This window comes from Lichenostomus cassidix, chromosome 5 (genome assembly GCF_008360975.1).
Source record: "Lichenostomus cassidix isolate B80296 chromosome 5, HeHo_3.0, whole genome shotgun sequence".
Taxonomy (NCBI): domain Eukaryota; kingdom Metazoa; phylum Chordata; class Aves; order Passeriformes; family Meliphagidae; genus Lichenostomus; species Lichenostomus cassidix.
In genome coordinates this window covers 16,500,391-16,610,289 of record NC_139486.1, presented here as the reverse complement: position 1 = coordinate 16,610,289, position 109,899 = coordinate 16,500,391, and the positions used below count along the sequence as shown (strand labels likewise).

General features: G+C 40.1%; 3 protein-coding genes and 4 long non-coding RNA genes across 10 annotated transcripts; 2 read left to right on the top strand and 5 right to left on the bottom strand.

Moving 5' to 3' along the window:
- Positions 1-14,547: 14,547 nt before the first annotated feature.
- On the bottom strand, positions 14,548-16,080 carry LOC146436057 (uncharacterized). Its single transcript, XR_014852876.1, has 3 exons — positions 15,290-16,080; positions 15,068-15,189; positions 14,548-14,990 (listed from the first exon to the last, which is right to left on the bottom strand). It is a non-coding gene; the product is annotated as an uncharacterized LOC146436057 (long non-coding RNA).
- Positions 16,081-27,308: 11,228 nt separating this feature from the next.
- Positions 27,309-28,913, bottom strand: LOC146436056 (uncharacterized). Its single transcript, XR_014852499.1, has 2 exons — positions 28,748-28,913; positions 27,309-28,194 (listed from the first exon to the last, which is right to left on the bottom strand). It is a non-coding gene; the product is annotated as an uncharacterized LOC146436056 (long non-coding RNA).
- On the top strand, positions 28,741-37,386 carry PSMC1 (proteasome 26S subunit, ATPase 1). Its single transcript, XM_085061570.1, has 11 exons — positions 28,741-28,927; positions 29,354-29,407; positions 30,152-30,248; positions 30,644-30,768; positions 31,247-31,432; positions 31,627-31,755; positions 32,454-32,550; positions 32,745-32,934; positions 33,966-34,117; positions 36,165-36,319; positions 37,090-37,386. The coding sequence occupies exons 1-11, from the start codon at positions 28,757-28,759 to the stop codon at positions 37,222-37,224; spliced, it is 1,491 nt and encodes a 496-aa protein (XP_084917696.1). The 5' UTR covers positions 28,741-28,756; the 3' UTR covers positions 37,225-37,386.
- Positions 37,387-39,424: 2,038 nt separating this feature from the next.
- On the bottom strand, positions 39,425-67,104 carry NRDE2 (NRDE-2, necessary for RNA interference, domain containing). 2 transcript variants are annotated; one of them, XM_085061568.1, is made up of 14 exons: positions 66,931-67,103; positions 63,008-63,116; positions 62,150-62,368; positions 59,962-60,111; positions 58,496-58,958; positions 57,894-58,296; positions 54,180-54,313; positions 52,073-52,193; positions 49,828-50,003; positions 48,750-49,136; positions 46,703-47,631; positions 44,368-44,506; positions 40,877-40,948; positions 39,425-40,223 (listed from the first exon to the last, which is right to left on the bottom strand). In XM_085061568.1, the coding sequence occupies exons 1-14, from the start codon at positions 67,007-67,009 to the stop codon at positions 40,098-40,100; spliced, it is 3,507 nt and encodes a 1,168-aa protein (XP_084917694.1). In that variant the 5' UTR covers positions 67,010-67,103; the 3' UTR covers positions 39,425-40,097. The 2 variants fall into 2 exon arrangements, with proteins under 2 accessions (XP_084917694.1, XP_084917695.1); XM_085061569.1 differs by lacking the exons at positions 52,073-52,193; positions 54,180-54,313 and having other exon boundaries at positions 66,931-67,104.
- A 5,649-nt stretch (positions 67,105-72,753) lies between these two features.
- On the bottom strand, positions 72,754-87,852 carry LOC146436053 (uncharacterized). Of its 3 annotated transcripts, none has more exons than XR_014852498.1 (4): positions 87,354-87,852; positions 86,207-86,276; positions 85,407-85,459; positions 72,754-73,600 (listed from the first exon to the last, which is right to left on the bottom strand). It is a non-coding gene; the product is annotated as an uncharacterized LOC146436053 (long non-coding RNA). The 3 variants fall into 3 exon arrangements; XR_014852497.1 differs by lacking the exon at positions 72,754-73,600 and adding an exon at positions 74,217-77,465; XR_014852496.1 differs by lacking the exon at positions 72,754-73,600 and adding an exon at positions 84,330-85,144.
- Positions 87,853-96,373: 8,521 nt separating this feature from the next.
- On the bottom strand, positions 96,374-97,015 carry LOC146436052 (uncharacterized). The gene is made up of 2 exons (XR_014852495.1): positions 96,822-97,015; positions 96,374-96,607 (listed from the first exon to the last, which is right to left on the bottom strand). It is a non-coding gene; the product is annotated as an uncharacterized LOC146436052 (long non-coding RNA).
- A 95-nt stretch (positions 97,016-97,110) lies between these two features.
- On the top strand, positions 97,111-108,249 carry CALM1 (calmodulin 1). Its single transcript, XM_085061566.1, has 6 exons — positions 97,111-97,254; positions 100,262-100,292; positions 101,234-101,377; positions 103,438-103,544; positions 105,005-105,140; positions 105,371-108,249. The coding sequence occupies exons 1-6, from the start codon at positions 97,252-97,254 to the stop codon at positions 105,397-105,399; spliced, it is 450 nt and encodes a 149-aa protein (XP_084917692.1). The 5' UTR covers positions 97,111-97,251; the 3' UTR covers positions 105,400-108,249.
- The last annotated feature ends 1,650 nt before the right edge of the window (positions 108,250-109,899 follow it).

Sequence of the window (109,899 nt, the reverse complement as noted above, 5' to 3'; positions counted from 1 at the left end):
AAAGGAGAAGCCTTTTAACAAATCCATGTCCACTGAGCATCTTGTGATCATCACCAGGCATGTCACAGTCATCTGACACTCACCTTTTCCTCAAGCAATAGGATTTTGCTCCAGCTCTAGCAATACAGCACCAAGTTGAGCGATTCCACTAGCACCAAAAATATAAGAGCAAGTTCAAATACAGTTTCCAATATTAAAAAATATTAAAAGAGCAGCATCTGGCCATAAAGTGTACAACCAGACACTTTTTGTACACAATTATCCCTAATGCAGTGATGGTGGACTCATGACTGACACCCACCACAACAGCAGGCATCAGCTCCTTCCATTTCCTGGTACATCTTTTTATATCCTTTCTTCACATGCATATCAGGTGTTTCTTATTATATTACAGTTAGGGCACAAAGTATCCACAGGTGTCTTTTTTAATCAGCTGTGCCTCGTTTAGGGGCACAGCTGTAGCTTGTTAAGGTCTTGGTTGCCTGCAGCCTTTTCCTCTCTTACCACAATGCAGCACTACTTTAACTATACATTTTTAAAAATAGCCTTGATCTATAATAATTTTAGTATTCTGAGAATATGTCACAAATCTACAAGGTTATTTGTAGATATTCTGCTTCTTGCAAGTGTTTAGGTGAGCAAGTGCTTTAAAAAGTACGACAGTGCAGGTGGTTCCCTGGTGTTTTTTAGTAATTTCTCTTTTCTTGCCAGTAGGTATTATCTTGATGAATGAATCTCATAATTCTGAGAATACTGGCTCTTTTTCACTTTACTTCACTCTTCTCAGGGAGTGAGGAATGGAATTTAACCATGGGCAGCAATGAGTTACATCCCCATTTGGATAATGTGTATTAAGTGTTTTGCATTTGCATCATACTGGTGTTTCTCTGGAGTGCCCTTTGCTCCTATTTGGTTGGGAATCATTCAAGCCAACAAACTGATCCATCTGAGGGAAATGAAATCAAACTCCACTTCTAGCAGACACACTGAATATGGGCTGTGGGTAGGAATGCTAGACAAGGTTGTGGGTGTAGGGTTGTGGAGAGAGAAGAGGAAAATCCTTCTAAGACATTAAAATTAAAGGTCATGTCTGCAACGATCAGGACTTGAAATAGTCAAGTAGCTCTGTGCTAATCATTGTGCTAGTGCAAATGTTGTGGCAAAGACAGGGACTGATAAAACATCCCTAGGCCTTGTCAGGCCACCTCTTCTGAATGTGAAACAAGGAAAATTCAAAGCTGTATTGAAGCCAATGAGCTATGGAAATTATTTTCTCCCCAGCAGCCTGGGCTGTCTTTGCTTATCAAAGTAAGACCCTGCAATTTCTGTTCACCAATTATAGCAGCTATATCTCTTCCTGACAAGACTCAGAAATCTCATCCATCTCAAGTGGTTCAACTGAATATTTTAATGGGGAAAATTATCAGAGTCTAGAGAAAAAGACACAAGAATACTTTCAGCCTTCAGAGAACAGCTTGGCTCTGATAAACACAAAATGAAACCCGTAAGGGAAGGGTGGGAATTTAATCTCTTAGTAAATCACTCATTTGTGTTCTCTGCTCCTCAGATAAACACTTCAGAAGGGAACAGTTGCTTCTCTCTTCCTTACAGCTGTTCCATTCAGCAACTGCATCTTCAAATATGGGTTCATCTTCAAATATAGAGGCAGCTGAGCTATGGTGGAGAGTGCTAGACTGTCTATGGCTAACCCAGGCAGCTTGGAACTACAAGTTTAAAGATCTCATTTACTGTTCAATAATATTTCTTCCATGATCTTAGCTGGAGACACTTTGCTAACTGTGGTGAAACAGCAGCAGCTGACTGCTTCAATTCCATTTTGTTCCAATCAATAGGTGTGCCATCTCCTCTCTTTCTACTGTTCCACACTTGTGCCAACATTTCAGACCTTCCTTGGCTTTGCCAACTACAGATCATATCTGCAGCAGCCCTCCAGTCCAGCTCTTTTCTCAACATGTTCCCAACCCTTTCAATCATATCCCTCCCTGCATGAACTGGGAGGTTGCTATGCCAGAATTAAATGTTGTGTTCTTCCCTCTAATTTGTTGTGCTGCCCACATTTGTCATTCATAGCCTTCAGCCTCTCCAGGTTCATTGCCCACTGGGACACTTCTGCTGTGTCTGTGCTCTGCCCACACACCTCCTTCTGGGTGGGAATGCTCTTCCCAATCCCACCTCTACTCAGAGCCAGCTGCTGGTGTCACGGTGATCTAGGGCTTGGTACTTACTTTTTCCCCTAATTATCTTCTCAGATAATGCAGGTTTAACAGAACAGCACATTGACAAGCAAAATTTAAAAATACCGTTTTAATTGTCTTATTTACAAAAGTCAGATGTTGGCCAAATGGTCACAAGTAAGCAATGAAAACCCCCATATTTCTTACTGCTAGCCTTGACAGTGGTTTATAGTTCCAACAGTTGTAATACATGTTTCTTGAAAGAAACCTAACTTCACTTTGTACCCAAGTGTTCAAACTGATTTCTTCCTTCTCCCAAGGAGTATATTGCTGATGACCCATTTTTCATATACAGACACTTACTTTCCCGTGAATGGGGAATGAAAACTTGGTATTTCACCTGCTAGGTTGCTTAAGAGGCCAAGCTATTGCATTGTGACTGTTCAAATATTCTATACAAATGTTAAGATTTAATACAGCTGCAATAAAAGAAAGGGAAAAAATGCTAACCCTGGAGTAGCCTGCCTTCTGGAAGTTAGGTGATGCTCAACAGATGAGATATCTCAGGCCTCTGATCTTCTAGAACCACCACTTTGTGCATTGTTCCTTAGCTAGTTATTGAAAGGGGGAAAAGGCTGATGAACATTTTGTCTGTGCTTTGTCTTTTCTTTCATTCACTGCTGGACAGGGTGGAATCCTGCTTAAAGGGCTACAGTTCACTGATTCTGAGGTCTGCTATCAGTTCTGTGATTATGGTCACTGCAGCAACCCCCTTTCCACTCAGCCATAAAGGAGACTGAATGACAATTTCAGTGTAAGCATTGTGGCATGTCCTATGCAAGAGTTAATGTCAAAGTTTTCTGGCAGGCTTGTGCTGTTAGTGCTGGTGCCTGTCATAGCTTTGCTTCTGTTGTTACTCAATTAAGCTGTACAAAGACATCCTGGGCATGATGAGCCCCTCCAACTCCAACAGATGCATGTCTAGCTTCAAAATCTGTTGTCATGTCAGTCTCTCACTTAAAATAATGCCTTTCCATACTTTAAAGAATGTCAAGACTTGCATAGGAAAATGTTATCACAATTTTTTTCTGCTCTACTTAAAATCCAGTTTCCAATGCCTTTAAGTGGTGGAAATTCTTTGGATGTGGCGATACTTAATTTTTTAAAATTCCCTGTAGTGTAGTTAACTATTTCTATTATAACTGTAATGCATTTGAAGTTAAGAGGTGGTAGGGAGCATCTGGAAACCAAAAACTTCAAAACAATAAATTCTCCAACTCCTTGTCTCATTTCATATGCTCACCCCCCCCAATAAAATTCCAGAATAAACAAGTAAAATTTTAATTTATCTTTGTGGGGAGAGAAGAATACAATACTGGAATACAGATAAATGGTGTACTCAGATCTGTGTCTGGCAGTAGCCAGTACAAGGTGCCTTAGAGAAGAGTGACTGAATTCTATTAATCCATAATTAGGAAATAATTTGCTTATTTGGGAGCCATCTCTTCAATGTCTTTTATTTAGAATGTAGCTTATGTCCAGGAACAGTACAGTGTATATTGCTTAGAATATTGTCCCATCTAATATCTAATTGTCATGTTCGGATGGATGTTACTGTCTTACTTTGTTCTGTGTAAACCTTGTGTCGGAGTTTCACAGGTTGAGTGGAACATTTTAAACAGCTACATAAAGTTCACAGGACAGAAGCAGTGCAAAATAAAGCCTGTGCTCCTAAAACTGGGATATTTTTGTGAAAAAGGTTCCTGATCAAAGCTTTGAATTGGCTTCACCCATCTTCACTCTCATCAAATTATGTTCTTGCTGAGGCAGGAAAGCCTTGCTGATTTCCCTATGTATTCATTCTTCCAATTTTACAGGGAAAACATATTTTTCATTTCTAATAAATGGCTTTCTATTACACCTATGTGAATACCTGTATGCCTTTCAGCTAAACACTTTGCCAAATTGTTAACAAAGTAAAGCAAGATGACATGTGGATACTACTTAATAATTGATAGCAGCAGCCGTAAAAAGAAAAAAGATATTTTATTGTCTTCTTCTAAGGCATCCTTCTTATAAACAAACTACTTAAGTTTTATGAACTCTGACTAAGTTATTAATAATTTCATTTTAAGGTGTCTGACGGGACTGTGTATTTCAGTTATTGCTTTCTGATTTCTCATAATATAGTAGATGCACACCCTTCATCCAAAGGACAGGTTTATTGTTTTGAAACAATCTTTTCTGCATGTTCCTATTCTGTCCCAGCTTAGGCCTAAAATTAATAGCATGGTGGGCATGAAACCATTAGATTCATGTGTAAGGGGAACCAGCAATATACTGATTGATGTAACCTTGCAAGTAGCTAAGGAAAGCTGGAACTGGATTTTGATGTTTATACACTTCCCCTGGTCTGGTTCCCTGATGACAAATGCCATCACAGTATTTGAGAAGGGAAAGAAGGATCCTCCTCTGTGGCTGGGAACAGTGCCTACAGTGCACTGATGAGCAGCCCAGGGGTCACACACAGTCTGAGGATAATGGCACTTGAACCTGAAAATGTTCAGCTGTAAAGTTTTAAAAAAAATTTTCATTACAAAGCTGTATGGAACAGCCATACATTGAGTAACAGTAGGACATGGTTCCATATACAGACAAAGGGTGCAGATGACCCATTTAGAGGGATGTGAAGGTGTTTATTATTCCTGGAACAACCTGGATGTAACCTGCTACAGAGCAAGACCTAAGGTAATTTTGTCCTCTTTGGTGTTACCCTGGCGTAATAAAAAACCAAAACAGGTAGCTTTTGAGAACTTTCAAGAAGTACAGAAATGTGTCCACACATACACACTGTATGGATAATTCAGGGGCTGAAATGTTGACACTGTAGTGTGAGATACTCCAAGGTATCACAGCTTTGGAAATTGTGTCAGGCACAGGCATTTGCAACATTGGTGTGCTGGGTCAGTCTGCCATCAGTAATGGTTTCAAGCAAGTCTTCTCAGCTTTGGCTCTTGGTTTAAAAAGTTCTTCATAAAAATATTTGCAGTTCAGCATTATTTGTCCTATGCTATAAAGTCTCCTTATATTACTACTCCAACAAGACACACAGTTCCAGGTTTTGTTCCTGGGTAATGAAATTGGCAGATGACTAATGTTAAGTCGAATGAGAAGAATTTGAGTTCCTGTGACAGTCCTTGGGAAAGACATCCAGTCCAGTGATATGTTTCCCCTGAGCCCAAGCAACAGTACAGTCTTTGCTTATTGCTTCAGCTTTCCAGTTTTAACATGCAGGAAGGGGGAGGTTTTGGCACTTGTTCATTAAAGCTTGGTCCCATGTTTGCAGTGTGTCATAGTTTACTGTAGGCAAAATCATAAGTGAGAAGTGTTAATGAGTATTGTCAGTGTCAGAGGCTGTTACTCTGGGCTTCTACTCCTTAATTTTACACCAGGGGTTCCCAAACCATCTTTGCTGTGTGGCAGTCACAATCAGGAGCTCTGCAGTGTAGACTAAGCTCTGGGATGAGGGCTGCAGATGTCACAGGATATTTCTGAGGAGTGCAGGGCAGAAACAGCCACGATCTGAGGGCAGAAGCATTGAGAGAAATCAGGCTGTGGCTACCTCACCCCAAGTTGTCTGGAAACAGCATCATGAGGTTTTCTGCCTTGCTGAGAGTAAAGGTAGCAGTTGCTCAAACAGGACAGACCTGCATTTCTGAAATAATTCTAAGACCATTATTTTATACTTTTCTTTCAGTACTAGAAGAAGTGTGCATCAGATGTCAGGAGTGATTACAGTAATTAGATGAATGATTAGGTCAAGTCAATGATTGCAAAGCCTCACAGTAGCTTACTGATAAAATGGAAAAAGATTTCAACCTAACTTTTCTCCCTGTGGCTTCAAAAACATAGCTAATATTTTATGTAACTGGATTCCCTAAGCTTAGGGGTTTGGAACCTACCCAAATATCTTTAAATTACAGGAGATTATGTAACAGCATCCTAGTACAGTTTTGGATTGCCAAGTTTATACTGCACAAGAGCTGAGCATGTAACACTAATAGTGTTCAGAGCACTTCACAGTGTATTAACTCTGATCTCTTCACTGGTGAAAATGTGGAATCATGCTGAGTGCCTTTCCCTGCCTTTTGATGGTGAGCCACATCTCTAAGAGTTTTCAGTCACTTCTGGTTCACCCTCAAGCAGTCTAATTTGGACCACATTTCCTTAGATTGCTGGTGAAGGTATTGTGGAAAGATGGCATCAGAGCTTTGCAAAGATGTATGGTTTCTATCTCTTCTCCCTTAGCTAGAAAGGCTCCTCTTGAAGAAAGGAATTACATTACTTTGTAATGTACACAATTTGTGGCTGGCATACCCATGTAGCTATGCTTCATCTGCTTGGACCTGAGAAGTGGGCCTGTTCTTTGCTTGTTTTTATAAAAATTTTCAGTAAATACTTTTTGGGAAGTTTGGATTTTTATTTTTAAAGAAAGAACTCTGGTCAAGGGTATTGAACTCTCACAATATTAATATAAAATAAAAAATTTTAGCCTAATGCACCTGATTAAGGAGACAAAAATCATGACCAGACAGCCTAGAATTTCTAACAGTTTTATGCTTGGCTTAGCAGCTCCAGTAGGTATTCAATTATGTATTTTTAAATGAAACTTGAATTAGATATTCCCCTTTAAAAGATACTCCAAAGAGCAAAAAAGTGGGAATTTACAATGTAATGCTCCTTCTGTGATTTTTTTTGTTATTTGTCTCAAGAAAATTAGAGGACTATTAGGACAAAGATACATTCTCTTGTCCAAGTTCCTCACAGGTTGCCTAATGAAAGTAATTGCAGGTTACATTAAGGACAGGTGTTATTTTCTCTGAATAGAGTATTATCCCAGACTTTCCTACTTATATGTAAACAGGACAGCCTAGATGAGATGCAGTTACATTAGTAAAAGAATTAACAAATACAGCCAAAATGGAACTGACTGCTTGTGCATATCAAAATTATCATCTCATATTTTATCAACTGAGCTTACATTGAGGAACATGAAAGTTGAATCTTCTGTTGACATTCATATCCAGACCTTCACTGTAAGGTAGCTTAGTACTGAGCTTAGAAAGACTGCCTTAAAGTGAGTAAAGGTTTCTGTAAAAGGATTAGTTAGTTGTCTGTTTTCTGTGCAGTTATGAGAAACTATCTGGATTTTTTTAAATTCAATTTTAGGGCCAATGTTCTTTAATGACTAGAGCACATTGAAAGCTCTCCCCAGCCTCACTTCATGAACCAGTGTTTGGTTAGTGAACACCTCCAAGATGTGGAGAGGCCTCATCCAGCTCTGACAGGTAAGGCAGACCTGTTCCTCTGCTCCATGGTTTCAGGAAGCATCCTTGTTCATTGTTCTACACCCAGGCTCTGCTCACAAGCACTCTGTGCCACCAGCAGACAACCCATGGAGGAGGTAGGGAAGAGGTATTTTGAGCAGGGCCAGCCCACAAGTGAATTGCAGCCTGACTCTCCTGGCTCAGGAATGCTGTTCTGTCTGCTCTGCCACTGCCAGACACCTCCCAGCTGCCTCGGGCACTTTGTGTGACTCAGAAGGACAGAGACAGGAAAGGCTTTCAGAGAGCCCTGGGGCAACCTTTCTCCAGCTGCAGATGATGCTTACAATGATTTTCTTTTGCACCTATGAAAAGTGAACTATTCACCCTGCTAGATGCAAATAAATGGGAAGGATGGTTTTTACACTAGGAAGTATTGGATTTCAGTTGAGAAGCTGTTACTTTAAGAAAGGCAAGTAGGAAGGTCTGGAGGCAGAAAATCACTTTAGTTGTTTGCTGTTTATCCAGTAAAATTATTTTCCCCTGTGGTAACTTTAATATCTTTCAGCTCAGACATAGGGGAAAAAATTATACAGCTACCCTTGGGATTACTGGTGAAAAAAACAAATATAAGAAAGAGCATGCCCTTCCCCTGCAGCCCAATTATACCAGTCCTTCCTGGGAGAAGGCCAGAAACTGCATGCCTGGATGTAACTGTGATTGAATTGGATTTTGAATAAAATACTATCAAAAGCTGTAGAACAGAAAGAATTGTTTCTTCCCTCCATAGCTGAAGGTGTTAAGAAATTAGTTTATCCAAAATCAGGGTTAGTTTCTGCTCTACTTCATTGTTCTACACAAATTTAATATTAACGGTGCTTCAATTAGTAATGTAAACAGTTTTAAAGCGTCTTCTTCCTACGTATTTTAAATACAATTACGAAAAAAAAATGTGCAAGAAAGAAGCCGGAGGTTGTGACAAACAAGTGCTTTGGCACTAGGCAGGCAATTGAAGGCCAAATAATGTAAAACATTGATGCAGGTATTTATACAGTTCAGCAGATTTGGGTTAAGTACAGTCTCACTGGATGTAGAAAAACTTCATGGTGACTGCTGTAAGTATTGCCAGAAAGGATGGCACTACCTTTTCCCAGATTTTTGGAGGCAGGACACTGTATTGCTCTTAGCTTGTTGGGTGAAGGCTCTGCAAGCAGTGTGGGTCTGACGGTATTGAAGACACTGCATGCCAGCAGCCCTTGGTTGTTGTCCACATGCCCTATATAGTTGTCTAAAACTAACATTAATTGTGCTTTGTGAAGCTTCTCTGAAGTCCCTAATATGGTTTTGCAGCTCTTTTTAATGGTTCTGAGGCTCTCTAAGGACAACTTTAAAAAATACCCTAATTTTGGAACATCTCAGCTATTCATTGTATCTGACAATATTTGCAACTAGTAAAACAACTTCATTGCTCACACATAATGTGTCATAAATGTTGTCTGCTGTTCACACAGCCTAGTGAAATGGTTCTGCCTCTCAACAGGGCTGTTTAGAGAGACTGCCAGCAGGATGATTAGGAAACAGCCCCAGGATTTCCCACAAGCTACTTGCTAACTTAGGACCTCTGAGACTGCAAGGAGTGCACCATGCATGCTGCTCTGGGCAGCTCCCAGACATACTGCTTTGCCACAAGACCCCTCACACTTAGTCTTAATACCACGGATGAAGAAAATGACACACAGCCTCTTCTCCATTCTCATGGATGTCAAGGGCTATCAGTGGCACTAGAGAGTAAACAGCCTTCTTGACATTACCAATAAACAGGGTCAGGGCCTTTCACATCAGGGATCAGCTAGTTAAATATTATCTCTTTGTATCACCTAATATGACTGAGACTGGCTGAGACAACTGTGCTGTCAATGCAGAAGACTAAACCTCCCAGTATCAGCAGCTGGAAGTTATCAACTGAAAGATGAACCATCCCCCGTAAAATCTGGCCCAGTCTCTCAGGATTTGGGGCTTGCCAGTCTGCTGATTTTTAAACTGGTGATGAGGTACTCAGATGCCTTGGCAATGGGCAACCTGCCATACAAGCAACCGAAGCAGCTAAATAAATGGTGACTCAAAGGTTCTCAATAAAAATGAAACATAATGGCTTAAAATCAAATCTAACATCCAAATACTTCCTGCAAACTGGTGCAATTGAAGCATGACAGAGAAACAGGAATGACTTTGTCGGATATGGGATATATCAGGTTCTGAAGCAATGCAGACTGGATTGCCAGAAGCTAATTAGGTGATGCAGGTAAAAGCCATGTGTGCTTGGCAAGAAGCAAGTCTTCCCCTTCTGAGGGAAGCCTCCATGATACCTTTTTTAGTAAAGGAGATTTATTCTATGGCAATTTGACAAAGGGGAAGTCTTGTCCTCAGCAAATACACCAAAATGCCTTACACTGCTCACAGCTTCCTCCGTGGGGCACAGCAAAAGCTGTATTTGCCAGGGCTGCACCATCCAACCCATGCAACCTGGGTTCCTCCAGAGGCCACAGTGCAGCAGCTGTGTCCTGTTACTTGATGCATAGAGAGACAGGTGTACTTGGGCTTGTGAGAAATGGGAAAAGAAGGCTTGCTGGCAGCACCTATGGTGGGGGAAGGGAGACTTTGAGAGACCTTATTATATGCAGGTAGCTTTGATCATCACGTTGGGGTTGAGACTCCACCCATTGTTTAAATGTAGAATAATTACAGCGTGTCCCCAGGGATATAATGGCTGTTGCATTGATCCAAACCAGTGGGCCTGTCTGGGCAATTACCTCCTGCAATACCAATAATAGTGGATGTTCTTTAAGCAGAAATGTTAATTTTTTTTTTTAATCATTACACAATCATTACACAACCAGGTCTCATTTTATAAACCTTAGAATCCTTTTCTTAGGGTCTTTATTTTGGGATGTTTGTGACTGAGTACAGATTTTATTGTGACTGAGAGTTAATCTTCTATGTAAAAATAAGTGTTGCCCAGCAAGATGTCTCTTGGAATTGACATCTTACTTGTGTAGCCAAGGCATCTTTATCCCATTAACTCTCTTTGTATCCCCATCTTCCACGTGTTCCAAAGGGGGAAGCAGAGAGGTGCCAGGAGGGGCTGTCTGGCCCCAGGCCTACACTGCAGCTCCTGCAGAGAGTGACTGGTGGTTGGTTACCTGTGCAGGAGAGGAAAACAACTGCATTCACTTTCCAGTTGCTGTTGCTTTTTGCAGTGGTTTCCTATAACTATGGGATTCTTGACCCTCCAGCATCAGAGAAACATTCAGAGGCAAAAATTCCAGCCATCTCTGCAAGACTGAGCCGTGTGCAGTAAACTAATTCAAACAAACACAGAAATGATAACACCAAATGCCCAAACATATTACAGCATTTCAGTATCTTTAGATCACAGCTAATCTTTCCCTTCAGCAATTTAAAGCTGCCATGGTTTGTTTGAAAAAGAAGAATAATATCATCATTCAACTACCAATAAATCACCAGACAATATAATCATAATTAATTATAGCTTTGCTGACTGACAGTGGCCTTTATATCTCCCTTGAAGTACACTGATTGTTTTTAAAGAACCTACAGCTTGCTATGAGGTGTGAATAGACTTCCACTGAAGCTTGTGGTGATATAGGTATAAATGCAGATGAGTGTTTATCTTACCTGTACAATGAATAAATCAGTGTATGTGTTTTGGTTATGTGGCTTTTTCATGTTTCTCTTTTGCCTGTTGAGTTCTGTGTTCAGGGTTCAACAGAATCTATTCACTGAGAGCAGCAGGAACCTCAGCAGGACCTCACCAGAAGACCCCGTGGGAGCCAGAGCCATGGTGGAGGAGGGAGCAGTGGGAAGGTGTAAACCCACACCTTCCAGCACACCTGCCCACACAATCACAATGCACCTGAGGCTTGGGAAACTGGGGGAGTGGGCTCCAAACTGGGCTGGGAAATCTGTGGCTTGGAGCACAACTTCACTGCTTTTCTATGTGAGATTAGCCCTTTATGCATTATGGATATGGATTTATGGAGCCTGGACTTTGCGTGGATAATGCTGGCTCTGAGCAGGGATTTGGAAAGGTAACTTAAATTCTCTGTAACTCACTTTCCCCACCTCTAGAAGAGTTTGCAGTAGCTCACTTTTGTAGAATGCATTGAGATGTACAAAAGGAAAGCACCAGTGCTAAACAGCATTTATAAACTGCAGCTGTGCAGGAAGGGCTTTTGATCTATCTTTATGTACCTGAAAGCAATTACAAATTGTCTTCCCAAATTAGTTTAATTGTTGAGAGAGTATATTTACTTATACTCCATTCCAGTGTGTTCTTGTGCTTCTGCCTGACAATTTGAAGACTTTGAGACTCTTAAGACTAATAAATAAAGAGCTGCAGAGAGTAGGAAATGCAGCCTGTTCTGGAAGAAGCCCTGTAATAGAGACTGCGTGACTCAACAGCAGAGTCCATCTCACTCAGGAATCAATGTGTTGGTTGTTGAAGCACAGGAGGCATAAACTCTTCTCATAGCAGCTGTTACTTCAATGTTGTCTGTTTGGGAAGTCCCAGGACAAAACCAAAAGCCCTCCAGAAGGGGCTGTTTTGATCTGCAGGACCTCCACCTCACCGACCTGCTGACTGTAACCAAACAGAAGTCAGAGCACTTTGCTCCTGAGCAGTTAATCTCAAATACATCTGACTGCATTGGCAGTGTCACTGTGCCAGGGCTTGTCTCTTTATGATGTGGATGCTTTGATTCATCCAGCCAGGGGAGTTAAGTCAGAGCAATGAAGTCAAGACCTGCAAAAATCTCACAGTGGAGCCCAAATGAAAAGACTTTTTTTTTCCCTAAATTTGCAGCTGTTATATGATTTTGTTGAAAGTTTTAGAAAATTAGAATCTCAGCAAGCTGTGGGAGCATATGGTGTCCTTGCAGGATCTGGCTCAGGATACAGCATGTTAATTGTGTATTTTCTGCATTTTACTGTGATCTTTAAGGCACAAGTGCACCCTGTGGGAGCAACAAGCTCCCAGACAAAGCACACTGTGATCCTTGGTGGTGACAGAATTTCACAAGAAAGGTTAAGTTGAGATCCTAAGGGATGAAATCACTGACTGACCTAGGTCTTTCTACAGATTAAATGTTTAAAAAGGTCTTCACGCTAGTTAGTGTTCTGCTTTTATACCCATGATGAATCATACCATTAATAAGTAAGCAAAGGGAAAAAAGTACTGTTTCCTTTCTTGATAGAATATTTACCCATGATCTGAAGAACTGGAGTAATCAAATACAAGTTGATCAGTATAATGCTATACTGATACAGCATCTCCTGTCAAGGTTGTGTGAGGGTTTCCCCAGGGAAGAAAAGATAGAACTTTTTATTAATAACAGAAAAAAAAACCCAAACCCACAGACAAATTTAAATTTGCTCATTTAAATTCAAAATTCTTCATTTTCCTGTTGGTTATTTAAACAATTGAGCCTCAAGTGATAGACCAACATAGTGATGACATCCTGATCTATAATCAGACTTTCAGAGAATTCTCTACTGCGAAACTAATTGAGTAGTTTCCTACCCTGCAAAGAAATGGAGAAATTGAAGACGTGGTTTTTAATTCAGAAAGTCCTTGGATTGATTTAATAGTCATGTAAAACCAAAGATTCCTTAAGTAATAAGGAACTGAACAGAGATTTAGAACTATAGCAAAAGAGAGGGAAAAAAACTTACTAGCAGTTACTGTGTCATCTATTGTTCCAAAATTTGCATGAATGGTACAATGAAAACCTGCACTGAGGAAGGAGTGAATGCAGTGGACCATGATACAAAGCCACATGGCAGATATATTATTTCCTCCAAAAATTGTCCAATAGTGGTTTTATCCCAGACATCCAACTCTGGAAGGTGACTGGGAGTTAATATTTATTTCACATTTAGTTTGGGATGTTTCCTGCCCTGTACCAACATCACTACTGATCTGCCCAGGTACATGGTTCTAAAACAAGGCCACAGTTTTTAATTGGGGTATGAATGAAATCTTGATCTAGGGAGGTAGCAGCATATCCATAATCTGCACACCATAAACACTAGAATTTTGTGTAACTTCTATTAGAGAGGCTGTTCTTACAATCTCTTCCAGGAGTACAGATTTTTTTAAGCTTTTGGGGGCAGGCAGAAAAAGAGGTGTCTGGCATCCAAGGCAAACCAGTGTTAATAGCTTGCATTTGAAGTGCTAAGATACTGCCACATTCAGAGGAAGGGTGAAGAGGTTGGAAGAGGTCCCACTCTTCCCAGGCCCAGTCTATCCCCAGCCCAATCAGGTATGCTCCAGGAACACCTGCAGGCAAAACACGGAGCAGCAGCAGAATGCCCTACAGTGTAAGGCAGCTGCTCAGCCAACATGCAGCTCCTTGCACAGACCCTCTCTGAGGACATAATGATGAAACATCCTTCAGGCACCTCCAGGACTGGGAAGCAACTGTGTTTAGCATCTCAGACTTTCTGCTGTGGTCTTTTGGTAACTTGGGCACATGAATCCTTTGTGGACCTAACATTTACTCATGCTAGCAAGTCTGGCCCCATTGGGGGCCAGAAGAAAGCTGAGAGACAAACTGGGACTAGAGAGTCAGTGTTGGCTAGACACCCTTTAGTGGGTTAATCTTTACCCCACTGTGAGATGCTGTGTGGCCAGAGAGTACAAGCAACAATTTATTACCTGATCCATTTAAAAAATTCTGAAATTTTAGGACGGAAGCTGGTTCTTCTGCTAAGGGTAATTTTACCAAGCCTTGGTCATGATGATAAAAGTTCTGTTGTGGCATGAGATTGGATGCAAAGAGAAATCCCAAAACAGAGAGCAGGGAGCCAGAGACACATGCACCTGCTAGGCCATGCTAGCCAGGAAGGCAGTCACTCTGCCTTTACACAGCTCTCCCAAGGAATTTATGTAAATATCAATCCCATGTTTTGCAATGCACAAAATAACCACAGCTGTGTGATTAGGCTCACAGCATGTATAGTCTTTATTCTCTTTCCCATGGGGCTGCTGCAATGTCAAATGTATGTCTCACTCTCCTCGTTCTGCTGTAAGACTATTTTATTTCTGCAGAAGTCACACATTTATCTCCATTAAACATAATGGCATTAGACTGACATGAATGCTCTTTTTAGTTATTTATGTGAGTGCTTTTGCCTGAGAGCACTGAAATCCTCTCTCCAAAAGCCTCCATTCTCCACACTGTGCCAGTGGATGGCACCATTAGGTACCAATGGCAATGTTGCTGCACTCTGGGGGAGTGTTTGTGTCCTGCTGATATCAGTTTTGGTGTTGTCCACACCTCACAGCTCTGCACCAGTATGTAGAGATTCCTTCAGTGTTTAAGAAGGTAAAATTGTACACATCAGAACTGTCTTTCTAGGATCAGTCACCTATTCTTCAAGCTGTTTTTTCCTATAAAAACAAAACTATAAAAATCAACGCCATGGCATGCTGTGAGAATTAACAGATGTTGCAGAGCAGCTGGGGACCTGGGCTGCAGGATGGTCACAGCATGACTGTCACAGTTTGTGAGGCAGTTCACTCCTTGCTAGATGTTTCAAATCCCAGTGCTTTCCCCAGCTGGTATCCTGAGCATTGGTGGCACATAAACCTGCAAGGATATTTACTTGTGCTAACTTCTCAGAGTGATTTCTAGAGGTATGAAAGAGATGTAAGGTTGTTCACTGCACTTAACACTTAACCACTCACACCTCCTATGGACAGGCAGATGCACTGACATCTCATACTTCAAAATCCTGGGAGCTGCTCTCCTGTGGAATGCTCCTTCCTTCATGCCTCACTCCACACTGAAGGCTTGGAGGTTGCTGCTGTGGGAATGAGTTATTCCTTCTGCTTGCATCTCTAGCTTCAAGTACCTCAAGTACAAGTAGCAGCAGCTGCTGCAAATTTAGGGGTCAACAAAACATGAAAGCCCTTGTATTACCACAGTTGTTCTTTCCGTCCTAACGAGAAGAAGACAACCAGCTGCTGCAGGGAGATCAGTGACTGCCCTGACCCCAGTGATAGGAAAAAGTGTATTCCTTGGGCACAAAGATGGCAGCACAGTAACAAAACCATCCAATCTACAGCCAGAAAAAACTCATTGAAATTCCCTGTCCCAAGTGACAAAAGGAAGAATCTGTAGAGGAAAACCCAAACTGAAGGGGACATGAGCTGCCACCAGTTTCTAGAGCAGATTGGCATGTTCCCCCATTAAAGACCCACTGCTGCAGGGACTGTGGTGACTCTCTCCATATCTCTCCTGTGCCTTTTTGCTGTGGCATGTTACAGTCTTGTGGACTTCTGGTAGTGGGTACAGAAGAGGATATATTTATCATGGGAAATGGGGGAATATTTCCAGGCTAGAGATACAGCAGAGAGGGGAGGCTTTGGAGAATTCTATTGTGTGGCTGCATGGGATCACAGGGACAGAGTTTCATGACCCAAACAGCTCCTTCCAGCTTTTTGAATTTGTTAGAATATGCTATGTGCTTGTTAGTTCTTCCATTCTGATGCACAAGGTAAAGTTTTGCTTGACTCCAGAACTAAAAATCTTAGGGACAGAGGCAGTTGAGCCCTGGCCATTCCTGACTCAGGACAGATGGATGCTGTAGCTGCCAGCCCAGGTGACAGCTGCTCTGAGCAGACTCTGCCAAGTTAAGGGAGTGCATATTCCATTCACCAGTGCCAGCAAGGGAAGGGATTAGGTTGTAAAGGGGGGTCACCACTGTCTGTGTGTACCTACACTCCTAACTGCAGAGAAGTGTGTAGGCAATCCAGGCAAGTAAATTATGAGCTTTGCTTAACAAACTGCCCCAAGAGAATTCCTGAAGCAATTTACTCGTTAGATATACAGCAGTAAACATGTGAAAATTTAGACTAGCTCTTTCTAACCCATAAAATAGCAAGGGATTTGTAGCAAAGAGGAAATATGACTTAGTAATTAGATAGGAAATGAATAACTGAGCTAAAGGCAGAGTTCAGACAATGAGCTGAAATTTTCTTTCAGTAGGATTTTTCTGTTAAGGCTAATTGTAGCAATTGCTGTTCAATGACATAATCCTCAAGCAGCATGAAATGCTTCTGGTCCAATGCACTTAAGCTTGACTGAAAGAATTAACAGTCCTCTAATAGAGCTCCAATTTTTAGTGAGAAAACTTCCGGTATTTGTATTATTGCTGCTTCTGGATTTTCAGCAGAGCTCTTAGCTCTGGCCACTGCCTATACTGCAGACAGACTCTTACAGCCAGTCCTGATGCAAACTTACTTTCACAGGGTTGAATTAGCCTGGTTCTGGTCCTGAATGTTGCATTCATGCTTGGAGAGTGGTGATTAATTTTCAATTAACTGTGTAGACAAAGGACTGGGAATTTCTCTGCTACACCAGAGATAACATGGAGATGGCCAAAAAGGCAGCAAACAGTTCACATATTTCCAACAGGTATTGTGCTTTCCATATTCTCACAGGGAGTTGGTACAATAATCAGTTGCTACAACCCACATGAGAGGAAATTCTTCTCTCTTCTTTTTCTCAGCAGTGCACCCATTCAAAATTACATCAGTGTGTCAATGGCCCAACTGTATGTATGTCTATCATTGAACAGCATGTGCAGGGAGCTTCCTGACACACTGTAGGTACTACTGTGTATGTTTCCATTCCTCCTTATTACTTATCTGTTCTGGAGAGCTGGGAGCACAAGGGAGACAGTCTGTGATTTTCCCTCTGGGCTAATCACTACAAGTTTCCTGGTGGCTGCTGAGCCTGGGTGCTTTCAGCACCTGGTTGCTCCTCTGCAGCTATTTTGGGAAGTGGATATCTGTCCCCAGTTCATCTGGGGCTGATGCTTCTAGCTCATGATATTTTGCAGCTGGGAAGCCTGGCCACCACCTGAGCTGAGGGGAAAGGATTAAGAGAGACAGGGTCATAAAAACTGAACTTCTGCCTGTTTGGAATTATATCCTCAGCTCACACAATTAGGGATGAAATCCAGGCTGTCTTTGCATGTATAGAAATCTTCAGTCACAGGGTTGTCAGTGAGTATATTGAACCATAATTCATGAAGAATGGAAAGAAGAAGGGAAAAAGAAGGCCTCCTGGTACTTTCAGTGTGACGCTGTCTTTCAGCTGCCAGCAGTGAATAAAGGAACTCTCCAGTAGCCCTGAATCCCTGGGAAGCCTGGCTAGGCTGGCTCTACAGGACATGAAGCATTGCCAGGATATCTCACCCCAGAACCAAAACTGCATTTCTTTTACCATGGTAGGAATTGAATTGTTTATAAACTCAGAACATTAAAGCAAGTAAATGGTTAAGGGTTTCTGCAGCAATGTTTGCCTCCTCAAGGAGTTTGAGCACACAGAGACATCACATTCCTGCTGGTTTTGTGTTAACTGGATACATGTCAGACCTCTGCCTGCCTAACACTCCTTTTTACTTGGGGTGCATGTAAACAGTGACTTTCCAGTGCTCCCACCACAAGCTAGTGATGAAAATTAAATGATGTTCCCTTTTTTTTCTGTTGACTGTTACACATTTCCTCCGGATTCTTACTTTCCTCTTACAGAAGTACCTTCTCTGGCTAGAGGTGACAGGAATCAGCTGAAATCCCTTTGTACTTCAGCCAGCAGCCAGGCAGCACAGCCCTATAAAGCTCTGCTCCCCTGCCTCTCCTTTCATTGCTTCACCTGTTGTTGCCCTTTATCTAATCAACAAATTCTTACTGTTTCATCACTGCCTTTCAAGGTCTGTGCTCCTGGAGTGATCATAAATAATCATGGGATTTGTCAGCACCATGCTTTTGTTGGTGTATTGAGCATATTGAACACTTTCCTTGGAACTCCCAGCCCCTGTGTCACTGTCATCCAGGATGAATCTCAGCTTTCTTTTATAAAAGAAAGTATTCTGTCATGGTTATAAAGTAAAGCTGGAACACAAAGTCCTGGTGCACTTTGTAAGGTCATAAAACTCTGGGTAGAGGAACCATTACAATGTGTTTCCAAAAATCACGGAAAAGATTGCAATTCTCATTTCAGTGTTTCCAGCATGGCTTTGGGATTTGGGGTTGGAAGTGCAGTGGATGTTATAGACAAGCCCTACAGTGAGCTGTTGTTAGCATGGGGTTGGATTGTCTGCAGCTCCCACAGAAAAATTACCAGGAGGAGGCAGCAGAAAAGTCTGACAAAAGCCTCTCACAATGGATTAAAGCTCCTTGAGGGGTAGAGAGGACTCTGCAAAGTGGCAGGGACAGAAGGTACCCAGTGCTGTGAACATGCAGACTCAAGTGAATGGTGCTGGCTGCCTCCCTTGGGGCTGTACTGCCTTCAGCCAAAACCTTTGTCTGTTTGGTGTGGAAAGTGGTGACTTCTGACACTGCAATTCAAACCTGGCTGCTGCCCTGAACAGCCCATGAACAGCCCATCCAGCAGCCTCCCAGTGCTTGTCCAGAACCCACACTGCTTCAGATTCAGATGAGACACCTCACCTAGCAGTGACCCAGCTCTGCTGCCTTCCCTGCCATGTTTGGGTTGCTCATCAAACCAGCCATCCATTCCACACACAGTCAGTGGCCTAGAGAACAGACTGATGGAAACATCAGACATTGACCCGTTCAGAGGAAGACAAATGAAACAAACTGCTATTTCAGGATGTCTTGTGGCCTTTGCATTGGACAACCTTAATGAAGAATGCTTATGTTGCACAGGAAATCTGGTTAGTCTCCATGAAAGAACCTCTCAATTGTTAATCTCATTTCTGCCAGAGACTAAAATTTGGCTGCCATGATTATTGTCAGCCTGTTGATCTAATATTCGTAATCATATCCGTAATTACACAGCCAATCACTTTTTAACGGGCAGTAAGACCTCTGAAAAATGCATTTGTTGGGCTAGTAAATCCAGCTGCTCTAGAGATTCCTGCTTCTGGTTTGTCTTGCTTATGATATTGAACAATTTGAAATCTTTCACATGGCTTGTGAAGTCCACACAAATCATGATTGACATTGTTCCCCTTCACTGTACAAATGCATCATTTGTGTACCATTTATTTTTACTACATTTATCCTGTTGGAATATAGCCAATAACCCAGTCATGAGGTGAAAGACAGATCAGCTGCTCCAAATATCTTGGGGAGACACAGACTGAAGTTGGCTAATAAGAGAGACAGTCTTCTTACAAGGCAATTGGCCAGATTCTTTTTTAATTTCCTTTTATCTTATAGACAGCATTTTAATTTCCTTATATCTTAAAGACAGCATATTCATAGCTTGGAATCTAGCATATGTGAAAATACCATGACTATACATGCTACAGATTTTTCTGGCTGAAGAACAGATAGTTAATGTTAAGACTTTTACCTAAATATCATAATTACTTACAGTACCATGCCTGCTTCTCATCTGCCTAGATGTGGTTCATACCACTACAGGGCAGTTTGTAGTTACTATAAAGGCCATAAATCTAGATTCTCAAATGTCAAGTTGGGCAACAGAAATCCAACAAAATCCTCCGGAATCACATGATTGTGAATTTTTCTTGTCATCTCTTGGAAATCATGACCTTAACTTGGCTGTGGGAAATGCCTACAAAAAGTCAGAACCTTCAAAGCTAGATTCACAGTGTTGGGCTGTGTTTAAGACATGCTATGTACTATCTTCAATAGAAGTGTGCCATCTTTAAAGAATAAACCAAGAACAAAAAAAAAATTGGAATTTTCACTCTCACTGATCACAGCTGATTCCTGAGACTTCTCAGCTTTGTGGGAACACACCATTGTTGTCTAGGTTGCAGAGGAATACCCTACTTTTCTTGCAAAATCACTTTGTAGATAATATGGATTGCATTTGCCCAAGGCCTGGTGTGGGGATTTCACCTTTGTCAATATACTCAGTTTCAAAGCCTTGGTAGTTTCCCCAGAGAAATAGTGATTATGTTAAGCAATAAAAGGCAAAGAGTGTCTCATTGTCAAGGAGATGTAAAAAGTGAAAAAGTGAATGTCATTTGTTACTCATATTGTAGAGAAGGAAACTATTTCATAACTTTACAAACTCCCACAGACAGAGCAGAGGGGAGGTGGACTGACAGTGGAAGTCAAAATAATGGGAGAGGACCCTTGGCTACCTTCCAGGGGAGAGTTCCCATTGAATTGAAACAACCCTAACTTGGAAGTGCTTCCAATTTACCAAACAGTCACTATGCTCCAGTCTGAACAGCCAAAAACCTGGATTGATTAGGAAAATACCCTGAAGTCCTTTCAAATCCTCTGAAACTTCAAAGCTTAAGCAGAAGACAGATGAATGATGTAGAAAAAGGTTCACAGTGGTGCTGAGGAACCAATAGCAAATCTGGTAGGTTCCCCATGACTGGTTTCTGTAACCTTTTCTGTAACCCTGCCCCACAGCTGCCATCAAGACTCTTCCCTCTGCAGAGCTGCTGCATGGCCAGGGCCAACTCCACCCAGCTGGCCAAGTGGTGAGACAGGAGGATGGAGGGGGAGTGCCTTGAGGGTACTTAGGAGATTTGTGTAAACAAAATAACACTACTTCTTGAATGCTCCACCTTTGACCGTCTTCCTTGGTGCACTTTTGGCATCACATAAGAACCTAAAGTGATACTTGGAGTCAGTCAGAGCTGAGGGACCACACAAGCCAGCAACTCGAGGAGAGTTTTGCATGTTCAGAGGGCACTTCCTAAGAAAAGCTCCACAGTCGTTATGTAAAGAGCTGAACTCAGAGCTGCTGTTTTCAGGGAGTTTACAGAGCCCCAGGCAATACAGTTGCCCAGAATAACAATGCAGGACCAACAAATGGTTTCCAACAGCCACCTAAATGCAGCAAAGGGGGAGAACTCTGTGACTGTATAATGTAAAATGCAGTGTTCCCTGTTGTTGGAGGCAGAACTGAATTTATTTTATTGCAACAGTGCTATATTCAGTCTCAATTAAATGTGCTCGAGAGACCCATTTTTAAGTGTTATTCATACTGTATCACAAATTCTTCTTTTACAAAAGGAGCATCCTGAGACAAAAAGACCACAAAATTAATAATTACTTTTAACAAAAAATTCCCAAGAAAGAAGGTTTCAGCAGAAGGAAATTATGTGTCACATAATACTAGGAAGCAGACAGTCTAAACACTTTACACTATAATCATTGAATCATAGAATATTTTGGGTTAGAAGTGATCTTAAAGATCATCTAGTTCCAACACCCCCGCTGTGGGCAGGGATGCCGTTCACTAGATCAGGTTGCTCAGGGTCTCATCCAACCTGGCCTTGAACAGAATATTAGGTATATTATCCTGATAGATGTAACATTTGAGTAATAGGAAGGAAACTGATATAGAGAGCTGTATTTACAGCAGGGAATATGGATAATTTCATCAACTATAAACCTATCTCTGAAAACCTTTGCCAAGGCTGACTTTATGTGAGACTGGGGGTGGGGGGGAAGAAATCTGTATCAAGGAGGGACAAAGTTTTTTAACAGATGTGTTTGTGGAAGATAAAATACAGCACCTGCACAGTTCCTATGCTTCTCCAGACAAGGCTGGCATCTCCAAGTACTCCTGAATTCATCACCCTGCCAGTTATTAGAAAAGCCCATATGAAGCAATAGCCAAAGCAAACAGGGGTTCATGCATTTCTCATTTGTCACTCCACATGCCAGTACCACACTCACTGGACTGAACTCAGGGCCCTCTCCAGATGTTTTGGATAGACAAGATTTCTGCACAGCCTCTACATTGCTGACACTTCCACAATGAGGCTTTAGTTCTTATTTTCAAAGTTATCTTTCAATAAGAGTATATTTTCTGTGAATGAGCAAAGGAGAACTAAAAAAACTAGTCCTCAGCAGCTACAGAAATCACCTGTAGAAACTGCTTGTTGAGGATGACTGACTTGACTAACTCAACAGATTCAATTTGCATTATTAACAATAAATATAATTACATAGATATATCAAACATACCTCCAGATAGTGCTGCAATTACAGACTGATTGAACAGACTACGCACCATGAAACCAAAGCCACAATTACTCGAGAGAATGTGAACATGGTGAGACACTTGTGCAGTATTAGATTACAGAGCTGCAGGAAATGACAGAGGAGCCATTACATTATAGCCAACAGATTAATGCAGAACCTTTACTTCAGGGAGGAGCTATTAAAGCCAACATATCTTCCATTCCAGTGGCAAGGCAGTGAAGCTAGTGACTCCTAGGTTACCAGGGACCTTGTTTTTCTGATGTCGCAGACAATTACTTCCCAGTCTGCTACACTGGTGATAGCTCTCTCCCTTCTTCCCAATTTCTGCTCCCTTTAATACTCAAGTACATTCAGTCCACTTATGCTCTTCATCATTAGATTCAGCCTTTCTTTCCAACCACTTCAGTGGGCTTTAAGACTGTCCCTAAATGCTTTCTGACTTCAAGAGTCTCCTCCAAACTCCTGCATTTAATGAAGGCTTTTCTGGTGTATTTGTGCTGATGTGCTTTGCCCTCTGCCCTCCCTCTGCACTGCACTGTGAGGAGAGGACTGGGAGCAGGCATAATGACTTTCCTGGGTTTTGCAAAGCAGGAGCACTCACAGCATTAGATGAGTAATTATAACAACTCTGCCCTTTCATGATGGAAAACATTCAAATCATTAGCAGTAAATAAAACAATGGAGCACACGGATTTGGCAAACATTTTTTACTGTCTAAGAATTTCAGACTCATGGCCTGAGTAGTAGACAGCATAATACTTATTAGGAAATGTTTGTGTCTTTAGAAATACTGCTTTCTCTGAAATGAACAAGAAAGCCTATTTCATGTTTTCCTCTTTCCATAAAAGTTATTTCAGTATTTCTTCATCATTTGATTGAGCCCTGCAAAATGAACCCAACTAATTTATGTGAATGCTGATGTAATTAATGATGAATATTGAGTTTGTTAAAACCACCCTCAGCTGCTAGTATATCAGTGGGTTGACTCTAAGGAGCACTGGGTGATGGCATCTTTTCAACATCAGCAGCCATTAATTAGCCAGGTGAAGAACTCTGTATTCCTTTTAGATGGTAACTCCATATTTGATCACTTACCTATTTCTCTTTGCCCCAAATGTTGTAAGTTTCTCATCCCACAGTCTTTTGTTTCAGCTTTTGTAATGTACCAAAAACTCTAAGTAATTTGGTCCAGCTAATATATTAGACTTTACGAAAAAATCAATTTCTTATTACATTTTCCTGCCACGCAACAAGTCACCATAGCAACATCATTCTGTGCTCACTGCTGAAGTTCCACAGGATCTTCTCTTACCAAAATATGAGAACTAATAAGTCACACTACCTGGTATTTTGCTAACCTCTACACAGGGAGGAGGGTATTTTCTTTTTACACTCACTTTCCATTGGGTTTAGGATTCCACTTTGCTCTTGTTCTGCTCTCACTCCTTGGAATCCTTTGGGCCAAACTTTGCCATCACTTATGGGAATGTATTTGTCACCAGGTGAATGAGGTGTCTCTGATACTTCTCACAGTAAGAGAGAAGTAGTTTCACTTCAGCTGTTGGATGTAAGATTGAGACAGTCTCCTTCAGCAACCAGGCTGCCTGCAAGACTATGAGACCTTACTTAGGGGAATTGTGCATTACTCTGAGACATCCAAATGAGATCATATAAAGACATAGGATATTATAAACATAATTTTAAATAAAATTACTTGTTCTGCAGTATTCTGAAAACATGTATGAAACAATCTTCGAGGTATCAGACTTTGCTACAGCATGGAAAGCTTCCCAAGAATTTTATTACCAAAATTTTTGGAAGCATCCATGCACTTTGGATGTTTTGAATTCTGCTTGTCTAGTTCCAAATAATTCCTGCTCCAAGAAGTCTTCTTTTCAGTGGTACTTGGACTACAACACCAACACATGTCAGTGGGAGTTAACATGGAGCTGTAGCAGTAGTCGGAAACTCAGGTGAGCTATCCAAATGAATAGATACTGCAGAAAAAAGATAGGTTTAAACGTATCAGTTGTGGCACTAATCAACACCTACCATGGCCAGCAGGTAAACAGGATGGCACAGATCAGCCCCTAGAACAGAAAGGTGAAGTAAAAATTATGCCACCCTGTTTACACTGTAGTTGAGCACAGTGGGATTAAGACAACTCTGAAAGTGAACATTTGCTGTACTGCTCAGCTGTCTCCTTAATAATTATTAAGCTAACAAAGAAACATATATTTCTATTTCCTTATGATTCTTGCTATTCAGCAGTTGATAATTTCTCCTTATTTCTTGATCTCCCTCCCTCAAATACACACATTTTAGTGCAATATTTACCTTCAACTGTAACAATATGTCAGAATGAACTGTGCCCTCTGCAGATAGAAATTTTTTCTTCTACTCCATCCAACCTGGCATAATTTGCCCTTCCAATAAATCTCTGATGTATTTAATTTTGTCATTTTGGCTACAGAACCAAAACCAGATTTGTTCAACTTTACTTGAAGTAGTTGTAAATCTGGAAAATGGGGAAATATGTCACTTCCTCATATAGCTAATTAGGGATATCTGGTTGGACATTTTGATATTTTTCTTTGCAAACTGTTTGGGAGTTGGGTTCTTTCCCGAAAGTGAGACTATGGCAATGGTTAGTTACAATTAATTTCTTTATTCAAAGAAAGCTTGAGGAAAAAATTCAACATTCAACAATAAACTGTAGGTTTATTTCATTTTATGCAAACATAAAAAGCTCTAGGCAGCTAGACGTATAATAAGAAAGACAAATTAACATCAACAACATAAGCAATCCTAGTAATTTCCTGTATGTGCAAAGGGAAAATAAACCTCTTTGATATGTACTAATCCCAAACCCAATATCCCCCCAGCCCTCAGCTGCCCTCTTTCTTCCTCAAAGGCCTGGGAACAGAGCTAGGGGTTTTATGATACGACTAGAAGATCAGCAGTAAGCTTACTGCAGAATAATGAAGAGGGGTAGAAAACACTAATAAAAAACAAAGCACAACCACCCCCCTCCCCCCCGAATAACTCTTGGTGTTTTTTGATATGAAGAGAAGCTTTTTGATGCCCTGAGGCTATGTTCATCTTTAACAAACAAGGACTGTGTGTTCCTTCCTGTTACCCCTGCTTGCTCTTTTGGGTTTTTTTTTCTGGTAAGCATAACCCTAGAAATCAGATGCACTTGGATCATTACACATATTTATTGTTTAAAGTTCCTAATCTGACATTAACTGTACTCTGCAACCAAACCAAAATTCTGGATGTGCAGAGTTAAGGCAAGCAGCCAGGTTACAGAACCACATTTCTATTTCACTTCCAGTTTGCCAGCACTATTCAACCCAGGAACTGAAAGCCACTAACCAGATCACCCCAAACACAGCATTTCCCTTCTGTGGTTCATATTTTCTGTCACAGCTGTTCCATAGTACGTCTTTAAGTGAATGAGCTGGGAGACAATCTTGACAACATCCTTTGACTATTGCTCCCATATAGAATTTCCTAATATTTATAAAGAATACAAAACCAGATATGCTGTCACAGATTGGTCTTGTCAGCTCATAAATGTGAAGTTCAACTTTTGCATTCATCCTACACCCCTGCCATTTCAGTCAGTTTATGCCATAATCCTTACAGTTAGAATGACTGCAAAGTTACACACCACTAAAATCAGGCTTTCTTAAGAAGAAAGTGACAAGAATTCTCAATCATAACCAGAACTATCAATTACAGGTATAATTTGAAATAAATATGGGCATGCCTGAATCTAAAGGGAGGTTAAAGGGAGGAAAAATTGTATGAGGGAAAGAATGTTCTAGAGTCTATACACTGTAAAGTTAAAAGAAATACAGATTCAATCCTGTAAGACAGTAAACTCCAAAAAGTGAATGTTATTAAAGCAAAGAACATCTGTTATATTTAATTTTATTTCAATGTCCTTAAAAGTTACAGAACAGCTGATACTGTAACAAAAAGGCAGCTAATTCATAAAAGAATAAAAACAATAGAAAAGTTGCATTAAATCCACAGTGCACAACAGTAACCCTTGTGAACAAATGGAACCAAACCAAAGCAAATTATCAAAACCTCACACCTTTCTACACAGCTCAGCCAGTTACATTAATAATTAATACATAAAGTTCCATCTTCAGACAGGAATTCTAGAGAAAGTGTAAAAGAAAGGAAACAACATCAAAGCAAAGCAGAACAATCCCACATCCTACCTACTGCTGTAAGCTGAAGCCTCTTTTCACAAATGCTCTGATCTTTACACTGAAAACAGCAATGAATGCAAATATAATCTATATGCTGGTTAACTGGGTGAAAACAGGCTGTAACTAGTTTTAGACTATAGTCTTATCTTGACTGTAACCTTTCTGCTGAGAGCGATACTCTTTCAGCCCAAAGCAGAGGAAGTATCAGAAGACCCTGCAGGAGGAAGCAGAAGCTTTGGTTTTGTTGGGCAGCCACAGAGCAGCTGCTGTGGCCCTGAACAACGACATGCAAGGAAATGGTGCAAAACAGGCTTGAACCAAAACTGGCTTTGGTTCAGGATTGGGCATGTGCTCGAGTTCAGCCTGAGCTTTACCTTTGGGAACGTCAAAATCAGACACAAATTTCTACTGCATTTCCCCAAGAATACCACAGACTGGTAGAACACATTGTAGGTATAAAAGTTGTGTGTTTCTGGACGGATTACCCGTGTTCTTAAAGTGATGCCCATAAGAAAAACAATTCTTACAGCACACACAAATATGTTTTTATATTGACTAACTGATGCAAGAGATGGAAAGAAGCATCAGCTATAGGGAAAAAAACCCTCTAACTTTAAATATAAGGCATGAAGATTTGACCCTTTTTTTTCTCTGCTTCAGTTCCGTGAACTCTGTAGACAGGTCAGCTGACAGCCAGAAGTCTTAACAGAAAGGTCTCAGTGTCTCTTCTTTCTTCGCAATTAAAACTCACGAAGCTTAGATTTCACTCCTAGACATACACACACACCTTTGCCCTCTTTCTTTGATTTGTTTTTCCATTCTTTAATTACAGAGAAGCTTTTACAGTTACTCCCTCTGCAAATAACGTTAAAACAGGACTGGATGCTTTAATTTATTTTTTAAAACTCAGATTAAAAAATGCCACAGGAAAATGAACTTTTGAAAGAAGTACTACTAATATTTTATACCCCGAATGAAGGCCTGTTGATGGAACTGTCAAAACACATGGCAGCTCAGCTAAAGGTGGAGAACCACCAGCACCAGTAGCACTCTGAAATCGTGTGCTGTCAGCAATACTCAGTGCACTAATTCAGATATGGTCTCAGTAAAGATCTTCCGTGGATGTTGGAAAGCATGAACTCTAGTTTTGCTCCTTCCCATGCTTCAGACGAGTGGCCACTCACCTTGCTTCCACAGCACCAGGCCACACATTAAAAGCAGAGTTTGCAGCATGGGCAAGGCGAAATTGTGACTGATTAATTCTTCATGACAGCGTATTTTAAAGAACCTCCCAAGACACCTGGTAGGGGCAGAACTGCTCCCTGGGAAGGCACACAAAGCAGGTAAAAGCTGCTCTTGCCGACTGTTTAAAGTCTTCTCCACTTGGCCATGACAACGTGCTTCTTCTTTTAAGAAATGTGAAAAGTTAATTAATCTGATATTGTATTCAAAAGCTGGAGCAAAGTGAGCAGCAGCTGAAATGTGACGGCAGCGTGTCTGCCTGAGGGACAGAACCCGCTCTGCTCTCCAGCGAGCTCGGGGGAGGAGTCCTTGGGACGCTGTTTGAGCAGCCTGCGGGCAGCAGCGCCGGTGTGTCACCTGCGGGGTCACCGGGACACAGCGGCTGCGGGCGGCCCTCACACCCCGCGGGGACACCGCGTACCTAACACACACACCGCGGGGACACCGCGCTCCTCACACACACATTGCGGGGACACCGCGTACCTAACACACACCCCGCGGGGACACCGCGTACTAACACGGGCACACCGCGGGGACACCGCGCTCCTCACACACACCCGGCGGGGACACCGCGTACTAACACACATACCGCGGGGACACCGCGCCCCTCACACACACATTGCGGGGACACCGCGTACCTAACACGGGCACACGACGCCCCTCGCACACACCCCCATGCCCCTCACACACACCCCCCCTCACGCCCCTCACACACACCGCGGGCACATGGCGCCATCTGCCGGCCACTGCTGGCGCGACACCCGAGCTGCTGCTGCAGCCCCGCGCTCGGCCCGCCAGCTGGATTGTCCCTCGCCGCCGTCCGTAGTGACGCGCTCGCTGCCGTCGCGTCCCGTGTGGAGCCGTGCGGAGCGGTTCCGGGGCGGCAGCGGCGCGATGGTGAGAGCGGCCCCGGCACCCCCGGCACCCCCGGCACCCGCGGCACCCCCGGCACCCCCGGCACCCCCGGCCCGGCCCGGGACGGCACCGAGCGCGGCCTGGGGAGGGTGGTGCACAGGCTCTGCCGGCGGCCCCGAACGGGGGTTGCGCCCCCTCAGCCTCCGCCGCCAGCGCCCGGCGTTTTGCGGAGTCACCGCGGCGCTCCAGGCCGCGGCCGGGCGGGGGTAGCGCGGGCGGTGGGGCCGGGCCTGGCGGGACACTTGTTTTTATTTTTGGGAATACGTTGTAGTATGTTAGCGCTTTGTTTAGACGGGAGAAATCAAATTGTGGGATTTCTGTACGTGGAGCTGCCCTTAGGCTTCTCAATTCACAGAACTGTGCATAGATGTGGGGTGTTTTGTTTTGTTTTCTTTCCCTTTTGGCTAGGGTCAAAGTCAGAGTGGCGGACACGGTCCTGGCGGGAGCAAGAAGGATGACAAGGTAACTGAATCCCAAACAAATGCTTACAGAATGAACTACTGCTAATAGGTGTGCTTCTACAGAGCCCGGCTGCAATAGGCTTTTTTATTTACTTTCTAAAATTCTTGTATTTGGAACTGCATAAAAATATGCTCTTGCTGGCTCTGGTGAATGTCTTTTCTGGGTGCACATTGGAGAAAACAGGTGCTGTTCATAAATAGAAAAGGGAGGTTTAATAAAAACTGGAATTTCTGAGCAGTGGCTTGTTTTTTAAAAAATAAAACTAAAATGTGACGGGGTTGGGAAAGACTAGTTGCTTTCAAACTGTCACTTAAGGAATTGTTGTTGGCTTGAAAGTGACATCACACAGTGATCTGCAGCAGGTCTGTACTTCACACTGTGGGACATCAGAGGCCTTTCTGGTCTCCACTGCAGCTGGCAGTACAATGTGCATGGCAAGCAGTGTCTGGGCTGGGAAACTGAATGTGTGTTACTTGTTGATTGAAGTGCAGGAGAAAGGTGGAGATTCAATAGTTTTCTCATTGTCTCATCTATTAGTTTTGTTTGTGATTTCCTTTGAATTTTCTTAAAAAACAAGAGTCATAATTCTTTTGGGCTTCTCACTGCAGGTCATAAGGAGAGAGTTCTGCTATGAAGTCCTTCACTTTGAGTTCTTTTTCAGTCTCTGCACTTGACACCTGTGTGTATTGTTTCATTGTTATTATCCTGATTTCTTTCTCTTACGGAATTCTTTTTATGAATAAGGATAAGAAGAAAAAATACGAACCTCCAGTTCCAACCAGAGTGGGGAAAAAGAAGAAGAAGACCAAGGGACCAGATGCTGCCAGCAAACTCCCCCTGGGTAAGAATTCTGCCTTCGCAGCAGTGCTGCAAACTGTGTGCTCTTTGGGAAGTACAGAGCTCTTCTCTCCTCAAGATCTGGCTCTACTAAGGTTGCTAACACAAAGCTAAATGTAATTTTATTTCTAACTGATATAAAAAAAAGCCCCACAGAATGAGATTATTGTTTTGCAAGATGCAGCACATGAATTCCCAAGTAAGATAGAAATTGAAGTGAGGAAAAATGCAGGGGAAATGTTATCTTTAAATTTGATTTTTCAGCTGGAATTACAGTGGGACAAGTAAGGTAGAAGTTACTGTCAGGAAAAAAGAACAGGGTTTCTAGTAATGAATTAGTGAAGAGTTGGTACCATGTCAAACTTGCTCTAAAATATTGTGATTCTGCTTTGGTTACAGTGACTCCTCACACACAGTGCAGACTCAAGTTGTTGAAATTGGAGAGAATTAAAGATTACCTCTTAATGGAGGAAGAATTTATCAGAAATCAAGAACAGATGAAACCTTTGGAAGAAAAGCAAGAGGTGAGATTTGAGTGAATTGTTAGTTTTAATGTTACAGTAAGTGCTGTTAATTAATGTGAACTATTTCATACCAAAGCAATGGAAATAGAGTGCCACCAGTGTGCAAATTGATACAAACGTATCAGGTTTATCACAATTTCTCATTAGTTGGCTAAATTGTTTTAGGCCAAGTATGGATGACTACAGATGAAGCCACAGGAGTTTTTGCTTCTTAGTGCTCTGTCAAAATGCAGCTTCTAGATATCCATAAACAGAGAATATTGTAGTTATTCATATCCATTTAATAGTGTTTATAGGATAGGATTAAAATAATAGTGGATTTTGTTACTGATCTCTGCTTCTATGTGTTTTGAGGCAGTGAGACAACAATAGAAAAGACTGTTTCTGCTATGTTCTATCCAAGTTGTTGAGCCAGTATTGTACAAGAATGTTTTTGCCTGTGTTGTTCAGTTGTTTCTTGTATTCTTCTTGACAACAGGAGGAAAGATCCAAGGTGGATGATCTGAGAGGAACTCCAATGTCTGTGGGTACCTTGGAGGAGATCATTGATGACAACCACGCCATCGTGTCCACATCAGTGGGATCAGAACACTATGTCAGTATTCTGTCTTTTGTGGACAAGGACCTGCTAGAGCCAGGCTGCTCTGTTTTGCTGAATCATAAGGTGAGATGTGTTTATAAAAGGAGGTTTTCTACAAGTTTTTGTAGTGTTTTTAACTGGCTTTTTTGTTCTGAAGATCACAGGAGAGAGAATGCTGATTATTTCACACACCTAAATAGGTGGGCATTGGGATTAGACTTGAACTTGTATTAGTAATGCTGCTTGCCTGCTTTAACAACTCTTAATTCTTGAATTAGGTTCATGCTGTGATAGGAGTCCTGATGGATGACACAGACCCTTTAGTGACTGTGATGAAAGTAGAGAAAGCTCCTCAAGAAACGTATGCTGACATTGGTGGCCTTGACAACCAGATTCAGGAAATCAAGGTATTCAGTGTTATTAATTTACAGAATTAAGCTAGCAATGTAGCTGTTGTGCTAGGAGTTCAAAAGGGAAACAGCAGGACCAGCTGCAGTTGCTGTAGTTGTGTTCTGTATCTCCATAACTGCATTTCTTCATTAGAGTGTCTGATGCCCTGCAATCTAAGGATTTAGTCTGTCAGGGGCATTGGCTTGTTTTGGTTTTGCATTTGTTTATTGTTTGGTTGGGGTGGGTTGGATTGGTTTGGTTGGTTTTTACCCTACCAGCAGAACGCTACCTGAAGCTTGCTAAAACTCAGCCCTTTTGTTCTGGGTAGGTGTCTAAAACCACAGACGCTCTATCTCTACTATGTGGTAACTCTTTATAGAAGACATCTTTTCATAAAGGGTTCCCCAGTCCCAAGTCATGCCATGAGTGTTTGGGGTTCAGGAACTTCTGGGTTCTAAATCTGGGATGATGCCTTGAGGATGGAGAAGGGGGAACATTGACTGCTGCTCATGTCAAGTGGAAACAATAGGAAGACCTGTGCAGATAGAGTGTCTGCCTTAGAATTGGAGGCAGCAGAGAGCCCTGCTGTTCAAGGTCTGTCTTGAAATCAGTTAAATTCTTTTTGCCTTCACTGCTTTCATTATTGCTGTTTTGAAGATTCCCACAGATCTTTGTTGGAGACCACTCCTAAAAACACGTTTTTCTTGTGCTGCAGGAGTCTGTGGAGCTTCCTCTCACCCACCCTGAATACTATGAAGAGATGGGTATAAAGCCACCCAAAGGAGTCATTCTGTATGGCCCCCCTGGCACAGGTATTTTACAGTTCAGTAACACCCCTGCTGACATAACACAAGTAAAATAAATTACACTTGGTTAATGTTTAAAGCATTGCCAAGCCTGTTTCAAATTTCATACAACTGTTTTGTTGAGGCACCTTTTTTTTCTTTCTCTCTTTCTTTGCCTTCTCTGCAAACTAATTACAATATTTCTTTCCAACTAAAACCAGGCAAAACTTTACTTGCCAAAGCAGTGGCAAACCAAACATCAGCAACCTTCCTGCGAGTGGTTGGCTCAGAGCTCATCCAGAAGTACCTGGGTGACGGCCCAAAGCTCGTGCGCGAGCTGTTCCGCGTGGCTGAGGAGCACGCCCCGTCCATCGTCTTCATTGACGAAATTGATGCCATTGGCACAAAGAGGTACAGTGCCTGAGCTCCACTTCACACACAGGGAGTGCCAGGGACAAGGAAGGCTTTACTAGAAACACTTCTTTTGCAGCTATGCTGAGACTCAATTTCTTAGCTCTGCTACCATTTACATACACTGTTTTGATGTAAGCATTTGTAACAAGTAATGGGTCAAATAACTTCTGTGGGAACACAGTGTATCACAGCTTTTTCATACTAAATAGACATGACCAGAGACAACCTCTGTTCTCTTGCTACCTGGCAGTGTCTCTAGGACAGAGTGTCAAAACCAGAAAGAGACTCTGTGTATATGGGATCCTCTAGCTACAAATCCAGCAATAAAGCAAAATTTATTTGTGGTCCAACAGTAAAGCACAATATTTATTATAGAATTATATCCATTTGTTTGCCTCTCAAGTAGGTGACTAAAAACTTCTGCTCATAGAGTATTTTACAGGAAGTTACACAGTGTATGTCACGGAAAGCCTTGTTTGTGCTACACTAAACTGTTGTTGAGCCCATATCCAAACTGTATTACTTTGAAAATTCTGTAGGTTTGTTGGAATGTTCCAATGTAAATAGTCTTTAAAGTAGTCAGTGTTTTTTAAATCAATAAAAAGATGCTCATACACGTTTACTACGTGGCCACTAGCCTGAAGTGCCAGTATAGGCAGCTGCTGCCTTATGTATGGATGTATGTGCTTTCAAGAATTACTTTTTTTCCTTTTTTATGTTAATTTTGTTAGGTGGAGAAAAGATATTTCCAAATACACAACAAACATGGAAAAAGAACAGATTTCCTTCACATGATGGCTGTTACATTCCCCAGTTACAAGAATAGTTCAGTGTCCCTTTACTTACCTAGATGTCACAACATGATTCTGAAAATCTGCGTTTTGTTTATGTGGATAAACATTAAATGTTTTTAAAAAATCTGTTCTGGATGTTTACAAACAAAATACCCCTCTCTGTCTCCCCCTTTTGTTTATACCTTTGTGGCAGTTACATAGTGCTGCTTCTGACTGTGCTTTTCTTTCTTTAAGGTATGACTCAAATTCAGGGGGTGAGAGAGAGATCCAGCGCACAATGTTGGAGCTGCTGAACCAGCTCGATGGCTTTGACTCCCGGGGGGATGTTAAAGTTATCATGGCTACAAACAGAATAGAAACACTGGACCCAGCTTTAATTAGGCCAGGTAAGGGATTTCCCTGCTGTGTATGATTAAGCCACTTGTGAAAGGACTTGTCGTAACTCGACAACCACAGGCTGGTAAAAAGGCTGCAAGTTACTGGTTTGTAACCATCTCATTCACCATCTCATCTGTGCTAGTGCATCTGTTAAAATCAGAACCCATTCAAAACCTTCTGAATAGGAGACAAATCTTTGGAAGAAGTGTGTTAATTCCTTTACATATACATAAACAATTTGAATATTCCCTTCTATTAAGGTGGCACAGCCATTTTAAGTAATTGTTAGGGCAAGCTGTGTGCAGCAGCAGCACACCTGCAGCAGCTGGGGATGGTGGGGCAGCACTACCCATGTTTTGGGGGTGTGAAAGCCTAAGCCTTACCAGAGACAGCCTGGATTCTGGTGCAAGGAAACCAGGCTGCTCCTTACTGACCTGGCACACTCCTGCTACTTGGAGGATGAGTGAGGGAGATGTGTGTGTTACATGTTGAGCTTGAGCAGGCACAGATAGTATTTTGAAATGGCCACCAAAAATGTACCAAAGCATAATAATGTCTGGTGGCTGTTAAATTGGAAGGTAGAAAGCAACACAGATCAAAGGAATAAGCTGAAATATCTCTACAGTGTGAAGTTGCTGAGATATGTGTTTGGTCTGGTTTTATCATCATTTAGCTTTGGACACTTCATCTCAAACCCAGTGCTGTTAGAGTACAGGGGAGATGATACTATATCAGTATTGAAAGAGAGCTAAGGCAATCTGGAAGTTGTTGGAAGGAAACTTCCTACACTGGTGTATGAGGTATTTAAATTACAATTACTCTGTAGGCAACCAGGGCACTTAAAGCAGTTCAGTGGACTGATTTACCATTGTCTGGATTTATGATTATCTCGATTGTCTTATGTGGTGCCATCACCCTCTTTAAAAAAAGTACTGTAAAGAAAAACAGGAGGGATCTGGAGATGGAAAACTCCTTTAAAGATTGCTCAATTGAAACAATGGGTACCAGAACATCTGAAGTCCCTGCTGACGTAGAGAAAACAGTGGGTAGGGTCTTCCAGCAGAATTATTTTTGCAAAATCTTTCTTCTTCAGTTAGGGGTATTTAGTTTTGGTTTTGTTTCTCTATTTTTTTTTAGCTTTTTTTTTATAGGTTGGAAGAATTATTCAAGTTGTCACAGTGATTTATCTTCTCTGTGTGTGTGTGTGTGTGTGTGTGTGTGTGCAGCAGAAAATTAAAGTTAGGAGGTAAATGTAATCTAAGTGTAGAATAAAATATGTTACAAGAACATAAGTATTTCATTAACACTTTTCCTGTGCTGTAAGACAGTGGGATTTTTTTATATTTATATGGGACTCAAGGAAGGTTTCTCATGCTTCCCAGGTGAGGAGTCTCTTGCCTGCAATGACACTGTTTCAGCCAGCATGGTAACTTTTCAGCTCCAGTAGCTTCCTGTTCACTGCAAATAGTCAGACCTCGATTTTTACTCCAAGACATGATTCATTGTGGCAGGAAGAATTATAGAACTGTTTAGGTTTAAAAGAACCTTTCAGATCATTGAGTCCAACCATTAAGCTAACATGGCCAAGTCCACCACTAAGCCATGTCCCCAAGTGCCACTTCTACACCTCTTTTGAGCACTTCCAGGGATGGTGACTTCACCACTTTGCTGTGCAGCCTGTTCCAATACTTGACAACCCTTTCCATGAAGTTGTTTATCCAGTCTAAACTTCCCAATGTGAACTTTACGCCATTTTCTTGACCCATTACCTGGGTGAAGAGATCAACCCCCACCTGGCTATAACCTTCTTTCAGGTAGTTGTAGAGAGTGATAAAGTCATCCCTGAGCCTCCTTTTCTCTGGACTAAACATCCCCAGATGTTCCTTCAGATGTTCCTCATATGACTTGTGCTGCAGACCCTTCACCAGCTCCACTGCCCTTCTCTGGACGTGCTCCATCTTAACAGTTACTGTCAGTCAATCCTTCAGGTGTTTTTCCTGCTGTTTCCAACAGCTGCATGCAAAAAACCTAAGACTGAATTTTTCTTTTGCACAGGACGTATTGATAGGAAAATAGAGTTCCCTCTACCTGATGAAAAGACGAAGAAACGAATCTTTCAGATTCACACAAGTAGGATGACATTGGCAGATGATGTGACTTTGGATGAGCTGATTATGGCAAAAGATGATCTTAGTGGTGCAGATATAAAGGTCAGTGCACATCACCATTGTTTATACTTCAAAGCAAAAATCAGATCTCATTTTTGCTGCATCCAGAACTGTTGTCTGTTGAACTGTCCTCCAATTTTCTGTGCTTACATCACCAAGGAACAGTGGGATGGCATTCAAATACCTTTTATGAGTGTCAGGTACTCTGCTTTACAAATGGGAAATTACCAAAATCATGGTTATGAGGTAGCTTGTGTTGGTATGAGTATGTTACCTGTGTTATCTGAATATGAATTTTTAAATTAGCAAAGAGAAACTATAAGGAGAATGTGGAATCTTGTGCAATCTTAACATTATTTAAGAAAGTAGCATTTTTAGGGACTAAAAATGCAACTGTATATTAGGAAGCTTCAACCATACCTAGACTGCTTTTTTAAAGCAGATAGAGCCCTTGCTACAGTTACCACACTCATGAACTTCAACCAACATGGCATGACTGTCACCTCCCTGCAGAAGGATCACACAGCTGGGTGTGTCTGTCCTTGCAGTAGGAAGATTACTGTTGTTACAAAGCTGCCTTTCTGTCAGGCAAGTGTTACTCTGACTACTTGTGTCCTTTTGGACACACTCATCTGGCTTTATCGAGCCTGCTTCGGTGCTACTCAATAGTACCAAACTTAAGAATGTAGATTTTGTTAACACTTCTCACTTCTAACAACTACTGGAGCAGTAGGAAGATGCAGCAGCCTTTGAAGGTGTGGCTTGAAGGGGTTGCACAGAAACTGTAACTATTCTTGCTTTTTGTGTTGCAGGCAATTTGTACAGAAGCTGGATTGATGGCTTTGAGGGAACGGAGAATGAAAGTAACAAATGAAGATTTCAAAAAGTCTAAAGAGAATGTTCTCTATAAAAAGCAGGAGGGAACCCCTGAGGGATTATATCTTTAAGACATCTGTCTCTTTGGGAACTATACAGAACTCTCTGTGTTGGTAAGAGTCTTGAGTAAAACCACACAGTGAATTTGCATTCATGAACAGGTTAAAAGCTGGTGGGTTGTGGCTTTTCAGTGTAACTCTTCACTTCCCAATAAAACTTTTATTTGAATTGAACCATTTTGGTGGCAAAGCCTTGCTGTTTACATGGAACTGTCTGTTGCACTTACTTTCAAGAAAAAGTGCTGGTGACCCAAGAGTGCTTGTCTCAGTGACCCTCACTACGTGGGGCAGGGAGCAATGCAGGTGCCATAGCTCTTAGTCCCCCTTAGGCATGGCAGTCTCTTACAACTACTCCAGCATTGCTGCTGTTCTTGATTACCTTCTTAGGCCTTTTTTTAGGAGCTAACTAGGACAAGTGTCACTTTTGAGTAAAGTCAAGTGTCATCAGTCATTTATACATCAAAATCAATGACAAGTATGCAACCCTGAGTAGCAATGAGATACACTTTAAAGATAGCCATCTCTGGCGCTTGTAGGTTGTAAGAGAGCAAAATGGATGCTTATTAGTCATCATACCTTAAATATCAAAACATGTTTGAAGAGGGTACTTGTAAGATTAGACTTTATAGATTTGTTTTTTCCAAAAATGTTACAGTTCATTATATCAACATCCATCCCTCCTGCCTCTGAAAGGAACCAACACAGTAGGAATTGGTTTGAGGGCCCTGTGCTGCCCAAGGCAGGACGTGTGTGCTCATAAGGCACCAGCCCCAGTGCTGGAGGTGCAGGCTCTGTCATGCAGCAGATGTGCACAGAGAAATTCAGACTGCACGTCCCTTGCTTGGAGTTCTACAACATAACCTTGAATTCCTCCCCTCTACACAAATCTGTTGCCTGCAGCTCCATTCCCAGGGGGGCTAGATGTCTATTGGCTCAGTTGTAGCCATATATATACTACTTATGAAGTACCCTGTGTAGTATACTTCTGTGAAGAGTTTGTAAAGTTCTAAGTAATTAATTTCCAAGTGTTGTGCATACGATCTTTAAGGTTTATATAAAAGTTCCACAAGCAAACCAGTTATGCAACGTGCAGTCTTTTGTTCTGGGAACTTTCTGTGGGAGCAAATGCAGGCCAGTAACAGATGGTGGAGAGAGTTACACCCAGAGCAATGCCTTTGCTAACTGCACGAACAACAATGGTAGCAGCAGGGCCAAGAGATTTTATTTTTCTGTGTAAAAATTATGTGGCTCATTGTTAAAACCAAACCCTACATCTGAATGGAGTCCTTTATTTAATCTGGATGACAGAAACCCTGAAATAGAATTGGTTTTCATCTGGAGCTAGAAAAACAAGTTTTATTACCCATTCTTATAAATGTCAGGAGATCTGTCTCCTTGGAAAGGTCACAAAAAGCTAGGGTTTTTTTAGCACTTTCTAATCATGGCAGTTATCTCTTTGTTGCTTGAGGGGCTGAAGAGCTTTCTGACGTGTGGCAAGGCACTTTTTATTTGGGACATGGTTGTTAACGCTGGCTTGAAGCAACAGCCACAAAGAGGTGGGTTCAGCTCTGTGAAGGACAACTGGATTGCATTAAATGAACCCAAGGACTCTGTTCTAGTACCCTGCCTGCCACCACAGGAACTGAAAAACATATGTATTTGAAAATTCAGTTCTTAGCTTTTGCAGCAGAATTTAACTTCTGCAACTTCTGCCAACATTTCTGAACTTGAGTCACAAAGATCAAGACAAAAGTAATAAAGATCAGGAGAAAGTGCACAGCAAGGAGATTCCCCACAAGGACAGAAAAAGCTACTGGGGTCAGAATTAAAAGGCAGGACTTACTCCAGGGAGCTCCAGGAAGCCTCTGACCATCAAAATGAAGAAAGTAGCCCAAGTGCTGCATTGGGAGAAACTGCAAAGGAAAGGACTCAGGGGACAGGATGCATGGAAGAATAGAAAAGTGACACATACAGAAGTCATTGCTGCCATCACTAGAAGTTTTCAAATGTCTTCTCTAGGAGCTTGCCTGAAGTCTTTTGGAATAAAAACTGCTTTTTAAACAATCATAGAAGACTATGCCTTCATGAGAATCAAATGCAGATTAAACCTCTGCTTTTCTTATGACAATTGCCTGGATTTGGGTCAAAGGCAAGTAATCCATTACAAAAACTTGTTTGAAAGTGAGCTGCTTAGAGATGCATTATGGACACATTTTCATTTTCAAAGCACTAGAGTTTTATTAATAAATAAAAAACAAGTTACTTTTGAATTTTCAAATATTCAAGTATATTTTTCATAAATATTTGTATTAAAATGGTCATCTGTCAAAGCATACCAAAATAGGTGCCTGCTCAAACCAAGATTTTACTCACAGTGTATGTACAGATGTAATGGCTGTTTGACTTGGTAGTTATATATACACATGCATACCAAACTGAAGGAAATTACTGAAGTCTGCCAACTGGAGGATAGTAGAGCATCCATTTGGCAGATGTTTATTTCCTGTGCTGCTCACCAAGCCATAGTTGGCATGTACTGAACCTCTGCTGAACCCTAGGGAATGTAATTTCAAACAATAGAATAAGAAATGCGGGCAACATTCAACAGGAGGCTATTTAAAGAGGATATTCTTCTGTGGAAGCCAGCAATACTTTAGGGAAATGGATCTATTTTTGTGGGCAAAATTCAGTCCTTGATTGTAGAATACTTGCAGGTACTAGAACTCCATTTTGATAGCAATTTATATAAAAGATTTAACAACAACAAAAAAAATCAAGTACATAGTACCCAAATCCCAACAGAGTTCCTGTATGAAAAGAGATGGATCTAATTGTTAGCTTTGGAAGTAGCTTCTGTACTTTCTCCACTCTGCTACAGTGTTCTTTTATATCTCTATTAGTAGATCCAGCTCTTCCATAGGTACCCGCACTCTCAATTCCTTTTCAGTCATTAGATCAAGAGTCTCTTGCAGATCATCAGGGAAATACTCCACTGCATCCATATAGAGTACCTGGAAAGACAACAAGAACGGTTTCTGTGCTACCTTTCTATCAATGCAAGAAACATAGTATAAAGAAGTAGGTAGATAACGACAACTCTGCAGCAAGAACATAGGAAATATTACATACTCTTTAAAGTAATAGGAACAGAATTAGTATTTCTACAGTGACAGCCATGTAGATATTTAATCAAATCCTCTTCAACTCTTACTAAAAAACTTTATTCAAAAAGATAAAATGGACATCAAGAGGCACTGGAGCATTTGCAGCATATACAGAAGTTACCTGAGGAGCTGCAGGTTCTCCTCCGTAATTTTATGCATTATTACATAAATGCATTTTTATTTGGCTGTGTATTTCTGATACAGCCTTGTTCATGACAAAACAGTCTGAAAGACTCAATCATTTTTAGATCACACAGGATTTATTACTGCTGTGCCTCAATGCAACATCTTTCTGTCCTGAAACATAAACAGCACTTAATGCCCATGTTTCCATTTAAGATGCATTTATTTGCAGAAAATCCTAACATTACTCCCTCAGAAACCTCTCCTTTCAGTTGCATATATTTTCTTACAACTACTAAAGTCTAACTTCTATTTCTCAAATACAGAAACTGAAAAATTAAAGTACAATGACAAGTTTACCTGTTTCCTGTGCTTACCTTTGCCCAAGGACAGTTTTGAAGTGCTTTATAAAACAATCCTTTACTTTTTTCTTTTTTTCCTAGTGAAGCCTGTGTGATAAAAAAAGTTCATACTTCAGTACAGTGATAGCCAAAATACTGGAACAATTACTTCTGAGACCAAGAAATGGTTGCTGAAAAGCTCAATGTTCTGCTGAGAAATCCTTTTTACTATATATTGTGGTAGCTATGCAATTTGTGAGGTTACACTGGTGACACTCTTCAGATACCTTAAAGGAGTTTCATGGCTTTACTTGTAACACAAGGAAGAGAAAAAGTTAAAGTCAGTGTCTTTGCCTAGATTTGACAATAATACTCAGCAGTGCAAATCATTAACCAAAGCTTCACCTGATATGCTACACACTTACTGCAAAGAGCATCTTTTGTACAGTGGAGGTGCACTGAACAGATCATGTCCATACATGTTCTTATTCAGCAGAAGTTTGGTAAAGCTGAACCTCCTTCCATACAAAAATGGATATGAAAAATTAGCAACTGTCTGGAAGGAGTTAAAACTTCTCAAAGCACCCTTTTAACTATGTGATACAAGTACAGAGCACACAGCTAGGATGAAGTTTAGAAACAGAAAGGCAGCAGAGGTGAGAGTACTGAACAGTCTCCTTAGCTTTAGTCATCCCAGTTACAGGTAGAAATAATTACAATCTCCTGTGAAAAAATATTTTGAATTGAGATACTTTAAAAAACACTTAACAAATGGGATTTAAAAGCAAATTTTTAAAAAAGTACTAATTTCAAAATACTGAAATATACTAAATATTTTGTGATCTTTGGAGAAGAAATCTTTGATCCTGAGTTTATGTTTTCTTTTATTCTGACTACATCAGTACTGCTGCTACAAAAAATCAGAAAGTTCCCTTGTCAATTCTTAAAATTCAGAAATTCTTTTGCAGCTCTGCAAAAAGCTTTCAGTAGTGCCCTGCCTTTGTGTTTTTCACAGAATTGCAGGCATTGGAAAGGAGCTCTGGGGACCATCTGCTCCACACCCTCTGATCAAAGCAGGGTCAGCAAAAGCAGGCTGCTCAGAACCACACCCAGTTGGGTTTTCAGTATCTCCACGGTTGGAGACTATGTAACTTCTGGACAATCGATTCCAGTGTTTCACCACCCTTACAGTAAAAAAGCTTTTTATCACATTTAAATGGAATTTTATATATTTCAACTTGTGGCTATTGCCTCTTGTCCTGTCACTAGGCAGCACTGAGAAGATTCTGGTGTCTTCCCACCCTCTCATGAGATATTTCTATCATTATCTTCCAGGAGCCTTCACTTCTACAATATGAATGAGCACAAGCCTCTCCCTGTACAACTCATGCTCCCTTACTCGTTTTCATGGCTCTCAGCTGTTCAAAAGGAACCTGGACTGGCCAAGAACTTTGGTGCTTTTGATTTTGTATCAGCTGCAAGCTTGCAGATGGTACAGACTCTCACCATCCAGATGTTGAAGGCACTGGTCCCAGTATCAATCCCTGGTACAGCACCAGTGGCTGGCCTGCAGCAGGAGTTCACACTGCTGAATACAAGCCTTTGAGCCAGGCAGTTCAGACATATTCCAGCCCACATCACTGTCCACTTCCCTGATCCATGTTTCATCAGCAGAGAGAAAACAGAGATCTACAGAACTTAGGGTAATACTGAACAATCTCAACTTTTCTATGACTATATCTGAAAATTTTAATGTTTCTAATTGATTTTGCTTCTCTAAACAATGTTATTTCAAGCTATTACTGCAATAGTATTTTCCTCCATCTTACTAGCATCCAGTAAATACTCCTCATTCTTGTGAAAAAGGTATCTTTGTGAGTGATCATTAGTCATAAAATACATAATGGGTGATCTTTAGCATTTGTGCATACTGGGGTGTCATTATTAGTTTGTAAAGACTAACAGTAATTCAGTTGTACATTCCTACATGCAAAGTTGTATAAAATATTTACAACCACATGTTTGTGTAGAAATGGTCACAGTTAACAGTCCCACACAAGAGACAAAACAAGATCTCTCCTTCCCCTGCCTCTGTATTTCACAGCCTTCTGACTGCTGATCCCCCTCTGACAACTTATTACCCCAGGGGACATGAACAGAGGAGTAACACTGGGGAATGAAAGTCATTACTTTTGTGTTTTCATCTTCCATATTGTACTTTGGAGAAGCATGAAAACTAAGATGGCAAAGCTGACTATATGAAGTTGATTTTATTTATGTACTTTCATGGGGAACTATGGAAGAAACAAACATTATTGCTTTTCAGCATTAAACTGCAATGCCAGTTAACCTAACTTTTATATGCAGCTTTTAAGATTCAAAAGACTGTCAAAACTGAAGACAAGTTATAGAAACTATAGCTATATTTTGCCTATCATGCATTTATTTTGCATGTGGATTGCACCTCAAGTGTTGAGGGAGCTGGCAGATGTCACTGAGAGGTCACTCTTGACAATCTTTGACTGATCACAGCCAACTGGGAGAAGCATCCAAAGACTGCAGAAAGTAAAACATCACTCCTACTTTCAAGAAGGGGAGAAAGGAACACCTGGAGAACTACAGGCTGGTCAGCCTCACCTTACACCCCGGGAGGCTGATGGAGCAGCTAAACCTGGAAACCATTTCCAGGCACTTAAATGAAAAGAAAATCAGCAGCAGTGTGAATTCACTAAAAGTCACGACTGACCAACTCAGTAACCTGCCATGATGAAATGGCCTGGTGGCTGAGGGGACAGCAGTGGACATTGTCTATATGGACTTCATTAAGGCCTCTGATACTGTTTCCTATCAGAGCCTACTAAATAAGCAGCTGACAAAAGAACTGAATGCACAGACAGTAAGACGTATTGAAAACTGTGTCAAAGTCTGGGCCCAGGGGGTGGTGATCCATGAAACATGCCTAGCTGCAGGTCAGTGACTAGCAGTACCCCTGGGGACACTATTGGGGGATCAATCTCATTGAACATCTTTGTTAATGGTGCACAGTACACCCTCAGCAAGCCTGCAGATAACACAAAACTGAGACGAGTGGCTGATACACCCGAGGGTTATGTTGCCATCCAGAGATGGCAATGGGATGAAGAAATCAGCTGACAGGAACCTCAAAGTTCAACAGGAAGTGCAAGTTCCTGCACTAATATATGCTGGGATCTACTCAGCTGGAAGGCAGCTTTGCATCTATTGATATCTTATGACATACTTTTTATCTATGTAAGATGACAAACACAATGACTTGTCTGCATCTACATTAAGACTACACTGTCAGAAGCTATTATTCCTAATCCATGTGCATTACCTTTTCCTTAATGTTCCCAGCAATAAGGAGCAGTGCAATCTAAATATATAACTTTGCAAATCACAGAGGCATGGCAGCATTTAGTACTCATTTTCCTAAGCAGTATTCCAGCTGCGTTTGTGAGAATTCCAAATCTGGTAAAACAAAATAAAACTGATACTCTTCTTCATACCATAAAGTTCAAATACATTCTCCATAGCAGTGGACAGTGGGTGCCATTTTCACTCTGAACTGCATGTTCAAATAGAGCTATAATCCGATTTGTTAATCCAGTTTCAGGAATAGTACAATGTATTTCACCAACATCTGCCCTGAAACACAGAGAAGAGAAGAAATAAGTCTTTTAGACCCAAGCCAAGGGACCATATCTGGGTAAGAAAGGGTAAAAAATGATGTACTGTCTCTGTTCACAGCACAGTATATAGCCAGGTTTTTGTAATTCTTGCTACAAACTTAATGTTATAAACCAGATTTTTAGCACTTACTAATGTAATCAACACATTTCTAAATAGGAAAATTAGTAAAAAAAATTAAGTATTTTTGTGAAAATTCATCTAGCATGTTCAAAAATAATTTCTCTTTGAATATAATCCACTATCATATGAGCTTAAAACATCTTAGTTTACACTCAAGATTATTTATGATTCTAAGCTTGGCATAGCAGCTCAAAAGAAATTCAAGTCTGGATCAGCATATTTTCTGGTGCCCAGGCAAGTTTGTTCAAATTTACCCCTCACTTTTGTAAGGTCATACACTTGCTCTTGATCAAGGTCAAAATTACAACTCTGGATCTCAACCACTATTGCAATACTGATTTTCACCCAGAGATTCAAATCCCCTAAGTTCCAGGCAGAATACAAAAGCAGGTATGTATTTTTCACCAAAGCACTGATTTCCTTCTACAGCTGAAAAAGACTGGCCTATGTTTGCTTGAGCTTGAAGAAACAGACAAGCACTCATGGAAACATCATTTGTCTGTGAATGCTCTCTTAGCCTGCCCCACTTACAAGTGAGCTTGTCCCACTCACTATTAACACTTGGCTCCTAACTTGTCCCCTTTTTTCAGGTGTCTTCAAAGTAATTTTTCCTTTCATCTTAACCTTAGCCACAAAGGAAAATTATGTAACCTACTCTACATGGAGTCAGACATTTGAAGCCTTGTACCTAACACTGACTTACACATGTTCCTGTTTTACCCTTCTTTTTTCATCTGAATTCCATGCACTTCAGCAGAAATACAAACCAGAATATGAAATAGTCAGATATAGCACAGACATTTTGTCACAACATCACAAAACATTAGTTTCATGCATCACTTGCAGGCCACTTATCTCCCTGTTGCAGCAGTTCAGCTCTGCTCTTGCAACATGCAACTCATCCCTTATAAATATAATCTGTAGGAAAGGCTATGCTAGCAGTGAACAATCTGGAAAGGAACTCAATATCACAGAGAAAGTCATCATTACACAATTTTCAGTTCCCAGTAACAATCATGAAAACCTATCATCATGTCATAATGTTAATCTGTAATTAACAGTACATCAAATTACAATCCTCCACATTTGGTAGCTGTAGAATTCTTATTACAATTTAGGATGACATAGACTGATGGCTCAGGAATGTTACTATCATATCTGAATGCCTGTTGCCATACTGCAGCAATCAAAGCAGTGGGTGCACTGTCATTTCAAAAGAATACTGAAAATTACGCAATTTCACCAAGTGTGAATATTGTGAGCTTACAGCTATGTAAAACCTCCAGGTAACTCTTTCCTAGAAATCTGTTGCTATGTGCAGACACAAACAACCAAGCTGTCGATGTCATTGGAGATATGTAGGTAGCAGTGGACAGGTAGCTTCACACAATGACAGGACAACAATTAAGTGACTAAGCTCTAAGAATGAACACATACTTTGTTCCCCATATCTCCTACCCTTTTCTCCTTTCTCAGAAGCAAAAAATCTGAGCCCAGACCACTGTGAATTTATGGAATTTCCAGCCTCTTCTACCTAGCAACAGCCCCACATGAAAACTAAACTCTCAAGGACTCACTATGGAAACAGATCTGCCACAACTGTATTCTGTGATTCAGGAGTAAAGTAGGGCAGCCAGCTCAGACAGAAACTGCAGCATAGCTCTGTATTATGCTCATTATTGCTGTAGTACTAAAATGCAGCAGTTTCTAAGCCCACAGTGTCTTTCTGGCCATCTAAGCAGACTTAGTTATTTAAAAATTCCTTAAAGAAATGCGTATTATCCTGATGCCAGTAGCAAGTAATCAAAGCAACATATAATCTGGCTCAGTAGAAAGGACATAAGGGTATCACCTAGGGCTTCAATTCTATTCAAGACTCTGCCACTGACTCCCTGTTCAGCCTTGAACAAAAAACCTCTAGCTACAGCTTCTTCATTTGCAAAATGAGAACTGTGATAGCATTTTCTCTCCTCTGTTAAGTGATTAGACAGATTCAAAAAAGCGTAATTGTAAGGAGCTGCAATGTATTACCTCTGGACTTTCTCTGTGAGTTTTTTTCTCATCTGCTCTGCTTGGATTGCAAACAGCCATGGCTCTAAAGAGTTAGTAGACCTTGTGACACTATCAAAAAATCTTCGTGCTTTGCTAGCACTGTGAGACTTCCTTTGGATGTGGATGTATGACCTCCAAAGAGCTTGGTTGCTAGGATACCGTTTCAGAGCCTCTGTTAGTGCCTCTCGCAGAGGATTCAAAGGATAAACACTGATTTTCATGTGGAATCTCAGTAAATTTGTATGCAGCAGTGTGACAGCTTCAAGAGCAGTGGGAAATTTTAGAATACCAAAATCCTCTCCAGTATTTTCACATTTCTGTGAACCAGAAGCTTCAAGTTTTTCTGAAGCCTGTGTATATATTAATACTGCAGCATCAATCCCAACAGTCAAATACTGGAACAATGCATAACAACCAACCAGGTTAACCAGCTGATCAGTATCATTGACCTGATTTTGATCAAAAACTGGTGTTTTACTTAAATAATCTTGCAGTGCATGTTCATATGTTTTACGAGCTTTCAAGACATTCACAGGTAATACTTGTCCACTATAGGGCACATATGGACCATTTTCAGTCAATTTGGTCAATATATGAACAGCACGTGACATAACAGCTCCTTCTATACTTTCTAGCAGTTCCACTTCCAGCTGAGCATAAAGCAGGCTGAGGCTGCAGAGCTGGGCACTCTTCAATCCTCCTGTCCCTGCAGTGCAAAGTGCCGTGTCAAACACCTTCCTGGCATCATCTGTGTTACCAAGCAGCCATTCTAGGTAGGCATACAGTTTCCAGAGACAAAGGTTGTTTCGGTTGTCAGGTGCTTTAAGGAAATTCTTGGCCAGCTTTTTACTCCTCCTCCCTTGTGCTTTTAGCTTCTTTTTCTTTTTTGCTTGGAGACACTGAACTACCTGCACGGGAAAATAAACACAGCATATTTTGGGAGGGGTTGAAGAAGAAAGGAGAAAAAAAAACCTCACAGCAATTTTTTCTTTCATTACTGTGTTTTGTTTGCATATTGTTCCATATTTCACCACCAGCCAGATCTGTTGCTACAGAGTAGTATTGTCACAACTGCCTGTTGTTAGCTCCTTCCAACATAGTCAAATTAAAATGGCTTATCATTCTCACTCCTGTTGCTGACATTAAGTAATAATATCAAACTTCACTCTTTTAAAAGGCCAACTGCTCAAACACACAGCTGCTAACCTGTAATGGCTGAGAAAATGAAAATAAATGATGTAGGTTATGACAATATGCAGGCAACATGCTGACAAAAGTGGATATTGGATGGGAAGGTCATGAGATCTTCTGGTCAGGTGGTGTTGAGGTAAGAGACAGTAAGCTTACCCATAAGGAAACATAATATCAAACTTTCTTAAGAATTAGGAAGACAACCTGGAACCTCTGCCCTTCTGTGGGCATTTATTAGAGCAGTTTTACTTCAATAAATCCATATGCAGAGAATCACAGAATATTAAGGGTTGGAAGGCACCCCAAAGATCATCTAAAACCCCTCCTGCTGTGGGCAGGGACATGTCCCACTAGCCAAGGCAGTTCAAGGCCTTATCTAAACCTGGCCTTGAACACTGCCAGGGTTGGGGCAAGTGATACAATGTTATATCCTTCAAGAACACAAATGTAACTTGAATGGGAAGCAGAAAGTTTCTTGATTAGGTGCCTCTTACAGTATCAGGGATTATCCACTTAGGAGTACTTGACTCATTTGTGCTGCAAAAAAATCCCTTGTAGCCATTCCTGTCCAGCATACAATGTATCATACAATAATATTTATCCAAAACTTCAAAGAATAGCTTGCTACATGTATACCACTATGTAACAGGTACTAAAAAGAGGGGGTTTTGTTTGCTTTTTTCTACCCTCTGTGCCATCTTAAGTGGCATTTCCTGATTTGAATACTTAGTCCTTCAAGACAACTTTCATCAATATTTATTTTAATTCAATATAAACATTAATATAAAAGAAAGCAACACATCACAGAAGTGATTATATGCAGACTCCTCATTACCTTATATATTTCATACTGTAGCCAACAAACAGCCAGGTTAGATTTTTCCTTTCCTGTAAATAACTGGAACAGAACATGGATCACATTCTGTATGAACTCCTCTCCTTCTTTACAGTGGCCTATCTGGTGTCTCCCTCGTGACATCGAATCCATATGACCAATACTGTTGAATCCAGAAAGTGGAAAATCAACAGAAGTCAGCGGTTTATCATCATAAAGCACACTGTCAAAGATGTTATTTTCATCCATGGCAATATAGAGACCAGGAGGAAAGAGTCTACTTGTACATGGAACTCCCAGGAATTGCAAAAAAGAGTACAATAGCTGATGCTGAAGCTTTGGATTAGAAAGACGAATTAAAGATGGTCCAAGATCATCAAATAACACCTAAAAAAAATCCAAATTAAAACAAACTCCATTAATTTATGTAATCAAATAAAAGCAGCAAATCTGTAATTTATGTAATTAAAGAACCTTTTCAGATCAATAGGATTTTAGAAATATAAAATTTCTATCAGAGTATCAGAGTGTTGTTCAAATTAAAAACAGGCAAGTTCAAAAAGCAATCTTTTTCCAGTCAGACTGTGAATTTGCCATCAAGAGATTTCACTGCCTGTGAGCAACAAAGATTTCCACAGAAAACTTACACAATGAAGCTCTGGAAGACTTTATTGCATAGGCCATTTAACACATTCTTATTTGAAAATCAATGTCTAACTTGACCTATTTCCCAAGGAATGAAAAATATCCAACTATCTGACTTGAAGGCAATGGAACCTTTGTTTATTTTATGCACATATCTTAAGCACATATTTTTGTGAGATTTCTCCCAACAGACGACAGGCATCACTGAACAACAAAGACAGGCTATTCGCCTGCAGACTTTCCAAAGTTTACCATAAGCTTTGCATGGATTTCAGAAGTCTCAGCATAAAACCTGAGGCAAATTTTGAGGTTCAAACAAAGAAAATACCTTTTCTCAAAAAAAAGTATTACTCTTCTAAAATATCCACTGGCAATGAATTCAAATTAAAGGATAATCTTATCATCTCCCCTTGTTCTATTATATCACACTGACCTGTCTTTCTGGATCTTCACAATCTTCTTCAGTTTCCTTTTTGGTTTTGTCTGGCCTCCAAGGCAACCAATGCCTTGCTTCACGGGAATATTCAATATCCAACCAAATATGCCACTTGGGGAGAGTTTTATCTTTTATTTCTTCATCCTCATCTATCTCTTCATCATCATCATCATCTGAAATCAAATCAAAATACACATACAAAATTATTAAAGAAAAATTAACCCACTGAATCCAAAGGCCAGACATGACATACAATTTAACTACTTTAACAATGGAAATAAGAACAGTGTTAATAAAACTAGACACAAGACAAAGCTGAGAATTTCCACATCACAGTTCTGTGTTCTGACACCAGCTCTGCAAGAATAGGAAGGTAGGTAGCTTCCAAACTTTTAGAAGCTGTGAATCAGTGTCATCCCTTAAACTTTTTCACAAAGGAGAAAAGAAAGCACTGACAGGCTACGGACCACTTTTATCAACAGCAATTTGCAAGCAACAGCCAAGAGTCAGTCATCTTTTTGTGCAATTTAGATTCTTCACTTCATACCTGGGCATAAAAGTATGCTCTATGAATATTCGTATGCATAAAACATTTTGAGAAAACCACTGTACGTAAAAACTGGTACTTTAATATTAAACATTGCAAAACAAGCTTGACCATGTTGCTTTATAGTAAGTGGTATTTTCCTAATTTTCACTTACATGCCGTTGAAACAACCCATCTAGTTATAGATACATAAGAAAGGAAGTGCTTAACCATATCACACTTTTATGATAATCTTTCTTGACTATTGGATAAAATTACTATATTTTTGCTCTGACAGCAATATATTAACGTATGTTATAAATAAATTTATAAATTATAAATTAATATATTAATTCTATGGAGAAACTGATGAGCACCTATAGGCAAAGGGAAAGCTTGTAGAGATTCTTCTTCTTTATTGCTGAGGAAAAAAATAACCCTCAAAATTTAATGGTTACCTGCATTACAAAAATCAAGCCATTTCTACACCACCTCCAAATTCTTGATCCTGACATCTGCCATTAACTGGGAGTGTCTCACCCAATTCCAGTACTTCTTAAATTTCTGGTAAAACAAACAGGTGGTTGCAGGATTTTTACTTTCTCTATATTTTTGTGATCAATAGTATCTCCTTTAGTCAGCAACTCTATGAAAAAAGACAGCATTTCCACAATCTAATCAAAGCTTGAGGAAAAATGAGTTTATAATGATCACACTCAATTGTAGATTGCACCTGAACTTTAGGGGTTGACACATATGAGGAAAGCACTGGTGTATACCAGGTCTGCCCAAGACTGGTGGTGGTTCTCTTCTCTATACTTAAGTCCTCTCAATTTGTGAACAATATGTCTAGAGCCATCAGAAATAAAACTGCTGACATCAGTTAAGGGTCAAGGAAATTCCATCTTAATCCAGGGACAAGAGAGGCACATAAATGTCTTTCAGTTCCTTTGTTTACTAAAAGCAGGCCCAAACTTGCTTCAGAGCTGCTACAGCAGCAGGAGCAGCAAAAACAAAGACCACTCATCTTTGGTCAGACACATTCCATCCTCCTCCTCCTTCTCAGCAAGCTTTATCTACTTGAGAAATAGTCCTTGACATGAAGGAAAGTGATGAAGACCACAAGACAAGTTGAAGCTAAGCAGCAGGGAGCATTTTTTTCCATCCCTGCTCATCCAGAAGCACTCCAGCCAAGCGAAGACGCAATTACTTCATTTTCTGCATCACAAAGGGAAAGGAAAGGTTTTCCTCCTATTTTTACTATCCCTTTGCTTAAGAAACTGGAATCTGATTGTAGAAATAGAATCATAAATCTAGGTATCCTTTAGGCAACTATCATCTAATAATATAATCCCACCTCATCTACTAATATGATGGAAGGGTCTTAAGGGAAGTAGCTTCCTTTCATTTTTGATGGGCATGAATCTCCACCAAGTAGTCACACCTTTAGCCTTTTCAGCATGAAGTGGAGGATATGCCATCCTCTTCCTTAATTCTCACTGTAGGAAGGACAACAATGTTCCATAAACAATATCATACAGAGAACATTCAAAACATGCTATTCCCTGGGAAGTGTGATATGCATTATCTGGAGTTCAGTAAATATTTTTTAAAACTTGTATGCAAACACATTACAAGAATCAGATTATATAATTCTAATCAAAATGTTTAGGAGAGCATATGCACATACAGCTACACATATTGACACACACATACCAGGCTTAAGAGTAACCCAGCCACCCTTTTCTTGTTGGTGCATCCATGCTTTCCAGCCTCTTGCTCCTTTTTCTCCAATTCGTGGTTCTCCACTATCCCAAAAGGGTTCAAAGAATTCCACCTATTGTTTTCAACAGGATCAACCAAAACAAAACATATAGAAAAATAATTTTTGCTGTTGTACAGACATCATCTGTGTTAACTTAGGTTTTCCAGACCCTACAAGCACCCATCTGGGTGTAATTAATGTATCTGAAGACTTCATTAGATGCTGCTTAAGATTCAGCAGGAACAATTGAGTGTTCCAGTTATGCCTGTGGCACATATGGACTGTCATCAGCTCTTCTTGTGAAAATAAAGATTGTTTCAAAAGGCATTAGGCTTTAAAGAATGCAAAACATTTTTGTGCCTACAGTCCTTTATGGATCATTCAAGGATAAAGATCCAAAGCCCCCAAGGTGTCACTTTCAGAACCCAAAACTCCCCTCCTCCCTAACTTCCATGGGACCATGAAGAATTTGGCTAATGGAATGATAACTCAATCACACACCTGCAGTCAAATCAAAATGTTACAGTTGCACATAAATATGACTGGACTAAGGACAAGATTAAAAGATCAGTAAGGACTTTCATCGTTCAGGTTTAAGGGTGTCAACAAGGTCAGGGCACTTTCCAGTGAAACAGAAGGTTTCTAGTCTTTGTGACTTTGTCACTGCCTGTATGCAATCAGTCGTCTCTACAGTCATCAATTCCTCTTCTGCTTTGTGTATCCTTAGCTCTAATGACCATCTCTCTCCTATTATATGCTTCTGCTGCGTACCAACCCCTGGCTTGGACGTTGAGAGGTGACTGTTAGCAATAAAATTTACTCCAAGAAAAATCAAGCATCAACACATCAGAAAATTCAGGGCTTACAGCAACTGCAAAATCTAAGTCTGCCCCTCATGGATTTATTCTTTGATGCAAGCGAGAAAGTGAACTGTGAAAACAGTACGGAAACAAGTAATTCCAGACTGAGTCATAACACTTCTGTAAGACAGCAGAATATGTGATCAGCTGTAAATCAGGCATTTCCCTTTTTTCAAGAACTGCACTTTCCAACCTAAACACTGTCCTTTTGAATCGAGGTTCCTTCTCACCCTGCTCTAAGCTTTTTAAATACTACAGATAATCATGCAGTTTTTCAAATTACTGAACTATAACTGTGTATCTGTGCAACTACACCAAATCCTGACTGAACGCTATGACTGAACTCTAAATTTCAGCTCTTTAAGAAGACACCACTGGTTTTTAACCTGTAAGATTGCTCTATTTATGGGTAACAGCATTAACTAAAAGAGCAAGAACTGGAGCCTTGGTTGTGGTTTCTGGGGAAGACGGTGAGGCAACAGAAGCAAATTCAATTTTTATCCTCTAGAGTAGCCCAGCTGCCTAAATGGTGGCCTCTCTACCACTCATTAAAAAAGAAACAGCTCCTAACAGTTCAGTGGGATGATGCTACTGGCATCTACATATGAACTTCCTTATTATTAGTGGGGTGCATGCGCAATATTCTCCTGAACAAATGAAGAGAAAAAGTGATTTAGTACTTCAGCATTTACCATTGTAAGAACAGAATCTCATGGGTTGAATAAAGGGTACTTGAAAGCATGAAGGTGTTCCTAATGTAGCCACCAAATTAATGGAAATAGGTAACAGAACCTAAAAAACTTTCACAATACCTGTCTAGAATGGAAAGATTTTATGTCCTATTAGCTCTCTCCATCAACAGTAACAAAACAACAGCATTTTGGGGGAAATTAAGTAGGGCTAACTGAATGCAGACATCGGTCAATTAGCTCCATTTTTTTCCATCTTTAATTATTAAAAAAGACATGAAACAACTGGTTAGCATACTTTTATGATAGACAGGAGAAGCAGCCCTTTGGCCTGTAGCTCCAGAGGACCCAAAAGCCCTTTTTCAATGCAAGCATCACGTTGAAGAACCTTTAAGTAAGTTGTTATCCACAGTATTTCCCTATGTCCTTAAAAATTCATCAACATTTTTCTGGTACAGCATTCTCTGTAATACATAAAGAAACACACCCATTTAAATGGAAATTGCTACCTGTCCCTTTGTTGGCAGATCTTTTACACTGTCAGGTTTAAAGAAGGTGAAGTCAATCAGAGCCTGAAACAAAGATACTGCTTTCTCAGAATGGCCAGCCTGTCTCAGAAAGTGGCATTGCTGAATAAATATAGCTGTAAAGAGAAGAAAATAAAATTTTAGTATTTCAAATCTTGTTGTGAAGAATTTTATTACAGCCCACAAATATAAGAATACATACTCTGAGTGCTGTAGAACATAATCATTTTGGAACAGTATCAAAATCCAAAACATGGGGAGTAACTAGCATAAATGCATGTCAAAATTATCACAGCCTCATTAACTTTAAGACTGCCCACGCTAAATGTGCCAAAGAGATTATTTTTATTCATGCCATACATACACTGTCCTTATTGATGGAAAAGTTAAGACAAAATTGTCTGAACTTCAGTGTATCCAACATCTGTCAGTGGGTAATAGCCCTCTCTGAAGATGCTGGGCGTTATCACAATGCACACAGTAGGTGATAACAATAAAAAATCCTTTTTGCCTCAGTTTTTCATGAGATATTTATATTGACAATATGTTGGCAATATATAATTTTCATTCCAACTGTCATTCCTTTTTTCCTTCCCTTCATGTAAGACCTGAGTTAAGAGAAGTCTAGTCTTTTGGTCTAAGTATTACTGCTTAAAGGTAGGGAAGAGCCCTATCCCTTGCTCTTCAACAAATTATTTGTCTAACCACTGCCATATCTGTAGCACCCATTGAGCCTCAGTCTCAGCTTAAAAAGGGAAGTAAAGTCCCAGAGTTTCTATTCACATTTTGCAACAAGAGTCTTAAATGAAAGAGTAACAGGTATTATGAATACCTCTATTTTGAGGCTGCTCAAGGACATTTCAGTGATATTCAATCACTCCAAATTACATTCCAATCTTAACAAAACAGAGGCTGTTCAAATTGCTTTAAATCATCATCGACTTGCAAAAAAACCTCAAGCCCACAAAGACCTGAATAAACTACTGACAGCTTGGAAAACAGTAAAAGTTTTTCAAATACTACTGGTTCCTTCACTAAACACATTGGCTTTGGAGGGTTTTAAACAATCCAAATATTTAGGTGTCTAGACAAACGCAACAACATAGGTTAGCATCAACTGCTCTTAATAATCATCTCATATTTAATACATGGGAAATTATTTACTCCTTTTACATCAATTTAGATGTACATCAGTTGTATGCCTATAAAAACCTGAATTCACCTAGAATATACCTAATATAAATTAGGCATTTAATCCAATTTTTTTCTGCAAAGCCAATGGTTATTCCTGCTAACAAAGACTCTGAAATTTCTGAAGATTTTTGAATAACTAAAACAATGATTAAGTATATAATACAATCTTCCCAAGTATTTTAACCAATTTAGGCAGTGTCCAACTGACACTGAAAAAATTGTTCTTTCCTAGTCTCAGCTTCAGAGATGAACTTCACTTAAAATATTCTGAATGCAGAGAATGTCTCATCAGGATTTGCTGCCAAACTGGTGCCAAAAATAAATTATAGCATAAAATTTTCTGCATAATAAAAACCAAAAAGGTATTTGTAGAAATGCAAAGATCAGCATTTTCTTTGTGGCAAAGACTGAAAACAGCATGAATACATACTTAATTCAGTCCACGAGACTAAGACACTTCTGCAACTGAACTGACCTAGAATGTAAGGATGTTTCTCCCCAACCCAGTAGGTATAATTTGAAAAACAGGACTCCCTTTACACAGCAAAAATTAAGAATGTTTTACATTCTTCTGCTTTAACAGTTCCTAGTAAATTTGAAGTATTATAAATTTTTATCTCAAAATGTACATAAAGGCTGATATATAATTTTAAAATCAGTTTTACCTTTTTAAAATTTTTGACTACTTTTTAACTACTTTAAAGAATCACTCACCTATTTCCAAGTAGACAGTACTGCATACTGAACTGAACACTAGATGGCACAGTCCCCCACTATTTAAAACTAGAGTTCTTATACTTTGTCCTTAGCAAAGGTCAAAGGTTGAAGATACAAGCCTAATGTACACCTACACTGCTACTCACATCATAATTTATTTGTGAAATATTCTGTGTATTTATCTTAACCAACAATTTGGTAATCTTCCTAGTACACTGTCAATTAAAACTCAGCCCAAGAATTACATAGTTGAGTCACTAATAAATCTCAAAAAGTCTCCCAGTGGAAATTTCTCTACTCTGGTCATTTGAATTCTGAAAGGGAAAAAGAAAATACTTGAGTGTATTCATAAACAAATCACTATTGGCTTAAGACAGAACAACAAGAAGTTATTTGTGTTTCTGTTCCACTCATGAAGTTGAGTTCATTTTCATTTTAACCTATCTACAGATATTGCCAGCAAAAAAGTATTTAGAAAAACATAAATGTAATAGTAGTTAACTTGCTAAAGGAATTCTATTTGAAAAAAAAATTCTCATAGCAGCTGATAAAACAGGATTTCATGAGTCCCCTATGTTCAAATATGTGCAGGGAAACAAAATGAAAGAAAAGCCTTCTAAATTCCAAAACCAGATTCTGAATAAAACATTTGTCCTGAGAATCATTCATCATGGTTAGTGTATAAAGTGACTGAAATATTGGAAATCAGAGACAGCAAACCAATTAGAAGCTATTGGGCTGTACAATATCCATTGACCAGTAAACCATTTTCTCTTTGCAGCACTTTTTCCAGTGCTTGATCCAAGATGAATCAGCCAAAGACCATATGAGAACTGAACACCTGAAACTTATTTGGAAATCCAGCATCTCAATCTATAAATCCAGATATTGCATAACAGATAGCATCACTGCTCCAACAGGAATTCCAGGACTGGATAAAAACAAGAGGTTTCTTGGACTATGACGCAAATGAAAAAAATATAATAGTCCATAATAGTCCTCCTCCATAATAGTCTCTTTTTGATTGAAAACAAATTTTAAAAGGAAAAAACCCAGGGCAAAAATATTCATGGTGACACTAATACTTCCCCTCCTCAGTGTACTCACAGATTAATAATCACAATGACATGCCAAGGCAGAGCAGCGAAAGTGAAATGGGACAGGTTAAGTAATTCAGCTCCAAATAAATTTAAGGACTATGCCAGAACTGAGCATGAACATTTCTTCCCTGAACACACTCCAGCATCCTAACTATCTGACTTACTTTCCTTCCAGGGATAATTATATAATAAATTATAAAGTGGTAGATGTATACATAGAATAAATACAAAAGGCACGATCAGATGGTATTACAGTTTTGAATTCTCCACCTACAAACCACGATTCTAAGGAAAAATTTCACATCAGATTTGCCAGGCTCCTTTTCTGTTTTGGATTAAAGTAATCAGCTGGAAACTTTTGAAAAAGAGATGGTTGTTTTTCCACCAGTCTTCCTTTCATAAAAGTACATCTCCTGGCTGTTGGCTGTGATTCTCCAGTCTTGACATTGTACTATAAACCACTCAGCACATTAGACTTTACTGGATGTTGTATCATAAACTCTCCTGGGGAATAGAAGGATCTGCTCTATCCATATTTGGTTGGAGTATCTGCTTTAATTCTCAGCTAAGAAATCAGGATGCAAGGCATTTTGAAGAGAAGAAAAGCTTCATGCAATACATAGAAAATCTGTTCTTAATGGAGTTAGACTAATCTGACCATAATATGTAACAGAAAAAACCTTACCCAGCATAGCCTCTTCTGTGCCAGGCAGCAGAGGATGGGATACCATGCTGCCATCCTGTACGGCTGCCAATGTTGTCAAACATTTTCCATAGAGACTGTTGATCTTTGAAACAGAAAAGGTAGTGAACTGACTTTGACAGAACAGAAGGTATTTCTTCCACATCTCTGGATTATTGGGATGTAAAAAAATTAGCTTCTGCCATTCTTTGATCACAGCTGGTGGTTCCCAGAATTCTGTGCAAAGCTTCAGCCTGGCAAGTTTCAGATCAACATTACTTGGATTGCTTTCAATTGCCCTCTCTAAAATAGCCAGTTTCTTTTCCAAGATTAACTTGAGTGATTTTCTTCTTGACTCCTGCTCTCCCTTACTGGCATAAGGGCTAGGTCCTCCCATTAATTCATCCTTAAAACAAAAAGAGACATCATTACAACCTTAGGAAGAATGACCACTAGAATCACAACAATGCTGACATTTGTGAAGATGAGTTAACAGCTCATTCTTCACCAGCAGAAGATATACAGTTCTAAACAAACGAAACTACAATATAATGATCATGTATTTATTACTTATAATAAGCAACAAGGTCTGTTAGAATACATACCTGAAAAGAAATAAATTCCATCCAAGCATTAATATCTCTTGGGTTTTCTCTGACTTTCTTGTTATGTTCTTCCACTTTCGTCATTAGAATGGAGTTCATGTTTATCCCAGGCTCTTGACTTGTTTGCTGTGTATTTACAGATTCATTGTCTGTACTCTTGCACCCTTTTCCTTGTAGCCACACACTAGTTGAAGGATCATAAATCCCAAGAGGATTTACTTCTGTTGTGTCAGAAGAATCATCAGTTTCCACTTGGGAAACTGGTATAAAAGCATGTGAGTCAGATGGAGAGTTTTTATTACAAACAAGAATCCCATCTGTGTTCAGCATCTTCACATTGCTCTTTGTGAAGTAGCGCTCAGGTCGACTCTGTACTTGCTTCCTTTTTGATGAAGAACTGTCCCAAATTATACACTGTTTCTTTGCATCTACACCAAGACAGGAGTCTCCTTTCCTTTTATATCTTGGAAGAGAAAATACAATTAAACATCTTCTAAAATACACATTAGAAAAGGTATCTCCTTTTTGAAAGAAATACTTCTATTCAAATTGACCCAAATAATGTATGCACAGACCTTCAAAAGTTTAAGAACTTGGTAACTTTCTGCTTATTTAAGACTTCAATTTATAAATTCTTTCAGTGCCATCACACTTTTAATATCATACTAAGCCTCCTCTAAGTTGAACAATGTATGTCCTACGCAAGCAGAGGAAAACCTTTTTTTCTATCATTTTAAGCCAGGCAGACAAAGCTGGAGAAAAAACAGACATTTTTTAGGGTTACTTAGATTAGATTATTTTAAACTTGAAATGAGACACAAATAGTTCAGTTCAGTAATTTCCTTCTGCATCCCTAAGCCTCTGTCCATTTTATATGCCAACAAGTGGAGAGGGGTGTGAAGAGAAAAAGAGAGGCCACGTTCATAAAGGCCATGATAATCCTATGGATTAAGACAGAAAAATACCATCTTCAGAAAAATACCATGTAATGTTTGAATTACATTACCAACAATGTAATTTCAGTGGCAGATATAGTGATGTGCAGTGCTGAAATAATACTTTTCATCTCAGAAGATAGCTGACAGTCTAAAGGTGATAGAAAATTGAAATGAATTGTAACCAGGCAAATTTATTGCAAAGGTATATAATGCTACAAAAATATAACCTATAAATTCTCCCTCCTCCACAAGTAATTATATACAGTGTTTTTGCATACACAGTAAACCATTTTCCTGAGAAAATCAAGAAATAAGTGTACATACATAATGCACAAGCCAAGTGTAGGCTGCTTTGGATGGGCTTCTGTATAAATGCACGGAAATGTTCTGGAGGGTGACTGACACTGGCCCAAGAGCAAGTCAAATATTGAAATAAGCTATTCAGCTATCTTTTCTCATCTTCTCTATAAAAGTATCTCAAGTGACTGTGTGATAGTCTGGATGCCAACAGAAACCAACAATCCATACCTTGCTATATCCCCTCGATACAGGGATTTGTAGGCCCAGTTTGCAGGGTCTGGTTTCTTGTCTATTCGGAAGGTGGCTGCTGAGGGAGCCTGGATATCATCAAGCCAAATGGAGCGACTGCTGGGAACATCTGATGCTTTCTTACCTAGACTGCACAAAAGGAGAAGGATATTCTAAGCATTTGTGCACATATTCAGCATTTACATAATCCAGCAAACATTACATATCTGTAGTTCATAATAATTTAACTTATTCAAAGATATAGTACATGATCCACTCTTGCAAAGTCAATCCCACACTTCAAGAAAACCAATTAGAAATATACTGATAGAACAATCAAATCAAAACACAAAAGGTCCTTGCACTTCCAACTTAATTTATGATTATGAAAGGTAATAACCATATTTAACCCCATCAATCTAATCAATTGCTTTGCATGCTATAATCCAAAAGCCACATACTACTACTTTCAAAATTTACTTTTGTCTTGATAAGATGCTACAATTAAGGAAAAAAAGGATAATCTGTAAGAGTATTGTGCTGACTAGCAGGAACTATACCCATGCACTTGATAAAACTGTGTATCAAAGTGGTTTATGTATTACAGTTATACAAATCAATTTAAGTGGAAATTGCCACCTGCCTCTGAGCTGTAGACAACTATGAGTTTCCAGTCTGAATTCATAGTACAAATACGTGAGTTTTGGAGTCTTGAAAAGTTCTCTAAAACTTCACAAGACTTCTCACATTCAGAGCAGTTTTGTGGTTCAGGTTTCAAAACCAGTCTTTTGAAAATTCAACATTCTCTCAGCATCAAAAATTTATGGCAAGCAGTAAAAACAGACACCATAAAAGAACTTCAACACTTTTCTTTGGGCAAAGCACTGACTGGCTGGCCAAACCTAGCAAACAGCTTATGAACCACTCCCAGGTACCCTTACAGCAAGGATGAGTGATGGGACAATGCAGAATTGGTTTAGCACCCAAGTAATTTTTACTGTCCTTCCTCACAGTGAAGTAAGTCTTAGCTACCACAAGCCAACAAAAAAGTTCTCCTAACAGAGAAGCCAAGTGTGGCTAAAGGTATCAGACCACACCTACAGTGGTACTGCCACTCTTCCACAGGGAAACAGCATTACTTTGGCATAGACACATGGCCACGAGCCTATGCTTTCAGCTCCTGATTCAACTGCCTCGAGAAAAGTAGTAAATTGGGGAAAATTTAAAGACTACGCAGACTGCACCAATTATAACAACAATTCCTCAATGTCACCAAATCCTCACTCTAAGCACAGGAGTAGCTGCAGTGTGGTGAATTAGGTGCCAAAGAAAACACAGGAACTAGGGAATCGGAGACACAGGCAAAATGGCTGCTCAAACTAGCAAACATGGTGAGAACCAGGAAAGGGTGACTCTCAGTGTCAACTGGATAGGGCCACTTTGAAATGTTAAAAACCCAACGGCCTGAGGAAAGCACAGCTAGGTATGCCCAACTTGGATACTCACTGCATTCACAGAACCTCTTTCAGTGCTCAAAGATCATGATAGTCACTACATACCTATTTTCTTGTTCCATAAAAAAAGACATCTCCACTAATTACACAGTACTTTAGAGCTTCTGGAATTAACAAGATTTAACAAAACAATCTCCATTGTTCAAATACCCATATAGATGTATTACAAGCAGAAAGTATGAAGCAAACAGAGTAATAAATGACTGGATATAAAAGGAATATTAAACCATACAACAAACTTTCTCTTAAAATGAGAAAAAGGAAATGTTAACTCTGTGAGGAGGAAGCTACATTACAAGGTAAACCAAGCTGTATATAAAGAATTCTGCACTAATTAAGAATGTTGAATGCAATCCCTCTCTAAATCCTCACAAAAGATCTGTGAAACGATGCTTACAAAAACTAAGCATAAGCCTCTACGTTACTTTAAATATTTATTTCATAACCACCATACCATGCTTTGATCTGCACAGCTATACTTCACTGAATATTTTAGTCAGTTTTTCAATATGATTAAGCAAGTGGTTCTAAATCTGTTTCCCTTGCTTTGAAGGCAGGTCTAGTCATATAAAGCTTAGAAAAAGACAATCAACCAGTGGTAAAAAATTCAGTTGAAGAGAAAAGCACAAGAACACAATAAATTTGCATCTTGCATAGTATTAATATATACATACTTTGCTGCTGCTTCCTTTTCACTCTTTCTGTCACTTCCTTTGTCCTTGATATGCTTAGTGCCCACATCCGATTCGCTGCTACTGGAGTCCCCTCTGGTCTTCTTTTTTGCCTTCTTATTGTGATGATGCTTTTTCTTTTTCTTTTTCCTTTTCTTACTTGCCTGTTTCAGACTCTTGTCTGTATCACTCTCCTCTGACAACTCAGATCTTGAAGTAGTCCTGCTTGGAAAAAAGTATATACATCCATATATATATACATACAGCTAAACAGTAAAACTATTAAAGAATATCGCAAGACAGTTCAAAACATTTTACTCTTTACCTTTATTTTCCTTGGTTTTTTTTGAGAAGGTAGCAGTAACATATACAGTGAAAGTGATATAAATCTGCATTAAATAACAACTATATTTTTCATTAGCTCACTGTTCATTGTCAACTGTTTTTAAAATGTAAAAAACGCAACTGTGAAATGGCTCATTTCTCTGGTTTCCACAGAGAAATCACAAAAATAATGCTTAATCTTCACATTATTTCAAAGGTCACTTAAGACATTCAAAAGCTAATGAAGAATCATGATTGCTCAGTTCCCTCTCAATTCCAAAATAATAATCATTTAAATGCAGCTCTGAGAAAAAGGAAATGGGAATGTAATTCCACAAGTACAATTTCACATTATTTTAAGTTAAAAGACATAGAACCATTATTCATACTTTCATACATTACTCAGTTCAGGCTTTTTTCAACAATGAACAGAAGACAGAAAAGCAGCTTTTGGTCCCTGAATTTGGTCTCATATAATAAAAGATAAGCAGGACAAAAGAAAGAGGCTATTTTAAAAGACATTGAAGTACAGTCTACCTTATTAATGGTGACTTTTCAGGAATGAGATTGGTGACTTCTGTAGTGCACTGGTGCAGTAATAGTGCATCTTCTGCAGAGAAGCTTGGGTTACTCAGCCAGTCTAATTCTGCAGGTAAAAAAAAGTGAGATCAGTAAAAACTAGCTTGCTGTGCTTTTTTAAGTTGGGGATTAATCTTGTCAGCAGACAGCTAAATTCACACAAAGTGTCACTAGGACGTGTAATAATTGAGCATATTGGAAAGCAGTCAGTGAAATTTCCATTCAGTTCATATGGAAAGCAGATTCCATGCTTAATACACAGCTCTACACATAAAATAATCCATCCAATATTCATTTTTATAATTAAAAGTTTTTAACTTTATATTTATATACCATATAAATGTCTTCTATATGTATAAGATCATCTACTATATCATAATATATTTACTATTATATGTTAATTATAATATACATTAATTTTAGTATACTATATACAATATCTAATAGAAATATTTACATAAAAAGTGAAATCGAAAAATTTACAGAAAGGCATAATTAAACAAAAGGTGTAGTTAAGGAATGAAATACAACTTATACAAACTAACAAAAGTGTACTTTACTGACTGTGTGGAAAATATTCTCAACACAATTTTATTGATAGGGACATACATTACTGGTGAGAATACTCAAGTGTTTCATACATGGCCAAAACATGTCACTGGATTCTCAGCTCTCCAACCACTGAAATATCATTAGACTTTTCAACAGTGTGAAAGAAAGCTAATTTTGATAGATTAGTTTGATGCTAATTTTGATACATTAGTCAGCATTAAGCATTCTGCATCTAGATCTCTGCTTTTCAGTTACCAGAGAAGATCAGACACTGACAGGATGTGGAAGGGAAATTTTTTGTCACAATTTCATTGATATTAAAAGTTTTATAACAATTTTCACAGAGATTTCATTTCTAGAATTCTTCTAAGCATGTGAAATTTCTTAGTTATTAAACAACAAAAGTTACTTCACCTAAGTACAGAATTTAACAGCAGCCACTCCAGTGCCACGCAGATAGAGATAACAAAAGGAACAAATTTGGTCTCCCTGCCTCTCTTCCATGCTCTTTGCAATCACTTTTGCCTCACTGTTCTTCCTGTCACAGTCTTGCCTTTGTGCTCTTGACTACACTGACCTCTACTCCTTAAACAGCATGAACTCATTGTCTGTCAAGCCATACACCTCTCTTCCTTCCAAAGTACTTCTTTCAGAAATAGAATTTGGGTGTGAAAAGCTTTCCTCTGTCTTATGTCCCTGAGCTGTTGTCCACAAAAGGATTTAAAGCAGAGCAGGCTGCAAAACAGTTTGTTAAACTAAGTTGAACACATCAAGAAGTACATATAACAAGCAAAGCTCCAGTCTGTGTTTCCCAAGAGTCTGCCCCCTTTACAAAAGGCCCCATGATGAAGGGTCACCTCCCTGGCTCATCTTGAACCTCCACCTCCGAGCATAGGAGAATACACAATTTGTGGCACTGTCAGGACCAAAACAGTTCTCCTATGACCAGCCCAGCCAATATGCTGCAGAGCAACACCATGCACCATTTTTCAGCTCACCAAAACAGGATGGAGACTGAAAATAAAATTACAGCTGTATAATATTCATAATACTGTGACCTTATACCTGGCAATTAGAATTACCAAACCTAAGGCAAATGCACTATTATACTTCGTTGCACATCAATGTAAGAATTCTTTTTCCTTTCAAGAAAATAGTTTGGATATATGAATGTAAAATTAGAATAAAAACTGAAACCTTAAAACTGCAATCCTCACTTGCCTTTTTAAAATATGATAAAAATCTACTAATGACTTCCAATTAATCCACCCTGGCATATATGCCTTCCTTTTAAGGATGTGTCTATGATTTTAAATCTGTACATCTAAAACAAAGCATTCTTCCAAAACCATGATGAACTTAAAGGAGAAAGTCTTAAGCCGAATAACATCCAACCAAGATTTCACTTGCCTATCAAAATAATTATTCCCTCTGCTGGGGAAAGTGTCATGCAACAATAAGTTAATTTCTTATTTCAGTCCTGTAAGAGATGAATTAGGAACTATCCTAAAGTTACAATTACTTCTCAGAAATACTGTATTTAGTATTTCCCATGAAATACCAAAATGCTTCTTGTGGATAAGTCTGTTATTATTAAATAATAAACCACACAGGAGTTACATAAATTCATACACCTGACAACCACATAAGCAAGTTACAGCTGTTATTCACTATATATGTCACGCAATACACTGGGTGTCACTTTATACCTGAGATTTTTGAGGTGTATTTATAAAATGTGGTGTTGATGTGAAAAATTTTCTTCCCTGTATTAAAGCATATACAAAATTGCAGTACGCTAGACGCTGCTGCAACTCAGCAATGAGGCAACATAGGAAGTGTAAGCAGCACTTCTGTTTCAGACAGCACTTTCACCTAAGGCATGGTTTAGGAAGGTTTTTAAAAGCATGAGGCAGAGTGGTTGGCAGAATGAAACAGGATCAACATATATACATTATTACTTCAGCTTTTACAATAAAGCTATAAAGCAGTCCTAAATATCTGCTAAAGACAACTCAGTTTTACATAACATTACAATCAAAATACTCTGGGATCTCTGTATTATGATGCACTTTGGCTTTATATCAGCTCTGAGCAGAGAACCATCTATCAGAGAAATACCAAAGCTGCACATCAAGTTCTCAGGTTTTCACAAGCTGAATGTGTGAAATTTGATATACACCACCATAAATGTGGTTCTGAGTTAATATTTAATTTTTACAACTTACGTTAAAAAGTCGTTGTCAACAACAAAGTACAATACTTACGAAAACATAAACCAAACAAATTATGTTCCAGTTTTGTCAATAACTCTCACACAAATCGCTCCCAGTATACCAAAATGTAAGTCATAAACAGTGCTAACAACTGAAATCTGGATCCGAAAGTCAGTCTTACATATTTTCTGTATAATCTGATCTTCCCAACAGGTGGCCTGCAGTGACACAGACAACCGTAACAAATTAAAGGCTAAAGTCCCAGAGTTTCAAAAGGTCTTATTACCAGAGAATTTTACTATATCTCTGCCTGGCAGAGCAGCTCTTCTATTCCTAGACGCTGTAATTTGGGATTATGCTCACTACCCCCTACACCAAGTGACATTACCAGAAAGGGTCCTGAACGCAGCTAGAACATCTCTGTACTGGCAGCGAGTATCAACCACTGTTATGCCACCAGGGGTAATGCAGAACTGGTTAGAACAAGAAGTCAATGCATTATGCTGACACGGAGCAAATATACAAGAAATTTGGCCCAAATAAATAATTCTCTTGTTTCTCTTTGCTGTGGGGTCTAGAGAAAGGGAAGATTTAAGGGTGGCAAGCGAAAGGGTTAGTTCAAATCCTGTCCAGCAGTATTAACAAACGTAGTACTTTCTTCACCGCTTGACATTACACCAGAGAGTGCTATTTACTTTAATATTATTATTTATTTTAATAACAGTATTACTTGCAAGACAGTAATTACAATAGCCAATGTGATACAATGAATCACCTCACTTGTAACCTTCCAAAAAAGTCCTTTAAAACTAAAATTTGGCTTAATAAGCAAGGAATTGAAAAAATACTTTTCAAGATATCCAAAGTTGTGGGGGGGGGGGGGAGAAAAAAAGAAAACATTAAGAAAAACAGCACCACCAAACAGGCCGGTGCCGCGCTGGGCAGCCTGCGGGGGCGATGCTGACAGGCCCACGGGCCCGGGCCGAGCGGCAGCACCGCCCCGCCGACGCTCCACGGCGGGAGAAGCACGGCCAAGCACGGCCAAGCACGGCGGCGTGCGCCGAGGGCCGCTGAAGAGCTGCTAAGGGAAAGACAGTTCTCCCAGGACTTTACCTCTCGAGGAGCCCTCGGAGCTGCCGGCGGCGGGCTCCCCAGGCTGCGCGGCCCCGGCGAAGGCCGGGAACAGCGCCATGTCTCGGCCGCCGCCGCCCCCCGCCCCAGCCGCCCGGCGGCAAGATGGCGTCGCGGCGCCGAGCGCGCCGGGAGCGGTAGTTCTTCCGGCCGGCGCAAGATGGCGGCTGAGGGGAGGAAGGGGCGGCGGTGCCGCAGCTGCGGGCGGGCAGCGCTCTGCGCTCTGCGGGCCGCCGCGTGTGGTGCGCCCTCCATCGCCGCACTGCGGGACTGGAGGAGGGAACTGCCTCCCGCGGGAGAGGCGGGATGGAGAGTCCAGAGCCAGCCCTTCCTTCCCACCACCCTCATCCCTGATGGAGGTCACCGAGCCGGAGCTCCCGGGCGATGTCTCTGGGTGACTGGAATGCTCAGCTGTGTAAAAGATAATGCTGTAAGAGGCGGGGCGGCCTTTCTGTCGGTAACCAGCGTGTGCCTGGAGGTCTGAGGGCCCTGGCAGCCTCTCAACAGCGTCAGCGAGGGCATGGGCAACAAATAACCTCCTGCAGTCGCCCTTTCGCAGCCTCCTGACCGGGGAGTCACCCGGCATAGCTGGCAGCATCACGAGCCTGCCCTCCGCACAGGAACTGGAAAAATAATTTTTTATGCTTTTACACGTCGTGCCTTCATGGGCAGGATGTTCCGCTTCTTAATTATGCATTGTCTGCAACAGTATTTCCTTTTTTTTCCTCTAGCCAATGCCTGAGTCTTGCATTGTGAGGAAAAAATAAGCACCCTATTCACTTTTTCTGCAGAATTTTATACACTATTAATATACTTCAGTAATCTCCTTCCTGGAGTGAAAAGTTTGCACTTTTTTTTTTTTTGTATGCTAAAGCCACTCCATAATAGTCTCCTTGTTGAATTTTTTAGTTTTTCTATTTCTTACACTAATACTAATGCATGACCAGAATTTCATGTAATGATTTAGATAGGTGCACAGTGAGTTTAGGGATTATATGGAATTATGATGACTGGTTTATTTTGTGCTCCTTTCCCAATACCTTCTGATCGTTCTATTTGGCTTTGGTCTTCTCCTGCACTGCAGTATCTGTCAGGAGATCATTTCTGAGTGGCAAAAGATAGTAGGTAACTACTGTGTGTAGATGATAGGATTCACTTCCCTATACACACTGCTTAAAATCTACCGAGCTGATTTTTTGGTCATTTTATAATTTATTTTTTAAATACTTCAGCAACCTTTCTCAGTCTGATTTCTAGTTGATTGTCATGAATACTTTTGCACCACCTGCAGACTTTGTCAGCTCTACAGTCACTGCGATTTGCAGCCTTTTTGTAGATGTTGATGACTTCATCCTTTAGAAAATTCTAAAACTATTTCTTAGTCCTTGTTTCCTACCTTTATTTTTAGTCAGTAAAAAGCTATTCATCCACATGAGATAAGTATATAAGTAAAGAAAGAAGAGAATTCGGAACAAAATAGTGTCTAAGGACACTGATAGTCTGGAAGTCATCAAATGAGTGGGGCCTGATTGCCAACTTGGAATGTTTGGCTTTAAATGTATGCTCACCTACAGACTCAGTTCTATCCTAATAAAAGCAAACCATCAAGCCTTTTACAGTACAGACAAAACCACAGTAGCTGCATACAACGTGAGTTCCTTTATAATAAGAAGGAATGAACTAACCAACTAGAGGAACTAACAAGTCCCTCAAGAACAGTCTGATCTGCTTTTTACATTGTTTCTACCTATTTAACATATTAAAGTCTGGTATAGTTAATTTTTTTAATTAATCAATTTTAAGGATTTTCTTCTTTGATAGGGATTTTCTTCTTTGAAAATCTTTACAATGAGTAATATACTGAACTGCCTAAACAGATGTGAGAGTGATCATTTACAGTAGATTTACAATTTGAGTTCTTTTCTTTTTGAGTTTTGATAAAAATCATAGCATTATATTTAGGGGCAAAAAAAAGCCCTCTCATGAGGTCCATAACATTTTCCTTATCAAAATGAAATTGTAGTGGATATTAGTGAATCTGATATTTGTAAAATGGGTGTCATGTGAAGCAGTAATTCGGATCGCCATTCTGGCCACAGAGCTAGAGGGACAGTTGGATGCATTTCCATGTGCCACCTTTGGCTCCCCTGAACAACCCTAATGTGATGGACTAGCAGGCTTGTGCTCCATCAGCCTTTTCAAACCTTGCTGATGTACTGAGTGCTGCCAGCATCATGTGATGATGCACTTACTTGTATCATGATTAGAATCCTTATGCAGCTTACTCATACATTACTTTAATACAATGCATTTAGCATGTTCCAAGAGTGAGGAACTGGGTGAACGTAAAAGGAGGGAGCTATAGCTGTATCTTCCTGCAGCGAGACCTGTGAAGCACAACAGCATTTCCAATAGCACAGGTTCCTGTTCTGATGGCATGCCAAGTTTCCAGCCTTACTCTACATTTTCCCAGCCCTTTTTTCCGGTTTCTTTCACTAAAAAATCCTTTTGTCTATGCCAGAGTGACTCAGATGTATTGAGATCTACTCAGTAATTTTACCAAGGGCTAATTTTTTATTGACACCCACTCAGCAGGCCGAAACATAGGTCTGGTTTCAGCTCTGCCAGGTGCAACATGGGGCTGCTGGGTTGTAATCTCAGCATCATCCCATGGCCAGCCTTGCCAGGAGAACAGCACAGAAGAAATTATCTCCTGCAGGACCATCATGTGTTTGGGACTTCAGTAGTGCTTGATAACATCCCTGTAGCTATTTTATCTCCTCTTTCTACCCTGTTGTCAGGGGACTGTGTGGGCTGGCAGCTCCTGAGCCCAGGAGTTGTGTGGGCCAGGACATGAGCTCCCCAGTCAGGAGCAGGGCACTGGGAGCACCAGGGGCAGCCCTAGCCCTGGAATCAGGCAGCATCCTGGGGACCACACCAGGCTGGGACATAGGCCCACAGGTATGCTCAGCCTGGGGGGCTGTGGCTGGGGAGGGCAGGGCTGTCGGGAGCTGGAAGTTGGCTCTGCTCCCTTTCCCTGCAAAGCTGCTGCTACACTTCCCAGCCCCTCACCCTTCCCACCTCTGCTGCTCACTTGAGGAGGGAGAGGACTGGCCTCCCTGGAGACTGGAGGTACCTCCAACCAGCTCTCCTCCCTGCCTGCTTTCTTTCCCAAGCAACCAGATTCATGCTGCTTGCATCAGCCATGGTATGGCCAGGGCATTTCACAGAGGAAAAGATGTAGGGCTCTCCATCATCTCACACTTTGCTGGTGTTTGAGAGAGGCAGCTCAAGAAGTTGTCTTCCAAGAAAAAGTTCTTAAATATCCAATATTATTCTTCCAGTCCTCAAAACTGACAGATCAAAACTGAACACAGCTGGATACAAAGGTATAATAATTTTACACCTGTCTTTCAAAAGGGCTTCTTTTGTATTTTTAAAGGGAAATCACTCATATTTAGCAACAAATTCCAATTACTAATGTTCTCTTCTGTTTTTAATTATATATTATATTACATTTACAGTAAGTATTCCAGGTGATGATATTGTACAATACTGCTATTACATTTGATGTGTCACATTTTATCCTCAAAGGACCTACTTTACAGGTCAGTATGTATATGTTTCTTAAAGTATTTTACACAGAGATTTTGAAAATTACATTATAAAAATGCAATTCCACCGCCTTCTTCTTACAATGTAATAAACAATACCTGAATAAAATCTTAGCAGTTTAAATTATTAATATAAAAGGGATATAAAGTTACATTGAAAAGGTGGAAACATTTTTCCTTCAAAGGATAAAATTAGAAAATAAACATATACAAGATGATTGATGCATTACTGTTAATATTTTCACAAAGGCTGTCAGGGCATCTTTCTAATGCTTTAATAAATCTGGTGGATTATTTACTGATCCAAGTTCTATCTGTAAAATCACTCATGTAAAGCTTGCTGGGCTATCAAATGCATGTTGGGTAGATCAGTTATTACAGGTATATTTGTGACAGGCATATGTAATAAAGATAACTTGTTCAGATACACATTCTGAGGCTACACTTCAAAAACCTAAAGGAGATTATTTTTACTTGATTTTTCAAGCAGCATGGCAGTGCTGGTTTTGAACTTTGAATTAAAGCCATGGTCAGACTGATCCTGTAGGCAAGTTTGAAATATGCATAGATTGTTTCATTATACAAAATAGATATAGCAATAAAATTAATATGAAAAGTCTGTATCAAAGCCATACTCTAAATAGGTCTATTAGGTGCTTACACATAACCCTCAGACTTGTAAAGTATTTTAAGTTCTGCTACGCATGCATGTATGCATATGTGAATATAAATCTGTACTCCTATATAGATTCCCAAAAATGAGGGTCTTGATATTGTTCCCGGTACATTTACTGGGAACAAAACACAGTAGGAGAGGAAGGAGGTATTTTGCAGACATAAGCAGAGGATTTTTTTTGCTAGAAAGGCCCACTAGCATTTTATACAAGCCTTCTCAGGAAGAAGCCTTGAGAATTTTAAGAAATTCAGAATGATCAGAACTTCCTGTATGTATCCAGACTCATGAAATTTCATCCAGTTTCCTTCTGCAGAGAAAAGAGGAGAGGAATTTTAGTCCTCAAAAAACCACAAACCAAATCAACCAACCAAACAAACAAAATAATCCACCCCACATCTGCCCTCATTTTTGGCCTATTTTTATATTTTGCATCCTGCAGTTCCACCATATTTCTTTTTAAAATACCACAGGAATAGATCCTCCTGTAAGAAAAATGCATTTGACATACTTCTTTTACTCTCAAATCAAAATAAGTGTTACATGCCATTTGGTCAGTAAACATTCAACTTACTGCATATTTTTCAGGTGATTTTATGGCTTTATCATGCAGCCACAGGTGAAGCTTCCAGTTACTTTAATGAGGTAGGGTTTTTGGTGTCTTAGGATCATAGGATCAGATGCTAATTTGCAGGAGGAGTCATATTCCTAATGAACCTCTCAAAATGCAGCCTATGAAACAGCATGCTTAAATAGTCAGCATTTAAAAAATAAATAAGCTACACAGTCAGGATTTCCCATTTTCTATTGCATTTAGCAATTCTGCATCTTCCCTGGATTTAATGATTTTTTATTTAAAATCCATACTAATTTCTCATTAGACTTATCGCCCAGATAGAGTTTATCTTGCCATTTATCCCTAATCTCCAAACTTTTGTGAACATATGTCTGAAAGGAATGGTCTGAGTCACTGAGTTCAGTCTTCTCTGCAGAAAACCTCACCACATAAGTCTGTTCATATATTCAATTTTGAAATTTGCTGGGCTTTCCTACCCACTACTCCTGTAAAGAGACAGGTCCAGAACCACTATGTTCCAGTGCTTAGAAACATCCTGACTTCTTCCTTAATTACATTCATGTTTATATCCATCTGTTTCTAGGTCAGCAATTTCCTATGGCTTAAAATAGCTCTCTGCTTCATGAGGGTGCTAACCTGGATGTAATCTATGCACAGACAGTAATCATATGCCACTCAGCCTTTCTGCTATTAATGTAATTTTAAAATTTTCATTGTTCAGTCCACTGAATTTTTTGCGCTTTTCTGAGTTCGTATTCTGAACTAGAATTGTAAACAGTCTTCAAGACACAGTGGTACTTCTCAATCTCTGCTGGAAATATTCTACAGCCCTCTATTTAACATTTAGTTGGCTGAATCATACTAGTGGCTCACAATGATCATAATTAATAATTATAATTGGGCATTTCCAAACAATTGCTTCTCCTATATGAATTCCCCCTATTATACCAGAAAATCTTGTTATTAATCCTTAAGGATATGGCCTTCTATTCTGTATTGAATTCAGCTTTACCTCCATTACTGCAGGATGCTATATCACCTGTTTTATAGAACTGAAATTTTTGATATGGCTCGTTGTGAGCAATGCCATCTGGTTTTGCCATCAGCAAGTTTAATTCGCACACTCTTATTTTTGTGTCATTGCCTTTGTTAAATAATATTGGCCAAATGTTAGTATAAGGAGCCCCAGTTGAATTCCCTCTTCGGTCTCTTAGTCCCCTTTCCAGCACAGACCTATTCTCAACCCTCTTTTAGCCACTTTTTTTTCTAATTTACATTTCTTGTGCTATTTCCCATTTCATCTAATAATCTCACAAGTACTACATTGTCAAATGCTTCACTGAGATAAAAATTAATTGTATCTAACAGGTTTCCATCATAAAAATTCTGCTGGCATTAAAATACACTCATGGTCTATCTTCAGTAAATGAACTGCATTTTATCCCATCTTCCATTTATTTCCACACTGTTCATTAATTTCAAACTCTTATTTTAAAGCTTTGTGTGTTGTTGTAGACTAACAGAATAACTGAAATTATAGCAAATATTTATAAAAATAAAAGTGAAGCTTGCTATATTGCACCACCACAACACCATAGGTGGATTAAAATCTCCACCACCAGCCACAAAACTTCATTCCCTAGTTCTTTCACTAGTCAGTAATGTTACCCATCCCTTTGAACAAGTTGAGCTCTCCTAGTTTAGCTTCCATCCCACAGTTCTTTTCACTTTGTGTATATTCTCTTCTAGCTTTGACTTTCCTTTCTACACCTTTGTCTGTTCTGAAAGCTGAAAAAATTACTCATTAGATTGAAGAATGCAAGTAGATTATACAAAACATTTAGGGCTCCCCCTTCTTTATGCACTAGTTGCAATGTGCTGCCTATATTGCTAAATAGTCCTCTGCTTTTTCTTTCAGTCTTCTGCAAGATCTAGATCTGAGTTAGGTTTGGCAAATCTTCCTTGAGTCTGCACCTCCAAGTCTCCAAATAATTTCTTTCTTCATTCATTCATTTCCCTTCTCCATTCTATACCGACCTTTTCTTTGTTTTTTACTCTGTGAAGTCAGTTATGCATCCCTCTTTCATATTTGGAATGTAAATTCCAGACATTTTTGTATTTGAGTTAGATAAATTCCAGATCTCTGCCATGTTTAAGCCTCTGATTTATTACTTCAATTACTATGTGTAATTTATCACCATTTGCTCTTACAGTATTAAAAAAGCCCTCTAAAACTTTGTCATAGCAGTTTTGTTTATTCTTCCATTTCATTTCGATTTTTCAGCCAGGTGGGGATGGAGAGAGGACTGCTCTGTTTTTTTAAACACAACCAGTTTCCTCCCCATCATTACTACCTGCATAAATTAGTCTGAAATAGCATCAGTTTGTACCCAGTTAAAAAAAACCCCAAACTTTTATTGTCACTTGCACAAGTATCTGAACTGTGGTGGCATTAGCAGCCCATGTTTTCCACTGGACAGCTGCATTTTTTAATCTCCCTTCAACTTTGTCACAAATCTTCCTCATCCCCATGTTTCGCCAACAACTGAGCTGAGATGCCTACAGCTTTTCCTTTCTCCAGTCCTCATTTCTGCTGCAAAATTACACTAATTCAGCTGCCAACAAGACCATAAACTTTCCTCAGTTTTTTAGAAAATTTCAATTTGTAAATAATATCAAATAGACATCCATTATTGGTATTGAAAAGTTTATTACAGACAATTTGTATAATGCTTGAGTTGTATGCAATCTCACCTCTCTGCCAGAATGCTGATTGCTGTCACTAGACAGCTGATATGACAGGCATTGAAGCTAGTTGATAAATACACAGTTAAAAAAAATCTACAATATAATGACCCAAAATCCTGCTGTCCTCAACTACTACACTGTTCTTTCAGCACACTGAAGATTACTAAGCTTATAAAAAACCCAACCTAATATACCTAAATTATGGATGGCATCACTAAGTCATAATACTGTATTAACTGGGACTAATCAATTATATATTTATTAAAATTTAATCCTCTGTCTTACTAGCAGTGAAAGTCCTAATATACAGACTGCAGTTATTCTGCTGATGTGCTGCTCCTTTCAACCCAAAAAGCAACAGTATGCTGCACAACCTTGAAAAGAGGAGAATGCATAGGTAAGTACGCTTGGTAAGTTCTGTAACAGCAATTGGAAATTTAATTTTCATGTAGAGAAGAAAGGACATTAATTTTATTTTTATGGTTCTTCCTCAAAGGTATGTGCTTCTTTCATGCACTTCTTTTTCACCTTACCTGTACCCCTGTGTTTTGCTACACCCATTAAATTGCATAAAAGCAGTTCTTTTGGCTCAGAAGGCTGGAACCAGTTGTACATGCATTAAATGTATTTTAGGAAGAAAAGTAAGGATGATGGCAATTCAAACCCAGTTCTTAGTGCAAGAATAAGAATAGCCTAAACCAAAATAATTTTAATGCCCATGTACCTGCATCAGGGTAAGAGCGAAAAATTTATATATAATTTTATATTCTGTAGCTTATTTTATACACATGTACAGGAGTGGAGCAGTCTGAAATTTATGAATTCCCAAGAAAATTGAATACTTCAAAAATCTGTTAGTCTGTGCCACAAACATGAATACGCACAACTTTATCAAAATGTTTGCAATCATCTTGATTCCCATGTGAGCAGGAGGCTGGACTAGAAGATATTCTGAAGGCTCTTCCAAGCTGACCCAAGCTGTAATCCTGTATGAATTCTCTCTCTCTCTCTCAAATTCTGTCTCTCACAACCACTATTCCACACCCAGACACGCACAACCAGATGACAATCCTTTGTCAAAAGCTTGTACCACAGATCTGTCTCCCATATACACTTATTCCCTTTTTGGTACCCAAACTCAGGATCATCATGACCACACATGACCATCTCATGTCATGGCCAGGCATATATTGTTCCTTTTCTTCTTCCAGACACTCAGTATTTTATACCAATCATTGATCTCACTGCCTATCCCAAATACTCTTTCCTCTCTTAATATATGTTACTTTCTTTTTTAATTCCCCACAGATTCTTCATTACTTTCACTCAGATCATAAATTTTGTTCAAAGCTGTTGGGCTTTCATGAACAACGAGTTCATTTTCACAACTGCAGCCATTATCTGAAATACTTTCTGTCCATCTGGCTGTAAGAGTTTTTTTGGACAAAGAACTTCTCACCTATTTTCATTACTTCACTTTATTTACATGAAGCGTCATGTAAATCTGGAAAACTTCTAAAATGTGACAGTTTCTTATTCCATACACTTTGCTTTGATAAACAATTCTTGTCTACTCTTTTATGATCCACATTAGATATGAGCTCTTTTCTATAATTTAGCCTAGCAATTACATCAGATTACCATTCCAAACTAGAAACCATATATATATATAAAACAGTACAGAAAATCCATATAGAAGTAAATAGGAAGGCAGATAACAATTTACACAATTAATGAATGACTTAGAGATTATTATTAGTGTTCATCAGTATAGCCAGAACAACTTCATTAAAGTACAGCTGATCATGGTAGACAATCTCATGCTGGAATCAATAAAATGCTGCACCTGTATTTCGCAAGAATCACAACCATTGATTCCTGATCTTCAGAACTGCTCAAAGTCCTAAAATCCAAAAAACACTGAAATTGTATTCTACCAACTCTGCTATCAAAAGGATATCAGTGAGTTTTAGAATTAAGTACTTCTCTTGAGCTAAGCACATTGCTGTTTTAATGAAGAAAGTACACCATATGCTTAAATCAAAAATTTCTGGCACCTTCACACTGAAAGGGGAAGCTGCACTCCACCCCAAACTATGTTACGGCCTTTGGCAGAAGCACACAGTAGCCTCATATGAACTGCGGAATCTCTAAACACTGTCAAAGCAGCCTTCATTTAGGAAGAGCTACATAAAGCAGGCTCTGCTAGGTTCATCCAAGTTCATTTATAGAACACTGTACCTTCAGTTTGTGAGTTGGTATCCCATATTTGTTAGCAAAAAAATCAGTAACACTATACTAGAAAGGAAAAAGACTCCGGTGTTGACATTATAGAAGTGCTTGAACAGCCTTAATTGTTAATGGAGGCCCTGTGCTAGAGTACCACTACAGAAATATGAACCCTGAAGACTTTAAGACCTTGTCTGTAAAGTAACTATTTTAAAATGCTAAGATCCGAGTTTTTCTTTGGCTGCTAGAAGTAATTACTTTTTATTGCTATTCAGTAAATAACTATTTGAAAAAGGTAAATTACTAGGACTAGCGGTCACAGACAAACCCAGAGAGTACATTTAAATAGTCTGCACAGCAAATTAGTGAGTTGTCAGGAAGATAGATAAGATGGGGAGGGGTGCTTAGAGAGACCACAGAGGGAAGGGAGGGAGGGAGGAAAGCAGTAAAAAAGGTCAGAGTTAGAAAAAGCCAAAAATGTCAATTAATAGCTGTAGCCAAACAGAGTTTCCTGGTGATAGAATTTGTTCTTCTCAAGTAAAAAGAAATAGAGTATTTTAATGTGTTGTTTTTCCCTATTGTTCAGCGCTGTTCTTCCCTGGGGTTGCCAGCTGTGTTTTGGTAGTCAGATGGGGTGGGAGATTTCTCCAGCGGCAGATTCTGACATCTTTTTTCCCTGTCAAGGAAAGAGCTTGACAGTCATCAGTTCCGTTGCTTGTCAAAAGGGAATCTGTTTGCTCCGTGTCAAAGTGCCTGCTCTGCATTTATTCCCTTTGTTTGGATTTTTTTTCCTTTTCAGTTATGTTTTCTGCACACGATTTCCACCCTCTCAAGAAAAACCACAGTTAGACCTATCACATGGCACTCCTAGAAGGGATTTCTGAGCCCTGATCATCAGTCTCCCTCCAGCCAGTACATTTTTCCCACCCAGAAGTGGGGTGGAGCGAGAGACGTAGCTCCAAGGACAAGAAGGCATTTATTTCTCCGCAATTTCTGGCCCTGCCACACCCGGCTGTGGGGCAGAGGGCCCCCGCAGCCACTTTATTTGTAGCCTTTTCTCCACTAAGGCGATGACAAAGATGACTGGCAAACCCGAGGCCCTATTGTTTCTCATTCCCAACAAGCAATGAAGTGCACAGTGGTGCATGGCTTAGTGAAGCAATTGAGTTTTTCAGAGTACTGTGTGGGATTTGTAGCACTGTAACCCTGCACTTTTCTAAGTGGTGGTTCAGTACTAAAATGAAGATATCTTTTTGCATCAGCTGAAATAAAATAATTCTATTTATTGATGCCATTCCTAAATTATTTTATTTGCAAGGGAGAAAACACCTTCTCTCAAATCTCCAACTACCTAATTTTTTCTTTTTTTATTTAACATTGCACCATCTCAAAGCATGTTTAGTGATCATGAAAACATTGTTTTATTTGAGATTGCTCCTAATTTACAATGGTATAGTTATTAAAATTAATGGAATTACAGAAATACAGCTAAACTGTGGCTACTGTTCCATCATAAAAAATGGCAGTAGTAGCTTAAAAACTTAATACCTTATGCCCCTCAGCTGTGCCAACACAATTGCTTGCAGGGCTTCTTAAATAAGGTTCATTTAAAAAGCTGCCAGCTCTAAGTCAAGGAACTGACTAGAGTTAAAAAACAATTATTGATCTTGATAATTGCTAGCACATTCAGTTGCTAGAAAAACTGAATGGCTGGCATGCCACAGGCAAAAGAGAGAACAGGAGCAGGGAAGCAGGAATACCTCATGCTGATAGTGGTGCCTGGACAGCAGTAAAATGACAGCCTGTGCAAGATCAAAACTGAGAGCAGGATTGTAACACCCATTGAGCTAATTCTCAATTATCCATGATTAGATGATCTTCATAGCAGATTATCTGTGCCACAAATGTAAAACCAACCACCCTGCATCCAGCATAGGTATTAGCTGAAGCCCAAGACTGTGCAAACGTCTTGCAAGACTGTGCCTGGCTTGGAAACAATACCTGCACCTTCATGCAGAGACAGAGACCATAAATTCTGTCAAACCCAAGTGGCCTCTGTGAAAAAACAGCTGAAGTTTTTCCTCACCGTGTTCCCAGAACCAGGAGTGACAGACAGCATGCTGCAGTCACACCACATTGCTTCCCCTCAGGAACAGCTCAAACCTAGCCGGGCTTGAGGCCAGCAGCAGCCGCCTTCATGTGGAAATGATCCCCAGCAGGCAGGATTATGGGAGGCCTTTTAGGTCAGGTGAACACGATACACATGCACAGATCCAGTCTGGATATCTGACCCAACAAACTCTCCTACAGGGAACTAGGGAGATAGCATAAAAACATTAACAGCAAGAATCCTAGCCAGTTTCTGGAGGAAAGTATGGGAGCGCAATGAAAAGGCCAAAATGTCATAGGTGACACCACCACTGAGTCATTTACACTATAAAGTATTACTTGCAAAAGAAAAGGGAAACATTACAATTAGGAGGAGTAGCATGTTGAGAAGCATTCCATCTTTGGGTCAGCTCCAGCCCAATTGAGCTGGATAACACTGAGGATTCGGCTGAAGATATAAGGTGACTCTTTCTTGGTTGTCTGTTACAGTGGTAACACTGCTTACAAGCACAGTTGTTTTCTACAAACTATGACAAAACAGTCACCTCTCAGTGTGGAAGTATGTTTTAGTGCCGCATAGTAGCTTTGTAGCTGATTATTCTGTTTTATTTGTATTGCACCATAATTGTGCTAACCATTTTGCATTATTTTAAAAGAACATTGTTTGCCATAGGAAAGCAAGCCAACTTACAAGTAAGCACAAGTAATTTTACTTTCACATAATGGCTATCACGCTTTGCCTTTAATGGATCATCAAAAATTCACAACTAATTACTTTCATTCTTTGCATATATTCAGATAAGTGCACAACTTCATAAAAACAAGTCAGCTTCAGGACTTGCAGTTCTGTATGTTTTGCCTGCCCTGTATAAGCAATACCAGCAAAGCCAAACAGGCTGCTGACCTGTTCCTGTGTTGCAATCTTGTGGAATATTATATTCTCTAGAAGCATCAATTCCCTTTGGCCCCAAGAGTTGCCCAGATTTCTACATATTTAAGGTTGTTTCCATTAGGAAAAAAAACTGATGAAATTTGATCTGATCCTTGATTTTTTAGGAATAATGGGCATTACAACCTGATCTATGGAGCACAAAGAAATTCATGTGAATAGGAACAATTTATTAATTTGTAGTTCCCAACTCTCTGTAGGCAGCAGCATCCGAAAAATCTTCCTTCCAGCATTTCTGATGCCACACAGACAGAATTAGAGCAGCTTCTCAATGACTTCCTCAGTTCTTAAATTATTTCTAAATCCTCAGAAAATCAGGAACTGATTTTGACCCTCTCTTAACTCTTTGACCCTCCTACTGTCTGCACCTGCACGTGACCCAGGGTGAGCACATTTTCTATTGCCCATTATATAAATCAAAGTTGTAATTGTTTCTTGTGGTCTCTGAATGGAAAGTGGCTCTCATGATCCCTACTTTGAACAAAATGGTTGAACTGTCCAAAGCCCAACACAGTCAACATGCTCTTCAGACTTCATTTTTTCATACTGTCAAACAGATCCCTTTGGCATTGTACGGAATTTCCTATCTTAGCCAGACAGCACAGGCAATCCCATGTGGCCATCCACTGAAGCCAAGAGAATTACTGCAGGGATGGATCTGGCAGTACAGCATGTTGAACTGAATTCCCTTAAGCAAGAAATCAGCACAAATGTACAAATCCAACTGTGTCTGAGGGCTCTGTTTTGCAGCCATCTGTACAGGCTTTTATTGTTAAATAGAAGTAAATCAAATGCTGGACTAAATTATACTCATTGGTTTATGTGTGAAGGTAAAAAACATAAATAATTATGAAAGCTGAAAATAACTAGATAAAGCTGGTTTGAATTATTAGAAAACCCAGAAAACATTATGTTTGAGTAAAACACTAAGCATCCACCCTAAGACATGTTGACACTGCAAATTAACACCACAATCCCAATATGGTATCATAAGCTAAAAGACACAGCTAGCTGAAGGCAGTTTGCTGTATGTCAATTTCTCAGACAAAACAAGAGAGCTGAAACGTTTCCTCCTCTGTAATGGTACATAAAATCTTGCATCATTTTTGTAGAAGAAAGAATGTACTTGATTACTGTTTGTCAAATCAATTAGTGACTGCATGGTCAAACACACTGCTACACAAATCCACCAAGGTCAAGAATTGAGTAAATTCTGAAAATTAATACCAAACTATCTGCAGCTTCAGTTGTTCACAATATTCTGGAAGCCTTTTTACATGTCATGCTTCAAATTAAAGAAAATCTCATACTGTTAAGGTTAAGAATACAATCCTTCATGGGGATGGACTGTTTCCTCTTACCAGCAGCAAGTATTTCATTCAAGGACCTGATCTTGCCATAGCTGTAAAAAGATACTGACCCAGTCTGATCTCCAGTCTGATGTAGAACAATATCTTCTACACAGCAACCTCTGAGCTTCCTGTGATCTCCCTGTTGTTTTGGAGTTCAAGAAAGCAGATTGGATGCCAATTTCAGGGGCTTTTTTTGTCATTTTGCTTTATCAGTAACAACTATTTTAACAATAAGGCACATAAATACTGACAGGAATTTATAGATTTTTTCCTCAACATAGTAACTCAACTATGTTTTAATCTCTGCAGTCACATTTTTTTAAATGCAGCTTTGCACAAAAACTTCATCCACATTCTGCTTTCACTTATATTTGGGGCCAGCCTGTGACCAATTTAAGCAGAGAAACACAGTGAGAACTTAAGCGCTGAAGTGGTCTCTGATTCAGACAAGATGGGTAATCCTGTTAATTAACAACATTATTTTTGCCTTTTTAACACTCTTCAAATAGCAAAGAAGGCTACGAGTAGAATATATGCAAGCTGTGGAGCAATTGCCACTGCAAAAGTAGTTCCAAGCAGTCACTAACCATTCACACTGCGAAGTCTTCCTGTATCTCCAGTATGCTCTGGCACAGAGCAGTTTCTCTGCAGCCTGAAAGATCCTCCACCCCTGGAGCTGTGGACAGCGACTAAGACCATCCAGCTGACAGGCAGTGTTTTGCTGCTGTCCAGGTTAGCAGCTCCTGCCTCTGCACTGTCATTGCCTTCACTGTAGACACCTAGTCAGCATCACCTTTTCCAAGACTCTGGGACCATGATAAGTTTGGAAATGTGACATGGATGGAGTGTAGGCATATGAGGAAATGAAGCTGGCTTCTTTTTCTGGAGATGGAGGAAGCAAGTTAAAATTTGGGACCTCAGTATATGATGCATGGACACAGGTACAGAAGCAGCATAAGAGAGTCCGTGTGGAAGCATGAATTTTCCTGCACATCCATCCCATCAGTCTGGAGAAAGAAGTTTGATGCTACCAGTTGCACCAAAAGCCTGCTCCTATCCAGTGGATTAATCCTGAAAGCCCCTGCTCTGTATCAGTCTGTTTTGTTGTCATGGAGTCTATGCTAGGATGGATAACAAGTTGAAGTTTACATCCAGGAAGTCAATCACATGCTGAGACTGATCAAACCAGCACCACAATGAAAGAAGGCTCAGAGCCATAACCCCTTGCCACAAAACCTGTGACAGAATTACATCAAACAATTGGAGCAACAGGGTACTATAGAAAAAGCTCAGTATATAACAGCCTAGTTTTAAGAAACCAGACAGGATAGGGCACACAACTATAGACTGCAGGGCTTTCCATAAAGCAACTGGCTCTTTAAGAGCCCCTGGTTCCCAGCACAGTAAATGCTCTTCTGTAGGTGGGTGTGTCAGCTACATAAGTGTTGGTCTTTATGAACCTGAAACAAGTGCATGAGAAACCACAGTTTGCATTTATTTGGAGTGGAAGACAATATACCTTTTATTACCTACTCCAAGATTTTAACCATGGCCCCATCTTTGCCTATGACATGTTAGCAAATCAGCTAGAATCAGTGATCTTCCCACCCAAAGTAACAATTTTACAGGATACAGACCATACTCTAAAGGGAGTACATGAGGAAATGATTCACTAAAGTATGAATTCTATCATCCAGCATTTACTGGAATTAAATATTAGTGGTCCACCCAGCATTTACTGGAATTAAATATTAGTGTTGACTTTAAATGGCAGTGATCAAGTCAAGAAGTTGCAGTTTAATGTACCTCATGGATAGGAGGACACAGAACCATTCCAGAATCTGTATTAACAGAGATACAAAACATTCTGGCACCTTCTAAGTAAGGCTAGTAAGTGGCTACCAGAATGGCTAAGACACATTGGGAGATAACATTTATTTCAACAGCATGCAAGGAAAGGATTGCCTGTGATAAAAGTGCTGGCAACACGTATTGTAGACACATCCCTTCTTGGGTTTTGGTGGGGTTTCTTGTTGTTTGTTTGTTTGGGTTTTTTTTTAATGGTACAGTACCTGTTAAACAAGCAACAGCCGGCCCATCTCAAGGAAGGTAAATTACTCTGAGAAACTCATCAAGTAGATTATATTGGTCCTTCCTGAAGGCTGGAAATACATTCTCACAGATTAGTATGAAGTCAAGAACTGATAGGAGGTGATAATGTTACAGTAATCTTAAAACCTAAAATTAAGCTAACTTTAACTATATGTAATACTGGATGGGAAATTGCAAATTATTTTAACAGTAAAATTAAGTGGGTACTACAGACATATAAAACAACCAATCATACTTTAAGGGCTCCTAAGAATTACACTCAAATTGTAAACAATGAGAACAACATGATAGTATTCAGCAATTTTCCCATAAACACTGCTAATAATCAGTAGGAAGTCAATGGAAATGGACAAAATTAAGATACCACTTGTTCCTGATTGCGTATCTTATATGCAACTAGAATTGTTTATAAAACAACCAAAACAACCTCTTAACAAAGGTACTCCTTTAATTAATGCAACTGCATGATGGATAAGAGCCCATGATTATTGCTTCAAAATTAATGAAATGAACACACATTTGAACTTAGCCAACATAGGTGCTAGTGCATGGAACAAGACTTGTGCTGAATATAGTGTCTTTCTCAATGGTGGCTACAAAAACCACACACTAATAGGACACAGGAATAAAAGGAGTACCATGCAAACTTTGCTGGGTGGAATTGGAATTGAATTCATTTAATACAGAAACTCTACCAAATAGATTCTCAATATTGTAAGAACTGAAAGCTGTGATAATCAGAATGACTGCAAGCTGGCTACTGACAGCTTTACGAACTTCCATACAAGTTTGGCAAGGTACCTGGCACCTTTAGTGACACACTAATCTATCACTGTGCTCCCCATTACTAACCCCTGAAACCATACCACATGAAGCCAACTGTGCTTTATCTTGCTCTCTGTATCAACTAACTAGCATGTATCAGGTTAATAAAATTTGAATAACCAGTGAAAATAGTCAAAGACAAATCTTAGGAACAATATTCCCTAACTTGGTAAGAGGCAAATTCAACGGAGGATAGCTTAAAACTATTTAATAAAATATTGAAGATTATATAATACAGCTACAAAGGAGTTAATATTGCAGTTGTTAGGAATTTGTCAGATGAGTGCCACTCATATAAAAATCATACCCTTATGCCAAATTGTTGTCATTCCTAAAGTCTTTCATAAAAAGATATGGACACATACAGTAGCAAGAAATTGTTCGCATTGTAATACACATGCCATCAATTAACTTAGCAAACACTATGCTTAGTGGATATCCCGCTGAGGATGCACCTGCCTGACAATGCCTAGAGCTCAGAATTCTGCAATATGAAATACTCCTCTGGTATCTGCATCTGGCAGCACATCTCCAGTGAGATGTGTATATGGCAATGGGTTTGAATGTATGTCTGTATCCACCTTCAAAACTAAACACTTTGAAGGTACTGTAAATTTTGGACATCAAAACAACTGCTGCTATCATATGGTATATATGGTTTACAGGATACAGTTTGCAGATTTACAGGTTAACTTCTTGTTGACTGAAAAAAAAGTCTTATTTTGTACTGTTTAACACAAACATGTGTTAAATGTTTGGCACACATGTGGCATGACCTTTAAGATACAAGATGACTTTTTCAAACAAAATTACAAGGCTGCCTAACATCTGTCTGAAACTGGAAAACCTTCAGATGAAAGACAAAAATTGATATATGACAAAAATGAACTGACTGAAGTAGTGAAAACCAATTATACTAAGTCTTCTTTGTGGTGGTAAGCAGTACTTCACATCATCAAATTCAGTTGACAGTAATCTAAATGGCAGTTTGTGCTTAGTGTCTTTTTCCTGCAACAGTATCAGAGTAGACATGAATATTTGCAAATTACACTGAATGGAGAAAGTATAATGCAGAGTGTTTTCTAGTACAGGTACAACTCAGAAAAATCAGGCATCCTCCTAAGCATTTAGATTCCAGGCACTACTAGATTTTCCAGCAGCTGGTAAAACTCTGCAAAACTTCACTGAATGCTGGACAATTTGCTTAAGTGTTCCATGACAATATCTGACTGTATCACAACCATTTAGTTCAACCACTTTCCCAACTCACCTCAGACTTCTCAAATGCAAAGTAATAAGGTCTTCTGGCAAAATCCTTTTCACCTAAAAATAAATTTGCACCAGTTAAAGAGAAAATAATGTATAATAATACTTGAGGTACTAATTATAACATTCTTGTGTTCTTGTGCATTTGTTCTTGGCTGACCCAAAAGTCACTTGTCAAGTTTATCTGACATCAGCTTTTATAAATATAGAAAATAAAAACAAACAAACAAACAAGCATCATTTTAGCAACTTTAACAGCTTTGCCAAAATTTAATCACTTGGGCTTAAAATTGCCATGATGATTGTCTTCTTTGGCCTATACAAACTTAATTCAAAATTGTTCACAATAATACTCTAATAATAACAGCTGCAGAAAAGCCCATAGAGGAATTAATAATTTCATCTTTAGAACAGGACTTGACTAGCTTGCAGCAAATACAGCACAGTTACACTCCAAACAAAGAGGCTAAAGCAAAATTCTGAACAGCTACTCACTAAATAGCACCATCTAACCTGAATGCTGAATCAGACAGATTAGACAGTGTTCCCCAGAAAAACTGCATGTGATGTTATTCCAGGCTGTCACATAATGTAAACAACCAACTTCAACTCTTCCCAGCTTTTATATGCTTGAACTTGCAATGTAATACCTTTATTTGATTGTGTGTTCACATATGTACACTTGCATGCACACATAAATCCCATAAATATACAAATCAAATAGAAACAATGCATCCAAATGGTGAAGTTTTAGAAGAAAGCACACATTACACAAGCACACAAGAAAAAATTCAAACTATTCACCTAGCATGAACATGCAGCCTCCACATTCTGTTATCTGGCAGTACCATTCAGGCTCCATAAGATGGCAGACCTGCATACATTTAACAGATGCTGGTGTAACGACATTGCTGTAAATACATTGTTTTTAAAATGGTTGCTTTAAATGGATAGGACATGTTTTCAGTCAGGATGTTTTGAATGTGATATATTTAGAACTGTAATGAACTCTGCTTACTACTCCATATTGCCTTTGCCACACATTCTGATGGCTTTGGATATGGCCCACATAAAGCACTTGTAAAAAAAATAAAAGGTAGCATCATCACTCAGAGCTGAGTGATTGGGAACTACCATGACTTGATCAATGTAATTCTTTCTAGTAAACATGTAATTGTTTTTTATTCCCATTGATTCGTTCTAGAACTCTTGGTCAATGTAAGCAAACTCTTAGAATATAATTGCTGCCCTGAACACACCTAAGCCCTTGAGGTTATCTTTTAAACAGTCTGCTTTATAGGAGACTGTTTGAGGCAACAATGACTTACTTGTTAACCCTGAGATTGGAATACTTATTTCCCATTGAATGATGGGATGATGTAACTTCTCAAACCTTTTTTCATGTTCTGACATTAATGTAGTACTATAATTTGTACAGTCATTATAGTAAATTAATACAACAAATTTGTTTTATGAGTCATGTAAGGTTGTTCTGGAAAGTATTCCAGAACAAGGTGATGCCTTTAGCAATGCTTTATACCAATTTTCTTCCCATTTGTTAAGACCTCAAGCTGGTTTAGACCTAAGGTTTTTAATTTTTTAAAAACATTATCATACTTTAAATGACCGGGTAAGAAATTGAATGAGTTTGCAGTCTCACTTTTATGTTTCACTTTAGCAAACTTGCACTCATAAATGTTATAATTATACAGGCATATCATTTTCCCATAAAGGTTTCATTGCACTTGTTCCACTTGGCTACGATTACAAGGAAAAGTGGCTAGATTGTTTTTAATATTTTTAAAGAGTTCTTTGGAAAAAATACCGTAAGAAGTGTTCATGCCAGCAGGAAAGCAGTTTGTACTCAGTAAGGCTATGAAAAGGAAATCACGATAATTTTAAATTAAAAGCTGATCTACTTCCTAGTAAGCAAATGGAAAAAGCAAATTACCAAGGAATTTAACTCAAAATCCCTCCATTAGCACACCAGGAATGTTACCCTGAAAACCGTTGTTAGGAAGAAAACTTTCACTTGAGTGAAAAAATTGGGCTGTTATGTTCATATGCAAATTTGTAATTTTTTCATATGTAAACATGCTCTTTAATAATTGCTTAGCAGTGAAACCTTATTTAAAACACTGCTCCCTGACACATTCACAGGCTTCTTTGCTGACTCACTCTTCAAGAATGGGATTTTGAAAAAGAGCAATGAAAACGCTCCAGTAACAGGAATACTGAAGAATTTCGATAATGAGTGTCTGTAACCTACTTCTACCTTTACACCGTTATTGTTTCAAGCTTCACAGATGTGCCAGGAAGTTCTTGCCGGTTTGAAACCCCCATCGTTTTTAAAGCAGTAATTTAAGCTTCTTATTGGTGCAGAAACGACGTTGTTTGCTTCTGGTTTATCTATGCTTATTTCAGCTAGAGGCACACAAAGAACCCACACAAGTGGTTATGGTATCTCTGTAGCTCCTTATGCAACAGGGCTGTAGTGGGCTTTGGCCAAGCCCAAGGGGGCTACCAGTCCCACATGGATGCCGGCCAACCTCGCGTGCCTTGGCAGAGCTTCGCAGTTTGGGGCAAATTTTGCAGAAGCATCTCTTTGTGTTGAAAGATTTTGCAGCGCTTCAGCGAGACATTTCAGCGATCAGTCATCACTCCGCCGTGCACATCTATCCTCCCCCGGCTGCCACTCAAGCTGTCACTCGGAGCAGCGGTCCAAGGGACGCTTCTCACACCGGCAGCGCAAGGGCGGCACAAGCAGGTTTGCACTGCCACGTTCTGCACCTCTGGCACCCTGCGCTGTGCAGATTGAGAAAAGAGGCTTTGTCCTTCGGCTGTTTTTTGATGTAGAAACCCTGCTCTAAAGAGGTCACTGACTGAGGAACAGCTTCTTCCTGCCAGCCCTGGCTCATGAGCCAAGACTGCTATTGCTGCAAGCTGCAGCGGCACGGAGAGGCGGGAAATGTAGCGCTGTGACTGCTGATGCTGCCGGGAAGGGCCCGGAGCCCCCGGAGCCGGGCAGCGCTGCGGCCAGGCCCGGCTGCGGGCAGCCATTCCCGGCGGAGCCGCGGCCGCCCCCCGGCAGCGCTCTGGCACGCGCACCCCAGCATCCTCACTTGACGCATTGCAGGTACCGCGCGACCAATCACAGGCCTTGACTCTTACCAGATAACCATTGCAGAGTCCCGCTAGCCAATCAGGCGCTCCTTGACAAAGTGCTGCCTCAGATGCCTCAGCACCGCTCTCGTCGGAGCCCGCCGCGCCAGGCAGCGGTAACCTTCCGCGAGAGGATATAGGTCCCGCCGCGGGCCAGCGGCTCGCTGAGGGAACTGGCCGCAGAGGGACGGAGAGAGCCGGGATCGGACCGGCCGCCCCAGCGCTGCCTCCCCTTCGCTGGCGCTGCAGGACCTGGCAGCGCGCGGGGTGCAGCCGCCATCCCCCGGGCAGCCAACGGCCGCCGGGTCCGGTACGGACCCCTCTCGCTGCGGCCCCGTTGCCTGCGGGAAAGGGGGAAAAACGGTGTCCCTCGGGAGGCCACAAGAGGCTCCGGGCAAGCGAGGCGGTGTGTGCTGTGCCGCCCGGGCCCCTGCTGTTGGGTGTAACGTTAACCGCCATCGGCAGTTCCTGCGTGGAGAGCAGGAGGAGAACCACCAGCGCCGAGCCGAGCCAAAGCCAGCCTCGGCTCAGGCGAATCCCAAAGTGCCTCCAGAGGAGCTGCAGAGCTGCCTGTGCCAAGCCGGCAAATGGCATCTGCGGGCGGCACAGCTGAGAGCCCTGCAGTGGCTTTCTCTCGGGTAATTGCGGATGTCGCCACAGCGCCTTCGGGAGCGCCGGCAGCAGCCGCAGTGCTGAGCGGCTCCGGGGAGAGGTGCGAGGGGCAGGGCAGCAGGGCAGCCTGGTGTCTTACCAAATAACTTGGATCCTCTGTGGCAAACTGAAGTCCCCAGCATATAGACAGCTATTCCACTGTATCCTTCCTTTGGTGTACCTGCTTAAAAATCCATCTGCTTCCCCATACCCAGTGACCAAGTAATCGATACACTTCACTTTGAAGTGCAGGTTCAGGTGCAGCTGTGTTTTCTTGCCAACACAGTTATGCCGTGCGAGATCGCTCTCTCAAGGATGCTCCCTGGCCCCACTGAAGGGTGAGGGATTGGTGCAAGGATCTCAGGACAGACAGAATTCTGGCAATACCTTTTTTTCCCCCAAGAACTGAGCTAGATGACTATTTGGCACCCATGGACCCATCACACAACAGAGTTCATTTTTTTTTTTTTTTGCACAAGTTTGTGGGCCATCAGTGCGTCCTGAGAGAACAAGAGGAGACAAACTGAAGAAAGAAGTGGGATGAGGAGTAGGAAGATATCTATGTTTAGTGATTTAACCCCATAATAATAATAACAAAATAGCCTATTTTGAGTCTTTTGCTTTTTGCTTATTTCATGCTGAATATCTTGTTTCAGTTATATTTTAGTTGAGAGGATTGGTGCTCTGTAAGCCCCTAAAATAGAATATGGAGATAGAGACAGCAGAAGCAGAATGGTTGCCAAAGTGAAATGATCTGGAGTGCTGAGCACTGCATCATCCCACACACAGGCCCACCCCGAGGATAGTGATGCAGAGAAGTCTTAGATGGTGTTCCCTGCTTGGAAAAATGATGTCAGTATTGGCAGACCTGAAACTAAACCAAAGGCTAACCAAAATAAACTCATTAAATGTACTTCCCTTCTATACAGCATAACCCCCTCCATTCTCAGTGCAGTGCACCTTTGTGTTCTTTAACAGCACTGCTGACAGCTTCACAGCCAGCACATAACAGTGCACTTACTAAATATAAGTACTTCATTAGCATCTAGAATACTTCTGCTACCACAAAAATAACAACAAATAGCCATGCTATGGGGAAGGTCAATGCTGCTTGCCGGGAAAGGTGTGCACAAAGTGCTACATGCCTGGGACAGACTGGATTTTAGGCATATTTTTATTCCACAGAAGCTGATAGCCTCAGAATAAAGCAGGCAGAACAGAGGTTTAATTAAGCAGCTGATGTGAACTGTACCCTCACAAAAACGTGGGGAAGAATATGAAACCCCATGGGACAGATGTACTTTTCAAATTTACAAAGGAAGATGGCTTTTCCTGGTACAATTTCTGGAATTTCAACAATGGGAGGTGCTTTAGGATGGAGACACATGCATACTCTGAGGGTTAGACATTTTAAGAGGCTGAACTTCACATGTGCTAGTGTCCCCAAAAGTAAAAACCTGAAGTTCTACACAAAGAACTGGATCAAAGAGAAACCTTAAGGGAGATACCAGAATCTGTATTCTGGAGGCATCAGATGTCTCTGTTCACCAAAAGACTAAAAGAGATGAGCCTTCAGAAGGGGACTTCCTAGGTACAGCAATGGAATGTTCCCAGGGGAGAAGCAGTCTATTGGCTCTCTGACAATAGGCTACAGAGGCTGGAATTTATAGTTTCTGGGAACTGATGCTAGAAACGCATCTTCTCTTCAAGGCTGTTGAAAAACGTAGGGTTTTTTCTTCCCCAGAAGTGGTGAGAAGTTGGAGAAGTTATTTCATTATGAAATGAAATTTATTACTGGTGCATTCACAAACAACATAAATGCACCAGTTTGAATAAAACTGAATAAAATAAAATAAAAATGAATAAAATAGCTATTCAAAGAAGTGTAATGATTCCATAGTTTTCTTTCTGTATGTAAGACAAAGGAAGTGTCATTTGGCAATGGTGCTGGTTTCCAGCATCTGTAATTTGGGATGTGTCTATACTTCCCACCTCCAGCCAGCTTTGCAGTATGACAGATTAGAATGCTGGATGTGTCTTGGACAACAGTATTTGACATCCATTATTAACTCAGGTGGTTTTGATCTTGTAGCTTCTTATCCTAAGATAAGATTCTATCCCAGATTTACTGAAATGCCTGAATTCAAGTGTGTGAGGGAAAGGAAGGGAAGAATAAATCCCTAACTGATGCAAAGTAACATGGATTTATTGACTTCAGGGCGTGTTTACATTGCTGAAAACCTGTACCTGAAATTATGTTTCTGATTTAAAATTGTGATCACCCTTGAAACACATATGTGGAGTTGTTGAATTTTTTAACATTAGCTGTAGCATGAAGACTTACAACAGCTCCACCTCACCCAAAGAAATTTCATTTAACATAGACCTACTACAAAATTACAATTTGGAATTAAGTGAGGGAGACTTGGCCATTAGAGGATGTATCTGTGGATTTTAAATACCTGTCTGCCCATATCATATATATTCTTACACTCCTTAAATTTATCTGGGACTTCTGTTGCAAAATTGATATCCCAGTTTGCCCCACAGGAGTATTCAGATGAAATCTTATTACTCATGGACAAAGGAGAGGTACAAAAACCAATGCAAACAGCTCATTTAATAATTTCCATTATGCAAAAAAGCAATCCTAAATATTTGTGAAGATTTTTTTCTATGTTGAGTAGGATAAACGGTCATGAGAAACAACATTACTGGGGATGAACAAACTGATTTCCAACCTTTCTTCAGCACTTAAATTCTGAAGAATATTTGTTTACCATTGGTTATTATACCATTATAAGCTATATATTAGTTTGAAATCTGTAGCTAATGGCAACAGCTTTTCAGCTTTCATCAGTTGTAATGCAGAAATTTGAACATATAAAGCAAACCGGTTTTTGGCCCACTTGTTTTTCCAGCATATGCTTAAAAAATAAAATGCAAACTCAAAGACATTCCTAATAAGGTGAAGCTGATAAAAATTGGTTTGGTTGTAACATTATATCACTTAAGAATTTGAGGATTCCATCTACTGAAATTAGAAACAGAGATTTTCCTATCATTAGAATAACCATTTGTATAAGTATTGGTCTATACAGAATATTTTAAAATATGGTAAAAATGTATTACTTTCCTTTGACAGATGTATTAATTGGACTCATAGTCAGGGAATATAGTTCTTATACATGTACATATCAGTGAAGAAGCAAGACCTATGTATGCTTGACAATGTTATGTAAAAATATGAAATACTTAGCAAATGCATAATACATAAATATCCTTTACTCTTCTGTATTTGATTCTTGAAAAATAGTGAATACATCTTGGCTTTTTCTGTAGAAACACTAACAGTAACAAAACACAGAAAAATGGAGCGAGTAACTTGTTTATATCATGAATCATCCAATGTTTACCTTTCTATGAAACTGGCAATTGCAAAAACTGAGAAGGAAAATCCTGTTTTCACATATTCTAATGTTTCTAGAGAACTCTTCATAGGACTATGAAGAAAGGTTGGGTTTTTTTTAAGACTGGTGTGAAAATTTTTGTTCTTTTTTCGTTTATTGTACATTGCAAGTGTTTAAAGAAGTAGGAAAAAGCACTTTGGTTTAAAATAATTGTTTTATGATGTTTAATGTGCAAGATATATGAGTGAGACTATGTGTGGAAGTAGGTTTGTAATTCCCATATTTCCAAGTCTTTTTAAGATACGATCTGTAAGGTTCCCAACTCAAACTGTGCTAAGTTTAAAACATGAAACTTTTCAAATTATTGGGTCTCAAGGCTACCATTTTACATAAGTACATGGAAAAGGACTCACTAATTTAATTGCAATGTGTAAATAGTTTAGTTCTGACTAATGGTCAAATTAGTTTCATATCAACACCTAAAACTACAAGACAACAGACAAACAACGTAGGTAACAATCACTGATTATTCGATTACATAGATGGCATTCCAACACTAAATGCTCAGTGAAATCCATAATTGTGTGTGATTTTTGATGCACACCAGCGGGAATGAGGCAAATGTAAAAAAAATCACAAGCACATTAAAGATTGGGGAGTTTGGGTGGTTTTTTAATCTCTCTCAGAAAAGAAACAGTTACCTACAGGAACTTGTATGTACCCATACAAAAATGCTCCAGGGTCTGGAACTTTAAAAGTTAAGATGAAAGCAATTTTTGTTTTAACCTCTTGTATAAATGTGGTCTAAGTCAATTCTGTTCTGCCTTTTCATTTTAATGGAGTTCCACCCACTTACTTGCGACCTTAGTGACGCTTATAGTTTATAAGGATGTTAGCTTAGGTTTTCACAGCTCCCAATGGCATTTAGAATCATTAATTTTTGTGGAAAATGGTCTCCCCCAAAAACATTGCCTATATGAAGAGAATTTTGTAGACAGTGTAAAAAATTGACATACTGACAGAATTCCAGTTGACTTGAAAAGCAGTACAACAAATTTAGTTTGGGTAGCTCACACATATAACCAGCAATATTATACCCATGAAAACTAATCATTAATTTTTTCCAGTTGCATAGATGTTGCGTGCACATATATACTTGATTTTGGCTTCTTGTACTTCTAACTTACTATAAACTGGTTATTTATTCTTATTGTCATAATATCATTCCCCCAGCTGTGCATTAAATGATATGACAAGACTTCTGTCCATCTATTCTTGCATCCATTCTCTCAGGACAGATGTCTGTGAAATGTTTTAATTTATTTTTAGGGGGTTTTTAACTTACACATATATAATATAAGAAAATAACTGATACGTGTGCAGCCATGTTCTTTGGTGCTTATGTTAACAAAACTAAAGCTGAAAAGCACACCTTGTATGTAAATAGTAAGGTTTATCACTTTGTCAGGTTCTCAACACAATTCCTCCTTATACCTTAGGCTGCTCCTAAGGAATGGACTTGTAAAGTCTCTGCCGAACAAAGACCAGCATTGTAATCTAACTATCACATTAAGGCAAAATTTAGGAATGTAATACTAGGTAGAATGGTTGCAAGTCTTCCGCTGCAACCATTTCATTTCTTTTATAAATAAATTTATAAAATAATATTTTCTTACTATTACAGTTCAAACACAGGTCAGCAAGAGTATGCTTAGAGAGTAAAGTAATTTAGAACAGTAAATTTATCCAGTCAGAATTCATCTTAGTAGCTATTGCATAGCCCTCTGTTCATAGAAAAGCTCTTTAACAATGGGATGGCCAAGTTCTATGGTGTCAGGCACAAACCCTGAGTAATTCCATGGCCCAGTCCAACTCCCACTGAGATTCAGGAGATTTTGAATGAGACTGTAGAAGATCCTGGCAAATCATTTGACATTGTATGTCATTGGAATGACAAGGGCATTTCTTGCTTGGTCACAACTGAATGTAAGTTTTAAAAGAACAAAGAATACTGATCAAGATCTATCTGTACAATTGAGTGAAAGCAAATTTACAAGGAACAGGCAGATGCCAGTTTAGATTTTTTTTTTCATTAAATAAGCAGCAATAGATTAGCATTCTGTTTTGTTTACATTTATCGTTGCCATATGTCAAATTAGGGGAAAAAAATCCCCTTAGTCAGAATGGTATTTTGGAACATGAGCTTTGAAATATTTTCAAATACAGAATGATGCAATTTAAACAGAAACTACAGCAGAAACCAGCTGTAGCACCTTACTTGATCATTCTGAATTTTATTTTAATAAAGCAAGATAACTATATTCAAAACTACTTTAAAAGTAACTTTATTTCCAAATTTAATTTAAAATATAAATTCATTATTAACACAGACCATTAAGAGTTAGGAAAAGTAGAAAAAAAGGTTAAAGAAAAGGAAAGAAAGAGGAATAAATGCAAAGCAATCCTTCTACTCAAAGGCCCTGTTATTCTTTGGTAACATTCATTGAGTGTGACTGGGTGGCTTTCTACTTCACATTCCCAAATTTCATCACGTATGTCCAAACGCTGTAAAGCTGATAGTTTGTAAGAGAATCTACATAAATTTTAATTAGTTGTCTCATAGTCTCTCCTCCACAGATTAATCTGACCTCTTCACTTTTTAACAAGTGAAGGTTTGGGTCAATGGAAGAACATATTACATGTGCTTAAAATTAACTTCAAAGAAACTGAAAAAAAGCACCCACATTCTAAACTGTCACATTTAAATGTTGGTAAGATTATTCTTCTGATAATACCTTTTCTTTGCGAGATAATTGTACGAATTTATTAGCCCAATATTTATGTAGAATTCAGTGTTTTAACGAGATCTTCACCTGTGTAAGACCAGCAGAATAAGCTGAACAATTTGTGTATGAGCATTGTTCTTCATATATCCCTCTGAGTCTCAGAGAGTTCCAAGATTCACTTATTCAAGCAAACACTCTTGTAGCTCACACCAATCAAACATTGTGCCATGCTTTCCAGAAAGAAATTAGGCTAGGAAAGTAAGAGCTTAAAATTACTGGTCTGGTTTGAAAACAAAAGATCAATTTGCATGTTCTTCCACAGGAAGGAAAAAGAAATCAGCATCACTATTTGGTAGTTAAAAAAAAAAGCATATTAAAAATAGGAGGCTGGGCATTCCACATCTAAAATGGAAGCTGTCTATAAACCTATCATTTGCAGACTAGCCAGCTGCAAATTGGTTTTCTGACACTATTTCATACAGTAGTTGCTATACAAATGTTAGAATGGCTGGGAACCAAACTATGACACATTAAATATGCTATTTTGTTTGCTAAGAAATCCTTCTACATTGCAAACAGGTAACTGTTGTGCTTGCCAACCTATCAAAAGGCAAGCAAATAAATTGTAACTTCAGTGGCAGAGCTATTTAAATTGTTAAACAAACAGAACCAAACTGACTTTGTCTTTATTTCAAACACAGAAAGTATGCGTGATTTTTCAAAAACAGAATAGGCAAATGAATTTTAGAAAATTTAGTGCTATTCTGCAAGCAGATTTATCAGAATTATGACCACATTGGAAATACTGCAAGCCTCCCAATCCAGAGAGAGGCCCAAACGAAAACCTTCAGCTAAAAATATCTTGAACTACAACAAATCTCAAAATCTAAGGGAACCTGTCATGAATGGAACCAAAATCCCAGATTCCAATGTGGGTCCATGTTTGTTTGTGCTTCCATACCTGTTAAAGGAGGTACAGTGTGAATACTACAATTTTTTGGGGGTTATTACCAGTGTGGACAAAATCCTCAGAGCTGACAGAGAAGAGATGAAGAAAACACTTTGACATCAGGACATGCTTTTGCTGCCTCTCAACTGCAGGCTTCTGAAGGGGCTGAAGTGACACCTCAGTTGTAGACCGTCCGATTCTGGATTGAATTTCGCCGTCGTCTGGATTTTGGTGCTTGACAAAAGCCCTACGATTAATAAAAAGGTAGTTGTGCTCGCTTCACCATTTTAGTTTTACAGTCGCTGTCGCACACGCCTTGTCACCGAAAAGAAAGTGCTTTATTAACGCTTCCCCCATCCCCGCGCCATCATCCTCTCCCAGGTGCCGCTCCGGGCTCCCCGGGGAGCGCGGGCCCGCCCCGCCGGCGGGGATGCTGTCTAGAAAATAAAAAAAGCACCAACTTGGCCGAGATGCCCTCGCTCCGAGGGTTCCAGCCGGGAGAGCGGCGGGGACCCGGCGGCGAGGCAGCTCCCCGCGGGCTGCGCCGGCACCAGCGCTCGGCGGACAAGAGTCCCGGCGAGATCGGGCTGCCCTCGCCCCTCTGGGGGTGCTCGGCCGCGGGGCTCCGGGAGCGGCTTCGCCGGGGGAGGGGCGGGCCGCCGAGGGGGCAGGGCCGCCCGCCGCAGTCACCTCGCACATACCGCGCCGGGGAGGAGGGAAAAGGGCCCCGCTCCGGCGGAGGGATACAGCCCCACGTATATAGCAGCGGCGCAGGCTCACAGCCCCAGCACTCTGTGAGCCGCGCCGGGAGGAGGCAGCAACCGCCGCCGCCGCCGCCGCTCGTGGTCGCGCAGTTCGTGCAGCCGCCGCCGGGCCCGCCGCCGCCGCGCCATGGTAGGGGGCTCGCTCTCTCGTTCGCTCGACCGGCCGGGCGCGGCTCTGGGTGCCCGGGCTAGCGCGGGGGCTGGTGTGCGGTGCCGCTCGCTGCGGAGCCGGGAGCGGTCGGGTTGGTGGAGCTGGGCTGTCCCCGCGGAGGAGCGGGGGTGGGGGGGAGCCCCGCGGGGGTGCTTCCCGCCCGGGTCCCCGCAGGGTGAGCGGGTCGGTGGCTGCGGACTCTCCCTCCCCCCACCCCCCGCCGCGTTGCGCGGGATCGCCGCGGAGCTGCGGCCCTTCCTCTTCCGCCGCTTCCTTCCCCTCTCCCCGGGCCTGCCGTGTGGGCGCCCCGGCCCCGCGCCCTCCCGCCCCGCCTCGCCTCGCCTTCCCTCCCTTGCGGAAAGGGCCGGGGGCGTCTCCCCGGGGCCACGGCCTCAGCGCCGGGCAGGGCGCGCTGCGGGGCGAAGCGCGGGTGTGCGGGCGAGGATCCCGCTCGGCTCCGGCACCAGCTGCACTGCGCAGGGAGCGGGGGGGCGGCCGGGGGAGGGCACCGCGCTGCAGCTACTGCGCCCCCCCGTCCCCCCCGATCCCCCAAAAAAAACGCAGCCGCGGCGGCGAAGCCCATCGCTGTCTGCATTACATCATGTCTCCTCCTCTTCCTCCCGGCCCCCGCGCACCCCCCGGCCGCGGGCACCGGGACGCAGTGCGCGTTGCTTGGTTGGAAGCGGCCCAGCGCCTGCCTGCATGGGGGGCTCGGGGCGGGAGGGGCGCAGCCTCCCTTCTCCCCGAGGGCTCCGGGAAAGAGCACCTGCCCCAGCCGCCCGCCGGAGGAAAGGGGATGGGGAGGGAAGGCTGGCCGCGGAGCCCGGGCGTCCTCGCGGCTGAAGGATGAGGACGTGGTGTGGCCGCCGGCTGGAGAGGGAGGGAGGGGAAACGGGGACGCACTGCAGCAGTGGGTGGCTGCTGGCCGGGAAGGGCGCCTGTTGCGCCGGCGGGCTGCGAGCCTCCCGCCCCGCCGGCCGGGCGATGCCCGCCGGAGCGCATCGCATCATCTGCCGGGCGCTGCGGGGCCACCCAGCGCTGCTCGCAGGAGAGGGTGAGAGGAAGGGCTGGCATTTTACCGGCGCTTTTTCGCTTCCTGCGAGAGCGGCCAAACAGTTGCAGACTGACCTCTAATCGCTTTTTGGCAATCTGGGTGTTCCTCGACTCTGTCTCTCCATCTCCCCTTCCCGTAGGAGAAGGCTGACATCACCAAGACAGGATTTGATGACTTGGCTGGGTGGGGTGATGGCTCCAGCCCTGGCTGGGTATCTTTGTCCTGTGTCTGTGGCAAGGGGGTAGTGGCTGTGCCTGTTGCTCGGGAAGGTGAACCCCTTGGCATCGCAGGGTCGGGTTGTGTCCTCGGGCATTGCAGGGTGTGCGAAGGTTTTGGGGTTTAGTTTTGTGGGGTTTTTGTTCTTTTTTTTTTTTTTTTTTTTTTTTTAGTTTGAAATATGGTTTTTAGAACCATTCAGCGAGCTCTGATTAATGGGGCCAGGAGCTGGTGCTGTGGGCTGGAGGTTTTTTGCCAAGGTGTGGCTCTGTTTCCTGTTCTGCAGGGCAGTGAGTCTGTTATGTAAATTCCTTAGATAATCTTTAGGAGAAAGCTCGCATTTTCTGGAAAATCACGAAGAGTGCAAGAAGTCGAGCTGGATTTTGAACACAAGCTTTTTGATGTTATTAAAGACTATTTTTCATTGTTAGCATTTCTGCCCTTTTCTCTCTCCTCCAACACACTGCATACGGGGTTGTTTAATCATTACATACAGACATTAAAACAAACAAACAAAACCGTCCACCTAATTGCAGATGAGATCTGTGTATTTCCCTTAACATATAGAGCAGATTTTTAACCCTACCCTATTCCCATATGCAAGAGCTTAACATTGCATAGCTGATTAATCCATTGTATTTGTTGCTCTTTGCTGCTGTTAGATGGTTTTTGTACTTAAATAATAATATTTTAGGACAAAAGGCGTTTGCCTACCTTTTCTGACCTACAGAATTTCCTTTTCTGTTAGTATAAACGATCCAGTGAAATGTGTTTAAAACAAGTTAGTATCTTCTATTCTTCAGTATCTGTGATGTGGCATGTAAAATCCCTTTTCTTTACTAGGAAAAGGTATATTTTTCCTTAAAGAGCTAGTTAGCTCTTTTGAGTCCAAACAGTGGAGCTTTTTGTGATGCTCTGTCCATACATAGGGAGAGGCTTCTGGAAGGATGTGGCTGTCACAGTTAAGCTCTGGAAAGCCCGTTTAATTGCCCACTGAGCTGTATACCTTTGTATGCAGGAATGGCCTCTTGAGGTACAGAAGGTCATAACCAGGCATTTTGAATCTTGCTACTTAAAATAATGTATAAAACAACCTGCACGTCAGGATGAGGCACCTTAAACTGCTTGGTTGAATGGAAAAACAATACAGTGCGTGGAAACCATAATTTTCTTTGTCAGAGGTGGCAGAAATCTCTCTAATATTGAGATGTAATTGGTAATATAGCAGCAGGGCCCCTTCTGTGGAGCTAGCAGAGGGCTGGTGATGCTGTGGGGAGGGCGGGCAGGGCTGGAGCAGTGGGTGGCACAGCAGCCCACGCGTGTGCAGTACACTCACGCAGTGCTGGGGCACTGCACCGCTGGGAATGGCATGTGATCTGAAACCCCAAACACATGGCATTAGGGATTTTGGGCCTCTCTGACCAGTTGCAAAGAGCCTGCCCTGTGTCCTTCACTGGACCAAATCGGATTCACAGAGTTGAAGGATGGTGTGTTTGCTTCTTCATGTGCAGTTTGGAACCAAGTTAGCCTGTATGCTTTTGGAAACAGCTGCATGCTGTAGGTGAGTGGAGTCTCCTTGCAGAAACAGAATTCCAGGGTTTGAAAGTGACTTTGTGAAAGTAATGGTAAATCACTACTGAAATTTAAAGGACGTGCCTCATGGCTTGACATAGCTAGAAGTAAACAGTATTCTAAAATGTTCTATTCTTCGTGTAGGCTGATCAGCTGACTGAAGAACAGATTGCTGGTAAGTGTTTTGATGAGAATTTTTTTTTTTTTTGCTAACTCTTGTGACTAGAAGAAAATATATTATCTCAGGCATAGTGGAAAAAAACATATTTGACAATTTTAAATCTGTACTACCACTTCTGAAAAGCACTAAAAAAAAGCCAGACAAAAATATTCTGGAAGATTACTGGTTCATTGCGTCTTAATTTAGACTGCTTATTCCTTGGACTACAGATAATGATTTTTTTTTTTAAACTTTCAGACTTGAGCCAAGTCCTCCTAGATTTCTTGCAAACAGAAATAATGGCTAGACTCAAATGAACTACTTGGAGTCAAAGCAGAACTAGGTATACTTTATTAGAGTGTAGATAAACTGCAAGTGAAATGGCAACAAATAAACCTCAGATGGGTTATTGCACATGTTACAAGCCAGTGTCTTTTAAATAAAACTTTTAATAGAGTGCCTGTAAATCAGACTGGTTAGGAGAAGGAACATTATTTGACCTTCTGGAGACCAGTCTCCAGCTTGTGGCTGACACTAATTCTTATTGTCTGCTGACTTAAAAATAAGTGGTAAATGACAACACTTTTGTTCCTGTAAGTCTGTTAATTGTAAAGGAAACCCAGTGGCTCCTTTCACTTACTTCAAACAGCTGCTGTTTGTGGAGCAACTGTGCCTCAGGCAAGATGCAGATGCATGGAAATGAATTACAGAGCTGTAATGCAGATAATAGCCACATGAAATAAGTTTGAATATATTGTGCAAATTATGTGTTGGTACTGTAAGTAATTTTTTATTTGTATTTGAGAGTGTTAGTTCTCTCAATACAGGGACAGTTAGATAAAAAGCGAAAATGTTTTTTAGAATTGTACCAGGCTTTGTCAGTGGAATGCATTTTTAGTCTGCAGTTTTCTCATGCTGGTGATGTATCTAAACACTGGGATTGTTTCTGCCTCTAGAATTCAAGGAAGCCTTTTCCCTATTTGACAAAGATGGTGATGGTACTATCACAACAAAAGAACTGGGAACTGTCATGAGGTCACTGGGTCAAAATCCAACAGAAGCAGAATTGCAGGATATGATCAACGAGGTAGATGCAGATGGTAAGTGTTGGGAAGGTGCTGTGATCGTCTTTAATATGTATGACCTCCACACCTGGGCTTAAACTGCATAGGGAAGACTGTGACATAGATCTCTTGAAGCAGTTTGAAAATGCTTGGTAGAATCTAAACTCAGAAGGGTGTCAAAGATGCTGGCAGTATTTGTGAGACTAAAACAGGTGATGTGCAGAGACAAAGTCATGCTATTTGTCTTTAATATTTTATGGGTCACAGGCTTCCTGTTGCTATCTGACTTGCCCTGACCTGCCATTAACCTGTCTCCATCCAGCTCTTCTGTATGTGTTTTGTCAGCCCATGTTGGTTTTGATAGTTTTACCAGTGTCTGTGGTTTGTCTAAGGCAAAAGATGTGTTAGGAGTGCAATAATGTTTTCAATTCTTGAAAGTTTAGCACAACAAGAAGAGACTGTATAGTCTGTCTAATGTATTAGATCCTTAATAGATGGAGAGGGGCTATTGGAGGCAAAGGCAGAAAACCCTTCCCATATCAAGGCTAGCAGAATTATTTTAAATGTACGTCAGAAAAGGTAACTACATACCTTTTTCTGAACCCTATGTGTTTCTGAACTCCACATAGGCTAACAGTTTTAAAAAGGAAAAATGTTACCCCTGCTCAGTGATGTCAAGCTTTTGGTCTTATGTGTTGGTTGTGATAGTGATTTTTCTCTAACATCTTTGTGAATTAAGAGTGGAATTGTATTGGCAAGACTATAAATCATTGGATTATAAGCCATATTAATTGAACTACTTTATTAAAAGTGTAATTTGGCCTTAACTGCTAAGTCTTTCCAGAAACCGAAAAGCGTCAGGGTCTGCAGGGGTATATAGAGTTTGTTTATTGTAGCTTCTTTAGGCTGCAGACCAAATGCTGCTCTGGTAGATTTAAAACAAGAGGAGACTGAGGACTTCAGATTGGTGTGCTTGCCCAGCTATTTAAATTTGGGTTGCCTTTTCTATTCTTCAACGTGTTCATTGAGGATTTTTTTCAAAGCTGACTATGAGACCTGTATTCATACTTAACTGGTACATAAAGCTGGCCATGATGATAAATAGCTCAGTCTCAAACTGGAATCTCTAGGATGCAGGCATTTTCTTAAACTGCACTTGTTTGGCTTTTTTGCTGTACTTGCACAATGAATTTGTATGCTTCTTTAAATCAATGGGTAGATCTTAGTTTCACAGTGAACTGTTTAATGTGGTTTTGTGAAATACTTAATGTGCCTTTTTGGCATGTAGAGCTGAATCCTGACTATACAAATCTAGTTTCTTCACTGTACCCCTTTTTTCCTAGCTTTGAGCAGCCTGAAATTTAAATATTTACTTTGAATGAAAAATTTAATCTTAGGGGTGAGGCCTGGATGTCAGCAAGGATTTTCAGTTTTGGAGTAAAATATCTATAAGAATACCTAGAGCTAAGCTTATCAGTAATAACAAATAATGGCAGCTTTTTTTGTGTCACTGGAATTTGTAGATCCTTGTTGCCCCTTAAAATGGTATGTTGCTTTTGTGGTGTGCAGCTTTGGTTGATAACGTAGTTGATTTTTAGAGGAAAACATTTATGAACAGTTTAGTGAAGTGTAATTTTCCCAAATATTAGATAACCTGGATTAGTAATGCTGGCTTTATAATATGTTTTCTTCCTGGAGTATCCTACAGCAATTGAGGTATTACAAGGAAATGAAAACATTAATTTTGTGGGAGCAATTTGAAGTACAGATGAGTCTCACTATTGGTTAAACTTGAAGCATCAGACTGACATTTTGTTTGTTGCTTGGGTGGCAAATGATGTGGCTTGACCTGGAGAGAAGGCAGCATTTGATTTCATGCTGAAACAGAGTGGCTACTGTTGTAATAGCAAAAAAGGCAGTGGTAGCAATTTAGAGAGAAGAACGAGTTCTTATAGAAGAACAGTTAACAGAGGATCTGCTAGTCTTGTGCCTGGCTACATTAAATGCCAGTTTCTTTGGTTTTTTGGTTGTTTTTTTTTTTTTGTTAATGAAGCAAAGCATGGAAGTTTAATTTTTGGAAGTTTCTTTTTATTAAGGCAATGGCACTATCGACTTCCCTGAATTTTTAACCATGATGGCCAGAAAAATGAAGGACACAGACAGCGAGGAAGAAATCCGTGAGGCATTCCGAGTCTTTGACAAGGTATTAATAAAAGTACAGCTACTCTTCAGAAGCAATAATGATGTCTATATTTTCCTTGGTGTTTTCTCTCTTCTTGTCTAGAAGGAGAAAAAGTCCTCTAATAGAAGCTGAGGAATTGGAAACAGAGCAGAGATTGTTCTGAAAATAGAACCAGGGCTGCTGCAGCCTGGTTCTACCTGCTTTACACAGCAAGGTCTAAGCTTTAGTCTCATCCATGAAGAAAACTTTCTGGCCTTTCCTTAGAAACAGAGATTAGCAGAACCTAATGCTTGTGGGAGGGGAGAGTGGGTTTTTTTGAGATGTGTGGGTAGAGGAGTTGGATTTTTCTGTACCTTTTGACTTTGGGAGGAGTGGGGAAACAGTTGTATAGATGCACAAGGTTTTATAATACTACCTTATGGAAGCTTTCAAAGACAAGATGGTATCAACACTATTTAGAGGGACATGCAGTATTGCATGTTCTATTTTCAACATGTGAACTTTGAGGTTGCTTTCATGAAAACTTCAGAGCTCAGCTTCCTTGACCTTGTTTAAGAATACCTGGGCATATATCAGTTTTCTAGAACAGGGGTTCCCCTCCTGTGGGTTGTTTGGATATGACAGATCTTACACAAGCATTGTGTTGAGTAGTGGCTGGTGCAGCTGCAAAGCTGATGAACACACCTGTGTGGATGAAGACCTTCCTACTACTACTTATAGAAAAAAGTGTCAGTCTCTAGTACTTTGCTGAAAATGTGGGGGTATTTCTGCAGACTAGGTTAGTGTTTAAAGCCACTCCATTAGGTTATCTATGGGTGATGGCCATATCTTGCTCTGAGATAGTGCATTCTTCCAGTGTATGGAATTTCTGAAATGGCTCAGGATGAGCTTTAGGTTTGGATATTACAAATGGGGACAGTGGCTTAGAAGTGTCATTCTTTCTTCTCCTTTTAATTTTGCCATAAAATGTCTCAAAACTCTTTGAGTAGAAGAACTGAAATGCTTTCTTTGATTTGTTCTATATCATCTTATCCAAGAAGCCTAACATAACCACCTGCAGTCTGGCTATAGAGGTGGTGTTAACTCAGAAGAGAAAGTTGACTTCATTCTTGCTGGTGGGGAAATGGGTCTCTTTTTGGCCTTACTTAGGCAGCAGAGACTAAACAAAAACTTTTTGGTTTTGTCTCTGTGTTTATTTTTGAAAACTCTTTAAAAGCATTAAAAATACCTTATCACAGCTACAAGTCAGGCATGCAGTTATTACAGCACAGTAATTGTATAGAAGGATATGGTGTCATGCATGTTTCAGAAGGCAGTGGGACTAGTGCATACTGCAGTATGTACGGTGTGCCAGGTCTGTACATCTGCCCCAAGTGCTACAAGGCTGGTTCAGAAGCAGTTGCTGGGAACCTAGGTGTAGTTTCCAAGTTCATCAATGTCAGGATTGTTGTTCATGGTCTTGTGCAACTCTTTTCTCATAGGATGGCAATGGCTATATCAGTGCAGCAGAACTACGCCATGTTATGACAAACTTAGGAGAAAAGCTAACAGATGAAGAAGTAGATGAAATGATCAGAGAAGCAGACATTGACGGGGATGGGCAAGTCAACTATGAAGGTAAAAAGATGCTTGTCTTGACTCAAAACCCTTATTCAGACTGAGGAAAGCCTGTTACATAGGGCATTAAATGTTAATACTTGACACTAGTTTATTTGCTTATCCACTTCTGTGGACAAAACCTTGGATGCAGTGAAAGGTGCTTTTTTTTAATGCCAACTATGTTTAAGATGCTTTTGACTTGAAGTACTCTGAAGATGGTAAATCACAGTGACTTTTTGTCTTTTCAGAATTCGTACAGATGATGACTGCAAAGTGAAGAGACCTCCTTTACACCTTTTTTCCTCTAGAAGAATCAAATTGAATCTTTTACTTACCTCTTGCAAAAAAATGTTCATTTATTCATTCTGTTTCTGTATAGCAAAACTGAATGTCAAATTACCTTCTGTCCACAAACTGCATGTAATGGTTGGTGGTCCTGTCCCCAAAAGATAAAGTTAAAAACATCAGTTTTAAAATATAAATAATTGTACTACCTTGAAAATAAAAAAAAAGGAAGCACTTAGTGAACTCAAAAGTTCCATTTGCTAATGACTATTACACTGTTTGGGCTGGCCAGTTTTTCATGCATGCAGCTTGACAATTGAGCACAGTCAGACATGTGTATTAAAAGGAAAAAAAAAACCTAAAGGATCCACTCTTTTGTTCAACGGTGGATTCTAGTTCAATTTGTAGTATAAATTGTCATAGCTGGTTTACTTTAAAATTGGTTTATACCTCAGGATGGTATGCAGCAAAATGGTTGAAGGATGCAAAACTTAAGGAAAATGCCCTAAAGGTTGAATGGTTCTCCTGTACGTAGCAGTGTGCTCCAAAAATACGATGATCTTAACTATGGATGGCATGTCTGTGTTAAAATACTGGTTTAACATTGTCTGCATTGCACTATAGTGAAACGGGTGTCAGGCTGTTACCGTTCACAAAATTTTTAAAAGAAACCTTCACCAAGGGAGCATCTTTGGACTCTCATATTTTTAAAACCTTCTGTACCATGACTTGGAGCTGGCGGAGTAGCCTGTGGACTTCAGCACAACTATCAACATTGCTGTTCAAGATATTACAATTTATGTCCATTCCAAGTTGTAAATGCTAGTCTTTTTTTTCCAATAAAAGACCATTAACTTAAAGGTGGTGTTAAATGCTTTGTAAAGTTAAAATATATATATATAATTGAGATAATAAACCAAAAAGCAGTAGGAGGGAAGTGTTTCTATGAATGACTTGCTGCTAAATTATAATGCACATGTATGCAATAAGTTATCCCCTATCTTTTCAAGATGGCAAGAACTGACCTCCTGTAACCCAAGACCTTTGCTATAAATAAATGAACTTGTGCTTGCCTTTCATATTACGACAATGTTAATTTAGTTGGTCTCAAAGTCGTGTAATGCTGACTCGTCAACTATCAGCACAGAAGTAACACCTCATTTCACTACAGTGGAGAGCTCTGAGCATGCATGTCAATATTGGGGAAACAGTGGTTGCTTATGTTTTTTTGACAGGTTATAAAAACTAGTTGGAGAATTTTAACAGCATGGACTTCATAGATATCTGTGATTCTCAAACATGCCAAAAATGCATTTATCTACCCGCAGAAAGAAGAAAGGACATTTTACAATATGTATTAAAAGAAAAACCAAACTAAGCCTTTTTGGAAACTGGGACTATTATGTCTTGACTTATCTTCTCAAACACTTGCATGAATTTTGTGGGGTGGAGAAGAGGACTAGGGTTAATTTAAAAACGATCTTGTTACTTCTGCTTTGCATGCACTAGCAGTGCTTAGTCATTCCAGTTCTCTGAATAAGTGTTCTCTGATCCTTCAGCTTCCCCATGAATGAGTGGCAAAGCAGCCGTGTGCACTCTTCTTTGTCTGAAAGAAGAATGCTTCTTTTTCTTTTTTTTTTTTTTTCCAGAGCCTCCATGTGGAAGGCTTTTATGCTTGGGAGGGAGGGACTACAGCATAATTACTGACTGTAAGATTTTGTTTCCAAATGTAATGGATTGCAAACCATAATTGCTTGATTGCATTTGTTTTTGGAGAGTATTGATACTGTCTAGGAAGAGATGCAAGTCTCCATTCATCCTGTCTAACTGAGGTGCGTGTGTTAAGAACTTGGTTTGCTCAGGGGGGGTCAAGAGACACCTCCAGAAGGCAATTGAGACTACCTGCCTTCAGTGATTAATTTCTTTTTTTTTTCCCTGGGGGGTGGGGGGCGTTCTGGGTGACAAGGGACCCAGACACATTAACCAAGTGCCTAAAAGTTAGATGGGCTGAATGTAGGCAATTGCTTAGATATCTATTTGTTGCAAAGGCTTGTAGCCGTGGCTGTGAATGCTGTCCTAGCAAACTGGCATCAATGATGGGAATGTCCAAACTACCATTTGAAAGTAGAGTGTTGCATAGCAGCTGCGAACTGCTACTTCAGTAGTGCTTGAGAATGGCTGCACTGATTCTGTAGACCAGCTTTTAAAGAGAACGTACTCAAGAGACAGGCAAGGTAGGAGCAATGGTTGCAGCTCTGAGCTAATTACTTCTGCCTGGGTGTGCAGAGATCTTGTCTAATAGGTAAATGCTTCTTACCATCTATCTGTCATTCACTCATAGTTGGTAGGGTAGTTCACCTAAGAACAGCTGCTTTTAGCTTACTCAGTGTGCTCTGTGCTTGCTAGCAGAGACCTCATCCTGCAAGAGGTTCTTGGCTTGATTAGAAATTGTCTGGCAGTGTGCAGTGTTGGTATGCCCTGTAACTGAATCTGCCTGGAGGTATCTAATTATTAACTGACTTCAGTACCACATCAACCTCGAGTAAATGTATCCTCTGTACAGGACTTAAGCTCTGTTCCCTTCTGCATAGTGAATAACTAGAAAAATGAAATGGTGTCATCAAGGTATTTTTTAATTTTTTTTAAATTTTTTTTTTCCTGTGAGTGTGTGTGTGTGTGTGGCTTTGGCTTTTTCCAAATGTGAAAGTGTGGGCTGGATACACTTGGTGCATGGCTTAGAAACATGGGACTGGAAAGAACTTCCTGGGTCATCAGATCCAGTCCCCTGCTATTGCAGGCAACCGTGTCATATAATCCTTTTAATAAACTGATCAAGCTTAAACACCTGCTTGTAAGTGGCTTGTTTTCATGGAAGTTCTGTAACTCATGTTGCTCTCAACTGATGCAAATAATATATGAAATATGAAGTTAATCAAAAGGTCCTCCAGCTTAGCTTTAGGTTTATCATTACATTTATTTAACTGACTTTCTTGAACCTGTTATTATTGGCACAACACTCAGGAAAGTGTTGTCTTTACCACCCCTTGCTATGAATAAGAGTTGGTGTGCTTGCTTATTTTTTTTAATGGAAAAGATGGATGTCTGGCTTGTTGAAACCTGTTAGATATGTTAATTGTCAAGGCAAGAAACAATTGAGTTACTTGTATTTGATACATAAATTTAAGGCTAGAGTATACATGACCATTTTTAAAACACATCAACTTGCAGTGTAGTTTTATATTTAATACTGAAATTGTACTGCTAAAGTTTAAACTGCTGTTAATCATATTCCTCTTCTGATCATAATGAAAAAATAAAGGGTAAGAAAATGCTTAACATAGATTATTCATTATCACGCTTATTTTATTAATAATTCAGGCATCGAAACGTCTCCAGGTATGGGGCATTTGCTCTGTTTGCTGGGGTGGGCTGGAGCGAGGGGTGGGGAGGGTTACTGGTGTAGAAAAACCCCCAACCATTTGTCACACTTGCTCAGCTTCTGAAGCACAGACCTTCTAAAAAACTTCATGAAATGATCCTATACCTCCCTGACGAATCAGATGCCCATGTGGACATGGGGCTGATCTGTGCACAGTGAGCAGGGCTGTGGCTGCTGGTCACTGCAGACTGTCCTGGTCAGTGTGGAGCAGGGTGAGGCTGTGTCCTGCTCCCTGGATGGCAGCACGTGGATGATGTGAATGCAGATTCTTGTTCCCAGATGACAACATCCTAAACTAAAATCACAGTCTTGGGGTTTAGAAATACAAGTTAATACAGCTTGCTTTTCCCCTGCCATGAAACTAACTGGAACACTTGTTTTGCTGCAATCCAATTAGGGTTTGGGTTCTTTTTATTTCATGGTTTTGTTTTGGTTTTTTGATTTATTTTGGTTTGTTTGTTCATGGGGGGGTTGTTTGTTTGGATTGGGTTATGGTGTTTTTTTGTTGTTGGGGTTTTTTTTTTCAATTTACTAAGTGAAATCTGACATAGGACTGTGGTAGAACCACAGCACATTCTTCTCCTGATGCACAGACATACAACTGTCAAGTGAACAGAGGCAGTGAAGGCTGATGCCATGGTTCTCCTGACTGACATTTAGGAAACCAGTATACTTTCAAGTAGAGTGGCTGGATCTTTAAAATCAGCGAAACAAACATATCAAGTTGCGTGGGGATTTTTTCCTAACAGCATTGCAATTACAAAATATTAATGGTGTGGGGTTTTTTTGAAATCCAAATACAAGGTTGTGAAGTAATGAATTACATGATGAATTGTGTAAAGAACTGGGGTTCCAAAGATTCTTGATGTTTGCTATAGAAACTTTGCATGAAGACTTAAGTACTTAGCAGATTTTGTTTTCTAAGAATCCCTATCAGTGAGTATCCTAGGAAGCAGTCAGTATATTTGAAAGAGTTGGTAATTTCTTTAATAGTAGTAAATTGAGTTTTGAACTGAACAAGTATCCCAATAAATGGCAGAACTGCTGATTAGG

What these genes read in the sequence shown, in the direction of transcription:
- PSMC1 (XM_085061570.1), top strand. Translation starts at nt 28,757, where the DNA reads ATGGCGCCATCTGCCGGCCACTGCTGGCGCGACACCCGAGCTGCTGCT. An exon ending in GGGGCGGCAGCGGCGCGATG is followed by an intron (nt 28,928 to 29,353) that starts GTGAGAGCGGCC and finishes CCTTTTGGCTAG; the next exon opens with GGTCAAAGTCAGAGTGGCGG. An exon ending in CTTTGGAAGAAAAGCAAGAG is followed by an intron (nt 30,769 to 31,246) that starts GTGAGATTTGAG and finishes TCTTGACAACAG; the next exon opens with GAGGAAAGATCCAAGGTGGA.
- NRDE2 (XM_085061568.1), bottom strand. Translation starts at nt 67,009, where the DNA reads ATGGCGCTGTTCCCGGCCTTCGCCGGGGCCGCGCAGCCTGGGGAGCCC. An exon ending in TATCGAGGGGATATAGCAAG is followed by an intron (nt 58,959 to 59,961) that starts GTATGGATTGTT and finishes TTCTCTTCCAAG; the next exon opens with ATATAAAAGGAAAGGAGACT. An exon ending in CTCACAGAGAAAGTCCAGAG is followed by an intron (nt 44,507 to 46,702) that starts GTAATACATTGC and finishes TCTGTGTTTCAG; the next exon opens with GGCAGATGTTGGTGAAATAC.
- CALM1 (XM_085061566.1), top strand. An exon ending in GACTGAAGAACAGATTGCTG is followed by an intron (nt 100,293 to 101,233) that starts GTAAGTGTTTTG and finishes TTCTGCCTCTAG; the next exon opens with AATTCAAGGAAGCCTTTTCC. An exon ending in CAACGAGGTAGATGCAGATG is followed by an intron (nt 101,378 to 103,437) that starts GTAAGTGTTGGG and finishes CTTTTTATTAAG; the next exon opens with GCAATGGCACTATCGACTTC.